Genomic DNA, 134,971 nt, shown 5'->3' with positions numbered 1-134,971 from the left:
CCACCATTAATCAGCCAATTCATGGGGATCACAGAGATAAGCCAACAACATAGCAGTAAGAGTACATGTCCTAATTTTAATCCAAAACCAAGAACATGTAACAAACTCATCCATTGTTTAGTAAACTACTAGCAATCTCAACTCCCAAAGTAAGAGAGAGAAGGATGATTAAATTAATACTATTCAAAATTTGAAGAGAATAAATGCTCAGAAAAGAGGGAAAAAAATAAAATGAAAAATAAAATAAAAATAAAGGGTTGAAGAAGGAAGAAATTTAAGCTAGCCGCCCACTTTTTTTTTCCAGAAATAACTGGTAAAATAGCAGAAAATACAAGAAGATGTTAACTTATTCTTCATCAAATTTAAACCCAAAAGAAAAAATTAAAAATAAGGAATCCTAGAAACATAAGATTCCAAATTTCCTTTACCAAACAGACAGAATTTCAGAAAATAACATGCAACTCAATGCAATAGAATCGAAAATTATCTGAACAATCGAAAATTCTCAATTACTAAAATCGAAATATTATTTCTTAATTTTTGATGATAAGTTTAATCTGAGATCATTAGAATCACTATCAAGTTTTTCGTTGTATTCATGAAATTCAAAAATTTTCAATAATTGATGAAACCTTAAGAATTGATGCAATTCGAAATTTTCAGAGCAGTAAAATCGAAATTGAAAAGTTGAACAAACCTTGATAATTATCGAGCCTTCAAATTCTTTAATCGAAGTTATTCGTACTTGTGAAGAAGAAGATGAAATCAAAATTGTCAAGCCTTCAAATTGATTAATCAATCGCCATTGATAATTATGGAGCTTCGTTGTGCAGAGAGAATAAATGAGAAAGTTGAAGCAGTTAAGCGTGCAGTGGTTTTGTTAGGCAGATTTGTATTTTAATCTCAGAAGTTCATATAATCTAATGGCTGGTATTGGTTCTCACATAGAAGAAGGTTCTCACATAAAGGGTGGTTCTCACCGGATCCCGACCTATATATATATAACCACAAAAACGATAGCAATCACAAGTAATTTGTTGGAAATTTTGTATTTTTAGGCTTAATTGTCGCCTGAGATTAATATTTTTTTTTACCAAATTGTCGTTTGAGGTTAGGTTTTTTACCAATTTGTCGCTGGAGCAATTTTTCTTATTCCGTACCAACTTGTCACTAAGTGCTTGTTTAGTTCACTTTATTTTTGCTTATCTGAACTTATCTGATCTGGTTTGGTCTGATCTGATCTGATCTGATTGTCAGATTTGACCAAACTTTGACCTTAAGTGTACGATAATCTATAAGGAAAAAATATATCAAGTGGGGTCTTGTTAGATTCGTAATAACGTGTATTTGATTAATATGTAATTTTCATAATTTTTTTCATTATTAAATTAAAGATATTTAGCGATAAAAAACTGCACATAAAACGATTATCTGATCTGAACTTATTATTTCTGATCTGATATGATTTGAACTTATTTTTTCTAATCTCAACTTATTTTTCTGAAATAAGTAAATCCTTTAGTTGTTTTTTTTTTTGAAGAATAGTTGTTCCTTTAGTTGATGCAATTTTAGTTGTATAATTTTGTCCAAACTATATCATTTCGCATCGTTATGACAAAAGTTTTTTCTTTTCTTTTTTTTTTTTTTTTTTTTTTTTTTTTTTGTGTCACAATTCATTAATACGTAGTACAGAGTACTTTGTAATTTTGTATTACATTCATAGTTTACAATTAAAATAGCAGAATTATTTTAAACATATAACGCAAAAAGATTTCATGCAATGCTAAAAACCAACAAACTTTTTAAAACCTAGATTCACGTTGAAATTTTTTATTTAGCATTCTAAATAATTTTGTCCACTAATGACAATCCTTAAATGTAGCGGAAGCACAAACTAAAAACAACTAGGATTAATCTCCCCCCATCCAATTCTCTATCATTCAATTCATTGGCTTCTCCCTAACTTTGTTCTCCTCAGTTTCACCAAAATCAAAATTTCTCCAACAAAAATTAATACTATTAACATGGAGATAATTTAACTTACATAATTATTCTCTATTATCCAATAGTTTAATTTATTTATTTCATGTTATTACACACTCTCTAGCAACAACAACATAAAACAAGGGGGTGTAGCAAGATGATGCCGTCTTCTGACCCTTCGAAGAAGGCTATCCGAAGCCAAGGGAGCTCGGGGAGTGGCGGGTCCCAGAACACGAGGACCTCCTCCGGTGGCAATGGTCAGGCAGTTAAGTTTGCGAGGAGAACATCAAGTGGAAAGTATGTGACCCTTTCAAGGGAGGATCTTGACATGTCAGGGGAATTTTCAGGGGACTACATGAATTATACCGTGCATATTCCTCCTACACCCGATAATCAACCCATGGATAGCTCATCCGTGGCAGCTAAGGCCGAGGAACAATACGTGTCTAATTCCTTGTTTACGGGTGGCTTCAATAGTGTCACAAGGGCTCATCTTATGGATAAGGTGACTGATTCTGATTCATGTCCTCCTGATCATGTGGCTCGTGGAAAGGCAGGTTATTGTCAAATGCCCGTGTGTGATGGTGCGGGCATGAAAGATGATCGTGGAAATCGAGTCTACCCTTGTGAATGCAGGTATTCATCCCCTCATGCAGAGGACATCTAATGTATTCTACTATCTTCGTTTCATATTATTTGTAAGATACAAAGTACCAAAATATTCAAAAGTTGCTAATAATATGAAACGTGCTATTCTTACATTTATTTTACCAAAAAAAAAAAGGCTTGGAATGTATTGTTATTGGTTTGGAATGTTTATTTGGACCGTGTCATATTTCCATTTTCTAAATTATTTTTACATGTAGATTTACAATATGCAATGATTGCTTCATCGATGCTCAAAAAGGAAGTGGAGTATGTCCAGGATGCAAGGAACCCTATAGACTAGAAGACTACGATGATGAACACCCGGATTTCTCTGGTGGAGCCCTCCCATTGCCAGCTCCAAACAAGGGGAATGAAGACCGACGCATGATGAGCAGGAAGAAAGGTGGTGATTTCGACCATAACAAGTGGTTGTTCAATGAGACACAGGGGACTTATGGACATGGGACAGCTTATTGGCCACCCGAGGATGCTTATGATGGCGACGGTGATGGAATGAGTGGTGTGCTTGAAGCTGCTGATAAGCCTTTTAAGCCTCTTAGTAGGATTATTCCTATTCCTAGTGGCATCATTAGCCCTTACAGGTTACTTCTTTATTATAACAATCGTGACAATTTTCTTTGATTATTACGTAGTATTTACTAGTTGCAACTTTACAATAGCAATAATTTATCGGCATGAAACTAAACACCACATCATCCATGTCAACTTGCTTATCGTTAGAAGTAATAACAATTCAGAAAAGAAAATTGGCTCAAACATTTTTCGTAGTACCACATTATGTCCCTAGTTTCATTTGGTAACAAGTTTATCTATTAATTTGGTTGATAATCCACTTGAATTTTGTAAAACCATTTAATGTAGTCTTTAATCCATCTTTTTATTTTACTTTCGCAGGTTATTAATTGTGATACGTTTGGTCTTTTTAGGCCTATTCTTAGCATGGCGTGTAAAAAATCCAAATGAGGAAGCAGTATGGCTTTGGCTAATGTCCGTTATTTGTGAAATATGGTTTGCCTTTTCTTGGCTTCTTGACATTATTCCTAAAATATGTCCTATAAACCGGTCCACGGACCTCCACGCCCTAAGGGAAAAATTCGAGTTACCTTCCCCATCGAACCCAACCGGGCGGTCTGACTTACCTGGTGTTGATCTTTTTGTCTCAACCGCAGACCCTGAAAAAGAACCGCCCCTTGTGACGGCTAACACCATCCTTTCGATCTTATCGGTTGATTATCCAGTCGAGAAGGTGGCATGTTACGTGTCTGATGATGGTGGCGCGCTCCTAACGTTTGAAGCAATGGCTGAGGCAGCTAGCTTTGCTGAGTTGTGGGTGCCATTTTGTAGAAAACATGACATTGAGCCTAGGAATCCGGAGACTTATTTTAGTTTGAAGGGTGACCCTACTAAAAATAAGCTACAACCTGATTTTGTTAAAGATAGGAGGAAGATTAAGAGGGAATATGACGAGTTTAAGGTTCGAATTAATGGGTTGCCTGACTCTATTAGGAGGCGGTCTGATGCTTTTAATGCTAGGGAGGAAATGAAGATGATGAAACAAATGAGGGATAGTGGTGGAGATCGGTCCGAACCAATTCGAGCCCAAAAGGCTACTTGGATGGCTGATGGAACTCATTGGCCTGGTACTTGGGTTGTCCCTGCTGGTGAACATGCTAAAGGTGACCATGCAGGAATCCTTCAGGTATGCCTTTTAACTTTAATTTGAAGAAGACCCGTCATTATGATAAACCAAAAATCGTTTATCTAGTGGTATTTCTGTAAATAAATCAACAAAAAAATCTCAGTTAGCATGACATTTTAAAAAATAAATCAATATTTGTGAGGCTACATTTAACAAAAAGTTGTTATTTTATTTATGAAAATGCCATTTAGGAAATTATAAAAGTTAGCAAGGTTACATAACATTAAGATAACACAAACGAAATGCACGCAGGTAATGTTGAAGCCACCACCACCAGACCCGATATTGGGAACACCAGATGACAAACTTCTAGACTTTTCTGAAACTGACATACGCCTCCCTATGTTCGTGTACGTGTCACGTGAAAAGAGGCCAGGGTATGATCACAACAAGAAGGCTGGAGCTATGAACGCGTTGGTGCGGTCATCTGCCATCCTCTCTAATGGCCCATTTATCCTTAACCTTGATTGTGATCACTACATTTACAACTGTAAGGCCATTCGTGAAGGTATGTGCTTCATGCTTGATCGAGGGGGTGAAGACATTTGTTACATACAGTTTCCTCAGAGGTTTGAAGGCATTGATCCTTCTGATCGATATGCTAATCGAAACAACGTGTTTTTCGATGGGAACATGCGTGCTCTAGACGGTCTTCAGGTTTAGATGCTTGTATTTCTAATTAAGTACTTCATACCTTTTTAACATAGTAATTGCTTTGCAAGTCTAGTCCAATTTTTTCCCCTGAACTTAGCATGTTTCAGGAAATGATGCTTCAAATTTAACCTTTAATTGTGTTTCTTGATGCAGGGTCCAGTTTATGTGGGCACTGGTACTATGTTCAGGCGATTCGCGTTGTATGGTTTTGACCCACCAAATCCAGACCGGATAGCAAACAGCAACAAAGATTCGGAGACCCAAGCACTAACTTCTTCGGAGCTAGACCCGGAATTGGACGTGAATTTGCTGCCTAAGAGGTTTGGAAACTCAACAATGCTATCAGAATCGATACCCATTGCGGAGTATCAAGGGCGTCCCTTAGCTGATCATCCTGCAGTTAAGTATGGAAGGCCTCCGGGTGCTCTTAGAGTACCTCGCGAGCCCCTTGATTCTAGCATTGTTGCTGAAGCTGTATCTGTTATCTCTTGCTGGTAAGGCCGTCTTACATTAATTTATATACTCCAATACCTGAAGTTACATCCAAAAAAAGTCAAAACTGGTATAAAAACAAAGTCATTATTTTCTTTTGTAAAAATATGCACACACAGGTATGAAGACAAAACAGAATGGGGAGGCAGAGTAGGATGGATTTACGGCTCAGTAACAGAAGACGTGGTAACCGGCTATCGGATGCACAACCGTGGGTGGCGCTCAGTCTACTGCATTACAAAACGAGACTCCTTCCGAGGGTCTGCTCCAATTAATCTGACAGATCGGCTACACCAGGTGCTGCGGTGGGCTACAGGGTCAGTAGAAATCTTTTTCTCAAGAAACAACGCCTTCTTAGGAACTCGCCGCCTAAAGCTGCTACAGAGGTTGGCCTACATTAATGTTGGGATATACCCTTTCACCTCTCTTTTCCTCATTATGTACTGCTTCCTCCCGGCGCTGTCACTTTTCTCCGGGCAGTTCATCGTGCAGACGCTTAGCATTACATTCTTGATATACTTGCTGATCATGACGCTGTGTTTGATATTTTTGGCCATTTTGGAGGTGAAATGGTCAGGGATCGAGTTAGAGGAGTGGTGGAGAAATGAACAATTTTGGCTCATTTCCGGGACTAGTTCTCATCTTGCTGCTGTTATTCAAGGCCTTCTCAAAGTTATTGCAGGTACAAATTTCATATCAATCAATAAATGTCCTGCTCATAATTCATTGTTTATTAGTCTTCGCATTTCATTTTAATTATACCAATGTCTCTTCGTTGTTGAATGTGGGACAACTCATATGTGCTAATGATGTCATGTAGGTATCGAGATCTCATTCACATTGACCTCAAAGTCAGCATCAGAAGATGAAGACGACGTGTTTGCAGAGCTTTACCTAGTGAAATGGAGTTCATTGATGCTCCCACCCATAGTAATAGCTATGGTAAACATAATAGCAGTATGCTATGCATTTGCTAGGACCATATACAGCTCAGTCCCATCATGGAGTAAGTTCTTGGGCGGCGCGTTCTTTAGTTTCTGGGTGTTGGCTCATCTGTACCCTTTTGCCAAAGGTTTGATGGGAAGAAGAAGGAAAACACCTACAATTGTGTTTGTTTGGTCAGGACTAATTGCCATCACAATCTCTTTACTTTATATTGCTATAAATCCACCCTCAGTTTCTTCTCAGGGTTCAGGTGGTACAGGCTTCACATTCCCTTGATACATAAATTTACATGGGATTTATTTTTCATTCACATAATTTGTGATTTTTTGATGAATTAGATGTAACATAGAACAATAGATTTAGGTGTTTTTTTATTTTTTTATTTTTTCTGTTTGGTGTACAAACTTAAAAGCTGTTGTAACAACCCTGTTAGATGATTGATGAGTTGCTACTCTATTATTGGTTTTATGTTTTCACCAAAGTTCCATTGAAATGGTTAACTCTGAGTTTGGTTAATAATTTTGGTCGTAGTAATAATGAGCAATGAAATTGCCCTTGTATAGTCGTTATATTTTTTTTTTTTTTTTATATAGAAAGAATGTAGCGTACACAATCATGTAAACACATTCTTCTGTGCTCATTTGGGGTTTCTCCTATCCTCCCATTTTTGTAAGCAAATATGGGACGAAAATAAAATTTTTATCATATAAGTGTACAACCGGTTATACAATACAAATTGCTCTTGTTGAGCACCAGAGAGGCAGAGATATTAGGTGCATGAAGTACACTTTCCCTTGTTGAGTGAGTGAGTGAGTGACAGTTTGGTACTTAGACATTTACACACAATAAGAACTAGGGGTGGGCAAAAAATCCGATCAGAAAAATTTGATATTCGATCTGGTTTTTTCAATTTTGGATATTTCGAAACGGATATCTGAAAATTTTCCCTCGGATTCGGATCACGAATCTAGAAAAATATTTATTGAAATATTTTGAGAGATCTAGTATAATGCTTATTTTTCTTTTTAAAGGGAACTATAGTATAGAACTAGGCTTTTTATTTATTTATTTATTTATTTTTATTTTTATTTTTTTTAAGGAAAAGTATAGAACTAGTATAACAAACAATAGTAGTGACATTCACAGATTCTTATATGTGGCTATGTGGCCAGCCATAATAATGGGGGGTTACTTTGTTAGTGTTATACAGGTTAACCGATCAATGTTTAGGGGTTACTTTGTTAGTGTTACAGGGATTACCTCCTTAATGTTATAGGAATTACTCGATCAGTGTTACAGGGGTTACTCGGTCAGTGTTACAGGGATTACTTTGTTCTTTTACAAGCGGTTATACGATGTGGTCAACCGCACACAAGACGCGCTGACTTACATTATTTAATTTATTTTTTTTGGGTGATGAGGAATTTGAATTGTTCATAATGCCGACCTTAATTAAATCATCATTAAGTTAATTAGTACCATAATTGTGCTAATCTGTCATAATCCCATATGTGATGCCGCTAATAAAGATTTCAAATCTTTGAATTAATGAAGTGATCATATTATATATGTGCAAAACTTAACTTGTTCTTATCTTTCTGCGTTTCAATATTCATATTTTTGTACAGGGGGCGTCACTCGAGGATTAGACTTAGCATCTAAGGGAGAAAGTCAAATGTTGAATCAATAATTATACTAAGCTTGAATTGAAATAATTTGAGATTAAATTTAAACTAGTTCTACTTAATAAACTAATCAAGAATTTGCGTGACTGGTTAGCAGGTCCTCCCCTATAAATACGGGCACCTAGAGCCCATACGATACACACCTCAAAGCTATACACTACTACCTCAAAATACAATTCAAGTTAAAAAAAAAAAAAGATTTGTGTAAGTACAATGGCTTCTCGTCGTAGCTCACTCAACTTCTTGGTTTTATGCCTCGTGTTTTTTCTCATTGCCAATATGGGTAAGTTCATCATTCGTTCAAAGACCTATATTTGTCTGTATTGTACTCCATTCGTTTCAGATTGAATAACTGACATTGAACCTTTTTTCACTATTCATATATTCATTTTGACTATAGTTTTTTTATTATCATAGTAACAACATATTTCATCATAAAATACAGCATTGTTAGATAGGTATTGATTTTTTTTTTTTTTTTGAGAAAAGATAGGTATTGATATAAAGTTTCATAATATTAATATTTACTTATGTAAAAATAAAGTCAAATTAATGCATCGGCATGTGGATAAAGTTTAACAGTTATTTGAGATATACGGAGTAATAAGTTCAGAAACATGAAAAAAGCTTGCAAAATTTGACCTTGATAAGTCAAAAGTTGCTTTTATATTAAACAGATCAAGAGAAAGTTATACATACTCTATATATATATATATAACACACACGTATAACACACACGTACACGTACATTTGTACACAATGAACCTATACCCGGTCTTATGAGTTTTGAGGTTGATGAGACCTCCACCGTGTTCTGATCCCTAGTTCGTTCAAGTAGGCTTACATGTACGTACTAAACATCATCTTGGCCACCAAGTATGTAGGAGCTAGTCATATATTATATGCATGTGTAATAGCAGAGGTAAAACTGGTGTCGTTTGATGTAATGCAGAAGTGGAAGTGGAAGGCGTCAAGTACTGCAAGGAGTACAGCGAAAACTGGAGTGGATGGTGTGGGAGCAAATCAAAGTGCGATAAAACTTGCAAAAATAAGGAAAACGCACACAGTGGAGCTTGCCACTGGGACTTTTGGGGGAAGGCTTGCTTTTGCTACTTTAAGTGCGGCTGACCATATTTCATGCATATTTTATTATTCCATCTCTATCGAATATTAAGGTTCAGGTTGTTATGTCATTATGTGTGCGCGTGTATGAACAATAAATAAGGATGTAATCATCTTCTCGTTACATTTGTTATGTCATTATGTTCCGTCGATCTATCTCAATTTCCATGTTGGTGGTTGATTATCATTTAATATTGCTGGTTTATGATCAGCTAATTAAGCTGCATTCATAATAGGTCGTGTGAAAGTACTTTCTGTAATATTGTACGGACTATGGAATATTATATATGTTCTTGATTAATTACCCTGGCCTTTGAGTACGTCCTTTCAATAATATTATGGAGTACTTGTTAAGATGTTACCCATAGCTCAAGTAGAAGTCTTCAATCTGGAATTTATGAGGTATAAGTAACTGTCAATTTATGACCCGACACAATTTTTTGACTCGAAAACCAATTCAACCCGTAAATTTGTGGGTCAAACCCAACCTGCCGACCCCCTTTTTTTTTTTTTTTTTAATTTGAAAATGAAAACCTAATTCTTTGATGAAGTTTGATCAATTTTCCACGTCTAACGACATTCATTTCTCTCTCGCATCAATCTATCTCATATAACAATTACTCAGATCCACACCAACCATCGCTCGACCCACACCAATTGCATCCGCATAACCCACATCACCGTCATGCCACCGACTATAAAGCCACCACTAACTGCTATTAGATGGTTTTTAGTTTGAAATTTGTATAACCAACGTCTTTTACACTATTTTATTTTATACAGTAAGTATATGTTAAATTGTATTGCATTAATAAACTTTACATAATACTTCGTATATATTATAGAAATAGTAACTGAAGATAATACAATGTTATAGTTTTTTAATAAAATATATAATGCTCTAATTTAGATAAGGGAGATAATAGTCAGCTCTATGAGAATATTATTTATATAATAAAACTAAATATATACTACCTCCGCTTTTTCAGTTGACACGTTTTAACTTTATCATCACTCATTCTCTTATGACCGTGTTTTGCGTTATACCAGATGAAAAATATAGTCATATGGAATCTTGTTACATTCGTCATGATATATATTTTCAAAATATCAACTTTTCATAATTTTTGTTTATCGGTAATTAAAAATATTAATGGTTGAAGTTGTGCATTGGCAAACATGTCTAAATAAACGTGTCAACTAAAAGAAAACGAGGGAACTATATAACATTATCATGTCAAATATATTATTTGAAGAGATAATTAAACGATATCAAAAATTATGTCAACTGTCAAGAGATATACGCAGTATATTATACGGAGTACTCCACATACATTATATAATAATGTTGGCTTCTTCATTTAATTTTGTAATTTTTAAAAGTCTTATTTTTAATTTTATTATCATTTTTTATTAGTCAGGAATTGATGTGATTTGGTAATGATTTAAATTATGTAATAGACATGTAATGCCTAAACATAATATAAATAAATTGAAAAATAAATAACAAAGAAAGCAAGAAAAATCAGATATTTCTAAAAATTAGCCAAAAATAATTTAAATACAAAAATTGTTCTTCACCCGTTGGGTTGACTTAAACCCGAAAATTTGGGTTAAGGTTGAACATTTGTTGACCTGTGACCCGACCAGAAATGACCTGTGACTTGACCCGAGCGACCCAATTGACAGGTTTTGTATAAGGTATTGTTTATGATTTTCGTCTTAATTCTCACGTCAGGTAAAGATATCGCTTAAGAGACCTGAGCTTTCAAGTTATTCTTGCAAGGACTAATCATCGTAGTTGATTTAGCGTCACGACAGACTTCAGTGACAAACCTCTAAAATGGATAGTAAACCCCTATCCTAGCACATTGACAACAGCATTAGTATACAAAATACTACTCTATCTTGGACTAGGAGGGCTTGGGAATTGATCATCACCCACAATATGAATATTAGAATTCAGAAAATCAAACCTTACAAATTAAGCAAGGGATGATTGAAAATTTTCTTACAAAAACAAGCCATACTCATATCAATGTTATCAGAGGGGGTGGTGGCACATATACAGTTGTCTAGCATGGAGGTCTCATTGCTTAGAGGATTCTCCTGAGGTCGATCAAGTATCCCAGTCCAACTTCGGCTGTGGTGCAGTGTGCCCTGCCTTATATTCATCACCATTTGCAGCAGAGCTTAATATGAAGAGTACTATTTCAATTCATTCCTCTTTCATATAAAAAATATACTTCGTATTAGATGTACAGCATATTCTACAACCTTTGTGCTTGGTCATGGGATTAAAAAAAAAAGTACCCCCCAGTTCCCACAAAGATAAAGGGTTTAAACATCTACCGGATTATGTATAAGAAGTTCTAGGAATCAGATTTCAATTACAAAGGAGCGACTGGCTACTGTACAATGACCATTTCGTTGCTGAAATATCACAGCAAACAATCATAGTTGATAAAATCAATATGAAGGTTACAATCTGTGCAGGCAGGGCATCTACAAAATTGTAGCAAAAGAATCTTCACTAATTATCAACAATTACCATTACGTATTCTTCTTTTAGACTTCCACTCAGAAATTGCATACGAAAGAGTGTGGTTTGGAATGAGGTTTTTGTTTGACAGTGGAAAATCTGTTGTTGGAGAAGTGTCATTGTCTTTAAGCCACATCTCTATTGCTCTGCGGTCATATGTGTATCCATCGGAGGCTACACACGGGTCATCCATGATATTCTGTTACCAGAAAAGGTCAAACAACTTAATGCCAAAGTTCTGGAACCTTAGTTCTAACTTCTAAAAGAAGCATTGGATTTCATCAACAATGATGCATAGCTTATAGCAAAGCAGTGAAACTCTTGTTTTTACAAATGCAAATTTGCCAAAACAGAATCAGCATACTAAATTTCTGAGACTCACTTAGGTTATAAGAAAGGAAGGAAGATCAAGAGGGGCATACCTTAAGTATAGGACAGATAAAATGGCTTGGTGGTGCAACTAGGATCTTAGCAACCAAATTGCGGGCCTTTTCTGCAATATCTTTCATTCTTTCAAGTGTAGGAAGAATATTTTTCAAATCTGGTCTATCTTTACGCCTCAGCTCAGCACATTGAATTCCTAGTAGAGCCATTTCAGCTGTCTCTCTCAGGGGCCATCTTCCAGCGTTTTTATCCAATATTTGCATTAAACGGCCTCCTTTTATGGCATCCTCAACCACATGGGTTATGCCAACAGCAGGTTTTGCTGTCAAAAGCTGCAGAATGACCATTCCCAAAGCATAAACATCTGCTTTCATAGAGATAAGTCCTGTCCTTTGATACTCAGGATCTATGTAACAAAGTGTACCTACAGGGCTTGTATCCTTATACAAGGTCAACGTAGAAAGGGAGGATGGATCCACATTAAGCATTGTACAGAGACCAGCATCACCAATCTTGCTTACCAAATTCTGATCGAGCAAGATGTTAGCTGGTTTTAGGTCACGGTGAATGATTGCTTTTGGCTTGTTGTTGTGAAGAAATGCAAGGGCAGTTGCGACCTCCCATGCTATTCTAAACCTCTCATACCATGGTATGGGAGGAGTGTCATTTTTTCGCAACAACCGATCTTCCAAACTTCCATTTTCCATGTATTCATATACTAGGCAACCCTGTTCTGGACATGCCCCAAGCAGCAGCAGCAGATGAGGATGACGGATTCTACTCAAGATCTCCAACTAAAATCGAAGAAATTTAAGTCAAAAACCAATTGAAGTATTTATGTTCCTTACTGAGAAGAGTAAAGAGGGAAATAAGGGTACCTCCTGGTGAAATTGCTTGCTGTCGGCGCCCTCCTTAGAGTGGAGTACTTTTATGGCCACTGTTGAGTAATGCAACTTGCATTTATACACAGATCCATATGACCCCTCTCCAATTTTAAGTTTTTCATCGAATGAGTTGGTAGCAGATACTATCTCTTCCCATGAGAATTTCTGGTAATGGTACACAGGGTCTCCAAGCACATTTTTAAGCTTTTCTCTTTCCTTGACATCCTGAGCAGCCTTATGCTCTGCTTCTCTCCTCTGCATAACCTCTCTATGAGCACGTTCCCTAGCATAATCAGCTTCCCTTTTTGCAGCTTCAAATTTTTCCTTTTCTACTTTTGCCAACTCTTTGGCTTTCTCCTCCTTTTCATTTATCTCCTTGAGCTTCATTGCTTCCTCTTTCCGTAGCTTGCTTAGATCACCTAGCTGGTAATAGATAGAACATCAGTAAATATATGTATTTTTTCAAAAGCTCATATTTGACAAGTATGGTACCAGAATTGCTAAAAAAAATGCTCAGAGTCTCAAAATCTCACCCTCCGTGTAGCATCTATTGCTTCAGTTTGAGCTATAGAATACATTCCTCGTATGTGACGCAATTCAATTTTCATCTTCTCAAGCTCTAAATTGACATTCCCCTATAAAGATGCAAAATAAATTACAGTTGCAGGACAAACAAGAACAGATATCCAATAAAATCTAGAAAAGAGTTTAATTCCCCCTACCCTCCTAGTACATGAGGTATTCATAATAATATGAAAGGCTGACCTGCGTTACAGATGAAGCTGGTAGGGATCTTGAGGCAGATGCTTGAACATAGCAAGAACTAGATATCCTGGTGGAAGCTTGTTCTGTGATCCAGGACTCACTATCAGCTTCAACAGTTTTGAAAGTAGATCTTTGACTTGTAAGTGTTCCAACACATGCAATCGAAGCATCATCTACATTCCTTGTATTAGCAGATTGAAAACTGGCAAGTTCTGCTGAAGATGTCCCTGAATTATTATATCCATTTTTCACACAGGAAAGAGAATCAGGGTGCTTGAGCGACCCAATAGGAGAGGAAGAAGGAGACTCTGAATAGGTCGATCCAGGGTCTGTTAGAATCGTTTATATAGGGATTAGGGAGTTATTTTAACCAAATAAGAGTAATACAAATGTAAATGTAATGTTTGTCTCAAAATTAAGCAACCTACTATAAGAAATCCTTAGAGATTCAACCCTTCCCAAATTAGAAAAGAGCTAGATCATTGCTTCTACTTTTTATTATTTTATTTATTTATTTTTTTTATTATTATTATTTTTTTTTTTATATAGTAAAGATCCTTTCCATCATTAAATTTGAGTTACAAGAAAAATCAGTGCTTGTTTAATTATCACTTAATCAAAAGTAACAAATTCGAGAAAAGGAAGGGGCTGGTTTGTGCGCAGTACATAGTAACAAAATCCAACAATTTTGGCTCTACTAAGGGAAGGGTCTACTTCAGATACCTCACAATTCTGATTAAAATTAACATCCATAGATTAAGATGGCATGCATTTCCTGCACCTAGAAAATAGAGAGGGAGGTTATTTTAAGTAAATTACCAAATGTGCTGTTTGTGTATCTTGATGAACTGTTGGTAGAATTAGTTGCAGTGCTTTCATGTTCTACAATGTTCCCATTCGTTTCCGTATTTGATGGACGCAGAGCCTCTAGTTTTCCTTTTGAAACAACATAGACTGTGCAGAATTTTGGAGCACAATCTGACACCACAGATGACAGTAATTGTCCTTTGACTCTCCTGCATATTATGAGAGGAAAGTTGATTGGTTCTATTTTATGTTCGAGAGTAACAATTGGTATGTCATCAAACAGAAGCACAGAAATAAATACAGCATTTTAACCAGAATTTACAGCAATGACAGGCCATACCTTGCAAACAAGCCATTAGAAGATGCCCCTATGACAAGTTCCTTGATTCCATGTCGAGTAATCTCCGTTGCTATTCCAATTGCAACATCTTCTGATTCAATCAAGACAAGTTCAGCTTGAACCTATATAAAGCAAGGGGAAAATTAGACATATGTTCATCTATCTTATAACTTCAGGATGAAATTCCATTGAAATTTTGTGCAAACCTTTTTAGAATTGAGCAACCTTTGGAAAGGCAGAATCATCTCCGTTCTTTGCCACTCTATTTCCTTTTTGTAAGCGACTGCTACATCATCTCGCACTTGTGGAAGAGGGATCAAATTCCCCACTAGTAGCAATTAACCAGTCAAGAAAAAGTCTATATGAGATCATCAACGTAAAAATGCATACATCTTTCATTTAATTTCGGCCAAATTTCTATCTCAATAACTAATTTCCAAAATGAAAGGAATATGATGTTCAACTTACTTGGTGTAGGTACACCAGTTATCTTAGGGAATACATGGAACAACTTGAATGCAACATTTCCTTCAGGAATAAATTTCTCCATTGCCCATCGTACTATATATTTGCTTTTAGCACCCCCATTCAAGGCTATCGCAATCACACGTGAACAAGACGATCCTTTTCCTTTATCCATATTTTCGTGCTCTATTTGAGCCTAATTTACCAAACAAAAACCCTGCAAGCAACCAAAAGATTTCAGTTGAATCCATACACCTAGAGTATTTGGGTTCACACTATATTCAAATACTGCATAAATATTACATAACATGGTAACTTTTAGCTTGATAGCTCAAATTGTAACATTTTCTCACACAGGCAATTCAACAAACATGTAATGTGCAAACTATATAGCGCGAAATCAAAGCTAACAAAAGCATGAAATGCGCCCAAAATCCAACCATGAATCAATCAATGGTCATTATAAATACAAGATTACTGATAACCAAATTACATTGACGATTTAGGAAACAGTGGAATCACCAAAAACCCTGTAAAATTCAGCTTTTAAATGCACAACATATAAATTCACTCAAAATTTGGTAAAATGCAAATGGGTATTATAAAATCAACAAAATTAAACAAAACCCATGATTAATACAACAAACCCAGATATCAAATTCCAACTTAAAACCCAGAAATTGAAGAAATTAAGAAAAATTTACAAACCTGACTATGATCAAAATTGGAGAAAAAGCCTCTCTCAACAATCAAAATTAAAAATAAAAAGTATAAGAAGATTGAAAAATAATTATATGATCAGACATTAGCAATATAAAAATAAAATAAAACTCTCACTCTCCTCTGTTTTGAGAAATGAGAGAATTCTTCAAAAAATCCCCCCAAAAAACGAAGATTCTGAAATGCTGAAGAATAAAACTATTAAGTAAGGAAGAATAATGATGACATAAATGACGTAATTGAGGAAAAAATCTAAGCACGTCGTTCATAAAAATGCCATGAATTTTTAAGCATTAATTTAATGGTTGAATGCTAATGTAAACAGGGGACAGTTGACTGTTTCATTTTTAAAGATATTATATTAGTTTTTGGCGGGAATATTTAACGGATAACGACTAGTCTAACGGAATTTTAATTTAGTGACTAACTGCCTAGTTTCCATGCCACAACTAGTTATAAACTAGATTTTATTTTTATTTATTACTTTGAAATGGATAAAGATTAATGGTATTAAAATGGTAACCTATATTCTATACTACTCCCTAGTCCCTATGTCCCTTATTGTTTGCACCATTTGACCCAAAAAACTCTCATTAAAAGTAGGTATATGATGCAAACAAAAAGGGAATGAGGGAGTATATACTAAATTAAAGTAATCACCAGAGTTATCCCTAATGTACACGTGTTGCATACACAACAAAAAATTTTCCGCCAAAAACTTTTTTATTTTTTTTTCTTAAAAAATAATATGATAAAAAAAGTTAATGAATAAAAATATCTAACTAGAGAGTTTTAAGGGTAGAGTGGTAGACATTCAATAAATTCAAATTTCGAAAAAAAAAATGTTATATAAATCATTTATTTAAACTAACTTCGTTTAATTGACATCTATTATTTACAAAGTCTTACTATTATTATGAATTCGTGCATTGCACGGGGCAAAAACTACTCCCTCTGTCCATATTTTTTTTTGCCCCATTTGATTTTTCATGGTCTCCAAGACGCGTTTTATAACGTATATAACTCCACTTTTATACGCGTAAAAATTATAAAAACTTAATATTAATAAAATATACAATGAGACAAATCCAACAAGACCCCTCTTGACTATATTATCTCTTATGGATTAATGGATTTTTATGGTCAAAGTTTTTAAAGTTTAACCTAATTATTTGCAATGAGGCAAAAAAATAATAGAAACAGAGGGAGTAGTAAATTAAAAGTCTAAGGACTTCTATAACATCACTATGCCTAAGCTTGTCGGAAGAGTTGCCTTACTATATAGATATCAATTCTAATTTATTTTTAGGGTTACAATTTAGTAGCTAGTCATCATTCTTAGATTATTAATTGACTTTTAAAATTGCACAATACATATCTTTTCAAAAAAAAAAAAAAAAATAAATAAATAAATAAATTGTACAATACATAGGTTCTTTATGTTTCATTTTTAGGATTAGTAAAGCAATAAAGAGTATGAAACAAGTGCAATACTAATAACGTTTAATCGATTATACATAATGGACACTGGGACATGCTTGGGCCACATATATACATGGAAAATCACAATCCATATACTGGGCGGTTAATACTTTATAAGGTCTGTTTTGCTATTAATAGCTTGGAATTATTCCTTGAGAAATCAAAGATATACTCGTGTATATATATTGATTTTTTTGATCACTTGATGCTACTTAAATATGAATTATATAGTATGTATGTAGCTATGAGCCTATGAATGAAATAAAAGCTAAATTAGATTCTTTGATTGTGATTAGTGTTACTGATTAGCAGATCAGATCACCTTAACGATGAGCAGTTTAGCACATTCGGTTTGCTTCACGCCATCATCTTTTTGTATAATACTATAATAACATTCGAGAGAGAGAGAGACTAGTGGATTAAATTGATTACATATATAAATAATTAATGTATGACCCTTGTGTTTAAAAATAAAAATGGTATGTTGCAACAATAATTTTTTATTTTTATAGGTTTGGGAACAATGTAAACTAGCTCTTACATGATATGATGTGGTCCTCAAATACTTTGACTGGTAATTAGCCTTCTAATAATTGTCTTTGCAAACTAGGTTACGTACGTGTTCAGATTTTGATTAAGCAAACACCATATGGATAGATATATCATATCGCAAAATATTATACTACTTAATAATATGATAAATTTGATCATGAAGTAGTTACATGATTTACATTCTCTATATTGAAATTTACTCCCTCCGTCCCAAAGAATTGTCAAGTATGAGTATTTATAATGTAATCCGTATGAGGGACAATTTTGACTCAAAATGAAATCAAATTCAGAACCATGCAGGCTAATTATACCGTTATTCATAACTTAACGCTACGTATATTATATGAGAAGTATGACCATTTCATTATTATTACAGAGTATTTTTACTCCAGAGGTCATCTGATCTGACTTTTCTTTTCCCTATTTTCCTCCATATTTTCAGCTATAATTTTATGACATTTCTTAGTTGAACTGTCAAAGATACCTCGTTACAGTTTAAAGGTTAGCACTCTTATATTACAGCATTATAACGAAAAACAAATTGGCACGTTCGTTTTTTGTTACATATTTATAGTCTTATAGTTTCGGATAATTTTAAAGCGGTTATTTGAAAAATGACTATCTTATATTACAACATTATAACGAAAAACAAATTGGCACGTTCGTTTTTTGTTACATACTTATAGTCTTATAGTTTCGGATAATTTTAAAGCGGTTATTTGAAAAATGACCATCATATTATTTTATTGATATACAATATGATCGGTTCATTTTTTCACGTTATAAAATGGCCACAATTAGTCTTACAATATCTACAATGTAAATATAAATTTTGAAAATTTTAATCCAACATAAATAAATATTTTTAAGAAACGATAAAATAAGAATAAAAATTATATAAGTGAAACTAAAAATTTGATAAATTCAAAAAATGTTGATAATACTATTTAATACCATTAATAAAGTTATATAATTAATTACTTAAAAAAACTTATCAATTATGAACTATATAATCATTAAAACATTATGATAGTCATATTTCATATGACTACTGTAAAATTTTCAGTATAGTAGTTTCACTAAAAAAAATGCCTAGATGTATAAAATCTTAGTGTTCAGTATTTTTTCACCCTACTTTGTTGTTAACAATTCCCTGGTAATTGACCTAAAATGCATATGAATATAATTAATTAGATAGATTTAATTTAATTAAAAGCATTGTACTCCATTTCGCAAATGCGAAGTATAATTCTTTGCTCATTACTTCGTTTGGCATCGTTGTGGTTTTCTGTTTTTTGGTTTTTTGTTTTTTAAAATTATATGATATATATCATATAATGAATTAAAAATTAGTCAAACTTATTAAAATAATGATAATTTTGAAAACTGACAACAGAAAAGTGAAAACACTTTATTTTGTTTCCCATTTTTGGTTTTTTGTTTTTTAAAAAAAAAAAAAAAAAAAAAAAAAAAAAACAAAAAAAAAAAGAAAACTGAAAACCAAAAGTGAAAAACGATGCCAAACAAGTCCTTAGTTGGCGGTTTAAGGTTATACATGCACAAATCATTAGAATTTGTTAGCTATTGTGTATTGGTTCTAAAAATGACCAGTGCGTGGTATAAATAACCGTTGTTGATATTAACAAAAACACATATGAAATGGATTTAAAAAAAAAAAAAAAAAATAGGAAGTAGTCAAATAATATAAAATTGAGAAAATTAATTGGTATCCTTTTGAAACTACAAACACTGAAAGTGACATTAGAAAAAACTACTTATATAACTACAAAGTTTATGTCAAATATGGATGAGTAGCATTTTCTCAAACTTAATTAGAATATGATTAATCAAAGACAACGATTTGTTTGACAAAATGACTATCATTAGTGCTAGCACGTTTAGTGACAACATAAGCTAAAGTATATATTAGCATAGAAAGTACGTTTAGTCACAATTTATGCCAACATGCAACCCAAATTAAATGTCATCAAAAAATAGTGGAATATGCTAATTTATCCTGTCTACTTCAGTTTTCTTTTTCTTTTTATATTTAGTTTGAAAGTTCTCTACTTGGAGCTTAATTAATATATATTCATGATTAAGAAATGTTTATTCAATAATTAAGCACCATTCAGCTGATAGATGCTTACAATATGAAAAGAAAAGTACAAGTTACAAACTCAATACTTTACTATTATGCTACTTGTAGAATCATCTGAGATTGTAGTAAGCTATAGTAATATACTGGTATAAAATTATCTAAGTGTGTTTAAGGGCACGGACAAATAATCGCCTACTAATTAAGTTACGTCATGTAAATTTAAACATTTAATACATTCATAATCATGTTTGTTTGTGATTAATAACCTTTGTGATACAAAGTATTGCTTGTATATTGCTAGATGCACAACTATAATATCTTCGTAACGTAGTATGAAGTATATATTTATTTTTTCTTAATTGTGATGGTCAAAGTTTAACACTGTGTCGAAAAACAAAAATACATGTCATAAGTTCAACAGAGAGAGTATGACTGTATGAGTTACAATAACAGACAATAAGACAATTGACATTAAATTTTATTAACTTAAGAGCTTATTGATGAGCATCCTGAAGCACTGTGCCCAATCAGAAACTTGGAATTACAGATTTATCTCAAAGTGAAAAATGAGATTTATTTTCAGGCAAAATTTCAGCACAAATTGGTACCTGTGCATCTTTTATCAACTAAAGTGTTTTAATTTCGGTATATACCAGAATTATGGTTACAATTTTACAGTGTAGAGTATTCAGTTACACTTCAGGGCCATTCGCAAATAAGCTGATAAGACCGCGGAAAACCTGAGCTGACAATTTATGAGCTCGTAGGATCTCGCCATCCAAATTCCAAACACCCTCTTTGCCATAAGATGTAAAAGCAAATGCAGGGGTCTGCAAGTAGTAAAAAAAATCCAAAAACAACTGATAAGGAAGACTTCCATTTGAGAATAAGAAGAAATCGGAAATTATGAAAGATTAAGAGCACAATACCTTGTAATGTTCTACAAACTTGAAATCAAGGGGAGATCCACCCTTTTTAGCTAGATGGGTTAGGTGCCTGCAAAGATCGAGCAACAACATCAAGACATAATTTTAATCATGTGGTAACTTTTCAATACTCAGTAGTCAACTTTGAACTTTCAATTCGGAAATTGCAGAAACATCATTCCCCCCAAGTGAGGCGATTAGTCAAGGAACAATCTCTGAGGCAGAGATTACAAAGAACCAGTTAAAATTTGCGTTTAAAACACCTAATAAGGGCATAAGCCTAATAGTTTACACAGTTAAACTACATAGTTCACATGCTCCCTCCTACCTAGAAGCACAATTATTACAATTTATGACCTCGTAGGATCTCGCCATCCAAATTGCAGCTCACGGAAAACAACTAAAACAAGTGTCTAGTAGTTGCTTAAGGGTGTTCAATAAAACTTAAGCTCTTAGGGATGCATCTGTGAATTTTAGGGGTGATTTTCTGCCTATGATACTGATACTACAATTTATACAGATTACATCAACACACATTAAAAGCTGATGGCCTGCTCAGATATATTTCTAGGATCTAATCACCTTAAGAACTCAGAATGATTAGACCCTTGTGCACTAAATGGTCATTGTTATATTACAAAACAAAATTTCAGTACCGGTGAGGGCTTGACCTAGTGGCCAAGATTGAGGGCTTGTGTACGAGGTCACGGGTTCAAATGCCTCCACCTCATTTGTAATTTTTATTGCCCATGTGGCTCATTTGGACGAAAAAAATAAAATAAAAAAAAATAACAAAAACAAAATTTCATGCCAGAAAAGAGACCCAAACTTACCACAGATATAGTGCATGCGAGCAATTTTTCACTAAGATGAGATGCAGGAGACCATCTGCAAGGTGCGCATCAGCCACTAAACCATCTGGAGCTCTTTCATTTCGACAAGACATGACAGCAGCGCCCACACTAAGGAAATTTCCTCTAGTTTTCAACCATTTTGATTTCATCATGCCCGTGTATGGTGTGTTGCAGACTTTGCAATTAGTTCTGCAAATTATTCGCTCACATTTTCTCTTAAGGCCCTGGCTTGACTCCACGCCCCCAATCAAATCATCATCTTTGGAATCTGGATCGGTATTCTTAGACTTGACATCCAAGTATGATAATTCAACCTCATATGAACTAAACAATAATCAATAAATCAACGAGAATGCAGGATAGTGTGAAAAGCTATATCAAGCTTGCAGTGGCATTGAACCCAGACTTTGTTTTGATCCTTACAAATCATGTTTTGTATACTTGTTTTTGTGGTTAAATCCAAGATATCATACTATATGACCACATTCATTAGAAAAGGCAGCAAGCCAAAATGCTCACAAGTTGTTCTAGCTCAGCTCTGTCAAAAGCTTGACTTGGCAATTATTTAAACTTGTATTCTAACTTCTATATTAAATGAGCCAAGCACAAACAAGTTGTTAAAATTAAAAGCTCATAGGCCTATTCAACTATACTTTGCCATTTCTTTTCCATTAAAAAATTATGAGTTACTCTATGGGGTGGCTAATTCATTTGACATATAAGAGGATAAAAAAAATTTACAAAAAAAAAAAATTAAAGAAAATAAAAAAACAAACAATAGAAATAAATTATTTCGTGGCACGGGAGGATCATCCTATGGATATTTTCCATATTGATTTTTCACAAATATTAAGGAGTCTAATTAATGAGTTAAAACTAACCAATAAAATCATAGTATAGTGAAAATAAATAGTTGATTGGGTAGATTTGCACATATTGACCAAATAAACAAACTAAAATAGACAGGTTGACAATATATTTGCAGCGCCAAAAATATTTAGGAGTACATTAAGATATACCAAAATATAGGGAAGAGACAACTACAACAAAAATATGATTATGCCAATGCTTCTAACACACAAGAGATGAAGAGAATTAAATTGAAATAAAACGAGTGAAGATTTATTGAAAATAAGGGAATTTTTGAAATCTAAAATAAAATGCTGAGGCAGGCTCACTACTTGGCTTTTATTGAGCTTGAAATTGGGACCACAGAATCAAGCCTGCTCATATATGATTTTTGTTTGGCTTGGCTCCGCTAATAGGAAGCCCTAATTTTCATACTCGTTGAGGCTAAACCAGTGTTTTAGACCACATTATATAAGTTACAATCAGTCCGCTGGGGGCATGCATGCTATACTGAAACAACTAAGATAGCTACCTGTGTCTGAGAAAAACTTTTGTCCCTGCAAAGTCATAACGTTTTGGACCCATCCAGCGATATTTCTCACTCTCTGTAATGACATCTCCATAGAATCCATAACTGCAAGACTTTTAGCGTTATGTCATTAAAAAATACTTTAATTGCATAAAAAAAATGTCAAATAGCATAAAGAAGAAATACCAAGAAGCTTCTCTTTTTTTTACAACATTTTTCTAGCTAATATTAGTTCAACAACAAGGATGAAGAATTGAAGTATACAATATACTTCACTCTCACAAAAGCATAAAAGAAAAAAAGGCCAAGGCTATGAGGTCAAGGCGCATCACAATGCACATCCACAGGTGATAACAAATGCTTTCGCAATAGACAACCGAAAATGATAATAATAGTAATAGATGACACAAGTTACGAAATGTGAAAAGTCTACATCAATGCAGGGTGGTTCAGTTATTCGGTATGAATTTTATTCTTTTAGTATAAATTCAGAACAGTCTCTTAGCTTAACAAGGTCTAACTAACCCTGTAATGGTTGTTTTGAAGCAACTTATTAAGCAGTATAATTTACAATAAATTAAGGAGTATGAAAAATGGCAAGAAATGTGTTTTCAGTGAGGTTCCAAAATCCTATGTTACTCGGACTCTTCATTTTACCTCAAGTACCCGTGTCGGACCCTCGACACTTGGACATGGGTATGACACTTGGAAACTTCATTTTAGTTAAAAATAATAGAAATTTTTCACAAAATAGCCGAGTCGGACACTTGGACACGTACCTGTGTCGGACATGAGTACCCGAGTCCGAGTAACATAGCCTAAATCCTTCAGTCACTTGTTCTTTAAACGTAAATGATTCAACAGATTTGGATTAGGTGCCATAATCTGGACGATAGGTTAAAAATAAGGTGATTGGACAGAACTACCTATTACTTCCCATGAAATTCCTAAAGTCTCCTTGATTGGCAACAGGTCAGCAGTCTCCCAAGTGTTTTCTCATCTGAACTCTCATAATTTACCATGAGTGACAACGACTTGGCAAGGTTCCCATGCACAACATACAAAGCATCAAAATTCGCATGATAGCCGGTTTTATATAAATAAACAAGATCTAGCTCCTTAGATCTTGAATCAGAGTAAGCCAAGAAGGTGCTCAAGGCTGGTCTGCATGCCGATCAGAGAAAAAATCTTCACAGGAGCAACATATGAGCAAACAAACAGCTGGAAAACTTTCTCTTTAGAACTAATACAGTTACATGCATGTGAAGCACTAATAATGCAGAGAAAATTGGTACAGTATAAGATTATAAGAAAGCACGTCTTAGACGGATGGAGAGTGTAAGATTGTACAAGAATGCAAAACTAAATTTTTCAGTCCTTCCAGACACAGTAAAGTGCCATCAACATATAAAGAAGATCTGAACGATATATACAGGTGAAGCCTCTACCTAGCCCTTCTGATTCTTCCACAATCCAATAAAACAAGAACAAATGCATACTACCTTGGACACAACATGCTGCAAATCTTATATAAAGGCCAGGAAAATAATCAGGGACTTCAAGAAATCTGAAAGCGTATCAGCAATTGTAAATTACCCGACAAAAGAGGCTGTGTAATGTACAGAGGGTTCAATGTCTGAGTTCATAGTTGTTTTCCACTTAACAACTTGAGCTATATCAAGACCAATTCTTTTCCCAAGGACAATGTGTAAAGCTGATGTTATGGGATCTCTCACTCCTGTTGTACTGCATACAAGAGTGAAGCACAAAGTTCCAATCATATCATAACTCTTAAGGAAAGAAGTGGACATAAATTCAGATATAAATGAACAATTAGAAGCTTGCAAAGGGCACCAAGTTACACATTATCCAAAAAAAATAGTAAGGGGAATATGTGAAGTTAGTATCAGTATCCATGGAGCATACATAAAGTTGTACACGTTTTCAAAACTCAGATAAATCAAGCACAACAAAAGATACGCAGAAATGACAGAATGGATAAGGCGATCTACAAAGCCTGTGATTTAAAGAGGACCAACAGTATGGACTGGCACCATCATGCATTCATGCGCCATAGACTGATAATTAATCAACTTACTGAGAGCAGAAATCAACATTTAGAGATCATATTGACTTGGCTTGGATGAAAATTGTGTTCAGAGCAAATCAAAGGAGATTAAGATAGAAAGGTACGCTTAAAAAGTTAAACTACACTGTCATAACCTTAACCACCACGGTCAAAATCAGAGAAAAGGTAAAGGAATAACAGGCTTGTTGGGTTACTCCCCTGGAAGCGGTCCGAGGTGTTCCCTACTACAAAGAATGACATCCCCCCCCCACCCACCCACCCACCCCCTTTCAATAAGGAGAAAGAAAGTGAAGGGGAAAAAAGATAGGAAAAAGGCAAAGAAAATAAACTAAGAGATTATTTTCTACAAAAAAAGAAAAATATTATGATAAGTAACAATTCCCCTAAGATTACCAAATCACAATAGCATCAGTCGAGCCTGCTGGAATGAGTCCAAATCTGAATCGTTCATGAGGAAAAGAAAATTCAACATCTTCATCAGCTGAAATGACAAGCAAGAAAGTAGTCAAAGAATTGACCTACATAAAGTTCTATAAAGAGCTAAAGCCCTAGAGCACATAACAGACTTAAGGTGAGGCACTAAAAGTAAACATGAAGTTAGCCTGGTGTAAACCAACCTGTGCTGCATACACCATCTTCAATTCCTGCAATTTTTAGACACATCCATTCACAAAGAAGCACCTAAAATAAGTTGAACAAAGCCGAAATTGGGATACATCATTACAATGATATGACTATTTATGGTACATACTGGAACTTGGAAATTGAGATTCATAATGTCTTGAAGTTGGAAGCAGAGGGGACTGGTCTTCATTGGGGTTAAAAGTACCTGCATTGATTTCACTTGGATAAGGGACTGAGGCACTTGATTCTTCCCCTGGAGAAGCCATAAAATCTGGAGGAACGGGGGGATATTTGGTCTTGAACCTGGAACTGAGAAGCCCATTTAGGATTTCATTGAATAAGCCATCACCACCCTGCAACCAATAAAAACAGAATTATATAGTCAATTGAGGATAAAGATAGGATTGCCCCATGAGCACACAAATCAATGGTACATGCATTGAAACCGCATCAACCAAAATAAACTGAAGTTAATACTAAATAATAACGAGAGAATGTTGCATCATAGATAAGAAAATTAATGTTTGGCAATTGGCATCATAACCCAACAGGGGGAAAAAAAAAGACAAAGAAAGTCCTCACAGATATGACATATGAGAAATTTGAAACTTAGCAATTAAAAAAGCCCTAAGGTAACAGTTTGGTTCCATTCAAATATTCAAGGGTGCCTGGAGATTAGTTAACAAGACTTAAAAGAACGAATCACAAACTTACAACAGCCACAATACCATCAAATGAAATCAGTTCACGGTTTGTCATAGACGACACTAGATCGAAAGCATGTCCTGCCCTCTCTGTAACTGTAACCTAACAAATGGTAGACAAAAGAAGATATTAGCGGCAGACCAAATACTTAAGCTAAAAAAAGACTCAAATGAAGGCGTGCTGTTGTTCAACATCATCAAGATTCATGATACATCATTGTTCCTAATATGAGCATTCATCATAGAGCAAGCCTGCAAGTAGCTAAGACACCTCTGACAGATTAAATTTCTAAATAATAAGTGTCAAGAATGTCAACCAACTAAATTGATGATTGTAATCAGAATTTTATAAGGGGTACTGGAGTATGCATGAAAGCCATCTTCCATGAGAAAGACTGGGATCAATATACCTCACTGTCTATGTGACCAGACACAACACTTCACACCAAATTTGTTGCATCCAGTTTACCGAACAATAATACTAAACAAATTCAGCCACCTAGTTCTATCCTCCATTTCACCTCAAAAGGCATAAAAGAGCGCTTGAGGTAGAGACTAGCATAATACAACATATCCACAGAGAAGAAAGTGACAGAGGAAAGACAAGGTTCAGTTGGGAGGGAGAGAAAAGAGGAAGGGATTGGGAAGAAGAGCCAACATGAAAATGTGAATTAAAAAAAAAAAAAAAAAAAAAAAAAAGAATTTAGAATGTGTATAAAATGGCAAAGATGGTCATAGTGTCTTACATATGTTATATTGTTATAATGTTAAGATACAAAAAAAAGAGTGTCTTCATACATCAATATGGATAACACAATAACAATTATCTCAGAAGTTCCAATAGAATATATAGGTCAGTGACAGTAACTAAACAAATAGATCAAAAGACAAACCTGAGTTCTCACTTTAGCACGAGAAAATATTGGAGCCACAACTCCCCAAACATTTTGACTGTTCCCCTTGCCACTTTTAGGATTGACAAAGACCTGGGACATTAAAGAAGCATAATAAGTTTGCAGCTTTTTGTAGATGAGCTTCAGGAGAAAAAGATTTGAAGAAAACCATACCAACAGGCTCTTTGGTCTTCCAATTTGCTTTGCAAGATACGACTTTATTTTGTTCACTATCAATTTACATACAAGCTGATCGCTGTGACCAAAAGTGTACTCTGCCAAGTGCCAGAGAGATGCCTTGGCCTTTGATCTCTGCATAGCATGTACCACAAAAAGGTACATCTGCAATATAACATATAGACTGTAAACGAACTATCACGTTCAAAAAATAAAAACCTACAGTTGAAAGACAAGGACCTAACCTCTGAATCCTGATGCATAAAGCAGCATCTAGTTGATTGACAAATTGATCCCCAATCAGCCGACTCGGCAGCATATACATCAGAAAACTTTATTTCTGCAGCACTTTCAATGTGATATTTACGGCCAATACATGATGACTTATCCTGTGAAACAGTCCATCATCAACTTCCAAACATGAGTACACAATTACATTGAAATATAAACACAGACAGAAGTGCATCAAAAGATAATGGCAAATCCAAGTCATGTATCTGCTCAATTGCTAATCTCAACAGAATAATAGACTGCTACCCCAATGGAAAAACTATAGCCACCACTCAGAATAGCTGTAAACTTGGAATAAACAATAAAATAACCAAGTCAAGATCACAGCACTAGTTGGATTTAAAGAATCCATGGCATACATAGCCTTAAGGTATCATGAAGGAACCCTTTGGAAAGAATTAATTCACGTGGGATATACACTAAAACAATCATAACGCCAAAACTTTTCCCCACTAAAAAAGTAGGGGGGGGGGAGACAGCTTTTTACTGTACAAATGAGCTTTCACAAAGATGGCGGTAAAGCAAGAATCCCACAGAATCCAGTTCTAAATTCAAAATAGAAACTATTAAGTCAACAAATATCTTGAGTGAAATAGATAACTAGATCAATGTGTACATTGAACATGAACCACCACATATTTTTTTATTTTTTTTTTATAAGTAGCAGACAGACTGCCATGATAACTTTACAACCTTTCTAACATCGTAGAGGCAGAGGTAAAAATGCATACAATTGACCACTCCATTGTCCATATCCTGCTATATTAAGGAGTTTCATCTGAGGTATCATGGTAATGATATGTTATGGCATTAGACAAAACCATGGAGATTTCCAACATAGTGAGACTTTAGCTTTACCCCAAGTAATACATGTATTTTGGGAAGGGGAGGGGCAATTTGGACCCTTTTTTTTCTTTGCAAGGCACTGGAGTGAGATGTAAGGTATAACAAACCTTTGTCCTCAAATTAGATTAGTGAGGCGCGCATGTTTACTGTTGAATGGGCTATCGTTTTAAAATAGGTGCCTACTGAGCCAAAGAGCATAAACCTAGAATTGGTTGTTCTCAATCCTTATTTTGTTCAACCCTCACTCTAACCGCAAATTACTCATTGCACCATGTTCAAAACAAGATAGAAGCCTAAGGCAATGGCAAACAATAAGCTGGGAAATTCTAAATTTCTATTAACTCCTGTATTGTATACATCTTTGTAAATTGGAAAGTGCTCATTCTCCAATCTTCATAACTCTAACAGCCCATAATTTGTAATTACACAGGCTCAAGTAAAACTAAATTGGCAATAAAATTTGAAATTTTAAAGACACCCATAAAATCATAGAGTAAAAAATGAAGAACAATGAAACCTATATGATCATATCAACAATACCCATTATTCCAAAATTCTTAATGTCCATAATATTGACAAGAAGACAAATATTTTGCACCCAATTAATGGTTTTTTTTTTTTTTTTTTTTTGATAGAGAGAAAGGGGCTTACATCAATCTGAGAATCTGCAGGTTTCCAAGATAATCCAGTTGAATTAAGAGAGAAATTGACTTCGCCAACACGATCCAGGAATACTCTGGAGCTTAATTCGGATAATTCGCCATTAAAATGGTCATTCAAGGTCGAATTCTCTGCAATTAAAGTATTTTCATCCTCCATGATTTTGTAGGATAATTCCTCCTTCAGAAAATCATAGAAAAAGATTTTAATTTGAAGAAAATTTAGAAAAAAATCATGTAATTTAGCGTTTATGACCCCAGAGTCAAATGTTCATCGTTAAGAAATAAAAATTGATTGACATTTCTTGATGCGAAATGAGTAAATGACTATTCTTTATTTCTCTTTCCCATTTTTGGTAAATAAAGGCAGCTAAAGAAAGCAAATTGTTCTATTCAAAAAAAAAAAAAAAGCAAATTGTTTTACTAGTAAATTGGATTTTAAAAAATAAAAAAAACAATTGTATTCCTTCCATCTCATAATATAGTTTTTGTTTTCCGGAGATAGTTGTTTTTGTTTCTATTTTTGGATACTATGTAAAAACTATTATACCCTCACTTTTTTAACTTTATTCATTGTACATCCTAAATTACTCTTGAATTTTGCACATGTCATGTTCTTTTTTCCACTTTCTCTCTCTAACTTTTGTCCATAATTGTACTTTTTACTTTTATTAATGTACTTCATCTACTTTCTCTTCCTATTTCTTAAATACCTTAAAAAAAACACAAATAGGAACTATATTATGGGACGGAGGGAGTGTTTGGCAAGACAATTTAATTTTACTTCATAGTAGTATACAAATTGTATCGTTAAATATATAGATGGTCTTAAACAAATTAAACTAAATGAAACCAGTGCGATGCACAATTTATTTGTATTTTTTAAAACAAATATTTTTTGTATTTATGTAATAAAATTTGTTATTTTATTCGTTATACGAATAAAATTTTAAGATAACATTTTTACTTGAATGTATACGATCAAATAATTTGTTTTGATAATGTAGGATATTTAGATATACGATATCATATGGAGTGACCTTGTGTAGTTTTGTTTGTAAATAGATATCTATGTTATTATTGCCTTGAAATTATTTTTATTGAACTTAAAGTAATTTACCAAACTAAAATTATTTTTGATTAAAACTTATTTTACTGATTATTTAATATTTTTTTAAATAAATTAAAAAACAATGCAATTTGTATGTGGCTAACCACACCATCTAGCTGGACAAAGTAACCCCTATAAAACCGATCGACTAACCCCTGTAATACTAACTGAGTAACCTCTAACACTGACTAAGTAACCCCTATCTATAACACTGATTGAGTAACCACTATAACAATGAGTGAGTAACCACTATAACACTGACGAAGTAACTATGATCTTGTAGTAGTTGGTGACACGGTTTAACTAATTGTGTATAAAAGTTTGTGATTAAATATATTATAAATGGATCTTATTTTAAAGAACTTTTTAAAATGAATTTGATGATGGAAATAGAATTGAGTTATAACATATTTATTAAAAGTTATGATTAATTTTGTATATATAAAATATTAGAATTTTATTGATAATAAAACTCTATACAACAATTTTATCCTTAAAAATCTATATAAAAATTGCTTACTTAGCATCATATGTGTCACAATAATCCTGTTTAATTTTCTCCTACGTGGCTCGACACTTAACGAAAAACTGGAATGTCAAGTGTCGCTGCCTCGTGGCCTGACTATGAGACCGACTTTATTTATTAGTGATATGATATAATATGATATTAGATTTGACAAAAATTTTAGAGATTAAGAGATCACGTAGGCGACAAATAGGTATTAGTGCGACACATTTGATGCTAAGTAAGCTAATTTTGGATATATTTTTTATTATAAAAATGTTGAATGAAGTTTTATTATCGATATACTTCTAATATTTCATATATACAAAATTAATCCTAACTTTTAATAAAAATCCTATAATTCGGTTCTATTTCCATCATAAAATTCGTTTTAAAAGTTCTTTTAAACAAGATCCATTTATAATATATTTAATTTATTTTAAAAAATAATAGAGAATTAGTAAAAATAAGTCTTAATCAGTAAAAATAATTTAAGTTTTTATCAACAATCCAGGGCATCGATATTTCCATTTATAAGATCCATTTATAATACATTTAATTTATTTAAAAAATAATAGAAAATCAATAAAAATAAGTTTTAATCCGTAAAAATAATTTAAGTTTGGTAAAAATATTTTAAGTTCTGTAAAAATAATCTAAGTTCAATAAAAATAAAAATAAAAAAATAAAAAATCAAGTCAATAATAACATAGATATCTATTTACAAACAAAATTACAAAAGGTACATTATTTTATAAATAAGCGATATGATATCGCATGTCTAAATATTCTGCATTATCAAAAGGGATTATACGATCGTATTTAACATTCAAGCCAAAAAGTTTATCTTAAAATTTTATCAACAATTCGGGCATCACCCGGACACAAAACTAGTATATATATAAAGTGGAGTTTTTTCCCGAGTATTTAGAGAGCCACATAGGATAAAAATTTCTTAACGCGTCATGTAAGATTATAAATTTTAGTCATAGCCAATTGCATGAGAGATTTGTGATTTCTTTTAGAATTATATAATTTAAATGCCACATAAGCAAAATTGGCGAATGAGATTTTAAAGTTTAATTTAATTAAATGTAAAATATTATCTTTTGAGATTATGAATTTTATCAAAATATATGACGAATGAGATGAAATTCATAATTTATTTTAAAATAAAAATATTAAATGATATAATACGTGCAACGAATAAAATAACAAATTTTATCACATATATACAAAAAATATACTACCTCTTTTTAGTTGACACCGTTTGACTTTTACACTATTCACACATTACACTTTGACTCGCTTTTGTGATTTATAGATACGATAAAATATAATCATGTGGGATCTTGTTTGAATCATCTTGATATATATTTTATTAATATCCACTTTTTATAATTTTACAATGTTGATAATTATATATATTAAGCATTAAAAACATGTGTTGGCAAACGTGATGATAAAAAGGTGTCAACTAAAAAAAACGGAGAAAGTATGTTTTAAAAAATACAAACAAACTGTGCATCGCACGGGCTTCATCTAGTATTATATTAAACAGCTGTTAGAGATTAAGAGATCACAAGAAAAAAATAAAAAAAAAGACATATTAAAAACGTAGTATAATAAATTATTAAAGATTAAGCTAGGTATCACAACAAATAAACAAAATGATAATATATATAAAATAAAAAATTTAAAAAAATCGTAAATCGTAGGGAGTTTTTATTTTTGAACAAAAGAACAAGCATGGAATTTTTTATTTTTGAACAACAGAAACGAGCTTTAATCAATCAAGATTCGCCAAAACTTGAAAGCTTTGGGGGAAAGAGTTAGTACAAATACGAGCCGAGTTAATATTGATTTCCAATCTTACAACTAAGTGGACAACCGTATTACCGGATCTTTTAACGTGAAAACATTTGAAGCTATAAAGAGAATTACAAATTCTGAAAAAATATCCTCAAAGAATAAGAAGATAGGAGCAGCTCCTTCCTGTTGCTAGTTATTTGATCACACGCACCACATTGATGGCATCAGCACCAAGTCCCTATACCCCAAGTTTCCTGCCACCACCAGTGACCAGCCCTTAGAGAGCAGCAGCAGCTTCAGCCATTGCGGGCTCCCAGCAGCAGCTCAGACGCTTCTTAGCAGTGCCTAGTAAAGCCCCATTCCCACCTTTGATCACGGCCCCTAGAGTCACCCCGCATCTCCAAAGGCAGCGACAAGATGGAATTATAGGTATTGATGTTTGTAAAGGTATGCTTATAAGTTTAACAACTTGTTCATGATACTCTGTGATTGGACTATCCCCAAAGGGCGCGAGAAGTGTAATGTGTTGATATGACCGAGTATTTTAGTAACAGCTTCTTTAAGCTCTTCTCTTGAATAATCCCCTCTATCAAAGCAAGACATGATAAGATCATCTTCATGTGCTTCGTTGCTAAAATCATCACCGTCATCATCACCTTCAATGCCTCCTTTGTCATAGTAGTAAAACCAAAGCCATGCATCTTTTATGGTGACACCACTAGACTTCAACTCCAACTCATTATACAAATAACAAAACTTGCATCGATATAATTTATCTTTATCTTCATCTTCATCTTTATCGACTTTATAAAGTTAGCCTCCCATTACTATTCGTGTCGTCGTCTTTGCTCACAATTGTTGTCAACCTAGGGTGCTGATAAAATGCCTTTCCGCTAGGATTGATTTTCATGGATGGAAAATGTGTTAGAACCGTATTAGCATGGAGCTCCAAGTGCCTCCATGTCACGTACCCTCTTCGAGTAGCCTCTCTATGCGTGAATGGCCATACAACCGTATCACTTAGATTATTATTATTATTATTATTATTAACAACAATCGTAGCATCAACAGAAATAAAATAATAACTTCTAATATGCGAGGTAACTTTGATTTGAGAATCCCACCTAAACCATGAATCAGCTAAGGGTACGGGTTGAGGCGGGATTTGAACCAACACAGACTCAAGAAGCGAAAACCTTGTAAAAAAATCACATGATTTCTTTTGACTCACCGACAATATACAACGATCAACTTGATGCTGGATTAATCCTGGAGGGAACGGAAACGTGACGATAGAGAATCATGACGCCCATGACGGCGAAACTTTGGTAGTTGATTAACGACCTTGGCATGGTAAAGTAGATGACCCTCATACTTGTAACAATATCATACATTTCCCGAGAGACAATCGAGCAGCGACAAGGCTTACAATGTCATCGACTTTGCTTAAGATTAATTCTATCAACTCCCGAGGAATACTATTCAAACTAATTCTTGGCTTATTAAGGCCAACCTGCAGTTCATCATCATCCTCTTCTCGATTCAATGATAATAATGGCTTCTTATTATAATTAAACCAACATCGTTTTACTTCCATGAACGCTGCTATTGCTACCGCACTCATACATACTGTCCTAATGATAATCATACTTCCCATCAATTATTTAATTTGAACAATTTCTGAATTCTGATATTTTATTTAGCATTATATATAAATATATATATACTCGTACAGCATTACAGTAAGATACCAATATATCATACGAGTATATTTGGAAGATAATATAGTAGTTTACTTAAGGTAGTAGTTTACAAGTTACAAGGATAGTTTCCTACTATTAATTTGTTTATTTATTTATTATAAGAGGATAGTTTCCTACTAAATTTTATCTTATCTAACCTCTAATTTTTATCCTTTCTCACTTTTAAAAAAAACAATCTTTTCTCACTTTTTTTTTTACAGGTAAGATACACGGGGAGCCCCCTCCTATCACAGGAAAGGGGGTGAGGTTCAAACCCCCGTCACACGGGAGGGAGATGGAGGTTAGTCCCTCCACCTCCTAGATCCTTGTCTTTTCTCACTTACTCTGTACTATGTACCTCCATTTTTTGTGTACTTATTTTTTTTCAAGGGAAATCTAGGAATTTAAGTTTGAGTAAATATATGGAGTAGTAAGTACATACATAATAGTTCAGTCTGAACGGAAACAACAGGTGTAATGCTCAATAAGCATTTGAGCCTTTTGTCAAACATTGGCAGTTGCAATTTGAGGCACGATTGTGTACACCTCCACGTCGTCCATGCTTGAAAGTCTAACCGAGTACTGAAATGTCCATCCATGGCAAGCACCTGCATGTACGCCATTCTTGCTCACTGCAAAGACAGCTCCAACAAATTTGGGAAACTTTCTAGCAATTCTTGATATAGCGTCCTCAGCAGCTAACTTAGGTTCCATTCCTTGTCTCATACTCTCAATAACTTGGTAGCTGTTCATCAAACAAAGATAAATTCGTATCTCTATTATTCAAAAACTTCATACTCTTTTGTTCAGAGATAATAGTGATCACACATTTTTCCTAGCAACTTAATAATTACGCAAGTATATGTGATCTTATATTAAAGCTGAGAGTGTTAAAATACATATGAGTCATAATATAATGCAGATCCTAAGCAACAAGTTCTGTAAACTAACCATGGAAGGAAGCGCATCATAATGTCGCCATCTCCTGTTGCACCACAAGCACCAACTTCATCATCAGCATATGCTGAAGACCCAGGAATAGGACCGTCACCAACCCTAGTTGCAATGGCATAATCTAGTCAGCATACTATGACACACGCGAATACTAAAGGAGCCCAGAAACTATATAGAAATATAGGCACATATGATAGCACTACATATACGTTGGAGCATGAGGTACAATAGATGTTACAAACTTTATTCGGATCATTAAGAAGACTAAGTTGTTTCAGGGAAAAAAATGTTACAGAAGGTAAGCTTCCTGCTATACACCCCTCTCCCAAAGTTTCAATCCTCTTTCAACCACAATTGGTCACTGAAAACAATTGAAACATAAGGCTCCAACAATTAGCTCTTACATTCACACAATTTCAAGAATACATAAGCAAGAATCATTCCTTTTATATATGCAGAAATTTGAAATTAAGAATCATTCTAATTCACACCTATCTCATCTATATAAATTTTTTAGCAGTAAAAAATATAACAAAATGAAATAAAACACTATGGTAGTGAGCGTAATCCAAATTACCTGCCAGGGACTTTAAAAGTTGCTCCATTCGTAGATGTACCAACAGCAACATGTCCCATCTATGGAAATTATAGATGATAAGTTAGTTTTATCACAGAATTTATCAATTACGATTCAAAATAGACTAAACTGACTACAGGAATTAAGGTAGGTTAGCCATGAAGAGCATACCTTATCGATAACAGCCATTGAAATAGTGTCATGGTTGTGGATGTTAATAAGCGTAATATCTCTAGTTGAAGGTTCTACCAGATTTGCAGCAGGACATGACAACTCTCCAAAACCAACCTTTTTGGTCGGATGGTAAGGACCACAACTGTTTGAAGGGAAAACGTTCTTTCGGAAATTCGGCTGACAGTCATTCTCTTTCCATTTAGTCCACTTGTGCAATGAATCCTCAGAGCTGAGGTTCATAGGTCCCAGAAGACCCATTGAAATGGCAAATAGTGATGCTTGCTCTCCAACTAACAAAGTATGCTCGGTATATTGCATCACTAATCTTGCAGCTCTAATACCATCTTTCACATATCTCATGGCAGCAACAGCACCAATCTCCATAGTTGCCTATGCAATGCTTTAGAAAACAAATAAAAATTGAGCTAATGTCTACAACATGCATACATGTAAAAAGGGAGCAAGAAACAGTTCCGCTACCCCATTCATTATCAAAGCATCCAAAGTTGTTTCTCCATTCTCATCTGGACTACCACCAGGTCCAACTGTGCAAACATAAAGACACATTTCAACATTCTATCACATCTCAAGATTCTCAACCATATGATTCAACTTTATATTCCACATCTACACATGTAGAATCTAAATTCTAAAAGCCAAAAACTATAATTTAGTCAGCAAGTTTTCAATATTACTGAGACCTGCTAGTGACAGCTACAGTTACAACTTTCAAGTACTAGCAACTAATATACTATGAAGTCACCACACGATCCACAAAAGGCAGAACGATTCAAATGTTACTGATACTACCCCCCATCAAAGTACAGCAGTAGAAAGGGAAAGTGAGTGCACAAACTTTCAAATGACTAAAATTAATGTTGGCCACAGAGGACTCACACATGAGTAAAAGTAAACCAACAAAAGACAGTTCAAGAGAGGGTACCTTATGGCCATAATCCTTGATTTCAAACTATTAATACTAACATCATCATTATTATCATGATGATTTACTGGTAATAGCATAACTATAAACTATCGATATTTCCATTCTTAATGAGCTACCTTTTGGAATATGATCTTTATTTTTCATATTCCCTATCAAAGTATTCTCCAACGAATCTTTCAAAAACACTCTCTGTAATATTTTTGTTAGAAGTAAGGCTAAATACATTTATACATGTCAGCATGTCATCCCCTTCACCCCTCCAAACCTTGTCATAATTCAGACGATTGCATTTTTTTTTTTGTTTTTGTTTTCGTTGCACTAATCATAAGCTCTCTAAATATAACATCAGAGCAACCACACAACTGAAATATTAAGGAAAAAAAATACTGCTCTTGATAGCACAAGTTCACTCTTCGAATGCGGGATAACATATAGTGGAAGCTCATAAAAAGCTATGCATCAAGAGTCATACACTTCCAAACCACCCGGTAAGCTAAACTAACACGATGTACAAAACACCAAATCATAAGCCATAATCTTCTAAATCTAAACATTGATCACTAAACACATTTCAAGCTCACCCTCCAGCAAAAATTCAGTTCAAAAACATACTATAATATAAAAACTACAAAGTACAATAAAAAACATCATATTACTAATTTTACTCAGGTGCCCAATTTGAACTTTGCAACAATTTATGAGCTAATTATACATGAATAAATTACAAAAATCACACAATTTCCTCAAAAATATGATACTCAAAGTTATAAATGAAGATAACTTATGAAGATTATACCTGAACCATCACATCTGAGTTCTTCACAAGCAGAACAACCTTCAACAACAGCATCAACGGCTGAGAAACCTCCATCAACAGCTCTCCAAGCAGCCCTAACAGCATCCACAAACGGCCAAGTGCTTACCACAATTGGGTATTTCCCATTATTCTCAACTTCATTTGCGATAACCTAATAAACATACATACAACCCAACAATCATTATCAATGACTTAATGTTTAAAATTGACAAAAACCCAGAAATTAAAGATAAACAAAAATTGAACTTTGGAAAGGATGGAGTACTACTGTAACGAGCAGTGTAGTAATAAGGAGGGACTTAAACCCAGCAATCGCCATTCAGATTCTTTCTGGGACGACAGCCAAAACTGGGAAATTGATTTATCAGAGTTATCAAAAGTGGGTTATCGGGTGGGTTGGATTGACCCAATACACAAAATGATAATCAATTTTAATTAATACAAGTATTGGATGATGGGTATTCAAAGCATCCGATCAGAATGATTTCTGATATCATATATCCGAAATTTTCGGATCGGTTTGGATAGTAGTTTTTGATATCCAAGTATTCGGATATTAGTTTGGAAATTCGATCCGTGAACCGGCCTATTTTCCACTGCCTCTCCTAAAATTCTGCAAGGAGAAATAGAGCAGGTAATAAAATACAGAGGGAGTTTTTAGGATTAAAAAACTAAAACTAAGCCAAACACCGTGTTTTTGGGCAGGTAGAGCATCTTTGACACACTTTTAAAACCCCTACTAATGTATTGTTGAGATGTACTCTATATCAAAGTAAGGGTATAGTGGTATACACTATACAGATAACCCTAATTAAAATATTGAGTTAAAATGTTAAAAAGTATACAGAGCACACTTAAAACCATTCGAACACGATCACTATTATAATTCTTAACTTGTGTAGATGTAGTGATATAAAAAAAAATACCACCATTGGTTACACTAGTTAATTGAAATATTTATTCATTGGCTAATTGTCATTATGTTTTCAGAGAGTAAGAGAGTATTGTTTTTGATTTAAAACTGAAAATACAAGCTGATACCAAATTCCCAATGTTACAATTGACAAACCAATCTGTGCAAGTGTTGCCCATAAAAAATGGTTAAGAAGAATGAACAAGGGGGCATGGAAAGGGAAAGACACACAAAACAACAGAGATGAATTACCACACACAAATACTAAATATGTACAATTAACCAATCTACAACTCGATCCCCCTTGATACCCCCTCAATGAATCAAGAGAGAGACGCCCTTTATACAAAGCTGTGAGCAGAAACACAACTTCATCAACATCATCTCCAGACTGTCTCATTGGCATCAGTGAAAATTGAGTTGTGATGCTCTATGAGGCACCGAATGACCTCAACTGCAGCAAAGTCAATGGGTAAGCCATCATCCAACGGAATGGGGGATGAAGCATCTTCTTCATCTTCGCTCTCCTCTGAAGCCAGAAATATAAGACAAGCAATTCATCAGGACAATTATACTTTGCTAGAACTACATATCAAACTAATGGTTTGCATTGTTATATGAGCTATCTTTTCAAAGTCCATATTTAATACCAATTCAAAAATAAAGAATAAGAACCATAAAAACAAACAGACCCATAAAAACAAACAGAACCATAAACTCAGCTTTAATAAACATCATATCTACAGGACTACAAGTAGGCTAAAAAGCCGTATTAATTAAATATTGTGTCTAGAAAATACTTTGATCAGTTATCGCTATTCAGACTTTCAAAAACCAAAATTCTTATTTCACTGTCAAGTGGACTAGGACCTAGGCAATGATCTTTGGAGTTCAGGGCAGAGTATAAATTACAGCTTTACAGGACCACCTAGAATATTTGTTATCATCTGTGTATATCAATTCTATTTGACTACATACTCCATCCAAGCCTTCAGTATGCTTGCTTCATAAAGTTTATTAGTTAAGTCACCTAACCTCATCCATGTTACCTATCCATTACACCTCAAACCAAAATGAGATCACAACTAAAGACCATGTTAGATCAGCAAAAAGTGCATACCATTACTCAACACCTCACAAAACATTACTACTCTTCACAATGATTGCAGACTTTCTTGTTATGACACACATAGACTATAAAACAGAGAAGAGGAAAATAAATGACACAAGGTCTATGAAGTTAAACCAAATTAGTGTTGTCCAATTCAGTTCTTGTTGCCCTTAGATACAGCAGATAGTGGGGTGACAGCAGAGGTTTGAACAAAAAATGTACTGGTATTTTGCATCTCATGTGTTGCACTGCTTTCACACATCTAGGTTTACTTAATATGACAGTTTAATCAACATACAGGAGCTGAGGAGCTCACTTTAACCCTCAACATAATGTTGAAATGCCAATCTAACAGCTTACATCTCTACACAAAATCTATCACAATATTTGATATACCAAAAATCAATTGGTATCATCCTGTAGATAGGAGTTGCTGAAGTTCATTACATAAAACAATGAATTATAACATAAGAAATAATGTCACTCTTAAACAAACAACTTTAGAGATACTTGTAACCATAAATAGACAATTCTTGCACCATAAGTGACAAAGTAAAAGCATCGATATGATGTTCACAACAGAGATACTCAATTACTCACCAAGCATGTCCCATGAGCCGTAAGTAGGGGGCCCAGTGGGCAAATCGCTTTTCTTTCTGGTGAGAGCTTTAGTCTCATGATGCCAGAACTGCCTATAGGATTCTGGCCTCCTTTCCTTCTGCCAGATGATAAGAGGTGCCATTTCCTCAGAAAGACTTTGAGCATCCATCTGCAGAGATCCAAAAGACAATAGTTTATCAAGGCAAACAGAAAATAGAAATACTACATTCAAAGTGAGATTCTGTTCAGTAAAATGACTCAGCAGTTAGTGTTCATTATCTAATACATGAGGAAAGTCGTCATATGGAAAACTAAGACCAATATTTGGCAAAACAAGATCTTTGAGATATGAGGATAAACTGGGACAACAGAGATACTCATTCAATCTGGAAAGCACAACTTCAAAGAATGGGAATTTATGAAAAATAATAGCCAGAGTAAAACGTGAGATACTGGGAACACAAATCTAATTAAATATTGAATGTTGAATTCAAGGATAAGGATAACAGGTAAACATGAAATTTGTTTAAAAGTGAATATATAATAATGAATCAACAGAAGCCAAATATCAGCCAAGCTCAGGAAGAAATATTTAAAGTGGAAAGCGGTTATGTGGTTCATGCCTTGTTGAGAACCGACTTCTGGCTAACGCGGAGCAAGAGTGCAGTAACAAACTCCAGAGTCATGTAATTTACAGTAGGAAGCTTCTTTAACACACTCCTAATAACATTGATACTTGAACGAGCACTTCTGATCTCATCATAGAGCTCAAAAGTAGTTACTGGCTCAGGAAGACTTGCAAGGTAACATTTAATTAAGAACGCAATGTCAAGTGGATTTGTGCCATCTGGTGGCAATGCATTGGGCTCTGAAATTGAAATGTCAACATGTGAACCATCATGAAGCCAGAAAATATTTTGGCCAAAGTAAGCAGAAATATGTTGAACCTTGGTTGTATAATGAAACAAGTTGCTGAATTGCCTTCTTGTCTCCCTCCAATTTAAACAAGTAAGGTGAACTAAGCCCTGCAGGAGGAGTGGAAGAAAATAAAATAAAAAACCTCTCTTTTGATCCTGCGGATACAAAACAAATATGACCAAAGTACAAAATAAAATAGCTCAAGTGGCTATAATGACCTGATGCTATGAGATAATCTGCACATCTGACCAAAATCTGGGGAATAGGCCTACTGGGTTGCTGTTGTTGCTGCTGCTGCTGCTGCTGCACTGTAATTTCTAGTGCAATTCCAAATACTGGAGACATAATATATTAATAATTTATACTCATACTAGATAGTAAAAAATGCTAAAAATTACACCAGGTTTTGTATGACTTTATTTATCAAAAATCAAATAATAGGTTTCCACAACTTTGGGAAGACTCAGAATAGGATATGTAGGATATAAAGGAAAAAAAATATACAATCATTTTTTTTAAGATTTATGAAAATAATAAAAAAAAAAAAATATATATATACATATCCCTTCCATTAACTACCTTTCTCATCAAAGTTCCTATCTCTCTCCTCCAGAAACTGCAATAGTCTTACTTATAAGTCCTAAGAGTGAACTAAGGTCATTCTCCGAACTCCACCCAAAAATCAAAGTGGAAAGTCAGAGAGACGATATTATCTTTAAAAGAGTTAAGCTCATTTAAATTGAACCAAAATACAGTGCAACATTTGTAATTTCCAACTAAACTGTAATCTTCCACTTCCCTAAATTGTGAGTTTGTGACTTCAACAAGTTAAAAAGTGGGGGCCCAAAGCCTCAAAGAAGCTTCCCACTCTGATTCCCTATACTATGTTTGAGTGTTAACACAACATCCCCAATAAACCTAATCTATGAAGTTATTATGCAGGGCAGATCTAAATACTTAATTAATCAGTATCACATACAAATTAGTCAGCATAGTATTAAATTAAGACGACAGACCAGAATTAAAAGCTTTACCATACTTCAGTCTTACATTGAAGTTCTTAATTTCCAAAAAACAAATAAAAACAAAAACAAAAACCAAAAAAAAAAAAACACTAATCTCAAGGAAAAGCAAAAAATAATGAGAAATTTATCAGGCAGCACATACAGATTATTGTAAAAAAAAAAAAAAAAAAAAAACCACTAAAAGTAATGAAGATAAATGCATACCATCACTACTTGCAACACCCTGCAAGAAAACAGAGAAACAATTGAAGGTAAGATTCTAAAAGCCTTACCTAAAAACCCAATCCTGAATTAAAAAACAACTAGAGAATTAAACCTTTTGCCATCTTTCAATATCTGATATAAAGGATTTACTTCTTTGAGCAGTTTTCTTTGCCACCTGCAGAATTGCCATGAAATGACATCAATAAAAAGACAAGTACATTTTGATACCTCAAAACACCAAAGACATATCCTAAAACTAAATTAAAAGATTTGCAGCAACAGATAAACCTGGTTCGCATAGTATAAGCTAAAATAGGCTTCATGTGTCCAAGATTGGTCTATAGAAACTAAATGAATATTAACATTCTGTAAGCTCCAACTTGTAAATATATGACGGCCTAAGCTTCAATTTATCGCATAATAGAGTGCAATACTACAAGATAAGTTCACCACCTTAGCACAAGCAGATACCACCTAGAGACTAAAAAAATCTGAGCACAAAGTATGCATAAATTGCTAGAACTAACAGGAAATCACAGAAAGGCATAAGAAAGTGATACACATCATGATACCTCCTCAACTTTTGTTTTTCCTATAGTCACTTTGTCTTTGGTCTCAGAGATTCCTTTCCTTAAGAAAAAGCTTGTTGAAGCAGCAGCTGAAAGAAACCGCTCCTGCACAGCTTGCTTAGTAGATGGTTGCTGGAACAGTGACCATTTACTCTTAACCACAGAACCAACTCGTTCAGCTGCATCAACCACGTTCTCTTTTGCATCCTTAGCTAAAGATCCAGCCTGATTTCCAGCTTCCTTTAGTTTAACCCCTAAATTGCAAAATCGATCATTATTACTCCAATCTAACAATTAGTCCCATTACAATTACCACACTTAGAATCTAATAACTTAAAGGAACAGAATCTACCTGAGGCAGAAAAAAACCCACTAGCCTTGTCTTGCCACTGAGGAGATATCATAGAAGGCATTGAGTTTCAACCCAAAAGTCACACGTACACCTACCCACGCGTGTTATTAGCTGTACCTGTCATAAACACACCCAAAATATCAACATATGTTGACTGCATCCTAAACCAACACTTTGTTCAGTACCTCCTCCAATCCCAAACAAAATGTACTCCTAAACGATAGCTCATCAATTATCTCTTACAAACCCAAACAAGCTGTCTAAGAAATAAAGAACAAGTTTCCTATAAGTCACAAACAGTTGCAATAATGTGTAAAATACTATAATTCTTCATTAGCCATATGCCCTTATCTTTTTTCCACTAGGCCAATTAATTCTATTCCTACTTGTTCAACCACAAGCAAAGATTAACTGTTACAAATCGCTTCGGTACTGGAAACTTCAACATGATCAATTTGGGTCCAATTCTTGTTCAACCACCTATCGGCCCTAATTCAAAAATTCAATTCTTTTCGACACCAGCCGATCACAGAAACCTATTTTCAGCATCTCCACAATCCACACTACTGTTGATTAACTAAAACTAAAAAGATTAAAAGCAATTAGTGAAATTTATAACAGTAGATCAAACACAACAATTTTGAACTTTGGTGATGTATCATAAATGATTCCAATAACATCTAAAAATAGAATTTTATCAACTAATACAGGATACAAACTTCTACCCATTTCATAACATCATCTAACCTAGAACATGTAATTCAACAGGAACAAAAAATGCAAAAAAAAAAAAAAAAGAGCTTGAATAGCAAAAAAAACAATTTTTATTTTCTGTAAATTCTTTCTTTACAAATGGTTCTTGCTAAAATCTTCAACAATCATGGAAATCGAGGAAAAAATATAAATGAATTATCGATTAATCAGGTAAAAGAAATTCAGAAAAAACAAAAAATAATAATAAAAATAAATACCAGCAGCTAGAATGGAATAATCCAGTAAATCGCCACCAAGTAGGGTTGATTTGGTGGAGGGGAAATAGGTGATTAGTGGAAACTTTGATTTTCGAATTTTGAATTCGGACTTTTATTTTGATTTTTTTTAAAAAAGCAATTATTTTCATGAATTTTAGTATTCAAAGAAATTGAACAACTGGAAGAGTAAGCGCAGTAAGACATTAAACGACGACGTTTGCTAGATATGATGGCTTGGATTTGCGCTGGAATCCTGGAATAGTCTAAGAGTAGGGCTTTAACATTTTTATCCTTTTACAGTTTTACCTTTTACGTCTATTATGTACATCCGTTGGTTACAAATTACAATAGTTGAAGAAGGTTAAGAGCTTACAAGTTCGGAAAATTAGCTTGAAATTAGAAGTGTCAAAATTTGACCTAATCGACCTAATTTAAAATCAATTCAAAAATTATTCAGTTCAAATTTCTATTTGCATGGTCATAATGATTTAGCATGACTCAAGTTTGAAATGAGACCCGATCCAATCCGACCTCACTAAACCCGACTCGAACATCCGAATTGACACCTCTAATTAGAATGGTATTTAAAAGATAAAAACATATTTGGCTAACAACATTTGTTAAATAGAAGTTTGGTATTTTTGACTGCTTGTTTATTATGATTATACAGCTCAAGTGATTAAATGAATGCATAAGATCTATCATCATAAATAAAAAAATTCCATATAATAATCAATGTTTGCCAAAATGATAAATCGTACTCCATATAATATTACGTGTTTTGTACATGTTAAGAAATTTTTTAACCAACAATTTTACCCCAAAACCAATGATCCTTTCAAATACGATCCATCTTCTCAAGAGGAATACCCCTTGGTTTGTGGCAAAAACAAGTTTACAAGTATACAAACCCAGTCATAAGTTCATAACCAAAACCCACCCACCAAAGAAGAAGAACATCCAAGCTTCAAAACAACAAAGCATAGCTAAAAATGTTTGAGCTATGATAAAAGTGAAGATAAAACTAACCGCTACTGTAATAATTTGTGCTGCAGATCTTATTTCAAGCTGAAAGATTTTGCTAGAGACTAACCATCCTAATGGCTCCCAAGACCACCTGAAACCCGTTACATAAATGCATATGAGCAATAACACCAAATAAGCATTCTCTTTGCTAAACCCACCATGATCTCCTAACAACTCTCTCAAGCTAAACTTATTTTAAAAAGCTTATTTGGTGGAAGTTGATCATTATCGTAAAAAAGCTTATTACGGAGTAGCTTTCCACCAAACACCGTAAATTAGCTTATACTTGTATGACCTGTTCTGTTCAGTAAAATTTCAGTGTAGTTTAGTTCGGCTCCAATCAGTTCAGTTCCTAATTTCCTTCTCTCATAAACAATTCATTTCAACTCTATTCAATTCAATTCAGTTCAGCTCCAATCAGTTCAGTTTCGTTCAATTGTTTTCAGTAAATCGGAACAGGCCCGTAGTAATGTAATAACTAGTGTATAACCCGGGCGTTGCCTTAGGTTGCTAGTCTTTTTATTGTGCAACTGTTAATTAAAAGATATTTAACACTTTATATGTGTTTTCAATACTTTTGTAGTACTAAATTAAATTGTGTGCAAGTTATACCATAAGTGATAAGTATTTTAGATGGTTAAACAATGACTAATCTTCTGAGAGGTTGAGTGGTCGAAGCTCTTCATTGCAATGAGGGGAAATTCTGCCCAAAAAAAAAAAAATACTCCGTGTAAAAAATAATACAGAGTATTGGAAAAATAAGCTAATTTTGTTTCTTTACCAAACAGTTAAACACCTCTTTATTATTTTGCCCACATTTATAAAGATTTTTTCCTTCCTAGAATTCACCGGATTTTAAAATGCCCATCCACAATCGTACACTAGTAGCGAAATTTCACAAATTTGACTTATATACTTTGCTAAACAATCGGAAACTCGTTAGTTTTGCAAGGATCTAGAACTCAATTTCCAGCTACTTTCGCATTCATAGGTATTTTCTCCCTTAAATTTTGAAGTTCTTTTTATATATATATATTCTAGCTGATTTCACATTCATATGTAGTTTCCCACTTAAATTTTGAATTTCTTTTTTTTTATTTTTATAAATTGTCTTAGTTACTCATATATTGCATTCTTAATTTTTGCTACTCAAGGTTGCATTGCAACAAGGTGCCATTTGAGGGATTAGAGGAGCTTGCTGACTTGGAGTATGCAGACCTTCAAAATGTTCACTAGTTTCACTATTGGCTAACATTGCTTGCTTATTGTTTTTCATGTTAATTGTAAAATTACATCTTTTTAGACCTTCAATAAGTTATCTGTGGTATATATATTCTTAGGATTCTTCAAACACATGCCAAAAAAAAAAAAAAAAAAAAAAAAAAAAACAAAGATAGTTATTGAGTAGTTTGATTATGTAATTCAATTTAATGCATAATATCTATCATCAGATCTCACAAATTCCATATAATATACGGTCTTTACCAAAATGACAAATCGTACAAGTACTATTTGTAACCATTGTCTTCTATCTAGTTTGTTTTTGTATTTTGTAAGTAAATTTAACCAACAAATTTTCCCCAAAACCAATGATCCCTCCAAATATGATTCATCTTCTCAAGAGGAATACCCTTGGTTTCTGGCAAAAACAAGTATACAAACCCAGTCATAACCAAAACCCACCCACCAAAAAAGAAGAAAATCCCAGCTTTAAAACAACAAAGCATAGCTAAAAATGTTTGAGCTATGATAAAAGTGAAGATAAAACTAATTGCTACTGTAATACTTTGTCCTGCAGATCTTATTTCAAGCTGGAAGATTTCGCTAGGGACTAACCATCCTAATGGCCCCCAAGACCACCCGAAACCAGCTACATAAATGCATATGAGTACCAACACCAAATAAGCGTATTCTTTGCTAATCCCACCATGATCTCCTAGGTGTGTTGCCATAATAGTTCCTATAGCAATCTGGCAGATGAACATCTGAACTCCTCCGAAGATGAACAAAGCTCGTCTTCCAAATCTATCAACGATTAGCATTGATATGAAAGTTGAGGCTGTTCCTACAGCCCCTGTCATGACTGCAGAGAGGAGTGATGCACTTTCTCCTAGACCTAAAGTACGAAATAGTAAGGGAGCATAAAACGCGATAACATTGATTCCTGTCACCTGTTGAAAAAATGGTATAGCTATTGACATTATGAGTTGTGGCCTGTATTTGCGTTGCAGGATTTGGCTGAATGAACTGCCATGCTTTTTTTCAGAAATTGTGCTACTCGCGTGTATCAGATCATCGAGTTCTGCCTCAACATCAGTTGTACCTCGTACACTTTGCAATGTGAGCTTTGCTTTATGCAGAAGAACATTTTCATTAGGATCAGTAGAAGCCTCAGAATTTTTGCTTCTTTGGATCAAACTGTTGGGTGTTTCAGGCAGAAGAAGTGCCCCAACAGTTAAGATTATAGCAGGAGCCACAGCCGTGGCTAGGGAGACTCGCCATCCCCACCCGCCTTTGATTTTCTCGGTACCAACGTTGATCAAGTTTGCTGTCAAACCCCCAATGCCAACACTAAGTTGGAAGCCATTGTTAAATGCTCCTCTGTACTTTGGGGGTGCCATTTCTGACAGATATAATGGAGCAGACTGTACAAAAAAGTATAAATGTTATAAAATAAATTCATATCTTTAAGAAACAAAATTCAGTCAATAATCATACATACTTGGTTGGCGAAACCAACTCCAACACCAAGCAATAGGCGGCCGAGTATAAGCATGTATATATTGATAGCAGCACCACCAACAGCAGAGCCAGCAAGAAATGCTAAACCCCCTATTAGAATGGATGGCTTGCGGCCGTATACTTTGGTGATGGTTGAAGCAAAGAAGGATGCAACAAAGCCAGCAACATAAAGAGATGATGTGAATGAAGTCAACAATTCACTGTTGAATTTGCAATAGTTGCTAATTTTGGTGTCTTCCTTCATATGTTCATACACACTTGGGAAGAATTTTTTTAGAAATGGCTCCATTGATGTTACTCCACCTTCAAATTCGATACACATTATATAGCTCATTAATTTTCTAAGTAATAACATAAAGCCAAGACCTTATTATATATGCTTGAAAAATTGAGATGAAAATTGACAAGTATGTAACATGGAAATCAAAAGTTGCAAAAAGTTGTAAAAAAGAAAAACCTGAAATTCCAATGTCATAACCAAAAAGTACTCCTCCCATAGCAGCCATCATGCAAGATATTATAACAAACCATGTCACCTTGCCATTATAATTATCACCTCCGGCGGGACTTATAACTGCTACACCACCTGCCATCACTTGTATGAACAAGGCCAAGGCCGAGGGCGAGGATGATTGAATCAAGGTCGAAGATGATCAGTAGATAGTGTTCATGTTGTAGTAGGTTGTTTCACTTGTTTGTGAGGTTACGTTATTACATTGTGCTTGCCGCAGACTTCCTTGACTAGTACTCTAGTAGCATTGCTACTTTGCTAGTATGCTATCAATATCATTGTCATAGTCTTAAACATCATTCAAGTATATATTTTATGGTCATATCATGAATTTGAGAAGATTCAAAGAAGTTTAAGCATCTCATATTTTGCTGTCAAGATTATGAAGCTAATGTTGACCATTGACTTGAAGTGCTATAGATTATGTATTTATGTGTCTATATTTCAATACCTGATGTAGATATATGTCTAACTTATTATTAGTTACTCCGTAGTTAGTATAGCAAGTGTTTAAGTTAAATAAATGTAATTCTTTACTTAATTTTTTGTCATGTAACGAGATTGTGTTCATGATTTCTAAAATTTATAATCTAACTTAATAACTTGACTCAATTGTAGGTGTCACATGCAACATATTGTCACAAACTATGCCACATTGCCATTATATATAATTGTTACTCTTCCAGCCGTCACTTATTCACTTATATGAAATAGGCCGGATACGAGGAAAACCGGTGACTTATATAAGGCCGAAGATGATCGATATATATCTCAATTGTTTATGTAAAAGGTTTAGGGGAATTAAAAATTAAGTGATGCTCAAATAGTAGGTTGTTTGTAAGGTTATACTTAATACCCAAGTTTCAAACTGACTCAAATGAGCAATTTAATATCATAACTCATAAGTACATACACAAAAATTGTCATACAAAGCCTGATAATTTAATTCAATGTACACTACTAGCCTACTAGGACATATGAAGATAAATTTCCAAGTTAAAAAAGACTTGCAATAAAGTCTGTAAATCTCATACTCCGCATTACCTACCCGTTAAACCAGTCAGTCTAAATGCTTTTCATCAAAACAGAGCAAGTAAAATGAGAATTGGGTAGATAAACTAAACTATACTATCAAGTATCAACCAAAAAAATATTAATTATAAAAAGAAAATACTGAAACAAGTAGACTTAAGTTAGAAATAAAAAAGACTCAATGAAGTCAAGATAACTAAACAAGTGTATGGTCCATTAAGAACCCAAAACATATGATTAACAAGAAAATACAAGTTAACCAAATAAATGGGGTGTTTAAGGCTAGGATTAGTACCAAATTATCATCATAATCCATCATTATCGAATTCTAGATCATCCTTAATCTTACACAAGTATAAAACTGGGTTTCTACCATGTTCTTCATTTCCCTCAAATAAAAACTTATTCCGATCAATTACCATTATAAATCCAATCAAATTGAACAAAGTTAGAGCTTGTTCAAATTCAACCGAAAAAACAATGGTGAAAGCAATTAGGGTTCATGAATTTGGCGGTCCAGAGGTTCATTTTCTATTCTCTTAATAATTTATATGTGCACTCTACCTGTTTGATATTATGCCCAAATGAGCTAATTATCAATTATTGATGGTTCAAACTTAAGCTTATATTCTGATGAAATTCTGAAAGTTTGCATTTTGATGACAAACTATTGATCTTTCTTTTTGTGCTATGCAAATGCACTCTACCTGTTTGTTAATTTGCCCCAACTCCCAAGTAAGCATTTTTTGTTTTTGGTTGAAATTCGAAAATTTACAATTTGTGATGTAAATATAATTCCCTTTTCTTTCTCTCCCTTAAATTTTATGCATATGCACCTGTGTTCTTAAGATTATGAACTTTATTTGTGAATATATTTCACATGACTTATTTATAATGCATCTACTCTTCAATTGAGAGAGTTTCCAATACTTCTCCAATTCTTCATGTGGAGGCAGTGATTGATCCCTGAAATTTCGTCACCTTTGCAGATGATCATGCTCTTATATACAGTTGGTGATTTTACTTGTGTAATTTTCTTGTTGAATATGACAGGGAGATTGTGAATCTTAGTTTTAATTTTTCTTGTATGCTAATTAAGAAGCTGAAAATGTTAGATTCATTTTTTTTTTTTTTTTTTTTTTTCCGATTTATATGTATGTATATTTGATGCTGAATTTATTGGCTGAACTTGACTTGATGACGCTATGTTTGTAGGTATTGAAGTGGGAGGATGTAGAAGTAGGAGAACCAAAGGAGGGTGAAATCCGCGTGAAAAATAAAGCAATTGGGCTTAATTTTATTGATATTTACTTCCGCAAGGGAGTTTATAAGAGTCCAACAATGCCCTATACTCCAGGTTTGCCTATTACTTTTGATCGTCTGTGCAATTTGTCTGACCCCCTCTTCTGGTTTTTACCGGTTCTGGACTCTTGGGAAGGACTGTCCATTTGAACCACCCCATCAATGGTGTAGATATATTGCTTGATCTTATTGTTGCTTATTTAGTTATGATAACAAATTCATTCCAGTAAAGTGATGTATGCCTTGAGATTAAAGGAAGCAGCTTCTCTGCAATTCTTTCAAGATACCAACTGATATGCATGCAAACCTCAAAATTTCAATGGTGTGAGTGTTTTTTTTTTTTTTATTCTTTATGGAATGTTTTGTCTGTTCATTTGAATGTTCCAATGAGAATTATGGTGAAAAAGAGTCCTTTAGGTATCATATCTTGCTTAGTTATGAGTCTTATGACTCAACAGGAACACTAATTTAGTCTCCAAAGGCTCCAATATGCTTTATACTGGGCTGTGCAGAGCCCCATGGTCTCCATTCTGCAATTTGAATATTCTTTTGGTCCATAATGCTATCCACTAACCTGTTATATTTACATTTTTTTTTTTGTTGGGGGGGAGGCATTTGTCTTGGTTAAAAAATGTTATTTGACTTAATCTTATCATCTATTGTGTGTTGATGGGCATGTGAATATGTAAGCATATCAGTAGTTAGGGCAGTTACGTGGAGTTCTCAAATGTTTATGTTGCTTAGGTATGACATTTGTCCGAAGTATGTTTTCATGACTGCATTTCTTGCGACTGAATTACCTCTCCGTTAAGCCGTTTTTCTGTTTTCTTTCTGTTTGGGGGATTACTAGGAATGGAAGCAGTTGGAGAGGTGGTAGCTGTAGGTCCTGGATTAACTGGCAGAAAGGTGGGTGATCTTGTTGCTTATGCTGGTAGTCCAATGGGTTCATATGCTGAGGAGCAGATCCTTCCTGCTGACAGAGCTGTCCCTGTTCCGCCTTCTGTTGATCCTATCACTGCAGCATCTATCATGCTCAAGGGATTGACAGCTCAATATTTAGTCCGTAGCAGCTTCAAGGTACACACTCTATGTGATTATTGACTATAGGCCTGTTAAATCGTAAATTTACCATCTCTGAATGAAATTCTGACTAGGACTTGGTTCTCATACTCTTCCCTTATTTATGGTGTGTATTTGTAAATGAAGTTCTGCTCGCCCATGATAATGACCTAGTTTTATACGTCTAAGCATGCTATTCAACATTTATTCTGATGACAGTTATTAGCACACCACTCATGTCAGTTATCATTGGCAAAAGCAATGCTCTGAATTCTCTTTTTACTTGTTTATACAAAGTAAGTCATAAGTAGCTTGCATATGAGAACATTTACCTCATGAATCACTCATGAAGTCTACCTCTAGTTCTCTACTGTAGAGAACATGTGTAGCAAGTATCATCTTAATGTATTTCTATTATAGGCACAAACAGTATCACAAGTATATTTTTAAGAAGAGATTTTTCTTGATTTTTGCATTATTCAGATCCAAATTTAAGAATGATCAGAGGAAATGGTTGTTATATGCTATAATATTGTCTATTCTTCCAACTTATGAAATCATAGGTTGAAGCTGGGCATACTGTTCTTGTACATGCGGCTGCGGGAGGGGTAGGATCTCTGTTATGCCAATGGGCAAATGCCCTTGGTGCTACCGTCATTGGCACTGTCTCAACAGAAGAGAAAGCCGCTCAAGCTAGAGAAGATGGTTGTCACCATGTGATAATCTACAAGGAAGAAGATTTTGTGTCTTGTGTTAAAGATATAACAGCTGGCCAAGGGGTAGAAGTTGTCTATGATTCTGTTGGAAAAGACACTTTTCAGGTAATGTCCACCATTGTGAGAAATTTGGCACCCATACTGAATTTATGAGGTCTTCACGATTTACCTTAAGAGAAGGAACTTCAAATTAATTTTTTAGGTTTTACTCCCACCCCCCTCTTCCCTCCAGAAAAAAAAGGTGTTATCGTCGCCATGTTTCTCACTACATTCAACAAAAATGAACTCTTATCCACCATAAATCAAACCAGGGTTGGGCTTTTCTACCTGGACGGCTGGACCCTGCAGCTTCGTAGACTTGTGTATTTTTGAATTTAATCTGTTTATTCCAAGCTTTCTGAATTCTCAAACAAAGGAACCTACTTATGAGCTTATTTGCATGTTGGGGTTGTTTAGAATATATGAAGTAATTAGCTTATATTCCCTTGTGATTTTGTTGGTGCTTTCCAGACCTACCTATATACTGTAGTTCCATTAAGATGCTTTTTCTGCTTAATCTAAATAATATATTTAAAAATAAATAAATAAATAAAATAAAAACATCCATATGCTGAACCATGTATACTGAAATTGTTTTGTTTTCAGGGATCACTGGAATGCTTGAAACTCCGAGGATACATGGTACTGTTTGGTCAGTCTTCAGGTTCACCAGATCCTGTTCCATTGTCAGCGATTGCAGCAAAATCCCTCTTCTTAACAAGACCCACCCTTATGCATTACACCATAACTCGGGATGAGCTTCTAGAAGCTGCTGGAGAGTTATTTGCAAATGTTGCTTCAGGTGTTTTACGGGTTCGTGTTAATCATAAGTTTCTACTGTCACAAGCAGCTGAGGCTCAAACAGCACTTGAGAACCGACAAACAACTGGATCAGTTGTGTTGATACCAGATGCTTCACTATGAGGTCTTACCATTAAAAACCTATGTTTGTCGCTTATGTATTGTGTTCAAGGTAGTTTTAGGGTGAGTAACGGGTTCTGTGTAATTACACAAGGATCTTTTGTCTATGTTACTACTAGAATGAGGTTTCATCATATTTCATGTTATGTAAGCGAGCAAACATTAATTTTTCCTGTGACGTCTAAACCTTCACTTGCCAATAATAAATAAATGTTTGTTTGGTATCATTGGCATCTTTTTGGGTTTTGGTTTTTCATTTGAAAAAAAGAAACTGAAAATTGAAAACAAAAACAATAACAGGCCCTTACATTTTAACAGATCTTGAATAAGAAAAGAAACTATTACTATAATCCTATCTGACCAATCTACTTTTCAATATAAGGTTTATCATCCTTTAGTTGCTTCCGTTATATAGGTTTTTACTTAGGATGTACTGTAGTACAAATTCTTTATGGCCAGAAACTTGTAGCTTAACCAGAATGTAAATTGAATTGACAGCTGCTATGGGCATTGCTGACTTGCTGTAGACAGCCTGAGTTTACAACTTCATTTAGCAAAAAAAATGTGCACAAGAATAACTCATAGAATGGGGCAATCAGCAAATTTACAACAAGACTCATGTATAGTAAAAGTCCAGCAACATCTTCTAGAACGTACAAATTATAAGACTTCAAGTAGCCTTTCTTTAACAAGAACAACTAACTCAACTAAGTTCATGCAGTTCTGGCATGTCATCAGCACACATGAATTTGAATTCTTGTAACTACCACTCTTCTTAGTTTCAGAACACCAATTGTTTCAGCCTGCAAACAGGTACTGAAAGACCAAGACCAATTATCTTTCATCCATCACTGCTCATTGCCTGCCAATTGCCACCATAACAAACTAAGCTATACTTAAACTTCAATTTACCAATTGGAACCACCATCTGAATCACGAGATTGGTAGAAATCGTTTGGCTTTACGATGTTGACATCTTCAAATTCATTATCATCTAGACACAAAAAGAAAAAAGCATGCAAAGCATTAGATACGAGCCAACCTATAACCGATAGAATACATCTTACAATGAGGGTTTACACTTTACACCCTTTCTGTTCATTCTTGCTTTGCTTCACACCTTTTTGTTGTTGTATTAGTTGAGGGGGGGGGGAGTTTACCTTAAGGAACAATTTAAACACCCTTTTCTTTTATTAGAACTACTGTTGGAGATAAAGCACAATGTAAAACAGACGAATAAAGGGTAATAGATTACTTTCAAATGGAATATTGGGTTCCCTTTTCCCTTCCTAGAGTTATAATTAACTGTCAATGGGGATAATAAAACAGTTACTCCGCTGCTACCAAACACTAGCATTGCCTCCATGGCTCCAACCATCCAACACCCCTTACGTTAGCCCTTATTGATTATTATTACCCTTTTTTTCATTCTTTTTGGTTTTAAGCATGGTCTCATTAAATAGTGAAGATAATTGTTCCAGCTGCTGCTTACATTTTAATGCCTTTATTCAGACCCTGTTTTTTATTCGAGCCTCGTATACTGTGCTTGAACTTTTAAGGACTTATGGCCAAACTATTTACATATCCAAACTGCATGCGTGGAATGTCGATAAGAATTCCTTCTCCCTAATCACACCCTTCAATCTATAAATTGACCTTTAACATCATATCAAGGTGATCCAACTGACGTAAACCTCCTAGATGTTCCTCAGTGGGCTATAAGCCTATAACAAAGGTGAATATAATGGGGGAAAGAGTGATGCATCGATGATTTCTAAAGAGCCAATTCACTAGTTTAGAGGATAGACTAGTTAGACACATGGTTTCATTACAAATTCCCAAACCCCACCAATAAACTTCTTGGCTAGCACCTATGTTTCTACCCCTTATTGTGCTGCCAATACCTATCACTATAATACACTACATTAACTTTAGTCACCTGACTCCCTAAAACTCTTTGGTCACTTTGCATGAATATACATCAATTTCATAAAAACAAGTCAAGTCCAAGATAGGATTATTTTCAGACACAAAAAGAAAATACACACATTGAAGATCACAATGAAAAAAGAACAAAAACAAAGAGCCCAGACAAGAATAAGAAGAGCACCTTTTCTCAAGGTTAATGCCACCACAGCATCATTTTCCACCTACAAAGAAGAGAAATTCATTCAAATTTCAAGAGACAAAAAGCTTATTCAAAACCTCAAAACTAACAAGAGTATATTGACAACAAAACCAGTTTCCAAGTTCACGAGTTGATCATATTCACGGATTCACCTACCTTTTGATCTGCTAAAGTCTTTGAATCCTCAAGCACTTTCCCCGATTCTACAAGAATCAACCGCTGGTTATCAACAGGCTGTTCAATAAGCCCATGAATTTTCTGCTTTATCTCCAGGAGTTTTTCAGTAGGATCACACTGAATGAAGTAGGTTGTCTTACTACGCTTAACTCGAATGTACATGGCCTAAATACAAATCAATTCAGCTTCAATCACTCAACTAACTCATGTAAAACTATTTACAAATCGAAACTTCATCAATCATTCGACATCAAGACGCTTTTATTTCCGCAACACCACAATTAACAAACAAAGATTCTCATAAAGGTAACTCAATTAGACAGATATATTCCAATCCAACACCAAAACAATGAAAAGTTTCAGTGTTTTGTATTAATTTTAACCCTAATTTAATAAAACTTCAATCAATCGAGCTCCAAAGGCAATTTCAATCATAAATCACACAGAATTCGCATTATCATGATCTACCACAATTCCAAGCACCTCAATTACAATCATCAAAATCAAATAACCTAAAAAAACCAAAATTCAGCCTCTCAACTACTCCTATAAATCAACTCTTATCTAAAGTGAATAAATCATGTATCTTTGCATGAAATCATCCAAATTGACGAGATAATAAATAAGAAAAAAAAAACAAACAAACAAACAAACAAATTTGAAATTATATATAAGAAAGATTAGATAAAAATTGCTTACCATATTGTACGGAGAGACGAGGTGTGAAAAGATATGTATATAGTGAAATTTTACGAAATATCTAGTTGAATCTTTTCCATATAAAAGAGTAATAAACAATCTTAATGATTTGTTAGATAAGTATAATGCTAAAATTTTACAAAAATTATTGGGTGGACCTGGTCCACAATAAATTTATTGTGGACCTTATGGTCTCACGTCCAAATGTTAGAACCAAATAGCTCATGCGAGTTTACCCAATTCAATTCTAACAAAACCCACCCGTTTTCCTTTATTTAAAAAAAAAAAAACCCTAACTATACTCTCTCTTCTTTCCCAGCCCAGCCCACTAACTTCTTTTCCCAACTTCATCTTCGACGCCATTAACAAGTTTCTTCAGAGCTCAAATTTTTTTCTCTCTCTTTCTAATCAATTCTAGGGTTTATGATTCCTCCATAATCAATCAATTTCTGCAAAATTCATGGAAAATTCTTCTATACAATCAATTGAAATTGATCTAAATCGAAATATACGGGACACTATAGAAAACTTCGACAATAATGTCATCAATTTCAATCTAAACAATGAAGCTCAAATTGAAAGCAACTACGAAGGTAAGAATTATAAAAATTACCGATCATTGATAGCTTGCTATTTAGTGTGATTTTAGGGTGGTTTAACGGCTTGATATTGTTTAATTTCAATGTCTTTGTCCACTAATTACTCTATTTTCATGCATTTTTTGTGTCACACGCTTCACGGGGTTATTGTTGTTTTTGGTGCACCTTCAGGCACAACGACGACACTTTGAGGCATTTCGACGTTTGGCAATAAAGTTGGAAGCAAGAAGAGGAAGAGATGAAGCTTATCACCAAGTTGAAAGAAGAACGAGGAAAGAAGCAAGGAAGAGTGCCTTGTGTTTCGGGGTTTTTGGAGTCCCTCGGGAGAGTTACAATTCCTTAGTATGCGCAGCCGACGCTTGTACCTGCAAAACAACGAAGACTCCGATTGGTAGGAGCTCCGCCTCCGACGATCAAGTTAGTATACGTCCGGAGTAGTAAATTGTACGGAAATGGTAAATACTTCTCTCTGATTCAGAGAGAATTCTGCAATGAATATTGCTCGGTTTGTGTGTATTGTATTTATGGGTGAATTTATGAATGCCCAATAAATGAGGTTTGGTCCACTATTTATAGTGGGGAGAACCTGTCCCTCATCTAGGGTTCCATGGACACGTGTCACTAGGGGATTGGAGCCTTGTAGGCCTCTGAGAGGCTGACACGTGTCAAAGGGCCATTGGGCCACGCGTTTAGGGTAGTTTTTTACCCTAAACACCTTGGAGTGAAGAAAAGAGCATTTGGAAGAACTTTGGAATGATTTTTGCACAAGGATCAACTTCAATTGACCATAACTTTTCTTATGCTCAATATTTTAAAGTGATTTAAAATGGAGGTTAAAGTTCATCTCAAGATCTTTCCGACGAATGGTCACATGCCTTATTCTGACAAGTAACAAAGAAGTTATGGTCTTCTGAAATGAAGCTGCATCTATCAGGAAAATCTGCACGTCCGTGCGTATTGTGCACGACCGTGCTAAATGTTGCACGTCCGTGCAAGACTGCACGATCGTGCCAACTTTGGCACGTCCGTGCAGACCTGTATCCGAGTCTTTTTCTTGTTTTCTCCGTCCTTTCTATTTGGGGTTGTATAAATACCCCTTGGCTTCATTTGTAAAAGGGAGATATTCCATTCTTAATTTGCAGTGGTTTAGGGTTTTAGAGAGAGAAACTCTCAAATTTTAAAGAGATAAAGTGAGAAACACAATGGTTTTCATGGATTTTGGATAATCAAAGGAGGAATTTGATGATTTGAAGATCTCCATTTTATATTAATGAGCATTCTTACTCTCTTTTCTCTTTATGCTTTCTTTAATTGCTTTGTTAATCATGTTTGAGTAGATTTCCTTCTACTTGGTGTTGAGTGAAGCTTTGTAATGGTTAATTGAGTTATTTGAGATAAAATTGATGATGATTGTGTGATTAAATTGATTGAATTGATGATGGCATGTTGTTTGTTTTAGATTGGATTGATCTCCCATGATAGCAAACTTAATTGCATGTTGGTTCTAGTTTGACAAGGGATTGTGAATTAGAATTGATATATTTGATTGCAATTTGGGTCAATTTCTTTCATGCACCTAGTCATAGTGGGATCTAGGCTAGGAATTTGAGATTGCTCTTGAGTGTAATTAATTCCCATTTTAATTCTTTCTTTGCATGATTGATTATCAAATGGATTCTCATTAGCTTATTAATTGTTCAAAGTGGATCTTTGCCCCTAGTAGACTCTATTATACCTTCTTTTTTATATGTGTTTTAATGTAGTTGTAGTGTCCTATATCCATAAACCGACTGCAGTGTAGCTTAAGCATTAGATCGAGAATAATCTAGCATTACCGTTCCTTGTGGTTCGACTTCGAACTTACCACTAGACTTGTTTAGGGGTTAGTTTAGAATTTATAAATTTATTTGATCGCTAGGAGGTTAGTTAACGACCTAATTTCCCCGCGTTCAATCATCTATTTGACTTTGATCAAACTGCGCAAATTTATTGATCATTGTTTGATTTGTCAAATATAGAAAGCTTGTATCATCATCCCATTCAATTCTAACTTGAACAAGAAGATGAAGTTGTTGAAGATGTAGAACAAACTATTATTGAAGCTGAGGATGAGAATGAAATTCATGAGAAAAATCAACCTCTAATGCAAGCTCAAGGTATTATACGATATATATATGCAATTGATTTTAGAATTTGGTAATGTGAATTAAGAGATTATGCAATTGCAATTGTTTGTTTGGAAAATTAAATTAGGGATTTAGGTATTAATTTGTATTATTATAACTAGTTGTGCGTAATTTAAAATAGGTTTACAATAGTTATAGACATGCAAAGCCACTTTTAAGTAACATAGTTGCCTTTAGGGTCCGTTTAGTAGGGTGTAAAACATTTTCAATGTAAAATGGTTTTCCATGAAAATCATTTTACAATGGAAAACTCATTTTTAAAAAAGTTTTCCGTTGTTTGGTTGAATGGAAAATGATTTTCCATTTTAAGCATTTTCCATTGTTTGGTTGAACTGAAAATTCAATTGTGAGGGAAAATGTTTTCCCTCCACTTGTGATGGAAAATGTTTTCCTTCTAAATTAGGGGGAAAATGTTTTCAATAGGGTGAAAAATCATTTTCCACCCCAAGTTTTACATTTTAATGTTTTGCACCAAACCAAACAATGTAAAATGGGAAAACACTTTTCAGTGAAAATGTTTTACACCCTACCAAACGGAGCCTATAGTGATAGTATAGTGATCTATTTTTTAAAATAAATACATGGTACTTACATGATGGTTGTTAGTGTTTTTCTAATATGTCTGCTGTACTTTAGACTTTAGAGTGCAGTTGCCATATCTCCAAATTGACCTATATAAATGATAATTATGGATGGTGCAAATAAATAACAAGTGCAAGTAATAATGACAAGATTAGTGGTTGGTTAGTAGGAGAAGCTCAAGCAACACTTGCGGAAATACATGAATTGTATTGTCAACATGGTGCTGTTGTTGGTTTTAGTGTTAGAAAAGCAATACAGACAAGCAAAACCAGAACTAAAGATATCATCACCAAAAAGTTCTTTGTATGCTCTGCAGCTGTACTAAGAAATTCTGGTAAAAAGAAGGAAAAAATTCCGGAAGAAATCTTGACAGAGGAAAGTTCTTCGGTTAAAAAAAAACAAGGCAAAGTAGGAGAGTTCCAATAACAAGGACGAACTGTAATGCTTTGATAATAGCCAAATTGAACAAGGAGGGCCAATTTGAGATAGTTCAACATGTGTTGGTGCACAATCATCCACTCACTAGACCACAATGGAACCATTTCCACCGTTCAGAGCGTGCAATGGCTGAAATTTAAGGGCAAGCGATTGAGGCCATGCAAGAATCTGGACTAAGACCTATGGAATCCCTTAATTACATGTCAAATGAAGCTAGAGGAGAAGATGCTTTGGTCATACAGTGAAAGACCACATCATGAATTATTGTTATAATCTGAAAATAAAGGCCATTGAAGGAGGAGATTCTCAAGTAGTTTGTGACAAATTACAGGAAGCTTATTCTGAAGACCCTAACTTCTTTTTCATAGTAAGGTTGGACACAGATGGAAGGGTTTGTAACTTGTTTTGGAGGGATTCTATGATGCTTGAAGAATACAAAATATATGGGGATGTGACTGTATTTGACACCACATATATGACGAATCGTTACAACCTCATTTGCGCACCCTTTGTAGGAATAAACAACCATTGGAAGAACACTATGTTTGCTTGTTCTTTTATTTATGATGAGACCATAGAGTCATTTGTGTGGCTATTTGAGACCTTCAAAAAGGCAATGGTTGATAAATGTCTTGTCTCACTGTTTACAGACCAAGATGCAGCCATGGCAGCAGCAATACCCAACGTAATTTCTAATTTTGAAGGAACTTTTTGAATACTACTACATCTAAATATGTTTGTACTGAAATTATACTTAGTTACCTCTATTTTAAATGTAGTAACCATTTGTGAAACTATAGTAACTGTATAAAAATGTACAGGTATTTCCAAACACTAGACATAGACTATGTCTATGGCATTTGATTCAAAATGCTGTAACAAGAATTGGAGTTTTGAAGAGTGATGACACATTCAAAGCTGCTTTCACGAAATTCTTGAGGGGTTGTATTAACGAATCTTAGTTTGAAGTATGTTGGGATTCGATGACGACAAAGTACAAGCTGAAAAACGACAGTTGGTTCGCAAAGTTGAAGAAGTGAAGATGCAGGAAAACAGGGGAAGTGCGTTCGCTCAACCTTTAGTGCGATCGCACTCCTTGAAGCAGCAGATATAAAGGAAGCAATGTCGAGACATAAGTGCGATCGCACTCCCTTGAGGTGTGATTGCACTCTCGAAAATGCGATCGCTCATACCATCGAGTGCGATCGCACTAACCCTTTCCAACAACCTTCCAGCTGGCTAAGAGTGCGATCGCACTTGACCTGTTTTAGCCGACTTTTTGATTCAATTAAGGGCACATATGTAATTTATTCCTAAAACTATAAATACTCTCCTTAGGAGAGAGAAAAGAGAATCTTCCTGTTTTGGGGTTTTCTGTGTCCCTCGGGAGAGTTACAATTCCAAGACTGGATTCCGAGCACCTGTACCTGCAAAATAACGGAGACTCCGGTTGGGTGGAGTTCCGCCTCCGACGATCAATTTAGAACATGTTCGGATGATGTAAAAAGTGCGGAAAGTTAGTATCTTCTCAGATTCCGAGATCAGGAGTATTCTCTCAGTGGAGAATTAAATATCTGCAATTAAGGATTGCTCTATTTTTTGTGAATATTTCTGAATGTCCCCTTTGGTGGGAATATCTCCCTATTTATAGGGTCTTGGAATTAGTGTCACTATCCTAGGTTACGGAAACCTAGGATTGATGGGTTGTCTCAGGAATTGGCCTTGAAGGCCGTCATTTTCCCTTGCTGACTTCAGGTGCCACGTGTCAACTGGTGAGTGGTCTTTATTGGGCCTATCCTAACACGTGTCCCATTCTTATTGGGCCACGTGGCATGGGTATTTTTACCCAAATCACTTCCCACTTTTTAGTTTTTGATCTTATTTTTCATCTTTTAAGAGAGAGAAACTCTAGGATTTTAGAGAGAGAAACTTCATTTTCCTTGTAATTTCTTCAATTTCTTTGCAATTTAAGTAAGTTTTCTTCAATTCTTGCAATTCAATTCATGCTTTATTGCTTTTTTTAGTGTAATTCTTGCAATTTCTACTTTTGATTTCATGTTTTTAATAGTTTTATGCTTGATTTTCATGCTTAGTTGATGATCTTGCAATTTCATGCTAATATTTGAATTCCTCATTGAATTTCCTTCAAGTTCATATAATTTTGTGTGATTTCATTAATACCTCAATTTTGCCTTGATTTCTAGTTGAATCATGATTTCTTTGATTTTTCTTGCTTTAATTATGATTTCTAGCTGAATTTCAATAATGTGTGAGTAGTTGCCCTATCTAGGGCTGAGTACACCTCTAGCAAGCCTAATCATGGACTGGTTGTGATATTAGTTAGGGTTTTGGTGTGATACTTGGTTCTTAGTTGATGGAGACTAGGCTTGATCACCCTAGGGTTCACCGACTCAAGACGGAGCGAAGTTAGGCAAAAGAGCGAAAGCGTGAGCCTAACGAAGCTTTGCTTGGTGAGGATAGATAAGCCACGACTAGGAAAGGCAAGAGAGCGAAAGTGTGAGCTAGACCTAGTTGTAAGGACTTTGAATAGAGCGAAAGTTTATGAGAGTGTATTAACAAAGCCAAGACCTAGGAAAAACCTTTGCCTTAGCTAACCCTTCACACCTTTGCCCTCCCGTGGCCAAATTCAGCCTCTAAATATGGTTTTCGGGCAATTTTTTATTTTTAACGAAGGTTTAATGTTTAAAATAAATTTTCAGATTATTAAAGTTTTAATCTTGGGTTTAAATTGTATTGATTTCATGTGTTTCAAGTCTCTAATTTCATTAAACAAAGGTTGTGGTTGTTTTATGATTATAAAGTTTGGAACTTTAAAGTTTAATTGCAAGAATAAATTTTCAGATTTTTGGTTATTGTTTTTAGAGTCTTTAATTACATTGAATTGAGGAATTTTTGGGTTTAAAGTCTACTAACTTTCTATATAATGTATGTAGTGATAAAGATTTCTATAATTTCAAGATTTCATGAGTAAAATAAATTTTCAGATTTTTATAAAGCTCTAAACTAGCTGTAATTTCATGAATAAGTATGTATTTTAAGGTTTTTATGTAGGAAACTTAAAGAACTATATATAAGCTTTTAATTCTAGTAAAAGAAAGGTTTGAAAGTGTTGTTTAATTGAATTTTGAAGGTTTTAAAAAGTTAGTAAAAAAATTGGTGTAAATTTAATTGCTTGGGTATTGATTGGACTATTGTTGTTTGGTTTAGGAGAGGACTTTGTAGAAGGTGATTTCTAGTTCCTAAAGTGGCCAATCAACTCGTTTACTCAAGGTACGTACAAGGTTACAAAAACCTTGACTTTAGAAGCATGTTTAAGGACTTGGAAAAATTTAGAATCATGTTAGGGAAACTTGTAGACTGGTTGAAATTGTTTAGTAGTGAGTCTGATTGATTATTAATGTGATGATTGGTTGATTCATGTATGAGAATGCGTATTGATTTTTCTTGTAAGTGTTATTTATGCAATAACTTGCAAGATGAGCTAAGAGGCTAAGGTACATAATTATGTGGAATGAATTATCTCTATTACTCGTTCATGTTTATGAATTGGAATGGGTAAAGGGAGAATTAAAGTCTTAAATTATAAGACGAGGTTAATGATTTGAGGTGTCTTATGCACCTAAGGTGTTTATACACCGAGGTAGTTAAGGGATTTAATAATAAATATTGTTTCACTAATAAATCAAGAATTGAATTGGAAATTTGAATTGCTTGAATGATAAATGTTTGATTGGTTGAATTATTTTGCATTAGAGTCATCACCAAGTTTAAATTGCTAAATCACGTAAAGTGCAAGAAGGATGAGCAATAAAACTCTGGATTTGTGCACATCTAGAGTAATGACAAACAGGGGTTGGGGTATACAGGGTATTAGTCGTGCACTTTTCTAGAGGCCGTCTGATCTACGAGTCTCTTGTTTTCAAATACTTTTTAAAACTATAAAGAGTTAGATGAGATCTCATACTAGCTATGGCCACAGAGTCGCGCCCATGTGCCATTGGATGTTTATCGATGTTTCCGAAAGGAGGCATGGGGTTTTTCTTTTATTGATGTTCCGAAATGGAGCATGGGGAGACAACCTTGTCTATTGCTTAATCCAATCAATGAATAAAATGAAATGAATTATTGTTAGTAATTAGTGAAGTCTTAGTAATGTTAATAGTTAGAAATGTGTTAGAGTCAATAATTAAATTGTGTGTGCTGATTGATTTTTAGTAACATGCTAAGGACTCTTTGATATATTTCGTAGCTTGTATGTACTCAGAGTTGCTGATTGCGTGCTTTTGTGTGTCTTTTTTTTTATCATGGCCTTCGCCCTTCAATGACCCAGTAATGATCCAATTTTTACACATGTAATATTGGGGAGCAGATTAATCACAAGTTTTTACATAATCAGAACTTGCATCAAGGTGGTGGGATTTTGAGTGGAGTGTTGGATATTTCCACTGTATATTTCATTTCATAAGTTTGGATTTAATTAAACTCTGGTTTGATTTATTTACTACTTTTATTGGGTTTTGAATAAGGGCCTTAATGGTTCCAACTTGTAAGACTAAATTTGGTTTTGATTTTTGGTTTTGAAACTTATTGAAAACTGAGTTAGTTTTTCCGCTATTAAATTTTGAACTAGCCTTAACGTTTGAACACGTGGCGGTAGAACGTCAGTAGCGCCTTAGTTCATTGTTGTCTCTTTGCTTGTTAATCGATTTTGTGTAGTCATTAGTCATCAAACCACACTTCTTTTTCACTCACTTAGAACTTGACTCACTAGGTACAAATCGGCAAATAACCATTTCTGTTGGGACCGAACCCGTGCTTGCCACTAAACTAAGTTTGGTGCATGTGTGTGGTTTGTTTATAAATATTAATTTTGTGCATGTTCTCCTAGACCTTCAACGACCTAGTTGAGCATGGACCATGTCTGTGTTGGTATGCAGGAAAACTTCGGAATGTTTGTCATCATCAAAAAGGGGGAATTTTTTGATGTGTGTATGTGTTTTGATTGATGACAAACAGTAGCGGGAACAGCTGGTAGAACAGCTGAAAGAACAATTCTATATCTCTTTGATTAGAAACTATTATATTTGGAAACTGCTTGTACTAATCTTTGTGGATGCAGGATGTATTGAGATTCAGTAGTTTTCCAAGTTTTAGTGTGATCATGATATGCTCCAATTGTTTTGAAGTTCGTGGATGATCAAGGATTGAAGATTACTTAGAGTTTAGGATTAATTTAGTCTTTACTATGTTATCGCTCTTTGTAATGTTGTTAAGTATATTGTGGTAGAATCAACGTATGAAAAATACCTATGATTCTAACACTATAAGGGAACAGTTGCTAAAACAGCTCCTAGAACAGTTCCTTTATTTGCACAAGCTGTTTTGAGTAAGTTTTTGTTAAAATCCTAATTTTCAAAAACTTAAACTTATTTTCAAATTTGAATTTCAAAACAAAGCAGCTTGATTGTGATAATATTTAGAAGATTATATTGAAGGATAAAAAGAGCAAGGATCGTGCATATCTTTGATTTTATTTTGAAGAAAATAAAATCAAGGAATATCTTTCCATTATGGAAAGGTGTGAGTATTCACTATAATCTTTATGATTGTATGAATATTCACATGAACGAATATCTTTGATCTCTTTATCCTTCTCACTATATAATCAGACATCTATTATCACAATATGGATTTCTCTTGAACGGAAAAAATTAGTATACACATTTTGAGAGAAAACTTTTCATACTATCCTCGAAGAGCTTAGCAACACATTTGTTCTAGAATATTTATTTCATTTTAGCTTTTTGAGAGCAATTCTATGAGACAAAACACATTGTGTATTGAGATCATTACCAGAGGGGTGAGTAATCAAAGGGAGCATTTGAGAGTTCATTTGCAAGTGCTTGAGAGTTCAAGTGCGCAGGGGGGAAACACTTGGGTTGAGTGTTGAGTGGACTGTTTGGGTTGAACAGTCGAGTGAGGTTATTTTATCTTTTCTGAGTTGATTAATAAAATAACTAGGGTAGGAGGACATAGGCCATAGTTGGCTGAACCTCGTTAAATCTTGGTGTTTTTATTTATTGCTTTAATATATTTCCGCTGCTAAAACAGTTTAATTGTTTGCATGTCTAAAACAGCAATAATTTTCAAAATGACCAAGTACTCAATTCACCCCCCCTCCCCTCTTGAGTACTTCTAGATCCTACAAATAGGTCTAGTCTTGAAAAGCATGCTCAAGTGACTCATCAAACCATTCTAAAACCATTTCCATCAAAACTCGAGGCCTTAGACGAATTTTCAATCTTCAAATACGCTTTGGACATTTCTCGGGAATTTTCTATAAAAAATTTTTTTACACTTTTTCAACCCTCAAGGGCATTTTCATAATTTTCCTAGGCATGCCATAACTTTTTCTAAGCTTAAAATTATTTTCCAAAATTTTCTATTATTTTTCCATATTTTTCTATGGTTTTCCATGATTTTTCCACTACCTAAGTGGTCACAATAATTTAGTCCTTTTTGTGTATTAATTAAACTAACCTAGTAATCGAGCTAAAGGACTTAAAACTGATATATTCGTGTATTCAATAAATATCATGATGGAATTGCAATGAGACCGAGTAGAGATCGCTACAGGCAAGCGGACTGGGTTAATGACTTGGACTGTAACCTATCCTCGAATCCATGCTCTGGTTACTGACCTGACTATGGAGTCAATTCTATTGACGCAACATTTTAGGTGTCAGCGAACACCATAAAGGCGCGGTGGCGACTTCTCTTCTCGACAACGCTTCCCCAATGCACTAACGTGCGGTTATAAAGGACTCAGACACCTTGCGACGTGGGCCCCGCCAAAATGGACGCCTATAGGGGTCCTGTCCCCGGGCTTCAAGATTTGTCCTCATCTTCGCCCTCCACTTCATCCTTGCCCTCACTACCTTCAGTGATTTCGAGAGGCCGCTGGCAGTTGGTTGCCACCACTCCAAGTTCTCTCCTCTTTCGGCCTTGGCCCGTACATACCCTTTGGCCCAACTGAACCTCTTCAGGTACCAGTCCCAATCACGAGGATTCTCTAAAGCTCCCTCCTCATAAATGATGCTCCCTTTCTGGCTGGTTATCTAGAAGGCTAGCTTGTGGGCGGCATGCAGCAACGCTACCTCTTTGTTATGGGCAGTGGTAAGGCTAGTTTGGGCCGAAGTAAGAGAGGTGACCTGCCTTTGGAGGCCATCGACTTGAGACCGAAGCGCCGCAACCTCTTTGGAGTGTGCTTCGGCAACCCGTTGAACCGAAGTCCTAGCCTCAGACAGCTTGTTGGTGAGCTCCGTGGCTGTCCTCTTTCAAATTCCAAAGAACTCAAAGACATTAACCATAGAATCAAGGATGATTAAGATAAATTAGATGATTAACGATGTTGGTTAAGATGGTTAATGGAAGAACAACTTACAGGCAACTGTAGACTTGAAGAGTTAGCAACAACCCCTCCAACTCCGAAGTCCAGAATTTGTATTCGTCTACTTTTTTTTTGTCCCTATTCACCTTTTTATTATTTTTTTATTTATTTTATTTTATTTTTATTTAAATTTTGAGTTAGGTCTCCAGGTTGTCACGACTCAAATCCCCACACTTTTAGAGGCGCCAATGTTAGGGGTGAAACTAATGCGGTTTAAAACCGAATCAAACCACAAACCAAATCGAATAAGAAATGTGGTGCAATTTATTTTTTCTTATATGGTTCGGTGCGGTTTGAGGAATCTCAAAATCGAATCAATATGGTTTGGTTTCAGTTTTAATATTTGAAAAACCAAAAATCGAAATCCAAACCGAATTATGGGCCATATCCAAATTATAGTCTAGCCCAATACTAAATTATTTCTTCCCTACATATATAAAGCCAAAAATAATAAAACTTTTGTTTCTTTATGTCATAGAATATCAACCAATGTGGGCAATGTTAGAGTGAATGACCAATTATATGGAGCAAAAAGAAAGAGGATGAAAATTTTCGGTGTGGGATTTTCTTTTGAAAAACCGAATTTAAAACGGTGTGGTTTGTTTCGATTTCAATAATAATATGGTGCAGTATGGTTTGAAAAATACCAAAACCAAATTATTGTGGTTTGGTTTCGGTTTGAGCTATAAACCACACCGCAAACCAAACTTTCACCCCTAATCAATGTGACCTATGGGCATTAGGCAACAATCGGAGCCATGGGACATGGGTGCCAATAACAACTTCCCTCTATACCGCTTTATTTAGCACAGGGTAATATTGTGAATATCACATCGAAAATAACACAATAATGACTTATTTGAAGGCCCAAATGGAGTCCAAATAGGCCTAACCTTGGAGGTCCGCCATTTTTGGGTTCAATGAATATCATGGCAAAATCAGTTTTTCAATGTGGGGCCAAAAACGTCCAGATTAGATAAAGAGGTTTGATAAATATCCGGAAACTTCTATAATTCTTTAGGGCAATCTTGTACATATTCTAAGAGCTATAATTACTTAGAGTTTTTTTAAAATCTTGTAAATAAGAAGGATGTACTTATAATGGTGTAGAAGTCTCTAGAACTTGTGTATGTAGAACCCTCAATTTAAGAATTTAAGAACAATCTAGACAAAAAGTCTATAGGTTGTAAGGAAGATTATAAATAGGGACTTTCTCCTCATTTTTGTATCATACACACAATTGTAAACTCTCTCAAGTATTAATACAAAAAATTCTTTAAGAAACCTCTCTCTTAAATATTTTTCTACTTAATAGGTTGGGGAACCTTAACTAGAGTTAGTAGTGATTCTAGTATACCGTGTGCAAAAGGCTAAAGGAAATAGTCAGCACATGACAGGGTGCACAAATAGAACAATTGGACTTTTAATTTTGGGTCGAATGTTGGTGACATTTACGGCTAGCCTTCTTAGTCATTTCCACGTAGGCTAAGTTGAACAATCTATTTTTTACAACACAATAATGATACTCCAAGATTTTAATTGCTTATATAATAGACAATGAAGCTTGATGTTGACACTAAGACACCAAAATTTAGGCAAAACCCTAATTCTTGAACAAGTTTGCAATGTGTAAATAAACAAAATCACAAAAAAAATTCATAATAAGGTAAGAATATTACTCGCAAGAATTGAGTATACCACCAAAATCAATGTGCGACCTCTAGCAAATGGACAAGTATATCAAAGTTTTTGTACTACCTTTGTTAATTATTATGTATAACTTTGAAGTTTTTACCATATACGTGGTATAGATACTAGATCCACAAGTTACCATAAGCATTATTAGGGCAAAAGGAATGAATAATTGATGCAAAAATCATATGATTTACAATATATCTAAAAGGTTTCATGATGAATATTCGAAAAACCGAGATTAATAGACATTGTTACCAAAAAAAGTTTTTTCAACGTAATAAAAAGTCAAAAACTAAATATGAAGAATATGCATATTAATTAATGTCGACGAATGGTGATTGATCAAGCCCTATGTCCACGTGCATCTACCACTATCAACAAGACTACAACAGTGAACAAGATGTCGAATTGAACTTCACTGTGAAAGTATAGGAGTTTATATGATTATAAATTTAGAAATTTACCGTCTTTTGTAATCTTTTATTACCATACGTTTCAAAATGTTATTTGTGCTCAAATTTCACTTCTTTAAATTAGTTAACCTTTCTTCTATTACTTGCTTATGTTCGGTATAAAAATATGGTTATTAGTTATTACATAATTATTCAAAATATTATGTTTTATAATATGTTACAATAAAATAAAAGGTTTTCAACATATACCCTTGAGTTATCACTCAATTCACCATATACCCATTTAAAATTTCAAATTCACTATATAAGTTTTACGAAAATTATATGCCACCAAATGCCATAACTAATGTCATTAACTCCGTTATTCATTAAGATTAATTATGCATATGACAGCATCTGATTGGTTCATATTTAAGTTTTTTTAAAAAAACCTTATGTAAAGTTATTTAATTAAATAAAAAATTAGTAAAAATAAACCCACCAGGCCACCACCATCCGGCAGCCTAACCACGGAGGGGTCTGGGCGTCGATGGGGGGCTGGTTGGGCGGCTTGGCCTAAGGGGTGGTGGTTTTTTTTAATTTTTTTTTTTTATAATTAATTAATTAAATTTTTTTAAAATGAATTTATCAAAGACAACGTGGCACAATAAATCTTAGTAAGGCCATTTGGTAATGTTTTTGTGAAATTTATGAATGGAAGAAGAATTTGAAAATTTTGATGAATTATATTGGTAAATTAAGTGATAACTTAGGAGTATTTCAGAAAAACCGTAAAATAAATGGTTTATTTAACTATTTTTAACCCTACTACGTGTAGAAATATATATTTATTTTCATTCATCATTTCAACATAAGTTTGTAAATTGATTCAGTGGTAAACCACACTTTCAATTTTGCGAAGGTCGCAGGTTCGATTCTCATCCCTAACTTTTTTTTTTTTTTTTTTCTGGAACCCTAATTTCCTTTCTTCCGATCAATTCTCACCGGAATATTTCCAGTTTTCCGATCAATTCACGCCAGAAATTCCTATGTCTGTTCTTCCCTAAAATCTTACATTTTCCGAATTTCACAGATTTCCGTAATTTCTCCGTTTAATTGTCAATGGATTCAAATAAACCTTCTTCTTCCCCTCGAAAGGTTAGTATTTAAGCATTTTTCTGGTTTTCAATTTCAATTTTCATTCTTTTTTTCTTTGTTTTTTTGATTAAATTCCAGTTTTATCTTTGATGTTTACAGCACAGATTCGCTCCAAAAGCTCCATCGCAACGAAGGACTAGAAAATCTACTACTACTAAGTAAAAGAAATTTCAACCTAAATTATATTTCATTTTCTTGTTTAATTTTATATAAAAATTACTTAAAATGTTTGATGGAATAATTTGCAGAGAAATTTCTGATGGAAATGATGATACGGAAGCGAAGTTATTGCTTCAGCGTTTTGATGAACGAGTAAGTGATCAAGATTACTTGTTTAATTACTGTATTAGCGAGTAATACGGTGTAATAATGTTAATGTTATGTTTACAGTCTTTAGCTCAGTTCGTATTTATTTCAGAATGCATAACAAAATCATGTGTGATTGTGTCAATTTATGAGATTTATATATTCACTTTTGATTCCTTCCTAGTTTTATTTTAAACAGCATTTAGGTTTGTGATGACTTATTAAGAAAGCTAATGCGATCGGTAATAGGTTGATATGAAAATGTTGATTTTTGGAGATCCCCCCCTTTTTTTTTTTGGCCCTAATAGAGGGGTGTAAATTACAACTTCCCCCTTTTGTGTATTTCAGGGCAAGTCTCGACAACGATCTAAAGCCGAGAACAAAGGTGAGTTTCTTTATCATATGAGCAATTGAACAAATACTTTGTGTGGACTGGGGTGCAAATGTGCGATGAAGTATACTAATAATGTTTTCCCCGAACTCTCTTTAGTGGAAGAAACTCTATAAACAACATGTTTTGCTATACATAGATAAACTAAATACGGACATTCATTATATACTTAAAGAGTTTAAGCCACTGCCTCAACCAGGCTCCGTAGAGTGGCACCTTTCACCTTGGCAAGTTACTATCACATAACCATAATCCGAGGGGTTTTGAATTTATGAACCTATGGTAAAACCTAAAAGCTACTCCACATTTTAAATTGAAATATGAAGTATATTGTTTGCCATGGAGTTGAGGTGCTAAGAATTTCCAATGCTGAAGCATGAGGAAAAGTTACGCGCATCACACATTCACTAAAATAGGCACATATTTTGTGCAAATAGAGTTACATCAGTATGTGTGTGTGTGTGTTTTGGCTTATCATAGGATATACAAGAGACCTATGATTGTGAAGTTCCTAGATACACCTATGATATAATAGATCAAAACCTTCTCTTGACTACCATGCGTTCTAATTTTCATTGTAGTCCTTATCTCCTTTCCATGATCTCTTCTTTGTCGGACTTGCCACTAATGGTTGCTACTCGTATGACATTTCTGTCTAGATAAAGTTTGCTATGACATCTATTTGGCTGAAATTTAAGATTATTTTCTATTAGTTTGTTGTAATGGTGCTTGGGCTTCTTCCATAACGAAAACTAGCAAACGGGCTTGTACCTGGCTGCCAATGCCACATCAGCTTTCTTGTCTAGCTACTGCTTCTGATATTGGGTCAAGATCAGTGACTTACGTTGGGTTTTATACTTGTAGCTCAAATGCAACCCACCTTTATTCATGGAGGAGCAAAGAGATCTATCATCACAAGGGGATCTGATGTTCTTCAAGATGAAGGTCTCAAACACAGCCAAAAATCGGATCTTATGGACTTGGATGACAGCACCAAGCACCCTGTTTCGTCTCTACCTGCAGTTGGACCAAGTGTGACAAAAAAGAGTTCAGGAGATGATCAAGTTCTTAAAACCAAAGAGTACGAAGAGCCTTGGGTATGAATTATGAAAGCTTTAATTTGTCATTTTCTCTCTTATCCTTGACTTATTACACTTAAGCTGACAATATGTGTTTTGTCATCAACTGCAGAACTACACTACTACTTGCTATCCTACCACACTTCCATGGAGGAGGCCATACTCTGGTGATCCAGGTTTGCTTTGGCCTTTGAAAGCTATGAATCAAATGTTGTTTTAGTCTTCACACTGAAGCAAGTCATATGCTAACAAGATAAGACTCTAAGAGCAAATTATATATTTGAAAGTCCATGGATTATCAAATAGCAGATCCACTTAGTAAAGAAATCGAAGACATAGAAATCAAGTACAAACCATCCTGTGAGAATTTTGAACCTGTGAACACAAAGACTTTAACAATGCAACTAAAAAGTCCCTAGTAGCATACATTTATATCGCTTATTTTCCTTGGAGTTGAAACTTTTTATTGCTCTGAGGTTGACATCTTTTGGCTATTCCTAGTCATTCTTGATGAAGCCGAGTTTGGGGAAGCTGCAATGAAGTCAAATTATGATGAGGATTCAATAAGTTCTGCCTCAGAACTTGGATTTCTGGTGAGTATTCTTAAATGGAAATAATAGCAAATATTCTGATGCTTGTGTGTTTAATATGTGCTTATGAATTGTGATACTTCACAGAACCCAGAAGAGACAGGTCAAGAACGGTTGCTGTTTTTCCAACTTCCTCCATCTCTTCCTGTAGTTAAACGATCTGCTACTGCTAAGGGGAAAGAAATTGAAGACAGTTTGGGAGGAGGTCAAAAAGGTCCAATGACAACGAACATGGGGGCAAAGGGATCTAGTACAGCAGGTATTTCACAGCAAAGCTGCAGTTTGGAAGAATTGCCTGCAGGACTGATGGGGAAGTTGCTTGTTTACAAGAGTGGAGCTGTCAAACTTAAACTTGGAGAAACCCTGTATGATGTAAGTTTTTTGAGCTATCATTGCCACTATAAACAGAGTTATAATTTTTTCATTGCAGTATCTCCTCTCGTTAACTTGTCTCAGAATGATATCGATATGATTTCTTCTTCCTTTACTGCTAAAGTCAATTTTAAGATGGGACTAATGTGTAATTTGTACGCGTCCTGCAATTTGTGTAGGTGTCACCTGGATCAGATTGTTCTTTTGCTCAAGATGTAGTGGCATTCAATCCCAAAGAGAAGGAATGTTGTTCAATTGGCAACCTTGACAAGCGAGCCATTGTTTCCCTTGATGCAGAGTACCTCTTGAATAGCGTTATTGACCTCAGCTAGACTGGAAAGTATCTGATGTTTACAAACACCACCATTACATGTATCTAGTACCCCTTGTAAAGTTGTAAGTATGAGACCTTAAAGATCAACTGTATGTACGAGTTCAAATTCTTGATTAACACTTGTATGAAACTTTTAATGCTAATATGCTACAAAAGCTTCTGATTGCTCAGCAAACATATACCAGTATGTTAATTTTCTAACTTTATTGATCCCGCAAATGCATAACATCTATAGCCCTATAGGCCTATAATTGCATTTTGGTCTTGGAAGTAATATCTACACCTTTGAATAGAGTTTTCAATTCCCCTAGCGAGAAAATTCCCTTGTTACTAGAGGAACTAATATTACTATTAGATTAGTTCATTAACTGCCGGTTTTACATGTCTACCATAAACCGACTTAAAATCACTAAACAAGTGGTAAGAAAACATAAGGATCAATACAATTACCCGCACTTGCAATCACAATTGAATTATTCAAGTGATAGTGTGGTAAATTAATTCATTAACTACCGGTTTAACATGTCTACCAGAAACCGAATTAAAATCACTAAACAAGTGGTAAGAAACATAAGGATCAATAAAACTACATGTACTTACAATCGCAATTAAAGTATTCAAGTGATAGTGTATTAGTGTGATATACAATTGAATTAAGATAAGCTGACGACTATACCAGATCATGTTCACCCCTATGCTATTGGTGTTGCCATGTTAGTGCTTCATTATTAGAATAACAATTTACCATTAACATTATCAATGTACATCAACATATATGTGGTACCAATATTAGAATAAAAATTTACCATTAACATTATCAACTTAAATTGTGCAAAAGGGATAAATAGTTGACGCAAGAGTCATCAAAACTACCACATTCTGAAAGTCAAGACAAATAAACAATGTTGCCATAAGAGGTTTTTTCGCCATAAAAAGTTGAACACTAAATATGAAGAAAAAACATGTTAATTAATGTCGACGAATATTGATTGATCAAGCCATGTGTCCGCGTGCAACCACCACTATCAACAAGACTACAATCGTGATCAAGAATGTTGACTTGAGCTTCTCTGTGAAAGCATAAGACTCTCCTTCTATTTCACAATCAAGAGGTTTAAATAATTCGCCCAAAAACTGTGAAATATCCTCTAGGACTTCCAGCAATTTCATCTTCACATTTTCAAACATCCACTTGAATATTTTAAAATTTTCCCTAGAAAAGTCAGATTTTTCCACAGAGCTGGGGGGAATCGATTCAGAAGCTGCTCATATAACATAAAAAACTTGAATGAATTTTTGAAACAGCAGAAAACTTCACAAAGCACATAAAAATGTTTTGAATATGTTGAAAAATACTCATATGATGCAAATACAATTACATTAATCAGTAATATGTTTAGAGAAGCACACTAACCATCACGATAAGAATCCCTTATCTCTCGCACAGCTTCATTGTTCAGAACAGCATCCCAAACAGCTTTATCAGATGACAATGATACCACCATTCTCTGTGATGTAACAAACTCTTTCACATTAACAATATAAAAATCATGTAACCTAAGGCAGAACTTATATTTTTTAAGAGTGTCTTTGAAAACATACTTTTAAGAGTTTGGTTGGTTAATATCTGAGAAAGATTTCTCATATAGTTCCTCTATTTCACAATGATTGTCGTGTATCCTAATGAGGTCGGTTACAAATTGAATGTCATAAAATTCATTACTCCTTATTAGCCAAATAACACTCTTATATCTTTTATCACTCCTCCAAGTGAGCATCACTTTTCACTAACACACAAATGTCAAACAGTAGTAAAGAGCTGGAAATGACCTGAATTTTTTTACTAAACTGCTTGTTTCATTAACCATAAACAAGACTACAAAGTAAACCTTCAGATAATCGGTAGAATCGGTTGGTTTAATCTAATGCAATATCACAAGGGCTTAAACCAAATATGTTCCACAAAAACTATACTCGAAATTACCTGAACACTAGGCTCAGATTGCAAGAGATGAAAAGCATCATGCACCCTCCCCCATCCAGGAGATTGTATCAATTTCCTATCATATGGAAGCATTGACGGCTCAATCCAATCTGTCTCTGAACCCTTTGAGGATGTTCTTTTCAGTGTATCGGAGGAACTCTTCGTTTGGTCATCCATGTCTATGTCTACATCATGAGACCTCTCTTCCGTGGCAGATTGCGAGCGTGAGAGTGGATGAAAGACTCTACAGCAGAGCAGTCATAGGTAAAGAACTCTGGAAACTAATTATAGGCACTAAAAAAAAGCTGAAAACTAAGCAAGGCTAAGGGAGCAAAAAGATGAAAAAACTTGAAACATTAAGAAAAATTAGAGCCGACAAAAAGTTAAAAACTGACACAACATCCAGGATTATCTAATACGTTTAATTAAACAAGTCAACACGACACGACACATTTGATTATATAGGTTGGGTTAGTGTTGAGATTCTCAACACGAAATTAACATGACCCAACCCAATAATTTATGGAATTATTGATAAATATATTGAACAAGACCAATATTTTACAATTCAACACGACAACACGTCACAAACTAAACACGAAAAAAAGCGGGTTAGTGTTAAGGGTTTTAGACACGATTAATTAATTGGGTCAACACGACATACACGTCACGACACTTTTATTAAATGGGTCGGGTTAGTGTTGACCTTCCGACACGAAAACGAACACGATTGCCATGTCTAAGAAAAATAATGCAAATGAAAACACAATACTAGCACCTTAATCCTCATTATCTAGGATGTTAGGTAGCTCAAAACAAGCACAAAACAAAGCTGAAGACTTAAACTTTCCTTATTTAAGCCATTTACTACCTGACGGCATGAAATTTATAATCATTAAATTTTCATTTTGGATACAAAATTATGATTTAGGTGGACTTAAATTAGTTAGTTTATAGTAACTAGATTCCAAAAATCATGGCAATTATTATGGGCAATTGCAATTCAACTTCATCAATTAAACAACAGAACATAATTAGTTAGAATCTAATATAGCTTTAGAATTTGAAATTCTATCTCATGCTAACACACTAGTATTAACTTAACACAAACAAATAAAATCAAATCAAATTAAAATATAAGTATAAGAAACCATCTTCCATGTACTCCGAGTATACATTATACACCTGAGTGTACCTACGTTACAACATCGCAACAAACATAATACGGAATAACAAACAAACATAATACGGAAAAACAAGTGAACTTACTGTTGAAGAGAGTATAGGGCATGTTGAACTTCATGAGAAGAAGGAACAACACCAAAAATAGGATCATAATAATTCTCCAAACATTCCCATTCACTATCAACCTCACTAACCCCATTATTATCATCATCATCTTCATTAACACCAAAACCATTATTAATCAGAGGCCAAGGTGAAGGGAGAGAAAGTGGATGTCCATTAATACTATTTGGGGTTGTGGAGGAGATAGAAAGGGCATGTTTGGGTGATGAATTTTTATATTTTGTTGAAGAAGATGAAGAATTTTTGGTGGTGGAAGAATTTGGTGAAGGTACAGATTCTTGGAAATTCTTAAGCTTGGTTCTCACGACTCTTCTTAACATATCTCCGCCGTTGCCACCGCCGGCGCCGCCGTATCCTCCGCCGAAGGATTTCCTCATTAGTTTTCTCAGTTTTTGTGCCTTGTTTAGGAAGTAGAAAAAAGTGGGATATGGATGAATTTATATTTTGGATTTTATCCTCTGTCGCTATCTTTACTTTTTTATTATTATTATTATTATTATATTTGCCAAATATTGTACACGTGTAACTTTCAGCAACGCTATTTCATCAGTTGATTACTTGATATTAGTGGGTGTAAGAGCACTCCCAGCAGTGAGTGAAAAAACCCTCACGAGAGAAACTTGAGGTGTTAAAAAAAAAAACCGTACTCTACAACAATGAGGATAATTCCTCTCATCCTTGAGGAGAATGAAAAACGCTCATAACTTGAGGGGATTTAAGAATGAATAGTGATTGTGTGGGGCCCACGAGCTGCTGACGCCACTTGCTTCAATTTGCTGAGAAAAGAACCAAAACGACGTGTTTTGGTGCTGCATGCATCAAAAACGACGCCGTTTGGTTTCGTTGCCAGCAAAAAAAATTTAAAATGCATGGGTACTGGCGCGCGTCAGAGCAACGAATGAGGAGGCGACACGCGTCAGTCCCATGTAATTGAGCCAATCAGATTTTTTCTCTTTTTCCCAACGGTTATATTAAAAAAACGGTAATATTGTCGTTAAAAATATAAAAAAAAAAAAAAAAAATTCACCAACGGCCATAAAATTTTTTTCTCTATAAATAGACATGCATTTTGATATATTTTGATATACTTTCAAAAACACCAAAAATCTCCTATATTCACTAATTTCCTAATCCTCACTTCTTATTATTATAATTATTATTTACGTTTTTCTGAAAAAAAAAAATATTATTATTAGTGTTATTATTATTATTATTATTATTATTGTTATTATCATTATTATTATTATAATTATCATTAATATTATTGTTGTTGTAGCTGTTTTTATTTTTTGAAAATATAATTTAGTTTTTGTTCTTTTAGTAATTGTTGATTTTTTTACTAATTATTGTTTAAAGCTTTATTTATTTTTTCCAAAAATAAAAAGCTTTATTACTTTTCTACTCTATTAACTTATGGATCCTAATAACCCTAATTTTTCTAATCATTTCTCTGATTTGGGTGATGATTTTGTCACTAATCCTCGATTTCAGCTTTTCCTACAAAGGCTTGGAAACAATTCTTTGCAAAATTCAACACAACAAACACCTCATCAAACTCCTTTCCAAAACACTACCTATGAACCACATTCACCTCTTGTTTATCAAGGCACCGATTCTCAATTAGATGATGAAATGGAAGAAAATGTTCCAGACACTCCTCAATACTCTCCACCTCCTTCAAGAGTGTCTGTGAATCAAAACCAACCACTAACAAAAGGAAGTCGAATGTGGTCTGTTGCGGAGGATGAAGCTCTAATTGGTTTGTATCTTCAATTCAGTGAGGATGCAATTGTTGGTACAAGCCAAAAAGCAGCTGCGCTATGGCGAAAAATATCTGCAGCATATGATCAAGCACAGGCTGAGAGACCCCACATCCTGCCGCCAAGACCTTTGAGGAGTTTGGAAAGCCGTTGGAGAAGGATGGCAACTGATTTAATACAATGGAGTAGTTGCTATGACGAAGCTGGTAGGGCAAATGGAAGTGGTTACAACGAAGCAGACCGAATTAATAATGCAAGTAAGTTATTCTATATTTCCTCCAAGCCTACTCCACATAATTTTAATTGTCACCATGGTTGGGAAATGGTTAAAAATGACCCGAAGTGGAGGACAAAACTGAGATGGGCGTTGTCAAGAGAGGAAAGATTAGCTTGCGGTGATGCTGTCGAGGATGACAGTAGTGGAAGTGAAAAGCGGTGTAGAACTGATGATGAAGATGTTGTTCACGTTACCGGTTTCACTTCTGGGGGTCTTGCTCGACCTGATGGCGTTAAAAAGGCAAAGTCCAGGCGTAATAAGGGAAAAGGAGTGGTTGTTGACGTCTCAAACATTACCGAGCAATTAAAGCAGAATAATGCTACGAGGGAAATCGAGGCACAAATGCGGTTGAAGAAGATGGATTTCGACATGGAAAGGGAAAGAAGGAAGCAAAAACAAGTAGAGCTTCACCAAAAACAAGTCGAAATTCAAGAGAGAAGGCTTAACTACGAAATGCTGCAAGATCTAATGGCAAAGGGACCGGACCTAACTCCTGATGAAGAGGCTTACAAGGAAGAATTACGTGCACTACTCTATGGTAGAAGGAACATGTAATTTAGATCAGCTTAATGTGTTTGCTACTGTTTTTATTTAATTAATGTTTAATGTAGTCCTTTTTATTTTAATTAATGTTAAGATGTACTCCTTTTTATTTACATTAATGTGAAATGAATTATGTTTTTATAACATTAATTATGCAGTAAATTATTTACTTTATGAAATTTGTTTTTAATAAAAATCACATGTAATGGTTAATGACAAATAAACATCTCCCAATAAAATCTCCACAGCTTTATGTTGATTAGTCAAATCAACTGTTCAAGTGTCATACATCACATGCATCTATAATTCAATTGCAATTTAGAGTGCAACGACACATCAATTTCATTGCAGAGATTGCATTGAAGTGTCATATGGACTATATATACATGCATGACACATCAATTTCATTGCAGAGATTGCAATGATACATGAATTTCAATTCAGAGTTACTCACATGCAAAATCAGAGCAACTCACATGCATTGATAGTCACTTGGACTATATATACATGCAAGTGTTATTCAAAACGGAAAGAATCCCAAACAAACCAACTATCAAACCATAACCAAAACATGTCTTTCATTTCCTCCACCTCAAGCTCTAGTTCTTCTGACGTCTCAAATAACGTTGAATTTGATCGGTTAGTTGATGATTATGCTGCTAACCACCTACCTCATATTTTAATTCCCCAACACTCATCACAAGAATCCCAGCTTAATAATGATATAGCAAATGTCCCGGAGCCTAAAAGGGATAGGGAAAGAGAAAAAGGGCATGTACAACTATATAACGATTATTTTGCGAGTAATGCAGTGTATAACGACAACCAATTCCGCCGTAGATTTCGTATGCGAAGATCTTTGTTCTGTCGCATTATGAATAAGGTGGTTGAAGGGGATCAATTCTTCCAACAACGTCCGAATGCAGCTGGAAAGCTTGGTTTATCACCGTTGCAGAAATGCACCGCTGCAATAAGAATGTTAGCGTATGGCGTAGCCCCCGATGTCGTGGATGAATATCTACGTATCGGCCAAACAACCTCAAGGAATGCATTGCAACATTTTTGTCAGGGGGTTATTTCACAATTTGAAAGTGAATATCTACGTAAACCTACAGATGAAGATTTAAGGAGAATCCTTCATCAAAATGAATTGCGTGGGTTTCCAGGCATGATTGGTAGTATAGACTGCATGCATTGGGAGTGGAAGAATTGTCCTACGGCTTGGAAAGCACAATATGCTGGTCGTAGCAAGACTGCAACCCTCATTCTTGAAGCCGTTGCTGATCAGGATTTATGGATTTGGCATGCATTCTTTGGAATGCCTGGCTCATGTAATGATCTTAATGTCCTTTACCGTTCACCGGTGTTTGATGATGTTTTACAAGGTCGTGCACCACCAATAAATTTTTGGGTAAACGGACATCAATATGAGTTGGCCTACTACTTGGCAGATGGGATTTATCCGAAATGGCCAACTTTTATACAAGGTATTACACATCCTCAAGTTCAAAAAGATAAGTTGTTTGCTGATCAACAAGCAGCAGTTCGGAAAGACGTTGAACGGGCTTTCGGAGTTTTACAAGCTAGGTTTGCTATACTACGACAACCTGCACTGGCCTTCGACGAAGATATTCTTTGTGACATTATGAAAGCCTGTATAATAATGCACAACATGATCGTCGAGGATGAACGACACAACTACACACGGGCAGATGTTTTGAGACGATACTACGAAGAAGATCGACCACAACGTCCAGCAGCGCGGGCGGGACCGAGCACAAGTGCCACGGTGAATAACAACGAGCCATTTGAATTCAACGTCGGGCGGCCGCCCAACATAGATTTCAACGCGTATTTTCAGAGGAGGATTGCCCTTCGTGATAGAGAAATTCATTCGTCTCTCAAACAAGATTTAGTAGAACACATATGGCAGAACTTTCGTCATAATACGACCGAATAAGCAAAGTTGTAGAATGTAATCGTATCGTGTTTAAGTTTTAATACTCGTCCTCGTGTATTATTTTAGCTCAAACCGCTTTTATTAAGTTCGTAAACGTACTGTTATTTAATATCCGATGTATTTGTATTGCCGTTTATGTGTTCATTTCAAAAATGTGCTTCTTATTATGTAATCGTTTAAGTTTAAGAAAACATCTTTCGTACAATCTATAATTGCTGTAATTTTTATTAATTATTATATTCTAATAAGAGCGTAAAATTCAAAATTATATTGAAAATGTTTTTTTTATTAATTTTACCCGTCATTAAATAAATACAAATATAAAACAAAAAAATTAAAAATTTACCAAAATAATTAAAAAATTATTAAAAAATATTACATTACAATTAAAATGTAATGAAAAAAAAAATTACATATTTTTAATTGTATTGGAAAGTTAAATATGTAGTATAAACATTATTAAAAAAAAAAGGATAAAAAAAAGGTGATGTGTATTTATGGTGGGGTATAGTAAATAGTGGAGGATAAAGTGATGAGGAGTTTTTTTTTAGAGCATTGGTGTAGAAAAAAAAACCTCTCATGAGAGGAATTGGATGGGAAGAGAGAGAAAGTGGGTAGAGAGAGATTGAGGGGTTTGTTTTCTCCTCATTGCTGATAATGGTCTAAGTGTGAGATTTTAGCGATGCCCCACTAAGAGGCTGTTTAGTTCACCTGATTTTAGTTGATCTGATCTGATCTGAACTTATTTTTTCTGATCTGATTTGATCTGAACTTATTTTTTCTGATCTGATCTGATCTGAACTTATTTTTTCTGATTTGACCTTATTTTAATTATTTCAATATCCTACTTTTAATGTTAATTAATATTAATGTTTAATTATTATTATTGTTATTATTATTATTATATTATTATTATATGATATTATATTATTATTATATGATATTATATTATTATTATTATTATTATTATTATATTATATTGTATTATATTATTATTATATTATATTATATTATTATTACTATTATATTATTATTACTATTATATTATATTATATTATTATTATTATTATTAAATAATAATAATATCATTATTGTTAATTGAATTGTTTCTAAAATTTCAAAAGGTGAGATTGTTACTGGAAGATAGGAGCAAAGGTGGGATTATTATATTTCATTTTCCTTTTTTTATTTAAGCTTTTATATTTAACTTGTTTAGGGTGTTTAAGTGTTTTTTATTCATTTGTTCCTCTATTGAATCTTTTTTTTTATATACAGAAAAAGACTCTACCGAGTTGGAACCTCTCATAGGTTCTTCCGACCCATGTTAGCGCTAGGCTCCTCTATTGAAACTTGGAAGACATGATTTGGTCACGCATTACACTCCGTAAGTAAATTAAAAGTGACAAAAAAAAAATTAAAATGATACTCGTACAAAATAGATTGGTACTACATTTTTTAATGTTGTTTCATGCATGAGTTGTTTGCACTATATTGGTGTTACACGGTTACACACACTATTGCCCGAAATTGTTGACTTTTTACAAATTACAATGAGTTGATCAAATAATAGACTAACTCACTCTTAGTTGTTTCAAATCAAGTTAGTTTTTAACATCACTTGTTTAAAACATATAATCATATTATATAATTAACCATTAACTAGATTATGGTGTGAATGATACTCCAAAAGTATCACAATAAGCTATAGAACATCTATTTTTATAAAATATAAAATAATTTATTTGTAAAATTCCAAAAGTAGAAAATGTGTCCGATTGAAAATTAAAATGCCCAAATAACCAAAACAACTTTGTCGTTAGTCTATGGCATTTAGGGCTGGCTTTCTGTAGAGAAAGAAATACTAATGTTATAAAAGAAATAAGTACTCATAAGGTCAGAACCCATAAAAATGTGGACTGTTTGGTTGAGTTTAGAAAAGGCGTGGAATCACTGGAATTGAGTGATAAAGGTTTGGAATAGTGTGAAAATTAAAATTGGTAAAATTGTACGTAGTATAAGAGTTGAAGTGTTGAACTATAGAGTAGAGAATTGTAAGACCAAATTGCAAAACTAAAACTAAGAACACGTACTCTACAAATCAAACAACTCCATAAACTTGAAATTATCATTACCACCCTAATGAAGAAAGATTATAGAAAAAATACAGCAGATGTAGCTACGGAATTCGTGTCGCTAGGGTTCATATAAACAAGTTAAAAAAGAAATATTTACATTTTTTCATTCATTAAGATCAAACGCGAGATTTCTACTCGTAAAATTTGTACATATCAATTTCACTAGTATAGATGGTTTAGTCACTGAGGAATCAATTCTGAACATGTATGTATGTTCAAAGAATCAAAGATGATAGCATTATTCAATGATCACAACATAATAAATGTGGTCAATTTTAGGGCAGAAAACACACAAGTACCCATAAATGTAACTGTACGTACTGTTAATTTTTTTGGTCAACCTGGGCTATTGCTTGCAGACCAAGGTTAAGGCTAAAAATGCGTAAATTATAAGCAACAGTCATGAAATTTACGACTCTTCAGTCTTCACTGTTTAAGCTTATTCAGGCAAAGAGTTATATCACCACTCTGACCACCTTATTTTCTCACGTAGTCAACCCATAGAGAGAGTGATAATGGGTCAATTTTGGTCTCTTTTCCAAAAAATTTAAGATTTTTTGATGCATTAGTAACAAATAAATAAATAGATAAATAAACGATGGGATTGTATGTTATTCGAGTAAATCAAGTCCGAATATGACCACTTACACGCATATATGTTTTTAACTTCAAGTAAGATAAGGAAAATGATTCATAATTAACCTTATTTTCAGCTATATAAGTTTAGCTTTTCAATTCATGTAGCAAATGCAACATATAAATGATTTTTATTTTAATTAACCTTTTGGAATGATTTAATTATTTTTTTACTTTGTTTTCTCTTCTTTAATTTTTCACTTTTCCAGATTTTGACCTTGCTTTTTTTTTCCCATAACAACTGTCTATCTCTTTTTCTGTACTCACACTTTCTCTCTCCTCTCTGTTTTTTGTGCTTACTTTACACTCTTCACCATTGTTGCTACTCTTCACCATTTTTTTTATTTTGAATTAATTTTTCTGTAATCTGAATTGGGTTTCTCGGTACTGTAATTTTACTGTCAGTCAATTCTAGAAATCTGAATTGGGTGACAAAAATATTAATTGGGAGTATTGGTAGTTTGGTACTACAGTTTTTTTTTTTGTGTATATATATATATATTTTCGTATTGCAATATCTCTTACCTACAACACATCAATCTCTCCCAAATTTTGTCCTTCTGTTGGTCATTGTAGTAGCTTGCTCGTATACAATCTCGTCGACAGGTAAATACCTTAACTCTTTGTTATTTTTTTTTTATTATATTTTCATAATTTCATCTACAATCATCACTTCATCTGTTGGGCGTCTATAGTATACAGTTGAATAATTTCAGAATTTATTTTACATACATACGAAGTATACATTTGGGAGCTTATAATTGAACTTATAACTTGATGGAAGTTACGTGTAGTTGATACCATACTTCAATACTTATAATTATAATTGAACTTATAATTTTACATACTACGTAGTTACGGAGTATAATTTCGTCTACAATCATCACTTCATCACACACCCACCACACACACCCACCACACGCACCAACCCTTCCACCAGCCCCCCCATCCCCACCACACGCACCCACTGCACATACCCACCACACGCACCCACCACCCCCGAAAACACCCAAACCACCCAAACCGTTCGAAATTAACCACAAATCCCAGATCCCCACCACCCCCCACCTCGGCATTCCCATCAACTAATTGTAAGCAAGGGAGTGGTAATAAGTATAAAGATGTCTCAGATGCTCTATACAATATTGAGGCTATTGTTCAACAAGGAGAAGGATTTATTTACCAATGTATGAATTTTCTTCATCATGGAGATAATGCAGATTTCTTCTTAGGTCTCCGTACTGATGATCAGAAGATCATGTATTTGAAGACAGCATTTCAAGATCCAACATTGGGTGGTCCTTAATTAGTTTTTTGGGGAGATGAGTATTTGAAGTTAACTTTGGATTATGTTTTCCTATGACTTGTTTTGCACTTTCATATGTTCTTTGTTAGTTATTTGATGTTGTTCTAGTTTTAATTAAGGTTCCACATATGAAGCTACTATTTTTTCTGACCTTTAGGTTTAAGTAGCTTCATATGATGCTATTGCTTTTCAGGTGATCTAATTAAGAAGCTTTAGCCTTTATTTTAAAAGTCATTGTTGATTTTATTTTACAAATTGAATAATGTTGGTATTTTGTTGGTTTATGTTGTAGAATGGATAACACACTTCCAATGTGCTTGACAATTATCGCATTGGAAGAGCTAAAGAGACTTCTTACACCAATTGAGAGATTGCCTCTAAGGTTAGGTGGAGAATCTGGTAGCGAATACATATACAGACTACTACATGCCCATCCTGATTTATGCAAAGAACAATTGAGATTAGATAGAAACATATTTGTGGATCTTGTTACTTGCATGAAAAATAAAAATTTATTATCGGATGGTCGTTACATATCTGTGGCTGAGCAATTAGGAATATTTTTATATATCATGGCTAAAGGCAGTTCTTATCGTGATGCTGCCGGTCGATTTCAGCACTCTATTGCAACAATTGGGTTGTACTTTAAACAAGTACTGGAAGCAATGGTTCATTTGTCTACCGAGATCATAAGACCATACCAAAGTTTGACCGTGGTGCCAAAAAAAATAGGTGACAGCACAAAATATTGGCCATATTTCAAGGTATTAAGAAACATTATTATTATCTTGCATTGTCATTATATTATTTTATGCATATGAAATATATAATCACTTATAAAATGTATCCTAAATGTTAATGAACTATTAGGATTGTGTTGGAGCATTGGTGGGACTCATATAAATGCAGTTGTAAGCGATGATGATGGTGTGGCACACCGAGGGCGTAAAGGAAAAAAAACATGGAATGTTTTGGCTGCTTGTTCCTTTGATAGGCTTTTCACGTTTATCAACGTTGGATTTGAAGGTAGTGCTCATGATATTACTGTATGGAACCATTGCTTAACTGTACCAGAATTTCGATTTCCCCATCCACCTCCAGGTATAATTTAAAATAGTGTATGTTTTTACTCCATACATGACACTATACTAATATGCTGTATAATTTTATTTTGTAACAGGAAAATATTATCTAGTAGATTCTGGATATCCGAATACCGTTGGATATTTGAGTCCAATAAAAGAAAAAGATATTAGAACCCATTTGCCTGAATTTCGAAATGGTCCACCACCACAAGGCATGCTTGAACTTTTTAATTATCTTCACTCTTCACTTCGAACAACGATCGAGAGATGTTTTGGACAATTAAAAGGTCGATGGAAAATATTGACAATGATGCCACAAATGGACACTAAACATCAATTGGCAATTATGGTTGCTACATTCACACTTCACAATTTTATTCGATTACATGAGTTGGATATACCCATTGATAGTGGTATAGAAATCGAACCAAGAGCAGATTATGATTTGTTTAACGAGAATCGTAAAGCTGTAATGAAAGAAGTACAACTTAATATAGCGAAGGAAATTTGGAACGTCTTGAAATGAAAATTATATTTGTAAACGTTTATGATTTGGAGCTTATAATGAAATTTTAATTATTATCGTTTATTGTTTGTGCTATTTAATAACATAGACAATGTTGCTAGTTCAAACAAACGATAAAATCAAATCCGATACATCATAAATCAATAATAATAATAATAATAATAATAATAATAATAATAATAATAATAATAATTTGATCTGAACTTAATTTTTTCTGATCTGAACTTATTTTTTCTGTTCTGATCTGATCTGAACTTATTTTTTCTGATCTGATCTAATCTGAACTTATTTTTCCTAATCTGATCTGATCTGAACTTATTTTTTCTGATCTGATCTGATCTGAACTTATTTTTTCTGTCTGATCTGATCTGAACTTATTTTTTCTGATCTGAACTTATTTTTTCTGAAATAAGTAAAAATAAGGTGAACTAAACAGGGCCTAAGTAGGGGTGAGTATGGGACGGTATTCGTACCGTTAACACTATCGGTTCGGGTATCCGATAATCATTAACACTAATAATTATATTCATTATCCGAACTAATAAGTTCGGGTTTCGGTTCGGCAATCGAGTACCCAATATGATATCCAATAAAAAAAATTTAGACTTTATAATATAGTTATTATGATATCGTTCAACACTAATCAACAATAATACCACATGATCATGACCAAATTACTAATCATTTAAATTATGAAGTGATTACGAAGTAAAATAATAGTTTAGATTTTGGATAAATAGATTTAAGTAGGGAAAAAAAATTGCTTATCGGAACGGATCGGGTAACCGTTAAATTTAAAATGATACCCAATAACTGTACCCGATAACAAATTATCGGATCAGGTACCCCAACGGTTATGGTTATCGAAACGGGTACCCTAATTTTCGATTCGGTTACAGTTTAGATTTTCGGTTTTTCTGATAATATTGCTCAACCCTACCACTAAGTTTGCCATTCTGCAAACAATTCGAGTCGATTTGAGTCGAGATGAGTTTTGTTCAACTAAATTTGAGAAGAAATAATTAAAAAGATTAAATTAAAAAAAAATTCTCTCGCCTCTCCTCTTTTCTTCTCTCTTCCTCTCTTCTAGGGTTTCTCCAAAAACTTGGCCATTTAGGCCGGAAATAGTCTAATTTTTTCGAAAATTAGATTATATCCGATTATTTCCGACTCTTTTCCCTTGATTTTCTTTAGTTTTGCAATTATATTTCAATAAATCTACACGACTAGTGTAGATATTTGTATGTTATGTCTGCCTATGGTGGAGTGCCTTCCTGTGGTGGAGTCGTTAGTTTTGGTTAGTTTAGCTGTTTGTTTATGTTTAGGGTTTGTTTGTGTGTTAGGGTTTATCAAAAAGGTAATCATCTTTTCCCCTATTGTTAGTTCGTTAGTAAAGATTTGTTCGGGATCGCAACGGTTATCAAGTTTTCAAATGCGGTCAAGCGAATCAGATAAAAACTATCCTTACGACTACAACAAATCTTTAGATCGTCTCTCCGAAAATGTTGTATATTCCAGCAATGTGTGCGAGAGATGTACCACAATGCAAGATCTTTTCAACGATCGTAGCTCTGATGAAGGAAACCCTAATTTGATTCAATTTTATGTATTTGTTAATTTAGATTTCATTTGTATATGACAGATGGCTTTTTATTGATAAATTGATTTGTTTCAAAAAAAATTTTGAGAAGAAATATTAGTTTTTGAGCTTGAAAGAGTTTTTAAAAATCTTGTTCGAGCTTGGCTCATTAAGGATTTGACTTGTTCAAGCTTTGTTTAAGATTCAAGAACATGCTTGTTTGTATATCAAGTTTAACCTCGAGCTTGGACGAGCTTAATTATATAAATAAAACCTTATTTATCATTATATTAAAAATGATTTCTTTTATTTTTTAATGCATCTAATTAATTTAGTATGGAAAGTTTCTATTTTTTTCTAAGGAAAAAAGTAATATTAAAGAATTTGTAGTTTTTACAATTATGTATGAGTAAAAAAGATATAAATACTAAATTAGTTTTAATATATCAGAGATTTTTCAACCTTAAGTGAGCTTTGACCGAGTTATAATTAGGGATGTCAGTGGGGCGGGTTAAATAGGAGACCCGCCCCATCCCCGCCCGTCTCACTTCGTACCCGCCCCATCCCCACCCACCCTACTTCGTACCCGCCCCATTCCCACATCCATATATTTTGTAAAACAAAATTATATACTTCTATACTATTTTATAAAAAATATATGTAAAATAAAATAGTAAATATAATATTTGTAATATACTTATACTATAAACAAAAAAATGTGTAATATTAACAATATTTTTTTTTTTTGCAATCTTTATTAATTATGTATTTGGGAGGCGGGGAGATTAGGTGGGTCTTAAGTGGGGGTGGATATTCAAGTGGGGGTTGGGGCTGGGATGGTTTTGGAATTGTATCCGCCGGGGCGGGGATGGGGATGAATTTTAGACCTGTTGCGGGGATGAAGATGGGGATGGGTATGAAAGTTTAGATGGGGATAGGGATGGAAAGGCCAACATCCGCCCCACCCCGCCCCATTGACATCCCTAGTTATAATCGAGTGTGAACAAACTTATACATGAACTTAAGCAAGTTTTTCACGAGCATTATCGGGTCAAACATGATGTTGTCCGAGCTTTGTTCATTTTTTTGATGAGCTTAAGTTTTTTGTTCAATTTTGTTAGTTACTTACTTAACAAACACGTTTTGACCGAAATTATTCGTGAGTAGTTTGTGAATATATTAGCTCATTTATACCCCTATATCCTACCATGTTACTTTAACACTAATAATTGGTCAAATTGGATAAACAGATTTATTAATTTATTTTTATCCTAAAATTACCTTTTTCTTATACCTTGTTTCCTTTTTTTTTTTTTTATTTATTTATTTATAATCGTCCTTTATAAAACTAAATAAATTATAAAAAAAAAAATTCATAAATACATTAGCCAACACCAAGTGACCTACAGTCCAACACTCAATTTAGAATATACAGCAATGTCAAACGGTCAAACCCAAAGCCAACACTCAAAAGCCCACACTAGTACACAACTATTCCACTAGATTGCATAAGAATGGATACTGACACGAATACGGTATATGGGTATGAAACTGACACGTAAAAACGTCTATTTTAAAATAAGGGATACGGGTACAGAATATTAAAATTCATATAATATAAGATATTTTGGATTTTAACACCTGACAAAAACCCGAAAATGAGTTTTAACACCTCCAAAAAAAAGTTTTATTTTAACACCAGACAAATGTTATGAAAATGGTTTTTACCACCACTTAACGGTTTCCGTCCAAAAATTCCGTTAAGTGGGGTCTACAGTGACACGTGTCACCATTTTACTTGTTTTCAAAAAATAATTTTTTTTTTTTTTTTTTTAAAAAGCTCAAACAACCAGAAGGCAGCCACCAACGGTGGCCCTTCTCCCTGGCCAACCCCGAACCACCCTCTCCCAGCCCCTCATCACCGGATTAAACGCCACCGAACCTTTCTTAACACCGGAATTCGACGTACCCTCACTTCCCTTAGCCAAAATTCGAGAACCCCCACCAAAAACCGTGCCCAGAAAACGACGACGAATTTCAGGGGTGGTGGTTTCGCGGCTGAGCAGCCTTCCTTCCCCAAAAAAGCTGGCGAATTTGGCCATTAATGGCTGAAATCGACCGATTTTGGGGCTAAGTGGCCTTAACCGGTCGATTTCGGCCATCAACGCTCAAATATTTGGGCTTGGTGATGGCAGTGATGGCGGTGGTCAGGCTAGGGTGGTTTAGGGCCGCGGGAAAAGGGTGGGGATGGGTTTAGGTCGCCCGGTGAGGGAGGGCGAGGTGGTGCACTAGTCTTTGCGTCGCCGGCTGTGGGTCAAGCTGAAGAAGGTGGCAGTGGTGGGGCGGCGGTGGGGCTAGGGTGGCTGGGTAGTTTTAGTTTTTTTTTTTTTTTTTTTTTTTTTTTTTGTTTTTTTTTTTATTTTTTTTATATTTTGGTCAATAATAAAGCGACACGTGGCTCATGAACCCACTTAACTGATTCCGTTTCACTTAACGAATTCCTAAACGGAATCAGTTAAATGGTGGTAAAAAACCATTTTTATATTTTTTGTCAGGTGTTAAAATAAAAGTTTTTTTTAGGGGTGTTAAAAACCATTTTCGGGTTTTTATCAGCTGTTAAAATCCAAAATATCCTATAATATATTTTAAAAAATAAATTTGACCATATATTTGTCATTCCGTCTTCTCATTAGATCATATTAACAATGAGCTATATATAAAGGCACCTATATTATTTAACAATTACCTTATTCATCTTACTTTACTTAAATTTTCTCATTAAAAAAAAGTTGAACAACTCATATCATAGTAGAATACGATCCGAGACGTATCGTCGTATGTCTCACGAGTGTCGGTGTCTAACACAGTGTCCGACACAAACACGGTAGTTGGATAAAGTGTCCATGTATGATAGTATTCCATTCTATGAACCCAATAGCCGAACAATTAGACCTGACAATCGTGTCGTTTCGTGTTGAAAATTAAATGGGTTGGGAAAGGTCAACACTAACCCGACCCATTTAATAAACGTGTTGTGTCGTATTGACCCAATTAATTAATCGTGTCGAAAACCCTTAACACCAACCCGCTTTTTTCGTATTCGGTTCGTGTCGAGTTGAATTGAAAAATATTGGTCTTATTCAATATATTTATCATTAATTTCATAAATTATTAGGTTCTTTTATATTAGGCGAGTTGGGTCGTGTTAATTTCGTGTTGAGAATCTCAACACTAACTCAACCTGTTTAATTAAACATGTTGTGTCGTGTTGCCTCATTTAATTAAACGTGTTGAAAATCCTTGATACTAACCCGTTTTTTTTCGTGTTCGGTTTGTATCGTGTTGTCGTGTCGTATCAGTTGTTGCCAGCTCTACCTACCATCTCTGTAAAAGCTTCTCGACCCGACCCGACCCAGAAAAAAACGCATTTCTCTTTGATTGTTACTCCAGTAAGCCCTGAGCTTAAAGTCCTTAAACCCTTGTTCAGACTTCACCTTGCGCAACTTCTTTCTCTCCTCCCAAACCAAAAAAATGGGGAAGAACAAAAAATTGAAGGAACGCAAGCAAACTGAGCACTGCCTTGCTACTGTCTTCATCTCCAATTTACCCTTCTCTTTCTCCAATTCTCAGCTTGAAGAATCCTTCAGTGATGTGGGTCCCATTCGCCGCTGTTTCATGGTCACCAAGAAAGGTTTTTTCTAAATCCATTATTGTTAATTTTCTGTAGTATGCTATATTTTTTAAGATTTGTGATTTGGGTTTATCTTAATTATTGTTAATTTTTGGAAATAGAGGGTTAATTTGATTGTATTTATGAAATTTTGTTGGAAATGTAAGTAATTATTCACTTTGGTAATATGGGTGTATTTTACAGGTTCAACTGAACACCGAGGATTTGGTTATGTTCAATTGTAAGTTTAATAATTTGGATTAATTTAATGGGTTTTTTTCAATTTTATTTGATTCTTGTATTGTATTTTTTGTTAAAGGTGAAGAAAGAACCAAAGTTTTAGCATTTTATTCAGCATCAGGACGATATATTGAGTGTAATATGAGCTAATGCATTTGCTGATTTTACTCACTAATGTGGTTATACTTGATCGCAGTGCTACTGCTGAGGATGCGGACCGTTCTGTCGATATGAAAAATGGTTCGTCTCTGGGTGGCCGGAAAATTGTGGTGAAACATGCTTCTCATCGTGCTTCGTTGGAGCAACGTCGACCTAAAACTAACCCAGGTTGGTTGGCTCGATGCCATATTTATTTAGAATAAATGGACATTTATGCATAAGAGGATAAAATTGTGGCTTAATTATGTTAGAATAAGTTCCGACTGTTTATGTAGTTTCTAGTTTGTTTCCCTCTGAGTCATGCTGTATCTTGTTGCTTATGTGCTTGAGCAGCAGCTGAATCGAATGATGCTGTTAAGACAACAGATGAGAAGGATAGTGCTCCATATGATGCTGAAGAGCTTGAAAAGCCTCCAAGTAAACCTGAAATTGGTATGATATCTGGATACGTACATATATAGATTGCGCTTCTTTTTGTTTGCTACAATCCTATTTGTGTAAGATCACCTGTTTGTCACTGTGACATACTTGAACTTGTGATGGCAACAGATGAGAAAGATAAAGTTCCTCATGTTGTCGCAAAGATTGAAAAACCTCCGAGTAAACGTGAAATAGGTAGGGTATTTCATTACATCTATATTGGCAATGCTCCTTTATGCCTTCTTTAATCCGATCCGTGTGAGATCACCTGTTTGTTATTATGACATACTTGAATTTGTAGTGACAACAGACGGGAAAGATAATCCCCCTCATGTTGCTGCAAAGAAGGAAAAGCCTCCAAGTAAATGTGAAACAGGTAGGATATTTTGATGAATGTATTGATAATACTCCTTAATCTCTGCTTCATCCTACTTCGTATTTGAGTAAGTCACTTGTTTGTAATTGTGAAGTACGTGAATTTAATTTATAATGAAAACAGATAAGAAGGATAGTGCTCCTCATGCTGCTGAAAAGCCTGTTAAGCCTCCAAGTAAACCTGATACAGGTAGGATATTCAATTTGCTCCATTATGTTCACTTCAATCCTATTTGTGTAAGATTACCCAGTTGTCAAAGGTGACATACCTGGATTTATTATAGGTAAATCACTTAAGCCACCAAAGAAAGCAAAGGGAGATCCTGCTGGTTCAATTGAAGTTGGTAAATCTTCAGATAAACAAAGGTATTAAATTACAAATTTTTTTTTCTAATTTTGGAAATTTAGCTTTGAGAATTATTCATTATATGCTGATTAAATATTTATTTGAGAATGTAGCAGTTGGACATTTTATACAGCGTTTATGCAAATTGTATACTTTCCATAGGGCTTATGTCCATATCTGATTATATACCGAAGTAATTTTTAACTTGTATTTTACTAATATGAAACTGAAATTATTCATGAAAAAATACTTATTTGAAATGTATGAAGGGTTGCAAGAACTGTCATATTTGGAGGCCTTTTAAATGCTGATATGGCAGAGGAGGTCCTGTGTCGTGCCCGGGAGATTGATGGAGTGTGTTCAGTGACATATCCTCTTCCAAAAGAAGAGCTTCAGCACCATGGTAAATGAAATTTGCATTCTCTCCCCTCCATTTTTGTTTATGGAGCTTAAGCTATCTAGATTGAAAGCCCATGGGCTAGATAAGTTGCAGCAAACATGACTTGCATTGTTTTAGTTGGTCTAAACACATCCAAGATTTTTTTGAAGGGTTAGGATTGGTAGATGATAGATACTGTAGGGCCCACCCCAATTGTTTTTCTTTCTTTTTTTTTTCTTTTTTTTTTTTTTTTTACATTTTAAGTGCTATTAAAGAAAAAGCAGTTTCTGTAGTCTGTATGTTGAATTACTTTTGTGCCTTCAAAATCAGATACTAACAGTGTGGTGTTGTTTTAGGGCTTGCTCAAGAAGGATGCAAGATGGAAGCTGCGGCAGTGCTGTATGCAAGTATAAGATCTGCACGTGCTTCTGTTGCAGCCTTGCACCAAAAAGAAATCAAAGGAGGTTCAGTGTGGGCACGCCAACTTGGTGGAGAGGTAAACCCATATTGCCAGACTTGCTACCCAATTATGAATCAAGCCTTTTTCTGTTATTTCAAATGTGATGCATGGTTTCCCCAATATTCAGTCGCATGTTAAGGTAGAGTGATTAAGTGCTGAAAACCTGTATGTGGCATATGGCTGAATACCTGAAAAGCTGCGAACTGTGAACTTTAAATAGATTTGTGAACTATATAATCTAGATTTTTTTTGGCACGTTAAGTCTTAAGTCCAAACAGTCTTGGAGTCACTGTGTTCTCTTATCTAGTGTAGTTACTTATATTGTATGGAGTAATGCTGTAATGTACTCAGTGATTTGAAAAAATGTGGCTATTGTGATTTCATACATTATCAAGACCAACCAATGACTATCATACAATGATACAATTATATGACAGATGACTGATTATTATATAGAGATATACTATTGCCCACAAAATCTAGGTATATGTAGACAGATTGCAGATTAGGTGACTTGCAGGAGTGGGGGGCCTGGATTAGGAAGGTTTACTTTGCACTGTAAATTTTCCCTGTGTGATTAAACATGATATCATGATGTCTTCACTGTTCTTTTGGGCCCTGTTTTGTGTCATTTAATTTACTTGACTATAACTGAGTAAGCATGATATTCTAACTGTTTTGCATGTCTGATTCAGGGTTCCAAAGCTCAGAAGTGGAAAGTCATAGTCCGTAACCTTCCCTTTAAGGTTAATTCTTTTGTACTGTGGTTTTCTTATTCATCATTATCAGTTTCCAAAATTACGATCATTTATAAATGCATTTTAACCTGTTTATTGCATTGAAGCAGGCAACAGTCAAGGAGATAAATGAACATTTTTCTGCTGCAGGATTTGTTTGGGATGTATTTATTCCTCGGAATCCAGAGACAAGGTATTGCTTTTTTTGTACATCACACTGTATTTCTGGAAATTTTGTATAAATGACTGAATTTCCTTTTCAGGTTGGCCAAGGGGTTTGCATTTGTAAAATTTACTAGCAGGCATGATGCTGAAAATGTATGTTCTTTTGATCTGGCTTCAATTCCTTTAGCTTGGTAATTGTGAGGATCTTTTGTATGAATATATGAATTTTTCTTTACTTTTTTTCCACATAGGCTATCCTGAAGTTCAATGGCAAAAAGTTTAATAATAGAACTATTGCTGTTGACTGGGCTGTACCAAAGAAACTCTATACAACTGGTGTAACTTCTATGGTTGATTCAGATGATGGTAATTTCTCTTCCTCTCTCTATTAAAATGCCTGGGCTTAAAAAGTTTTTAGCCACTTATCTAAGATGTTGCATTATATGGTGAATTTGCTCTTATGTATTACTTTATTTCTTCTTATTTCTATACTCTCTCCTGATTTGGGAGAGAGGCATATAAGAAGCTTGAGTGGTGAGAAAGGTGTCTTTAGTATAAGCTAAATAAGTCATGGTAATATCAGTAGCCTTGGGATATTCTGTTAGCTGCAGACTATTTTTAATTGTTAGTGTGTTGTGTTGTCCTTGCCTATCTTTTTCTCTATTCCCCCTCCCCCCCTTGGGGCTAGGAGGTGGGGACTCAGTGGAGAAGGCAATAGTTCTCCGACAAATGAATACAGTAATGCTGTACTTATCCAGATGACATTATAGAGTAGTTTGGAATCAAAAATTAAGGAACTTAACCTCCTTTCCCTGGCTGCTTATGTGATGGTGGTAATTTAGTCCATTTAAGGCCTATTTGATGAGAGAGGGATGGAGAGCTATAATTTGTATTTCTCAACAAATTTTCTAATAAGAGCTGTTAAATTGGGGTTGGGGGTGGGTAGGGGTGGACCCAAGAGTTTTTTTATGCTCATTTGGTCATTTTTTGCTCAATTGAGTAAAACATACTCTTGTTGACTTGTGGTACAGGTGTACCCAGGTGGTCATGTACACGATACTTATAAATTTCTGTTGAGCTGTTATATAGGATCAAAATTTTATCTTACATGACTTATAACATTTGATAGGAGAATCCGCTGATGAAGATGCTGACAGTGACACTGATTATGCATTGGAGAATGATGATTTGGCTCTTGCAACAAAGGCTGAAGGCTCAGATGGAGCTCACTCTGACTCAGATGAAGAAAAGGAAGCCACAATTACTTTTGAAGAGGAAGCAGAATTAGCACGAAAGGTCCTTCAAAATGTTATTACATCCTCCGTGACGGAATCTTCTTTAAACAATGGTTCGAATGACGGAGTTCCTGCTAAGGCAGTCAACGTGGGCAAGAGTGTTGAACCTGAACACACAATCCAGACTAAGGATGAAAAAGCGAGAGTCAAACCCACTAAATCTAAATCTGTCAATGAGGAAGATGATCTTTCAAGAACAGTTTTCATAAACAATCTTCCTTTTGATCTTGATCCTGAAGAATTAAAACAACGATTCGCAACTTTTGGAAATATCCAATCATTCTTTCCTGTTGTTCATCCCGTTACCAAGTATGGACATATATCTTCTTGCATCTTTTTCTCCCCATGAAGTAATATATATATGATGCATATAATCATTCTTATATGTGCAGGCGACCAAGAGGAACTGGATTCCTTAAATTTAAAACGGTTGATGCAGCTGATGCAGCAGTATCTGTAGCAAGTGCTGCACCTGGTCTGGGAATCTTTCTAAAAGGAAGGCAGTTGAAGGTATTGAAGGCACTGGACAAGAAATCAGCTGATGACAAAGCGTTGGAGGATTCCAAAAAAGAGATTGAAGACCACCGCAACCTTTACCTGGCAAAGGTTTCTGTCTTTCCTTCCATTTCTTCTTGGCTAGTGTTTTTGAAGGCATATTTGAGAGTTCCATCTTTGCTATTTTGTTTTTGGCTAAAAATATTGTACAGATTGTTTAAGCTTATTAAACAGAAGTGTTTTGTGGTTTGTACAGGAGGGTCTGATAGTTGAGGGAACTCCTGCTGCAGAAGGGATTTCAGCGGAAGATTTGGAAAAACGCCAAACGTAAGTCCTTGCAATATTTATGAGTAAGAATCATATAGGTCTAGAAGTTCAATTTATTTTAAATAATGGGATTCACATCCTAGTTACCATTTAGGCAGTTATGATTAATGTGCTATATAGGGCCTCCTGTCCTATTATGTAATGGGATAAGAAAACACAATACCTTGACTACCAGCAAAGAAGTCTTGAGCTTTCAGTCACTGAAGCTACTTTTATATCTGCCTTTTATTGCAACCCTGCAAAATTTTTCTGTAGCATAGTTGACCTATGAATTGACAATATGCTTGGAAGTTCGATTCGATTGCACAAAGGAATTCTTTAAATTTTAACTTTTGCTTGATTATATAGATGGTGATCATTTATTTATAGGATAAACGAGGCAGATATGTTGGCTGCTGTTTTGCCAGCATCTGCTGCATGTCATTATCATCCTTCAATTGTATATTCATGGTGGTTGGATCCTGTGCAGGTTGCATCTGAAAAAAATGACTAAACTTAAATCACCAAATTTCCATGTTTCCAAAACAAGATTAGTAATATACAATTTACCGAAGTCAATGACCCCAAAACAATTGAAAAAACTCTGCATTGACGCTGTGGTTTCAAAAGCTTCAAAGCAAACGCCTGTGATACGGCAGGTTTGTGTGTTTCTCATTGTTATTGGTATATCTTTATTTGTGCTGTTGCTTTAGACTCAAGTTGTTTGCACTCTGAATATGCTGTGCAGATAAAGTTTCTTAGTGATGTTAAGAATGGGAAGGTGAAAAACCATTCTCGTGGAGTTGCTTTTGTGGAGTTTGCAGAGCATCAACATGCTATTGTGACATTAAGAGTGCTTAACAACAATCCTGGTAATTACTTGAGCAGTATATAATTTGTCAGAGATTTTTCTTTTCCTGAGATTGCAGTAGCTATTTCTTTCTTAAGAAGTTGAGGAAATGCCTCATTCACATAATTTGAGTGATGTGGTTTAAGAAACACCTCATTCACATAATTTGAGTGATGTGGTTTAAGAAACACCTCATTCATAATTCGAAGAAATGCCTTAAGAAATGCCTCATTCATAATTTGAATAAATGCCTTAAGAAATGCGTCATTCATATGTGGTATTTTTCATAAACAGAGGTATTTGGCCCTTCGCATCGTCCTATTGTGGAGTTTGCTGTTGATAATGTTCAGACATTACGGAAGAGAGGCTTAAAAATTAATGACCAACTGCAGAAAGCTGGTGATGATCGAAATAATGACACCTTAACTTCATCCACTAAACCAAATAAAGAGAATTCCAGAAAAAGGAAATCACCAGATGATATAAAATTAAAAGATCGGGTTACTGGCAGAAAACACGTGCAAGGAAATAGAGCAGCTGATGAGGCTGCTACTGAAGAGAATCTAAGAAAGAAGCATCAGCCAGTCCGAGCAAGTGGAGATAGAAACAACCACGAAAAGAAGCAAAATCAGAATAATTCATATCAACACATAAATGGAACTGTGGATGCTCTTCAATCAAAACCCTCCATTCAAAATGACAAGCAGTCCAGAAAGAGGAAGGTATTTAATCCTACAGGAGAGGGTCCTGAGGGGAAAATTACGAAGAAGAGAAATAGGAACAATAAAAAAGACCGTTTAGGTCAAGATGGCGTGGATAAGCTGGATGTGCTGATTGAACAATATAGATCCAAGTTTTCACAGAAGAGTTCTGATAAACCAGATGGTGAAAAACAAGGTTCCGGGCAGCAGATTAAAAGATGGTTTCAGACATAGGTCTCGTTTTTTACTACTGCTTCTCTTCCAGAAGTAGCTACGTTTTGAATGTTGTACATCACCAAAATTTTGTACCAAAGATCTTTAGGGAGAAATGATGCGAAACACTAATACAAATTAGAAAGATTTTTGCTATTTCTGCTCTGTAGGCTTTCATCATCTACAGGAAGTTTTGTTACTACTACTATGGTTTTTGGTTACTACTCTGTTGTATACTACCACATTGCTTAAGATATTACTGGTACAATGTGGCTACTAAGGATTGTGTTTAAAAGAGGCCAATGTTGGAACGTATGGGCAGATCAAATTACAGGTCACAATTATTGACAAATCAATTTTACAAGTGTAGCATAAATATATAATAGGATGGCGAAAAAGAACATGCTCATATCTAGTTATTGGTTTGTAATGTTTTTAAAATGGTAAATAGTCTCACCCAAAAAAAAAAAAATGGTAAATAGTGAATCTTAACAATTCAATTAAAAATAGAGAAAGTAAAAAATAGGGTTAAAATGAACAAATGACATGGCCACATGGGGTAGTTTTATAAGGGGCTAGGTTCGTCTATCAATGTAAAAGCGTGGGCATTATTTGGTAATTTGCGGGTGTCGTTCATGATCATTTTCTAATTTTAGAGGGAATATATCATTTATAAGGCAAATTCACAATCATTTTTTTTTCTTTTAAAATTAAAAATAAAATGGGAAGAAAAGTAGATGAAATGACAAATTTACCTCCAATTTACTAGATAAATGACCATAATATCCACATTTACAAACTTTAGTAGCTCAAACTTTTAACAAGACTATTATCTCATTCTTGTTTGAATTTTGAACTTTTTTAATTTAGGAACTACTAACAATCAAATCACATATTTGTCAAATGAGAAACAATAAAACAAGTCACTATCCCACTAAATAAACTTTAAAATTTTATTTGTCCATTCTGTACTATACCTGTGACATGTCCCATATATAAAGCGATACGAGTATATGAGTATAATTTTGGTGGATAATAAGTGAGTATAAATTTCAAAAGTCATACCCGCCACAAGTACTCTATATATATGGTAACTGGTAAGTAAATTTGTATATCATACTTGCCCCATATCCAACCATTCCACCCTCGCTCTCACCTTTTTTAACATTATTTTTTCCGATATTTCTATATCCGTAAATCCCTAAACGAGCCAGTCATGTAGCCCTAATTTAGAATAAAATTCCAAATGGTTTTCGTTCTAGAGTTATGATATTAAACAACTTGTGGACCATTTAGTGTCCATGTCGACAAACGAAAAAATGAGAAAACCTCCCGGGGTTTTTATCTCATCTCCAAACCAACATGCAGACCGTTTTATCCACTCCATTTTTCTCTCTCCTCTGCTCATTTCTTCCTAAACCCTCTTTTGTTTTCCTAATCAAATTCCTAAGTTTTCAATCAATTGGTAAATTCTTCATTTGTCGCCATTTTAGGGTTTTCAATTTTCATGCATTTGCTGAAGAATGTGAGATATTCTTTCTTCTCTCCCCAAATTCTGCTCTTTTTCAGCTTGAATATCTCAAATTGAGTTCAAAAAAGTATTTTAATTGTTGGGGAATCTTTGGCTGACAATGTTGGGATGTGGTTATGAGCTCTTCCGTAGTGTTAACTGACAATTTCATGGTTTTTAACCCTAGTTTATGCAGTTCAATTCACAGGAAAAGTAGCAATTTTTTGCCCAGTTTTAGGGTTAGGGGAGATTTTGGAGGGAGGAATCAGCGGGTTTTAGGGTTAGTGGTTCCGAATGCGAAGAAGAAAAAGGGGCTTAATTCGAGGAAGAAGAGCTGGTGGCAGAGGTTTTTCTTTGAGGAAGATGGGAATTGGCTTGGTTTAAGGGAGGAGGATTTGGAGGAGTTTGAGGAGGAGAGTAAAATTGAAGTTGAGGGTTCTGATAAGGGAGAGAGGGATTCAGAGAAGGAGAAATTCGAGGCGTGGAAGAATCGAGCCGAGGCACTTATTGAGTTGAGAGAGGCTCAAGAGGGAATTAGGAATGAGGAGAATAGGAATTGGGAGGATTGGCTTGTTTTTGATGAGGGAAATGGTGCTGTTAGAAGAGAATGGGATTATCTTGATGATGATGATGTGAATGAATTGAAAGAAGATGATGTTGATGGTGACCCTGATGAGACAATGCCTAAGAGGGGGTTAGTGAAGACTCTTGAGAATTTTGTTCTTGGGAAAGAAGATGATGATTTATTGTATGAAGACCATGTTTTTCAATTCGCTTCGAGGAATTCGGTAGTCTTTCTTTTGTTGCCTGCTTTTGTGTATTTCTGGTTTCTGTTTATTTGTTATACTTGTGTGATTGTGTATGTTGCTAGGATAATCTAACTTCTGCTGTATGAAAGTGTGTAACAGTTGCTAGATAAGTGCATGACTTTTGTCTTATGAACTATGTGTTCCTGTATTGCAGGCTAAATTTTTGGCTGTTTTGATAATTGTACCATGGGCAATGGATTTTCTTGTGCACGACTACGTTCTTATGCCTTTCTTAGACAGGTAAATGTTTGTCTAATATGCTTTTAGCTTGGCCTATTATGATTACACCTCAAATCATTGCTTTTTTGTGTGTTGTTCATCGTTTAAAAAATTCAGCATGGCTGCATTACCTTGTCAAACTTGAAATGGTTAGAGAGTGTGCCTTATTGATGGATGAAGTTGTAAACTTAGGATGTTTTGAGCTATTTGGAGAGAAGTATACTTATTTATGAATATATTATTTGTAGCTCATTAATGTTTCAGGCTAGCATCTGCCTTTCCTTTTTTGGTTTTTCCTCACATATTTGTTGGAATGCCTTAGTTTGAAATAAATTCTCTAATACATACACACTAAACAGTACAACTAGAGGATATGTATTGTCCAATGATAATTTAAAAGCACATTAGTGGTTAAAGCTCCTTAGCTTCAGAGGCAAGAAATACCTCAACTCCATGCTTCAGATTGTCGCTGGACTTTACAGTTACTGCAAATTATCCATAATATCTAATTTAGCCAAAACTGTTGCCACACAAATGCCTTAACCTTCATAGGAACCTTATCCTTGCCTACTTAACTGTGATCACAAGAATATAAGAGGTGCAATTTATAAAAGAATGACTCGTTCTAAATTATTCCTGATCATCATTAATATGGCAATATTCTTTGTTTCGCTATGGTATGTTTTACCATGCACAGATATGTCAAGACCGTACCACTTGCTGCAGAGTTGCTTGATGTGCGTAGATCTCAAAAGCTTGAAATGGTCAAGGAATTAAATTCCGAGAAAGCAAGGCTTCGATTTGAAGTTGAGATTGGTAAAGCACCTCCACTTTCTGAGGAGGAGACATGGTGGGAATTGCGGCATAAAGCGTAAGATCTATTGAATTGCATTTTTTAAAGTCTATTTCAGGGAACTTTTTTGCGTGGCATTTTCTGGCCATAAGTTTGGAATTCAAACATGACCCTCTTAAGTGCTTTTAGTTTCAAGCTTTCCGTGGCCTGAGGCCGCCTGACCAATTTGTAATGTCACTTGCCAGTCTAATCAGGATTAGCCTTATAAGCCTTATAAATACATGTATTCCCTTTACTCACTTGAGAGATATAAAACATTAAAGATAACCTCAAGTGCTGTTCTTTTCAAGATGGAAGAACCTTTTTGCCCCTACTATGAGAGTTCATGGCGTCATGGATGATAACTATAACTTGAAATTTTAGGTTTTATCTGTTACGTTTGCAAAATTGTTACTAGAGTATCCTTGTCATCTGAGTGTAGATTTCACATCGCGCAAAGGACATATAGGACTAAATAAAGAACTTTTTTTTTTTTTTTTTTTTGCTATGGTTGCTCCATATGATTTCATACATTGCTTACAATTCTCTGGTTAGGAAGTTAACCTAGTTTGCTGATATGAGAAAAGGCTCTCTCTATAAGACTGTATTTTCTTGGCTGGACAGCTTAATTGCTTTAATTTAGCAATTGTAATAGCAATCCTTTCTGCTAGCCCTTAAATACACAAAACTGATTTTTATCTTGTGTTAAAATTTGTTCAAATTGGTTATCCTGACAGGCTAGAGTTGCGAGATGAATGGAGGTTGAATAATCGGAATGCGTTTGCCAACATATGGTCCGATATGGTCTTTGGAGTATCGGTGTTTCTCTTGTTATACTTCAACCAGAGCAAAGTAAGATGTCTTTGCTCTTCTTCTACATTTAAATCTGTATATGAATCCAGCTCAGTCAGGATCAGTGAGTGTCTCATACAAAAATACTTGGAAGCCTGACATAAAAATTTGGGAGGTCCTGTGTAGTTGTGCATCACCTTAAAAAGTGCCTGCTCTACTTTATAATCTATTTCTGAGTGATGTTATTATTTTGCAATGACAGTATTTGACTAAAATGTACTTCTGTAAGCGTCGATGAGTACATGATTTGGTATCTGATGAAATCTTGTCCCGAAATCTTTGTTTTTATCTCTTTCCAACCCCATCTTTGGGATTAAAGCTTCAATTGTTGATGAAGAAATCTTTTTGTTTTGCTGGACTGCTACACTTTTTCAAAGAGAGACTCCTCACCTTAGACGATTATCTTGAGTTCAGTTATGAATTGTAGTTATAAGAGGAATACTGATCACTTTGTTCATCTCTACTATTTTCTCTTTGCCCCATCCAACTAGCTTGTTTGCGGAACACTGAAACTTCCTTATAGTGCTCTGATTAGATGTGGCTTAAGATGCATTTAGAGCAAGTTCAATTGAGTATTGGTTCTTTGGCTTCAGACACAAAAGAAAAGTAAATTATTCAGGTATATTTTATAGGAGAAGTTGATTGAAAGTTGAATTCTAGGTAACAGACATCTGTTAATTTGTTGCCGGCATCACTAACAGACAGCCTTGTATTGTGGTGGGAAGGTGGGGAAAGAAGAAGATTTCTTATCAAAATAAAGTGTGGAACTCTGATATCCTTTTCACATGTAAACATTGGGATACAAAAATTTAATTCCTGAAGCTTATCACTTCTATGTTGAATATTGAATATTGCAGGTGGCTTTACTGAAATTCACAGGATACAAAATCATCAACAACATTTCAGACGCTGGAAAAGCATTTCTCATTATTCTAATCACTGATATATTTCTTGGGTAATCTTAATAAGCAGACTCAATTTCTAATAATAAAATGCATGTAATTAAGGAATTCTTGTAAAGATAATTAATAATTAATGTTATCTGCATGCGTTATGCAGGTATCATTCTGAATCTGGTTGGCAAACCGTGTGTGAAGTCTTTGTTGAGCATTATGGACTGGAGGTTGATCAGTCTACAATTACAATATTTATATGCCTGGTACCAGTGATCATGGACGCTTGTGTGAAGCTTTGGGTATGCATACAATTCCTTATCATAGATCACACTGTCGTAATATTTTTTGTAGTAATGCTTTTTGAACAGCTAGAAGAAAAAAAAAAATTCCTTTCTTGTTAGGTTCATGATCCATCAATTTACAGAAAAGTTGTTACTGGTCTTTTAAAGTTCTGACAATTAATTTATATTCATGGCTCAATCACCTGGATGCCTCATTTGCCATGAGAAATCTGAAATTTACCAGGCACTTGGGTCAAACATATCGTCCATATTTCCAGATTAATCCTGAAAACTTTTTGCTTCTAATTTCTTGTCACTGTAATAATGGCATACACCTTTTTTCTTGGTCTTGTGCTTTTGAGTGAATCTAGTCACTGTAAATGGTCATATAATGTGGAGAATTTTTATTTTAACCCAGTATATCAAGGATAGATCCTTGTATTGTTTTTTCTTTAGGGAAAGCTAGTTGCTTATATGACTATTACATTGCCTAGAGGAAGCATGGTGGTTTTTTTTTTTCCTCGTTCCTTAGATGGTGAATCTAATCAGTCAATTGTTAATTTGCAGCTGTTCAAGTTCCTGCCAAGATTATCCCCAAAAGTGTTTAATATCTTCCATGAAATGAAACGTCACTGAAGAGATTTTTCTTCAAAACATACAGAATAATGTGCTATGAGCATTATCCCCTTCATATTCTTTTTCTCTTCTACGGAGGCATTTGCTAGAGGAGATCACATTCCGGAGATGAATTTTGAGTGTTGAGTTATGTATAGTATGATTCTTCAGGTGTTCAAGTCATAAATTTTACTACACTCCATATTGTTGTAAAGTTCACAATTTGCTTTTCATTTTGTCAAGAAAACATCAATCTCAAAATTTTGGAGGAGCACGAGTAATATGTTAATAAATGAAATTAGTCGGGAAATTATTTTGCACTGTTTGGTTCAAAATCTTTTCACCTTGTGCCCCATGCAGATAATCTCAAACCTGCAACCTTTGCATTATTGCTATGGAGTAAATATTTGCACAATGCTCTAACCAACTACGCTTCCTTTGGAGGTTGTAGCTAATATACCATATACTCCTACTATCTACAGCAAGTAGAAACAGAACTAGTATGGCAACTACATAATGTTAACAATACAAAAGGAAATTACCAATGTACCCAATCTAAGACAATACTGTAATTAGAGAGAGAGAGTTAGAAACCCTTTTGAATTTGATTATGCAGTTTTGTAGGTATCAAACCAGAACCAACCAATTTCAATCCATACAGTTATACAATCATCAAGGGTTTTTCTTCCACGTTGCGTTTTAAAATTTACAAAAGCTCTGCCATGCCTCAGGCTAAGGCATTTCCTTCCTATGTGACCATGTACTGTTCTTTCTTTTGTTCTCAATTCAGATCAATATATACATGATGTGAAACAGCCGAAGTGAACTCAGCTGCTTGCAGCCATTGTGCATATGATGACCATGGCACATAGTAAGCCACATTGGCTAAAGAAAACAACTAGTTCAAGCTTGTGGTGAGATGTGAAGATCAATGCATCAGTGGCAGACTGGCAATCCATACACAATCACCTGCTCCTGTTTGTTGAGGCAGGAAGGGGTTGAACAGCAGCCAAAGGGTTCACTTGGTATGAAAATGCCAACTTCCAAAAGTCTACCAAAGTCTGTTTCAGCGATAACACTCTACTAAGAACACCCCTGAGAGTAAAAAGAACATAATTCAGAAACAAAATCACAATAATTGCATTTGCAATTACTGGTTTAATTGGTGTTTTATGGAGTATGAATGTATGATAACTTAATGTCCTGGTGTCAGTAACCAGCTTAATATTCAGACCTCATTCTTTTTTCTTTTTTGAAGGTAACATACCTTGTTGAATTTAACCCCAAAAAAAATAAAAATAAAAATAAAAATGATAAACGCTTCTCATGGGGGCCAGAACAAACAGTATCAGAATAAAGTTCATTTACCTCTTTATGGATTCTCGTTTCTTCTGAATGAAATAGCTAATCACAAAAATCAAACAAGCCAAGAAGATCTTCCTTCTAGATGCAATAACTGAATTGCAAGACCTTTGAGTTATGTTCTGCAATGATATCCAAAAATGATGTTTTGAATCAACACCTCCATTGTGACCTTGGGTGCTCAGGACTGTCATGGTCTTATCTGATTGCTTAACTTCTTTCAACGATAAAGCATGAGATTCAGGCTCCTCAACTGTTGATACCGATACATCACCAAGTGTAGAGCTAGATGATTTGAGATGATACAGAGAGTGGAGTCTCCTCAAGAGATCCTATGAAAGAAAGTGAATTCAGAAAGATGATTTGAGATACAGAGAGTGGAGTCTCCTCAAGAGATCCTATGAAAGAAAGTGAATTCAGAGAGAAGGAAATATTAAGTGTTTAATGGTCAGTGCTTCAGTTTAAGATGTACACAGAACAATGCTATGTTATGAAGGCCTAAAAGATATAATGCAAAAGATATACAAATCACACAGGATAAGAGGCCAAATTGGCTTCTTTTTCAAGTAAAACATGGGGAAAAAACTTTTAAAAAGTACAGGAAGTGATAATTTGTCAAAGGAGACTCCATTAACATATGACCGGCTATAGCTAATTAGCTACCCTTTATAATACTGATGCAACCTATCCCTCATAATTTATTTATTTTTACTTTTTTTATCTGATGGAAATAGTTTGAGAATCTAACATTGGCACCTAATCTTCCTCAAGAAATAAGCTTTTACTAACATTACATTTTTGAGATGATTGTTCAATGAGCCAGATAGCTAATCAATACACAAAATAGTAATAATGTACATACCTGCCGTGCGTTCTCTGGTAGCTGAGCTTTCTCAACCCATGAGATAGCATGGTCGACACCATTTAAAGCTACTCCCAGAAGTGTCAATGCATAAAATTCAACAACTTTGATAAATTGGTCCCCTTCTAAAGTGAAATGCCCAGCAGATACATCCACATCATTTTTCTGCACATTCGGACTAGCAAAAGCATAATACTTCTCATTGTTCAACTGCCACTTTGAAAGAAAATCCTCCAGGAAGTCACGGACTCTAGAGGGATGTCCACCTGAGACCTGCACACATGCACTGGAAAAAAAAAAAAAAACATGAAAGGCAGACATTAGAATCTTGGTTGTTTTCCACTTTGTCTCAATGAAAAACAGTAGCATTGTAATCATGATATTTGCAAACAAATATCTGTACACTAATTATCCAATTGTTATTCTTCTGCCAGCAGGCTTTGGCAGAAAGGTTATATATTCAGCTCGCCATATGTCAAGAACTCTAGCATTAACAGATCAAAATTTTAAGATCCCAAAACCGACGGTAAAAATTACTTTCAGGGATGCAGAGACTGTATCAGTAATTAAATTAAGAGCTGCAAGTTGGTAAGAATCATAATCAAATAACACGAGCTACTCCGAATATCTAGAAGTCAGTGATGGTTATGGACTAGAACTGGGAAAAGATTTTACAAGCAAATAATAGATAACTTTTGAAGAAATCGCATAGGAAACCAGAGGTCAGGTTGTCAGTCTCAACAGCACAAGTCTGAGCTCCCAACTGGCTGTATAAATACAATTACAAGTCTGAGCTCCCAACTGCATGTTCTTTTTTTTTTTGGGGGTGGGGGGAAGGGGGGAGGGTGACTCAATTGAGGTGTTTTCTAAGAAAGTCTTGGAAGAGTTTTCAAAGCCAAGTCTTCTGGCGAGGTTTGCAACCTTCAAGAATAAGTGGATGCATTCTAGAATATGAACAGCAGAGAGAGTCCAATTTTTTAGATATTATAGAACGGGACAATAAGTGTACAGTCTAAGAAGCAAGAACGATGAAGTTTACTTCATTTGTGCCCTTGTGCTCTTTCTCTGCTTCCTTAAATATTGTTTTCTTTATTACACATATTATAATAGTCATTTCATGAGATACACATGAAAGTATGAAGGCATTCCATAAAGATCCTAGAACAGAGCAACAGGAAATTAGTGAATACCCGGTTAGAACAACTTGAAGAGGAATTTCAGTGACTGATCCAAAATAACCCTCAAGTTCCTTTAACAAATCTGATGACCTGCATGAGCAGAACAAGAGTAACATCATATTTTAGCGCAACAAAATACTAACATGAGTATCCTCCATAATTCTCAAGACAATTCAAGCAAAGCCTTATAATGCACATACCTTCCAGTTTCTCTCCAAGACTGGACTAGGACCATTGCAGATGATTCCATCATCTCATGCCATACAACATCCTCCTCCGTGTATATGTGTCTATTATCATGTAAGCGTGTCAAAATTGAAGAGGCTGATGCTGCCGCCTCCTCAAACATTCCACTAACAAGGTAACTGCACAGCAAAACAAATTCACATACTTCATATTTGATTTGGATTCAAACAAACAACAGACCCCATGGAGAAAAGGGCAAAGAGATGAACATCATTCCTACTGCAAACAAAGTGCAAAACCAAGTGAGGCAACTACAACTAAAGCCAATTGTCAAGTTTTAACTAATTTACGCACACAGGAAGATATTACCACTTTAATCACTCATCAACCAATAACAGCCAGTGTGAACAATCTTCTCAGCCCTTTACTTCAGTACTTGAGAGTTACAAAATACGAAACGCGAACTTAAGGAATTGTGCTCAATCAGTATCACTATACACTCAAATTTTCACCCAAAATACCCATTCCAAAGCAAAAATGGGTCTTAACTAACATCTCAATAGCAAAACCGGAAAAAAAAAAAAAAAAAAAAAAAAAAAAAAAAAGGCTCAGAGCAAGAGCATACAAATCAATCAGGAGTATAACAACTTTTAGATGATTTCCAACAGAGAAAGCAGCAATCTTTATTACAATAGCTTGAATTTTGGGCGTTTCGAAATCAATAAAACCCTAACTTGTGCGTCTTAACATGCTATTAAAATAACTTTAATATAGAAAACCTAAAAAAAAGAAGGAAATTAAGTAGAATGAAACACCTTTCAGCAAGATCAATTTGTTGCCAAGTTACGAAATCCAATGGCATTTTCGCGGGTACTACCTCCTCTTCCATCTTACAAACAAGGAATTCAAGAAATTTGGGAAATTTTATAAACCCAGATCAACCTCATCATCTTCTTGTTAATAAGTCAGTTGACATTTTTTTTATTTGGGTGGATTAGACTGTATAAGTCAAACAAAGATATACGAATTACAGAGTACTCCGTAAGTAGGTAGTTTTTTTTTTTTTTTTTTTTTTTCTTTGGGTCAAATTTGAAATAATAAATTATTAATGGTGTTGTATGTGGTGAGGTGTCCCCGACTCGTGGTCTACGCCAAGGAGACCCACTCTCCCCCTATCTCTTCATCATCATTGTTGATACTTTTTCGGGGCTCTTGAAGAAAGTTGTAACTGATAGACATCTTCATGGAGTTCGGGCTAGTAGGAGTGGTCCGACTATCTCTCATTTATTTTTTGCTGATGACAGTCTCCTCTTTGCTAGGGCCAACCGAGTGGAATGCTCAAAGATAGTGAAAATTCACAATGTACGAAGCAACTTTCGGACAGAAAATAAATTATGATAAATCGGAGGTTTCCTTTAGCAAAGGAGTTAGTGAGTCGAAACAATTGGAATTAGTGTGTAATGCCCCCAAATCCGCTCTACGGAAATACCAGTATAATACATATAATTATACCGTAGAGATAGACTTAGGTGTATTACCGTAGCGTGATTACGCAAGGCTACCAAAACTACTAACCAAAACCAATACTTCGCAGCGGAATATCAAACTCTTTCTTTATTAATAATAGCTATAAATGCTTTCAAGAAAAAAATAACTATAAATAGAAACCATTGACATGAGTACTCATAAATAAACAAGTGAATCGCTAAACATCGCCCGCAAATTACCATATAAAGCCCACAAATATGACTTGGTGTGACCATTATGCCCATTTTCTAAAATTGAAAAAATCTCGGTTTAAAAAATGTGGAGCCGTACTGGCTAGCCGGGGGAGACCGGAGGGCAGGCTGGAGATGTGGGGGACGCCGGAGGTACGTCGTCGTCGACGGAAAACGAGGTAAGTCACCGTTAAAATTGACGGTTTACCGTCGGAGTGGCTCCGGCGCCTAGGATGGACGCCCAAACCGTAGCCTGGACGTCCAAGCCAGACGCCAGAACCACCAGAGTGGCGTCCAGCCCAGACGCCCAGACCACCAGACTGGCGTCCTGGCCAGGCGCCACTGTACTGGCTGCGGCGGCCCTGCCAGGCGCCAGTCCAGTGGCTGTGGCAGCCCTGGCAGACGCCACCCTTATATATATATATATTTTTTTTTTCTTTTTTGATTTTGTTTTTGTTTTTTATTTAATTTTTTTTTTTTAAAAAAAAAATCGAAAATGATTTTTTAAAAAAAATCGAAATGGGTTTTTTTTAAATTAATTTTGAAAATTCGAAATAGGTTTTTTTAAAATTAAGTTTGAAAATTCGAAATGGTATATTTTTAAATTTAGTTTGAAAATTCGAATTGGGTTTTTATAAAAATTAAGTTTGATTATACATAATTATGCTTTTTTTTTGTGTTAATTCTGTGTAAATATAGAAATTAAATGTATTATCCGTTAAATGTATTTATTGTAATATATAATTGATGCAGGATTATGGTGGAGACGGAAATGATTACAGTGGGATATTTGGACATGATGGTCCATTCGAAGAAGCTCAACAGGCGATTGATTGGGCAAAACAGGTTGCAATTGCAGCTGGATTTTGCTTGGTAGTAGTAACTCATAAATCTCAACGGGATGGTAGAATGGATCGCATTTTGAGATGTGACCGTTATCGCAAAAGAGAAGAAAGAGATTTTCGTACAGCCACTCGGTTTGATACAAAGCGGAAAGGTTGTGGGTGTGAGTTCAGAGTAAAGGTTCGACGACTACGGAGTCGTGACGGTTGGGAAGTGATTGGTTACTCTAAATGGGGGTATCACAACCATGAGATGATAGTATATGAAGAGGGTCATCGACAGCTGAGCGGCTTAAGTCCTGCTGCGAAACTAGTTGTGAAAGAAATGAGTGATGCTCAAGTCAAGCCTGCTAAAATATTAGCATCTGTGTTAGAGAAATTTTCAGAAGACCATCCAAACCGAAGACACATCTACAACGTCAGACAGCAACTCAGGTTTGAACGGTCAGAGGGAAGGAACCCTATACAGCAGCTGCTACACCAGGCACAATCACGTGGTTACCTGTTCTGGTTTGATTCTGATGAAGATACAACGGAGGTGACTCATCTTTTCCTTGTGCATCCTGATTGTGCTGATATGATCAAGTCTTGGCCATTTGTGATTTTGATCGACTCAACGTACAAGACAAACAAGTACAAGTTCCCACTGGTTGAGATCATGGGGATGACTCCAACGAACTAGAACTTTCTGATTGGTCATGCAATCATCAAGGATGAGACGGCTCCAAGTTATTATTGGGTGTTGGAGAAGCTGAGAAACTACATCGGGCCTAATGTTCATCCAGCAGCCATCGTCAGCGACTGTGAGGGAGGTCTCTTTGCCCCCATAGCAGAGCTGTTTCCAGAATCGAACCACTTATTGTGCACATGGCACATCAACAACTGCGTGAAAGTGAAAGCCTACAACCTTTTCAACAAGAATTTGGAAATGGCAGAGAGATTGGTGATTGGTAAGTGGCGGAAGATCCTACAGGCTACCACAGAGGAAGCGTATGAGCGAGCATTGGCTAACTTCAGGGATTCGTACCAGTGGTGTCCGGCACTGGTGGACTATGTGATGCAGCAATGGGTCCCTCACAGGGAAAAGTTTGTCAAATATTGGATAAACCAGGTACTTCATTTCGGGAACACTACAACATGTAGAGTTGAGAGCGCTCATAGAGCTACCAAGGACTGGATTGATTCATCGACCGCTGCTTTGGATACACTGTTCGATAGACTTAACAAGTCAATTGAAACTCAGAAGAACGACATCAGGAACTCTCTAGAGGACTCCAGACGACGACATGGTACGATGTATAGCCATTTTATATTTAAGATTCTCAATGGTCGTGTGTCGCACTACTGCTTGGGGTTGATTCTCACTGAGCTGAACAGGATGAGGGACTTGGCTGACGAAGTGTATGCTCGGTGTGGGTGTGCTATTTCAGTAACTCATGGATTACCTTGCGCATGCACCATTCACCGCGTTATAACAGAAGAAAGGGCGTCGTTACATGTTGATCAGGTCCATTCATTCTGGAGGACGCTTGTTATTGGTGAGCATGCAGACACTCATACGGCCGACCGTGAACAGGAGGAGTTGGAGCAGTTTCGTTCGATGTACGACCGAGTGTCCTCCAGCCATCCTTCTATTATTCGTGACGCTACTCATGTACTTCATGACATGTTCCACACGTCTACCTTAGATTATGAGGAACCCGAAGGAGTTGACCGTCCTCGAGGTCGACAACGGCGGAACAGGAGTGCGTTTGAGTATATCCGTGGTCTTGGTCGTGCTCGTGCTCGTGGTCGGATATCGTCATCTAGTCGTAGTCAATCTTCATCGTCTGTGAATATGCCCCTGAGAACTGGTACGTTTTGGTTGTTTACATTGCACATAGTTTTAAAGTGTTACTCCTGCCTTCTTAACTGTCTATAATTATATGGTGAATAGGAAGAAACGATGTTGATCAGTTTCCGTACAAGGAAAGGATACCTGCGATCATCATGCCGTACTTGGAAGGGTGGAATGATGTAGTCGGAGATGGTAACTGCGGATTCCGGGTCGTGGCTGATGTTTTTCAAATGGGCGAAGACAACTACGGTTTGGTGCGTCAGTTAATGTACAGCGAAATTGCCTCTAACCGAAATGTTTATCGTCATGTGTACCAGGATGACTTGGATGGCGCTCTGCGGCGTATCCGGTGGGGAGGTGGACCTTGCGGCCAAAATCATTATTTTGACGCGCCCCTAGATCTGTTTGCCGTTGCAAACATTTACAAATGCGCAGTCATGCATTTCGGCCTGGGAGTGCATAGTCAAGCTTATTATCCTTGTACCACGGCTCTCCCTTGGCGGTCGCGTGAGACTGTCACCACACCGGTCAGAGAGCTAGCTATTGCGTTTCTTGGGTCGTCATACAGACATTTCATCCGACTAGACATGTCATCCGATTTTCCAGTGCCACCGATTATACCTCGGTGGTACAACATTCGCACAGCGAGCGTAGAGGGTTGGGATGCGCTATATCATGACTGGATCCACGAATGGAACACCCTAGCTGCATTTTAGTTTTTCATGTTTACATTCTTCCTATGTAATCTTATTTGTACGTTGCTCTTTTAATGAGAACAATAATCTTTTATATTGTATTGCTTACTGCATTCTATATGTTGCATGGGTAAGTTGCGCGGATCCACGAACGGTTATATCAAAATTTAAAAACAGCAATGATAATATGTTTAAGTTGGAAGCTAAAAGAACAATCTAAAATGTTACAAACTTACAACATAATGTCCAATTTAATAAATTAAAACGATAATATTTAAAGTGCTCTATAAATAAAATGACAAAACCATCAGTAATCCCTCCTCGACGACGACTCCCACTGCGCAAGGGTCTGTTCCAGACTATCAACAACAGCTCTCCCTGTTGCACTCATGCTGTCCTTCTCAAGAGAGAGTTTCTGTACGTCCTGCATTATCTTTCCCATCCACTGCAAACAACAAAAAACAAAAGATGAAATACAATAACAACATATAAAACTTAATTAAAAGACAACGATAAATATAATATGAGACATACCGCTTCCATGGCAGTAGGCGGTGGCACATAATCATCATCGCTGTGGTCGAGATATGCGATCAACCTCGGGTGCGAATACCGGTTGAACCATTCCATGTAGTAATGGTCACACATGGGAGGAACCCTAGAGGGCGGCCGCTGCAACTCCGCAGTCCATAAGCGGGCCACCATCGGAAACTGGTCCCACGTCCCGGTCATGATATCCGGCCATTGCACGACGTAGTCCCTCGACGATGCAGGTCGGATCGCCTTCATCGGGCATGCCGGGGGAGGAGGGACAACTTGGACAAATCCAAGCTGACGAAGACAACGCTGGGGCATGTACGCCTCGACGATCTCACGATACTGAATGAGTCCCGTGTACAGGGTCCTGGGTACCCTAACACTAGGGTTCGGGCCGAAAGGCATCCAGTTCACCTGCACATAGTTTTAAAATTTAATAACATGAATATAATATGTGCAAATAATAAAATGTAGAAACAATTTATAAACGTTACCTCTAAGGGGGACAGCCTGTCCAGCAATAACCGTATCGATCGGAGGCGGTCAACGGACTTCTTCTCAGAGCGCGGACTCCACGCACAAGCACGCGACATCCCCTCATCAATAGGAACCGGGTCACGATGTGGTCGCAATGCAGGAAAGTACTCGTATATCCAGGTCTGCAATAGAGTCAGACACCCAGTGATACCTGCCGCGTCAGCCCGACTCGCAAATCCTAGTTGGCGATACAAATACGCCAACGTAGCCGATCCCCAGGAAAACTGGCCTACAATGTCGGGGTCACACGCCTCTACTATGTCGCGTGGCCTGAGCTTGTTTCCGCCGCTCTTATCCGGAAACAAGGTACATCCGAGGAGTAGAAAAACATAAGCACTCAGCTGTGCGTCGTGCGTCCTACGTGCACTGGGGTACAAACACCGCTGCAACACGGATGCGATCTTCACACCCCCGTGTTCCCAAACACCTAGCGCCTCGGTGTACAGTGCAGCCCTGTCCACCGCCAACAACTCCGCCAGCAAATCTGCCTGATCCGCATCAGCCACAGCACAAAGTCGTTTACCCTCAACACGAATCCCCAGAATGGTCTCGACGTCATGTAACATGATCGTCATCTCACCGAACGGAAGGTGGAAAGAGTTTGTATCCGGCTGCCATCGCTCAATGAAAGCCGTGATCAGCGTACTGTCAATCTTATCGTGCATGGTGGCAGGAACATGATTCACCCCAGTGCCCTCCAGTCGCTCGAACATCTCGCTCTCCGCCGGCCAAGCCTCAGCCCATGTACGCAAAAAGCTACAAGTCTTTTCCCGGGTATGACATTTTAACAACCCCGTAACTGAAGGCCTCTCCTGGTCCTCCTAAATACGGGCAGCTATGTGTCCTAGAAAGCTAGGAATCACACTCCCGTCAACAGGCCCACCGGGCACCTCACTCCTAACAACCCAAGAATCATTACCGGCCCTCGACCGTTTCCTGCTTGCCCCAGATACAGTGGACGCAGATGATGTGCCAGATCTACTAACAAACCTACCACCCCTACCCTTACGCACCTCCACCATATGTGTCTCGTACATGTCATCAACCCTCTGACTGAATGGACCGTAATCATCATACGGTCCACTGCCATCGTCCACATCCTCATCCTCATCTGCGCCCTCCTCCTGCTCCTCCTCCTGGTCACCCTCCTCAGCATCATCATCGTCATCGTCATCCTCATCCCGACGGTGGATCCGTTCTCTACGAGCTGAGGCCGAAATACCACGGGATCTGACATGTCTATGCCCCGACCTCTCCACTGAATAGCTTCTACTAAGAAGCTCTACATTCTTCCCCGCACCATGACGACCCAGTGAATTCTACACAAAATTTTAAATTATATAAACATACAAAAATTTATACGAAAAATAGCTACCACTACCCAAATCAAATAAACTAAAAACATACTAACAAATTAACATAATAAAGAAATTAACAAAACACTTAAATAAAAATAATAGAATAAAAAATACACTTAGAAAGGAAATAAAACCAACACAGAAGAATACATATAAACATAAATAATTCATTCCCAATTAAAATAAATTAACTAACCAAAAACAATATCAATAATAAAATTTAAAATAAATTAACTAACCAAAAACAATATCAAAGTCACAAAAAAATATAAAAACAAATTAAAATAGAGAATAAAAATAAAAATGTACAAAAAAAACAAACAAATAATTGTAAACAAAATATAAACATAGAAAAAATACAACAAAATTTATAAAAATAAACAACAAAATATAAAAACAATTCAAAAAGATATTACACAAAAAAAAAAAAAAAAACAAAAACAATATTTTAAAACAAATATATATAAAAAAAAAAAGGGGGGGGGGGGGGCGCCTTGGCTGGACGCCCAGCCAGCGGTGGTGGCGCCAGCTGCAGACGCCGCCACCAGTGGGCTGGCGCCTGGGCTGGACGCCATAGCCACGGCTGGGGCGCCTTGATTAAACGCCACAACCGTGGCTCTGGCGTCCAGCCCAAACGCCAGCCTACTGGTGGCGGCGTCTGCAGCTGGCGCCACCACCGTTGGCTGGGCGTCCAGCCAGGGCGCCCCACCTCCGTCACGGCGGTTTTTCCTTTTTTTTTTTTTTTTTTTTTTTTTTTTTTACAAATTGTACCTTGCCTCCTTGGGACCTCCTTCCCTCCGCCGCCGCCAATTCCTTGCCTTGCCGCCTCGACATTGCCGTTGTTTGAAATTTTTTTTTTTTTAGAGAGGTTGAAAGAAGATGAGCGATGAGAGTGTGAGTGATGAGAGTGTGAGTGTTTTTTTTTTTAAGGTCAAGGGCAATATTGTCAAACCAAGTAAATTTTGTGGGCTTTATGTAGTAATTTGTGGGCGATGTTTAACAAATCCCATAAACAAAGACCAACATTCCTAATCTAGGTGAAGAACATCCCAGGACTCTCATATGCTCAAATATTGACTCCACCTGAAAATAGTCAACATTGTTTACCATTAAGGTAAACAGGGCAAACCAAAACAAATAGGAAATACGGATTAGCAAAATATGCTAAGTACTATAAGTGCAAGATAAGTAAATTCAATTTATTTGCAAACATGCTTTTAAAAACCAATTCCAATGTTAATCCAATAATTCCGCCAAAACTCATAGTTTCAAAACCAATTCTCAAGATTCTCAAAACAATTCCAATAACTCAATAATTCAATAAAACGATTTATAAAACCAATTCCTCTTTTGAAAACCAATTCCTCACCCAAGTGTGCATACACCCCAAGCTAGTCTCCTACTATTTCAAGGCTATTCTTGAGGAAACACTCAGTCATACGAAGTCCAAAATATTATCTACCAAATCCGAATAGTGGGATTACTATCAACATGCTTGTAAAGCTTTAATAATAAAAATTCAAAAATCCTTTCCCAATTTCAAAATTCCAACATAATTCAAAACTCCTTTTATTTGCTTTCAAAATCAAACCCCTTTTTTTTCTTTTCAAAAACTCTTTTAAAACAATCCAACATACTTTTAAAAACCAAACTCCTTTAAACATAATAATTTCAAACCATCAAAACATGATATAAAATCAATCCTCCAATTTATTTATCAAAACCAATTTTATTTTTTATTTTTAAAAAACATGCTTTATTTCATAAATCATAATTCAATTCAATTTAATTCAATCATCATAAAAATCATGTAAAACATGCTTATTCAATCCCATCAATTTTAAAGGTATCTAGCCACCTAAACGTACATTTGATCCTTGCTAGAAACACAAAAAGAAACTTCAAGAACTTTGATTGAATACACCCTACAAATAAATATAACCTTAGTTAATATAAGATTAACAAATAATCACAACAATTAAATTAAAAACCCCCAACTATATGTACATGAACCTTATAATTTATTTTTCATAAACATGAATAAAAAAATCTGATTCATTTAATTAAAACTACCCATAATAATTTTTATAAATCCCCCATAATAAAAATTAACTAATTAAGAGAAGAGAAGAAGAAGTGGTAGAGGTAGAAAACCAAGGAAAAAGAGGAAGAAAGGTGGCGCAAGGGAGCGACAGCTGCGGCTGCCGACGGCTGGTGGCAGCCGAAGGTGGTGGTTGTGGCAGGTGGCAGCCGGAGGTGGTGGTTGTGGTGTTTGGTGGTGGTGATTGGCGCAAGAACAAGAGAGAAAGAGAAGAGAAATTAAGAGAGAAGTAGAGAATTTGGTGTGAGTGTTTAACCATGAATCAATGGGTATTTATAGGCTAACTCATGCATGAATTATGGTAGGAGAATGTAGGAAGAATTACGGTAAAAAGAATCAAGGAATTACTTGGGAAATAGAATTAAAAATTTATGGAAAGTTTTAATATTAAAGTGACTAAGAATAATAAAATTAAGGAAAGTATGTTGTCATGAAAAATAATATGGCAAAAGGAGTTTGCTTGGGGAATAATCAAGGATGAAATAAGGTAGGGAAATAAGATGATCAAATATTTAGAAGGCGAGAAATAAAAATTAAGGAAAATAATATATAGATTTAAAGGAGATAATTAAAAATACAAATTACCAAAATAATTCACCCAAAATCCAACCTTGGTGGCCGAAATTTTTGAGCTTCTATGCTCCAAATTTTCGGACCATATTAGTAGCATTTAGGAAATTATTTTGCTAGATTTAAGGGATTAAAAAAAATTGTGTAAATAATATATTTTGTATAAAATAATTAATTAAGAGAATACCAATTATTCACTAAATAATTTAGCTAAGAAAAATCAGATTTTCCACACTAGGAAAATCCAAAAATCATATATAGCCAATCAATAGGAATTTTCAGACCTCTCAATTAAATAATAAAATATATTTTTTCTTAATTAAAATATCCGAAATATATGTAAATAATTCGATTTTTAAAAATAAAATAAATCCAAAAATAATAATTAGGTTTTAAAATACTTTTGGAGCCAAAATTCAAATATTATTTTGGCTCCCAAATTCAATTACTAAAATGAATTACTAAAATACCCTTTTTAGAAAATAATAATAATAAATTAATTAATTAGAAAATACATTTAAAAAATACGGGGTATTACATAGTCGACCTTTTGAAGATGAAGAAAGTGGACATCCATGAGAAATACCTGGGCATTCCTACGATTGTGGGGAGATCGAAGAAATCAGTTTTTACCACTTTAAAGGACAGTATCTGGAAAAAGTTGCAGGGTTGGAAAGAGAAGTTATTGTCTCGAGCTGGCAAGGAAGTTCTTTTAAAGGCGGTAATCCAGGCTATTCCTACATATCTTATGGGGGTTTACAGGATTCCTATTGGTGTGTCGGATGAGATTAAGTCCATGACAGCTCGCTTTTGGTGGGGTGACTCTAGGAATGGGGGTCGTGTTCATTGGAAAAGCTGGGATTTGTTGTGTGCTCCGAAATGTCTTGGTTGCTTAGGTTTCAAGGACTTGGCAGTTTTCAATACGGCACTCTTGGGAAAGCAGGCATGGAGGCTTTTACATGCTCTTAATTCACTGTTTGCTCGCGTGTTCAAGAGTAAATACAACCCAAATTCAGATTTTCTTGACTCCTATTTAGGCAGAGGCGGTAGCTACTCTTGGAATAGCATATGGGGCTCAAAAAGTTTGCTAAAAGAGGGTTTGATTTGGAGGGTGGGAAACAGGACTCGCATAAGGGTGTGGGATGACCCTTGGGTAGGTGATGACAGGGGACGTTTCCTTGGAATTTTGATCTCTTAGCAGCAACTTTTAATGAACAGGACATGTAGTGTATTTTGTCCATTCCTTTGAGTCTGCAAGACCCTGAGGACTGCACTACATGGGCCTTCTCAAATAATGGGATTTATTCTGTAAAGTCTGCCTATCTTCTAGGCAAATCTTGCAACCTGATGACTTCCATCAAGCTTGGGTCGACCTGTGGAAACTCGAAACTACTCCTAAGGTGCGTCATTTCCTTTGGAGAGTTTGCACAAACTCTCTTCCTACTCGTGCACTTTTGAAATTCAGGCATATAATTGATGATGATGGTTGCCCCTGGTGTTCTGCTGGTGAAACACAACACCATGCGTTATTCTTTTGTGGTGCAATTTCTTTTTTATGGGTGGAGATTGAGTGTGATGATTTAATTGCGAATGCGACCTCCCTAAGCTTCCCTGACTTGTTGGCTTCGTGGGCTAAGGTAGATGCCATCAAGCGCCAAAAATGTGTTGTACTCATAATGCAAATCTGGAATAGACGAAATCTATGGCTCAACTGCTGTTTCTGCTACAAAGCGCAGCCCGAAGACTTGGCATCCCCCTTCAGGCGAGACAATCAAGATAAATTGTGATGCAAGCCTTAGCGTTGAAGGTTGGGTTGGCTTAGGTGCGGTATCCCGAAACTCAAGAGGGGAGGTTATTTTTGCTGGTGTGCGAAGAATACGCGGGTGCTGGCCACCTGATGTGGCTGAAGGTATGACACTTCAGTATGCTGCTCGACTGGGGAAGAGATACGGTTGCAAGACTGTGCTCTTCGAGTCAGATTGCCAAGCCTTGATCACTAAGCTCAGCAATGCTTTTATTTTCTTCACCGACTTCGATAATATTCTTGAAGATGTTCTGTTTCTATGTTCTAGCTTTGATTTTGTAGGTTGGTTACATGTTAAGCGTGAGGGTAATTTTGTTGCCCATCACTTAGCTAAGTTAATCCCGTTTGGTGTAAAGCAAGTATGGAAAAATTATTGTCCGGGTGACATTTCCCCCTATGTACTTATGGACACTTTGTCCTTGAATTAATATAAGCTCTCCACTTTCTTTCAAAAAAAAAAAAAAAAAAACTCAACCTTATTAGTTACTAGCATAGACGGTTTATAAATCAAACTATTAACTCCGTAACAAAAAAAATGATAATTTAATTAGTACTTGTAATAAGTTGTGAAAAAAGATATACTTGTACAAATATTTTTGAAATTAAATAAACAGTAATAACACATTCATAAATATATACACTATTTAAAATATTTATCATATTGGAAATATAATCAATTATTTGGAATCAGTCAATAAAATATATTTTTAAATCAATGTAATTTATATAATATGTTGATTACACATGGAATAATATAGATATAAATAATAATTTATACAATAAAAGATATAGAAAATATCGAGAGTGAGGGATAACTCAAGTGGATAGAACTTCCCTTCCGATTCTAGAAAATCTTGGGATCGATTCTCACCCCGCCCTTGTGCCTCTCTCTCTCTCTCTCTCTCTCTCTCTCTCTCTCTCTCTATATATATATATATATATATATATATATATATATATATATATATATATATATATAAAGAATGATTTAAAATAAGTAAAAAAAAAAAAAAAAAAAAAACAATTTTAGAGGGTAAAAATGACACCAGGACGTGATACGTGTCATTTCTGGTATCTGTTTTAGTATTATGTTACTTATAACTCAAAACTAAAGCCAACGAAACAAGTGTCATTATGACCCTTTTGATCGAAAATTAATCCCAATCCAACCACCATTCGAAAATTACTCTCACTCAAACTACTTAGGTTTATGATTAGCTATCTTTTTTTCAGTGGCATTCAATTTTCTCTATTCATCTATTCAATGGTACTCGTAGTTATTTAATCAACTATATATCTTATATTTGAGGAAGCCCCAAATTAATCACGTTAATAAACAAAATTCGTTTATCAAGTGGCAAAATCATAAATAAAGCAATAAAAATGTCCAATTAGCATGATATTTTCGTAATTACATCAACAATTGTGGGACTACATTTAATTTAATAAAAAATTGTTTTTATTTACATTTTGTCTTTTGATAAACAAAATATGTTTTATTATCAAGGTGATAAACTTGTATTTTCTCCTTATATTAGCGATTTAGAACTGGTATTTAGGGTAAAAATACCCTAAGACACGTGGCCCAATAAAGGCTTGCCACGTGTCAAGATTGCAACGGTCAGCAAAGGCCCAATCCCTTTGCGACACGTGTCATTGTACCCTAATTGAGGTACAACTCTCCCCTACTATAAATAGTAAGGGCATACCTCATTAATGGGGATCGAAATCATTTTTCACAAACCAACAAAACACAAATCCCCTTGCAAACGCTCTCAACTCGAGAAGCATTTATTGTCTTATTTCCCCATTTAGAAAGAGACTAACTTAATCTTCGGAGGTGGAACACCCCAGCCCCAGCCGGAGTATTCTGTTATTTGTGCAGGTACAGGCGAAGGAAGGAGCGTACTAGGAAATTGTAACTCTCCCGTAGGACACATTAAAAACCCCCAAACATCTGGCGCCGTCTGTGGGGAGAGTACTTTCTAGATGACTTCAGAACCGGTACTGCCGGGTAAAAGTAGTCAACCTGCTTGTGAGGCTGAGGTCCACTCGGACCAAGATACAACCGACAATCATGAGATTGAGACTTACACAGCTGCTGATGGTTCTTTCAGAACCAAGCATACTCGTTCCAAAGACAGAAGGGAACGGGCAGAGCAGCAGGCAGACCCAAACCATCCTACCAGGGGACCGCTTGGGTTGACTCCTGCATCAGAGGGAGCCACCCCAGTCTCCAGAGATGAACTCATGAACCTGATGATGAGCTTCAAAGGAGAGATAAAAGGCCTTTTGGATAATACAGCCGGCCCCCGTAAGGGTCAGGCGGAAGAAAAGTGTCTTGGAAAAAAGACGGCCAAAACAGTAAAGGGTAGAGCATCTACCCCGCATCCGAAGTCAAATATGCCGGTTAGGCCCTTTGATTTATCAAAGATACACACTCCCATAGATGGAGTCAGAAAACCCGTCCGGCACATACAACCGGATGGAACCAAGAAAGTCTATTCTGATGCTCGGACGCTCATTCAGGATAAAAAGACTCAGCAGCGCTCCGAGTCGGCGTCAACGTCGACCTTTCGAGACAGCTTCAACGCCACATCAGGGAGGCACTCGAGAACAAACAATGACAGCCGGACGAGCGAGGTTTCCGCTTTATCCGGCCCTCATATGATCCAACCGGCATTACATGGAACACCATACACGCCTTTTGGATCACCCTATGCACAGCCGGGTCTTTTCGGGGGACAGCAGCAGCCGCTTCTCAAGCCTATGGATTGGCAGCTCCGGCTGCTCAACCTTGGGGAACAGCCAACGGCGTTTTCCAGGGAAATCACCGAGATGACCCAGCCGGCTAAGATTAAAAACATGTTGGTAGGTGCCTATGACGGTACCACCAACTCGGAAGATCACCTCATGGCATACACCAACCTGATGTATTTGCAGGGTTTGGATGACGCCTCATGGTGCAGGTGCTTCCCGGAAACGTTGAAAGGGATTGCTCAACGTTGGTTTGGTAACCTCCTAGCCGGATGCATCAATAATTTCAGGACGTTGGCCTACTGGTTTACGTCCAACTTTTCTATGAACATCCCTGCCAAGAAAACAAGCCTTGATCTAGGGGCAATCCAACAGGGAGATAAAGAGGGGCTCCGGTCATATGTCAGGCGGTTTAACCTGATGAGGATCCAAATCCATGGATTGTCTGATGACGTTGCCTACACTGATTTCTTTAAAGGCTTAAAAGACGGATCAACTTTTAAGTTTGACTTGGTTAGGAAGAGGGTCTCTACTCTTCACGAGGCGCTTATGAAGGCGAAGGCTTACATTCAGGCAATGGAATTGTGTGCTGTGAAACTTCCAACGGATTACAAAAGATCCAATAAAAAAGAGAATCGGCCTACCCAGTCGGCCAAAAAGGAAGACAAGAGAAGGGGGGTATGGGCAGCAGACTCATCCGGGCAACCTTCCCAGAAAAGAAAGAGGTCGGATCCGTATGTGCCAAAGTACGAATTCAATAAAGATTGTGCCTCCATTCTCAACGAAGTAAAGGACCGGCTGAATCTTGAAAAACCGGCTCCCATGAAGAGTCCTGTAAGCACCCGGGATAAGAGCAAATATTGCCTTTTTCATGAAGAAATTGGCCATGACACTGAGGGTTGCTTTAGCCTCAGGCGGCTCTTTGACCGGCTGGCTGATGAGGGGGCTCTCAAATCATACCTATCCAAGTCAAAAGGTGCTCCCAAACAAGAAAAAGGACCACCCCCAAAGAAGTCGGCTACTCAATCGGATACGGATGAAGAAACCATCCTGACCATAGCCGGTGGATTTGCGGGAGGCGGGCCTACCATCCGGGGCACGAAGGATAACATTCGGAAACTGGTCAACTCAGTGGATGAGGGCCAGTCGTCTGAATATTCATTTCTGGAAGTTAACATCTCCGAGAAAGATAGAGGAGAGGTCAGGCGGCCTCATGATGACCCCATAGTCATCGAGTGCAAAATCGCCAATCAAAGAGTTGGGCGGATCTTGATTGATACCGGGAGCTCATCTGACCTCATAAGCTACCGGTGCTTGGAAAAACTCAAGTATAAGCCCAGTAGCATGTATCCGGCCTCATACCTTCTTGTAGGTTTTGGAGGAGGAGTAGTACATCCGGTGGGCATGATTGATCTACCCATCCGGTTCGGAGAAAAGGGAAAGGGCCGACACATGGTTGTCAAGTTTCTTGTTGTAGGAGAGCTGACTGCCTATAACTTGATTATTGGCCGCTTAACCCTTAACATCTCAAAGGCTGTCATCATCCCATCTCTAATGTTGATGAAGTTTGAAAGGGATGATGGCACAGTCGGTTCCTTGAATGGGGACCAGAAGATGGCGAGAGAGTGTTACCTCTCGGACATCAAACCAACGCTTGACACAGACGGTCAAGAGAAAGAAATAGTTGAACTTGACGATTGTGATCTAAGTTTACCGGCTACTAAGCCAGCCGGTAAAAAGAGGAATGCGGATCAACTAGTGCCTGTAAAGGAGAAACAATAGCAATCACTGTCCGGGGAGAGGCCAGACGTCCTTCGCCCCCAGCCGGCTGGAGAAATAATTGACATTGTCCTTGAAGACAGCCGGCCAGACAGAACCGTCAAGGTTGGAACGGTTGCTTTTGAAAGCTTGTGACCCGACTTGCTCCTTTTGCTGAAGGAGTTCAAAGATGTGTTTGCCTTTGAAGTAGAAGAGATGTCGGGTGTAAGTCTGGATCTCGATGTTCATAAACTCGCTGTGGATCCTAAGAAGAAGTCGGTCAGGCAAAAGAAGAGGAACCATGGCGAGGAAAGGTCCCAGGCGGCAGCAACCGAGGTCAAGAAACTCTTAGATGCTGGGTTCATCCGGCAATGTTACTACCAGGATTGGGTAGCCAATGTCGTCCTTGTGAAAAAGCCGAATGGAACCTGGCGGATGTGTGTAGATTACACGGACCTGAACAGGGCTTGTCCAAAAGATAGCTACCCGCTTCCAAAGATAGATCATTTGGTAGACTCTACAGCCGGCCATGCCCTGATGAGTTTCATGGATGCCTACTCCGGCTTCCATCAGATACCCTTGTGGAAGAAAGACCAAGAGAAGACGACTTTCGTCACAGATCAAGGGCTATACTGCTACACGGTGATGCCGTTTGGGTTGAAGAATGCGCCTGCCACTTTCCAACGAATGATGAACTCGGTCTTTTATGATCAGATTGGAAGGAATGTGGAGGCGTACATCGATGACATGATAGTCAAGTCAAAGCTACAGGCGGATCATCTAGCCGACCTCCGAGAAACCTTCACCACCCTCAGGCGGCATAAAGTCATGTTAAACCCGAAAAAATGCGTCTTTGGAGTTGAGTATGGGAAGTTTCTCGGATTTTTGATTGATCAGAGAGGCATAGAGGTCAATCCGGATAAAGTGCAGGCGGTGATTGACATGCAGTCGCCTCGTACCGTCAGGGAGGCTCAAAAGCTTACCGGTTGCCTGGCGGCATTGGGGAGATTCCTCAGCCGGTCAGGCGACAAGTGCCTGTATTTCTTTCAAGCAATCAAAAAGAGGTCGAGGTTTGAATGGAGTGAAGAGACTGAGGCGGCATTTCAAAGGTTGAAGCAACACTTGCATTCTTTGCCAAGATTAGTGAGTCCCCTACCCCAGGAGGCTCTCTACATGTACTTGACCGTCTCAGATCATTCTTTGAGTGTCGTTCTCCTTGCTGAGAGAGACGGCAACCAGCTCCCGGTCTACTTTATAAGTCACGTTCACCGGAATGCTGAACTTCGCTATCCCATGATTGAAAAATTCGGTCTGGCATTGTTCAAGGCAGTCAAGCGGTTGAAACCATATTTCCTGGCTCATCCGGTTACCGTTTACATTGACCAGCCGCTCAGAAGGCCTATGACCACTTTAGAGTCATCCGGAAGAATGATTAAATGGGCTGTGGAAATTCAAAGTCTAGAAATCACTTTCGAACCCAGGCAGGCAGTGAAGGGTCAGGCGTTTGCCGACTTCATTGTTGAAATGACAAGGCCGATACAGCCGGATAAAACTAATCAAGTTTGGAAAGTTTATGTAGACGGGAGCTCTACGTTGAATGGTTGTGGGCCAGGCGTAATTTGTCATTCCCCAGAGGGGGACAAATACGAATATGCTCTATGATTCAAATTTCAAGCTTCGAATAATGAAGCTGAATACGAGGCCCTGCTAGCCGGTATCCGCATGTGTAAGGCAGCCGGGGCAAGGAAAGTTGACGCCTGTTCTGATTTTCAACTCATTGTTAGCCAGTACCACGGTGACTATGAGGCCACCCATCCGGTGATGGTTAAGTATCTTCAGGCGGTAAAAGAGGAGGCTGGGGCATTTGATGAATTCAATCTAAGTCAAGTACCCAGGTCCGAGAATAATCAGGCGGATGCATTATCAAAACTCGCATCATCCGCCACATGTGATACGCCTAGGTCAGTCATGGAAAAGAAAAGCTTTGAACAAGACCTCATCGGAGTTCTAGATCGAAGCTCCACTTGGATGGACCCCATCCGGGATTATCTGGTAGACGGCACCCTACCGGGTGTCTCTTCAGAGGCGGCTGCTCTTAAAAGACGAGCATTAAGCTTCGTAATGCACAAAGGTGAACTCTTCCGGAAGGGTTACCTGTAGCCTCTATTCAAATGTGTTACCCCAGAAAGGGGAAAGGAAATACTGGAAGATCTGCATGCCGGCTTCTGTGGATCACACATTGGCGGGAAGACACTTGCCAAGAGAGCCAGGCGGCAAGGATACTTTTGGCCCACCCTCGAGGCAGATGTATTAGATCTGGTAAAAAGATGTGACAAGTGCCAGAAATTTGGCCGGCTGATCAGACAGCAGACAACTGATTTAACAGCTATTCACAGCCCAATTCCCTTTGCCAAATGGGGCATGGATATTTTGGGGCCATACACTCCTGCCCCAGGCGGCAAAAGATACATTTTGGTGGCTGTTGATTACTTCACCAAGTGGGTTGAGGCCGAGGCGGTAAAGGGCATCAAAACTAAGGATGTCATCTCCTTCATTTGGAGAAATGTCATCACCCGGTTCGGTGTACCAATGTCAATGGTCTTTGACAATGGCCCCCAGTTCGAAACGCCTGTCCTAAAGACTTGGCTGCAAGATCAAGGGATTTTCCATTACTTTGCATTCGTGGGCCGTCCCCAAGTAAACGGTCAAGTTGAAGCTTTTAACAAGCTCATCTCAGGCGGCATAAAGAAAAAGATTGAAAAGGCAGGCGGTCTTTGGGCAGAGGAGTTGACTCACGTTCTTTGGTCTATCAGAACTACTGAGAAGGGGTCAACCGGTGAAACTCCATTTCTTATGGCATATGACACAGAGGCGGTGCTTCCTATTGAATTATATGAGCCAACACTTCGAATCATGTTATATGATGAAGAGGCAAATTGGGAAGCCATGCGCCTGGCTCTGGATACTCTTCCTGAAAGAAGGGGAAATGCCACCTTGCGTCATGAAATCTACCGTCTGCGAATGATGAGGGCCTATAACAAAAGGGTGCATAAACGTCCCCTAAAAGTTGGAGATTATGTTTTACGAAAGCTTGAAGCAACCGGTAGGGCAAACGAACAAGGGAAACTGACCCCAAATTGGGAAGGACCCTACCGGATTTTTGAAGAAGTTAGAAACGGCACATACCGCCTGGAAACCCCAGACGGAATGCGGCTGCCTCGTACCTGGAATGTAGATAACTTGAAAAAGTACTACTTCTAAGGATTTTGCAATTTTTTGTAAATCGTATTGAAATGTGAAAGCATATAATTTCCATTCATACAATTGTATTTGCACCTGTCTAGTGCAAGATCAAAGACGGAAGAACACTTGTCAAAAACCACTGCTCCAAAAAGAGTAGTCATCCGGCGACACCCATCCGGGTGATATCGTTGAAGAGAACAGCTCCCTTCCGGGTGGTACATTGTTCTAGCGATCCAATAACTCAAACGACATTTTCTTAAAAGAAACTTGCAGCCGTTAGAAATGATCCTTCGCATCTAGGATTCACCCGGCAAGGACCCAAACGTGGTCCATCCGGCAAAATGAAATTCCTAGTGGGCTACTACAACCGGGTATTATCTAAAAAAACCCCCAAACGGTTTTACAACCCATCCGATATTTTATTGTACCAGCCGGGGCAAGAGTAGATCAACCATTGATCACCCATCCGGCTGCCAATGAAACGGCTGCCTGTTTACCGTTGGAGTAAACAGTTAGCCATTTCAGGGGCATATCATGGTATCGTTATTTCATCCGGCGTATATAGAACGGTTGATCATGTTAACCGGATGAGTAGTAAACAATGTAAAAACTTGTAAAAATGCATAAATAAAAAATCAAATGCAAATAGTAGAATAGCAAAACCGACTGCGTCGGTTAGTAGATTAAAAATTTACTAAATAAAAATGTTAACCGGACCCCCGTCAGGGAGAGAAACATACAAAGATACACGGCTCGCAGGCCGGTAAAAGAAGTGGTAATAAAAAGGAGAAAAATTCATTGTTGTTCCTACTACTGCTGTTGCTCTGGCTGCTGCTCCGGCTGTTGCTCCTGCACCTGCTCCTGAGCCGGCGTTTGAACCAGAGCTATCCAAGATACTGTCACCCGGGGTGCTAGGTGTACTCGGAGAATTTTGCAAAACTTCCTCATTAGGACCCACCTCAGCCGGTTCCTCGGCTTGTTCTTGATTTATAGGTTCAGCCGGATCAGCGACTGCATCATCGGACTGGTAGTCAAGGTCGATTGCCGTCACTCTGATCCGAGCCATTTTGTCCTGCACATGAACAGAGACGGTCGGATTCGATGTAGGTGAAGGTTGTTCCAAGCACCCCCAGACGGCAATCCCAGTCCTAGACTCAGCCGTTCCTGGTGACCGGCTGACCACAGTCGTAGGCTGTGCCGTGTGTGCATTGGTGGAGTCCATATCCTAATACTATGCAACCGGAAATAAAAGAAAGTGACAAGTATAGGATGCAGGCGGTACCTTTGATGTGAGAGTTGAGTGTTGGCTTGAAGTCACCTCAGACGGGGAACTCCGCGAAAATGTTTAAAGCTGAAAAAAGACAAAGTAAATACTTAGCCGGTTATTCATTAACTCGCCCAAAAACCCCCCAGACGGTGTTTAATGAGGTGGGCCAGAAGTACCCTAGACGGCATAAAACCGGATAGGGGTTCTCTACAAACATTTGTAATGACTGGCTAGAATATTGTAAAGCTCTCTATGATACCCCAGACGGTATTAAGCGAGCTGGGTCAGAAGTACCCCAGACGGTTAAAAACCGGATGGGGGGATATGATTTGCACTATAGTAAAAAGCTTAGATTATTTGTACAGTTCACCGAATAATACCCTAGACGGTATTCAGTGAGCTAGGTTAGAAGTACCCCCAAACGGTATAACACCGGATGGGGGGGGGGGTTGTGATAGGAATTGGCATAGTAAAAAGAATAGGGGCTCACTCCATGATACCCCAGACGGCATCAGGAAGGTTGGGTCAAAGATACCCCATCCGGTAAAGATGCCGGATGTAGGTGCTGCATCAGCATCTAGGGTCAACAAATACCTCAAACGGTAAAATACCGGATGGGGATATAGAAGGATCTGTTTCAACAAGGCATGTTCAAACAATACCCAGACGGTGAGTCACCGGATGGGGTTGCATTGAACGCATCTTCAAAATTGAAAAGGTCTCGAAAAGGCAAGGATGGTGACCCAGCCGGCCTTGAAACCGGTTAAGGTTTTTTGAAATCGTCACTTGCCAGGGCAAATACCCAGACGGTGAGTCACCGGATGGGGGTGAATTGAACGTATCTTGATAAAAATCCTAAAAAGAGGCAAGGATGACCCATTCGGCTTCAAATTAAAGCCGGTTGGGGTTTTTAAAATCATTTCTTGATAAAAACTCAGAAGAACCCTAGACGGTGTTAAAGGATAAGTCTATTGGAGGAAGGTTCAAAGACCCCCCAGACGGTGTTAAACCGGATGGGGGTGTTTAGAATGCATAATGCTTAAAAGTTGAAGACCCCTCAGACGGGGCTATGCCGGCTGAGGGAGAAGATTCCACAATGGGATATGGGTTAAAGGCCCCCCAGGCGGCATGCAACCCGGATGGGGTGAAACGTTCAAAATCCTCAAGCGAAAGTAAAAAGAAAAGGGCAGCTGGTACCTTAGAGATTGAAGAAAGAGTACCCAACCGGTCGCCGGATGTGCTCGATTTGAAAATGCCGGATGCAAGAAAACTTAAGAAATAATGCAGCCGGTATCAGAGCTCTCTCAGAAATTTTTTGAAAAATATGCAAAGTGTGGAGGAGAGAGAGGGTGTCTCGTATTTATAGAAGGAGCAGAAGGCGAAACGATGCCTTCTGCCGTAAAAACTTGAAATTTGAAAAAAGGAGGGAAGAAGACGAACCGTCTCCTCCCATGCGTCTGACACTTGTCACAGGTGACACGTGGACATTCCACGTCACACCTGTGAGGGGCAGATGTTTAGGGTAAAAATACCCTAAGACACGTGGCCCAATAAAGGCTTGCCACGTGTTAAGATTGCAACGGTCAGCAAAGGCCCAATCCCTTTGCAACACGTGTCATTGTACCCTAATTGAGGTACAGCTCTCCCCTACTATAAATAGTAAGGGCATACCTCATTAATAGGGATCGAAATCATTTTTCACAAACCAACAAAACACAAATCCCCTTGCAAACGCTCTCAACTCGAGAAGCATTTATTGTCTTATTTCCCCATTTAGAAAGAGACTAACTTAATCTTCGGAGGCGGAACACCCCAGCCCCAGCCGGAGTATTCTGTTATTTGTGCAGGTATAGGAGAAGGAAGGAGCATACTAGGAAATTGTAACTCTCCCGTAGGACACATAAAAAACCCCCAAACACAAGGGTTCCTATATTATTAACATTCTACTTTTTCTTTGCAAATTAAATTTTTTCTAGTAAATTATTGTTGGATTAACATTATAATTCGTTGTATATCAAAAGGATAATATACAAGTTCATCAATTTGATTGACTAAGAGATTAAAATCGACATTGTCATAAATTATTGTGGTATTATTGTAAATTCGATAGGCTGAGTTGGAAAAATTGGCCACGTATGCAGAAAAGTAATGGTGTCGTTACTGCAATCTATTTCTTCCATCCTCCATCGTAGCTTCTCGCTTTTTTGTTTTCTAGATTATTGAAAATTAAGCTTAATGGCAGCTTCAATGGAAGACATGATTGTCTTTACCTTTTTAACATTTACCATGCCCTAAATTTCACCTATTTTTCATAAGGTTTTCATTTAATATGGCGACGAAGCCACTGAAAATGATGGTGTTGTTAATGGAAGGCGGAGACGAGGAAGATGGTGTCGGTGGAAGGTTGACACGATGAAGATGGTGGAAATGGTGGTGTCGGTGGGAGTTGGGTGGAGATCGGGGAAGGAAGAAGAAGGAAGGAGAAAATTTCAATGGTGTCGGTGGAGTAACACCACAATGCCCATTAACTTCACTTCGATTTGACCCACTCTCAGCTAGTGAGTAGGATTACTCATGAACTAGTATCCGATTATTGTTCTTTAATATTACAAGTTTACAACAATGCCATAAAATTGACAGTTTTTGTCAATTTAAAAAGATTAACCAGTAGGGGTGAAAGTTCGGTTTGCAGTTTGGATTTCACACCAAACCGAATTAATTCGATTTTGGATTTTTGAAACCGAATCCAAACCAAATTTGGATACAGTCCAATCCAATCCAAACCATTTCAATTCGGTTTTGGAAATTAAATCCAAACCGAACCGAATTTTTTGTTAGCTTTGTCGTTTTGGGGAAAGTGAAGCAAAATTAAGAGCAATTACGAAATTAGAAAGAAAATGAACTGGAATTTGGGGAAAATGAATCCCTTATAATTTTAATTGAAATTCAAGCAAATCCAAAATATAACAATTCACGTAGATCACATTAACCTTATCAACGCATATTTAAGCAAAATTGAATTTGGCTAGTCGTTTCCCTTTTGAAATTTCTTAAATCATTTCCATAAATCTTTCATTAACAAGAGTCTAAGCTAACACTATCGTTCCAATTCTTCAAATTTTAAATGAAAAAAAAAATTGAAGTCTTCTTTCAAGAGAAATTGAATAAGAAAGGGAGTAGAGGAGCGATAGATCGTCGGAGATTGAGAGTGATAAACAAGGTGGAGCAGTGGAGCCGGTGGTCGGTGATTGAGAAAGTGGCTGAAAAAAGTGGGAAACGGTTGGGATTAGATCTAGGGTAGTTGCTGCAATGAGTGGCTGAGAGTGAAAGAACATGGAAGAGAAAATGAAATAGGGTTTTTGTCTAGAGGTTTATATATGAAGGGGAAAATGGGCTGGAGAATTAGGATTTTTAATATTTCGTTTTCAAATTTCGGTTTTCGGTTTTTTGAAGCTTA

General features: G+C 36.0%; 17 protein-coding genes and 1 long non-coding RNA gene across 29 annotated transcripts in view; 9 read left to right on the top strand and 9 right to left on the bottom strand.

Annotated features, from left to right (window-relative positions):
- Positions 1–1,097, bottom strand: part of LOC110718172 (histidine kinase 3-like) — a 2,605-nt gene extending 1,508 nt beyond the window's left edge. The window contains exons 1-2 of one of the 3 annotated variants that reach the window (XM_021896980.1): positions 698–1,090; positions 1–70 (exon numbers count right to left, since the gene is read on the bottom strand). The exon at positions 1–70 is cut by the window's left edge and continues 391 nt beyond it. In XM_021896980.1, coding sequence (XP_021752672.1) covers positions 1–23 — 23 coding nt within the window. In that variant the 5' untranslated portion in view covers positions 24–70; positions 698–1,090. The other 2 variants (XR_002510845.1, XM_021896979.1) reach the window with 2 other exon arrangements.
- Positions 1,098–2,140: 1,043 nt separating this feature from the next.
- LOC110717994 (cellulose synthase-like protein D4) lies at positions 2,141–8,324 on the top strand. Of its 2 annotated transcripts, none has more exons than XM_021896795.1 (7): positions 2,141–2,619; positions 2,850–3,233; positions 3,547–4,351; positions 4,604–5,008; positions 5,159–5,499; positions 5,617–6,179; positions 6,318–8,324. In XM_021896795.1, the coding sequence occupies exons 1-7, from the start codon at positions 2,141–2,143 to the stop codon at positions 6,716–6,718; spliced, it is 3,378 nt and encodes a 1,125-aa protein (XP_021752487.1). In that variant the 3' UTR covers positions 6,719–8,324. The 2 variants fall into 2 exon arrangements, with proteins under 2 accessions (XP_021752487.1, XP_021752488.1); XM_021896796.1 differs by having other exon boundaries at positions 2,375–2,588; positions 3,164–3,233.
- Positions 8,325–11,162: 2,838 nt separating this feature from the next.
- On the bottom strand, positions 11,163–16,308 carry LOC110718162 (U-box domain-containing protein 35-like). Its single transcript, XM_021896964.1, has 9 exons — positions 15,440–16,308; positions 15,178–15,299; positions 14,972–15,093; positions 14,644–14,840; positions 13,825–14,153; positions 13,593–13,694; positions 13,054–13,482; positions 12,214–12,969; positions 11,163–11,990 (listed from the first exon to the last, which is right to left on the bottom strand). Exons 1-9 carry the CDS (start codon positions 15,609–15,611, stop codon positions 11,790–11,792), a joined length of 2,430 nt encoding a protein of 809 aa, XP_021752656.1. The 5' UTR covers positions 15,612–16,308; the 3' UTR covers positions 11,163–11,789.
- Positions 16,309–20,669: 4,361 nt separating this feature from the next.
- LOC110717570 (ceramide kinase-like) lies at positions 20,670–30,308 on the bottom strand. Of its 5 annotated transcripts, none has more exons than XM_021896302.1 (13): positions 29,725–30,308; positions 28,182–28,325; positions 27,934–28,101; positions 27,772–27,852; positions 26,877–26,969; positions 26,290–26,515; positions 26,156–26,182; positions 25,932–26,019; positions 25,046–25,195; positions 23,453–23,554; positions 22,051–22,395; positions 21,221–21,287; positions 20,670–21,121 (listed from the first exon to the last, which is right to left on the bottom strand). In XM_021896302.1, the coding sequence occupies exons 1-13, from the start codon at positions 29,890–29,892 to the stop codon at positions 20,984–20,986; spliced, it is 1,797 nt and encodes a 598-aa protein (XP_021751994.1). In that variant the 5' UTR covers positions 29,893–30,308; the 3' UTR covers positions 20,670–20,983. The 5 variants fall into 5 exon arrangements, with proteins under 5 accessions (XP_021751994.1, XP_021751993.1, XP_021751996.1 ...); XM_021896301.1 differs by having other exon boundaries at positions 20,671–21,121; positions 27,760–27,852; positions 29,725–30,307; XM_021896304.1 differs by having other exon boundaries at positions 20,671–21,121; positions 26,368–26,515; positions 27,760–27,852; positions 29,725–30,307.
- A 4,992-nt stretch (positions 30,309–35,300) lies between these two features.
- LOC110718262 (probable isoaspartyl peptidase/L-asparaginase 3) lies at positions 35,301–38,801 on the bottom strand. 3 transcript variants are annotated; one of them, XM_021897097.1, is made up of 7 exons: positions 38,636–38,801; positions 38,350–38,521; positions 37,088–37,152; positions 36,605–36,997; positions 36,434–36,492; positions 35,854–35,958; positions 35,301–35,647 (listed from the first exon to the last, which is right to left on the bottom strand). In XM_021897097.1, exons 1-7 carry the CDS (start codon positions 38,687–38,689, stop codon positions 35,407–35,409), a joined length of 1,089 nt encoding a protein of 362 aa, XP_021752789.1. In that variant the 5' UTR covers positions 38,690–38,801; the 3' UTR covers positions 35,301–35,406. The 3 variants fall into 3 exon arrangements, with proteins under 3 accessions (XP_021752789.1, XP_021752790.1, XP_021752791.1); XM_021897098.1 differs by having other exon boundaries at positions 38,639–38,797; XM_021897099.1 differs by lacking the exon at positions 38,636–38,801 and having other exon boundaries at positions 36,605–37,007.
- Positions 38,802–39,305: 504 nt separating this feature from the next.
- Positions 39,306–45,231, bottom strand: LOC110718261 (uncharacterized Rho GTPase-activating protein At5g61530-like). The gene is made up of 10 exons (XM_021897096.1): positions 45,034–45,231; positions 44,063–44,179; positions 43,714–43,964; positions 43,254–43,316; positions 43,142–43,160; positions 42,131–42,247; positions 41,942–42,019; positions 41,618–41,862; positions 40,995–41,163; positions 39,306–39,812 (listed from the first exon to the last, which is right to left on the bottom strand). The coding sequence occupies exons 2-10, from the start codon at positions 44,121–44,123 to the stop codon at positions 39,664–39,666; spliced, it is 1,152 nt and encodes a 383-aa protein (XP_021752788.1). The 5' UTR covers positions 44,124–44,179; positions 45,034–45,231; the 3' UTR covers positions 39,306–39,663.
- A 2,270-nt stretch (positions 45,232–47,501) lies between these two features.
- LOC110717864 (hexose carrier protein HEX6-like) lies at positions 47,502–49,556 on the bottom strand. The gene is made up of 3 exons (XM_021896647.1): positions 49,259–49,556; positions 48,782–49,104; positions 47,502–48,704 (listed from the first exon to the last, which is right to left on the bottom strand). The coding sequence occupies exons 1-3, from the start codon at positions 49,392–49,394 to the stop codon at positions 47,622–47,624; spliced, it is 1,542 nt and encodes a 513-aa protein (XP_021752339.1). The 5' UTR covers positions 49,395–49,556; the 3' UTR covers positions 47,502–47,621.
- Positions 49,557–50,555: 999 nt separating this feature from the next.
- Positions 50,556–54,605, top strand: LOC110717707 (quinone oxidoreductase-like). Its single transcript, XM_021896474.1, has 5 exons — positions 50,556–50,866; positions 51,560–51,701; positions 52,497–52,723; positions 53,269–53,526; positions 54,067–54,605. The coding sequence occupies exons 1-5, from the start codon at positions 50,612–50,614 to the stop codon at positions 54,382–54,384; spliced, it is 1,200 nt and encodes a 399-aa protein (XP_021752166.1). The 5' UTR covers positions 50,556–50,611; the 3' UTR covers positions 54,385–54,605.
- A 294-nt stretch (positions 54,606–54,899) lies between these two features.
- Positions 54,900–57,501, bottom strand: LOC110717777 (polyubiquitin 9-like). The gene is made up of 4 exons (XM_021896544.1): positions 57,386–57,501; positions 56,666–56,851; positions 56,492–56,531; positions 54,900–55,375 (listed from the first exon to the last, which is right to left on the bottom strand). The coding sequence occupies exons 1-4, from the start codon at positions 57,386–57,388 to the stop codon at positions 55,290–55,292; spliced, it is 315 nt and encodes a 104-aa protein (XP_021752236.1). The 5' UTR covers positions 57,389–57,501; the 3' UTR covers positions 54,900–55,289.
- A 14,148-nt stretch (positions 57,502–71,649) lies between these two features.
- Positions 71,650–75,170, top strand: LOC110717950. 2 transcript variants are annotated; one of them, XM_021896750.1, is made up of 10 exons: positions 71,650–71,677; positions 71,842–71,906; positions 72,006–72,064; positions 72,155–72,218; positions 72,561–72,597; positions 73,468–73,700; positions 73,795–73,858; positions 74,184–74,275; positions 74,360–74,644; positions 74,824–75,170. In XM_021896750.1, exons 2-10 carry the CDS (start codon positions 71,871–71,873, stop codon positions 74,974–74,976), a joined length of 1,023 nt encoding a protein of 340 aa, XP_021752442.1. In that variant the 5' UTR covers positions 71,650–71,677; positions 71,842–71,870; the 3' UTR covers positions 74,977–75,170. The 2 variants fall into 2 exon arrangements, with proteins under 2 accessions (XP_021752442.1, XP_021752441.1); XM_021896749.1 differs by lacking the exon at positions 71,650–71,677 and having other exon boundaries at positions 71,687–71,906.
- Positions 75,171–75,768: 598 nt separating this feature from the next.
- On the bottom strand, positions 75,769–78,701 carry LOC110717948. The gene is made up of 4 exons (XM_021896747.1): positions 78,232–78,701; positions 76,963–77,206; positions 76,393–76,486; positions 75,769–76,240 (listed from the first exon to the last, which is right to left on the bottom strand). Exons 1-4 carry the CDS (start codon positions 78,645–78,647, stop codon positions 75,972–75,974), a joined length of 1,023 nt encoding a protein of 340 aa, XP_021752439.1. The 5' UTR covers positions 78,648–78,701; the 3' UTR covers positions 75,769–75,971.
- Positions 78,702–79,683: 982 nt separating this feature from the next.
- Positions 79,684–80,862, top strand: LOC110717609 (glutathione S-transferase T3-like). The gene has a single exon (XM_021896356.1). It carries the CDS (start codon positions 79,684–79,686, stop codon positions 80,860–80,862), a length of 1,179 nt encoding a protein of 392 aa, XP_021752048.1.
- A 559-nt stretch (positions 80,863–81,421) lies between these two features.
- On the top strand, positions 81,422–82,810 carry LOC110717607 (putative nuclease HARBI1). Its single transcript, XM_021896352.1, has one exon. It carries the CDS (start codon positions 81,422–81,424, stop codon positions 82,808–82,810), a length of 1,389 nt encoding a protein of 462 aa, XP_021752044.1.
- A 4,971-nt stretch (positions 82,811–87,781) lies between these two features.
- LOC110718143 lies at positions 87,782–88,124 on the top strand. The gene is made up of 2 exons (XR_002510840.1): positions 87,782–87,988; positions 88,068–88,124. It is a non-coding gene; the product is annotated as an uncharacterized LOC110718143 (long non-coding RNA).
- A 5,416-nt stretch (positions 88,125–93,540) lies between these two features.
- On the top strand, positions 93,541–101,093 carry LOC110717402 (RNA-binding protein 28-like). 2 transcript variants are annotated; one of them, XM_021896086.1, is made up of 20 exons: positions 93,541–93,768; positions 93,952–93,988; positions 94,184–94,314; positions 94,480–94,578; positions 94,696–94,761; positions 94,877–94,942; positions 95,066–95,131; positions 95,226–95,307; positions 95,557–95,690; positions 96,023–96,162; positions 96,822–96,872; positions 96,974–97,056; positions 97,127–97,181; positions 97,280–97,394; positions 98,158–98,632; positions 98,716–98,929; positions 99,075–99,145; positions 99,615–99,783; positions 99,873–99,996; positions 100,269–101,093. In XM_021896086.1, exons 1-20 carry the CDS (start codon positions 93,609–93,611, stop codon positions 100,907–100,909), a joined length of 2,979 nt encoding a protein of 992 aa, XP_021751778.1. In that variant the 5' UTR covers positions 93,541–93,608; the 3' UTR covers positions 100,910–101,093. The 2 variants fall into 2 exon arrangements, with proteins under 2 accessions (XP_021751778.1, XP_021751777.1); XM_021896085.1 differs by having other exon boundaries at positions 93,542–93,768; positions 94,868–94,942.
- Positions 101,094–102,185: 1,092 nt separating this feature from the next.
- On the top strand, positions 102,186–107,223 carry LOC110718196 (chloroplast envelope membrane protein-like). Its single transcript, XM_021897004.1, has 7 exons — positions 102,186–103,186; positions 103,362–103,447; positions 104,124–104,297; positions 104,996–105,110; positions 105,968–106,065; positions 106,170–106,305; positions 106,855–107,223. The coding sequence occupies exons 1-7, from the start codon at positions 102,536–102,538 to the stop codon at positions 106,921–106,923; spliced, it is 1,329 nt and encodes a 442-aa protein (XP_021752696.1). The 5' UTR covers positions 102,186–102,535; the 3' UTR covers positions 106,924–107,223.
- Positions 107,224–107,474: 251 nt separating this feature from the next.
- On the bottom strand, positions 107,475–111,602 carry LOC110718197 (protein APEM9-like). Its single transcript, XM_021897005.1, has 6 exons — positions 111,306–111,602; positions 110,505–110,669; positions 110,317–110,394; positions 109,127–109,412; positions 108,271–108,596; positions 107,475–107,997 (listed from the first exon to the last, which is right to left on the bottom strand). Exons 1-6 carry the CDS (start codon positions 111,377–111,379, stop codon positions 107,868–107,870), a joined length of 1,059 nt encoding a protein of 352 aa, XP_021752697.1. The 5' UTR covers positions 111,380–111,602; the 3' UTR covers positions 107,475–107,867.
- Positions 111,603–121,241: 9,639 nt separating this feature from the next.
- LOC110717604 (uncharacterized mitochondrial protein AtMg00310-like) lies at positions 121,242–121,883 on the top strand. Its single transcript, XM_021896348.1, has one exon. The coding sequence runs from the start codon at positions 121,242–121,244 to the stop codon at positions 121,881–121,883; it is 642 nt and encodes a 213-aa protein (XP_021752040.1).
- The last annotated feature ends 13,088 nt before the right edge of the window (positions 121,884–134,971 follow it).

The sequence above is a fragment of the Chenopodium quinoa genome, unplaced genomic scaffold (assembly GCF_001683475.1).
Source record: "Chenopodium quinoa cultivar QQ74 unplaced genomic scaffold, ASM168347v1, whole genome shotgun sequence".
NCBI lineage: Eukaryota > Viridiplantae > Streptophyta > Magnoliopsida > Caryophyllales > Amaranthaceae > Chenopodium > Chenopodium quinoa.
Note: the sequence above shows the minus strand (reverse complement) of the source record. Positions and strands in the feature narration are given on the sequence as shown.

Excerpts from the sequence above, each read along its gene's own strand:
- LOC110718197 (XM_021897005.1), bottom strand. The coding sequence starts at position 111,379 with ATGGAAGAGGAGGTAGTACCCGCGAAAATGCCATTGGATTTCGTAACT. Across the intron at positions 110,670-111,305 it reads CAAATTGATCTTGCTGAAAG|TTACCTTGTTAGTGGAATGT; the intron begins GTGTTTCATTCT and ends TTTGCTGTGCAG. Across the intron at positions 108,597-109,126 it reads TACCAGAGAACGCACGGCAG|GATCTCTTGAGGAGACTCCA; the intron begins GTATGTACATTA and ends TTTCTTTCATAG.
- LOC110717609 (XM_021896356.1), top strand. The coding sequence starts at position 79,684 with ATGGATCCTAATAACCCTAATTTTTCTAATCATTTCTCTGATTTGGGT.
- LOC110717777 (XM_021896544.1), bottom strand. Across the intron at positions 56,532-56,665 it reads AGACTTTAGCAGATCAAAAG|GTGGAAAATGATGCTGTGGT; the intron begins GTAGGTGAATCC and ends TCTTCTTTGTAG. Across the intron at positions 55,376-56,491 it reads GGCATTAACCTTGAGAAAAG|ATGATAATGAATTTGAAGAT; the intron begins GTGCTCTTCTTA and ends TTTTGTGTCTAG.
- LOC110717864 (XM_021896647.1), bottom strand. The coding sequence starts at position 49,394 with ATGGCAGGTGGTGTAGCAGTTATAAGTCCCGCCGGAGGTGATAATTAT. Across the intron at positions 49,105-49,258 it reads TTATGACATTGGAATTTCAG|GTGGAGTAACATCAATGGAG; the intron begins GTTTTTCTTTTT and ends TCGAATTTGAAG. Across the intron at positions 48,705-48,781 it reads GAGTTGGTTTCGCCAACCAA|TCTGCTCCATTATATCTGTC; the intron begins GTATGTATGATT and ends TTTTTTGTACAG.
- LOC110718261 (XM_021897096.1), bottom strand. The coding sequence starts at position 44,123 with ATGCCTTCTATGATATCTCCTCAGTGGCAAGACAAGGCTAGTGGGTTT. Across the intron at positions 42,020-42,130 it reads AGATTATCTCATAGCATCAG|GGCTTAGTTCACCTTACTTG; the intron begins GTCATTATAGCC and ends CTCCTCCTGCAG. Across the intron at positions 39,813-40,994 it reads CGGCTCATGGGACATGCTTG|AGGAGAGCGAAGATGAAGAA; the intron begins GTGAGTAATTGA and ends TTCTGGCTTCAG.
- LOC110718262 (XM_021897097.1), bottom strand. The coding sequence starts at position 38,689 with ATGGCGATTGCTGGGTTTAAGTCCCTCCTTATTACTACACTGCTCGTT. Across the intron at positions 36,998-37,087 it reads ATGCTTTGATAATGAATGGG|GCAACTATGGAGATTGGTGC; the intron begins GTAGCGGAACTG and ends AGCATTGCATAG. Across the intron at positions 35,648-35,853 it reads ATGATGCGCTTCCTTCCATG|CTACCAAGTTATTGAGAGTA; the intron begins GTTAGTTTACAG and ends TTTGATGAACAG.
- LOC110718162 (XM_021896964.1), bottom strand. The coding sequence starts at position 15,611 with ATGGATAAAGGAAAAGGATCGTCTTGTTCACGTGTGATTGCGATAGCC. Across the intron at positions 14,841-14,971 it reads TCTAATGGCTTGTTTGCAAG|GAGAGTCAAAGGACAATTAC; the intron begins GTATGGCCTGTC and ends CATAATATGCAG. Across the intron at positions 13,483-13,592 it reads CAATAGATGCTACACGGAGG|CTAGGTGATCTAAGCAAGCT; the intron begins GTGAGATTTTGA and ends ATCTATTACCAG.
- LOC110718196 (XM_021897004.1), top strand. The coding sequence starts at position 102,536 with ATGAGCTCTTCCGTAGTGTTAACTGACAATTTCATGGTTTTTAACCCT. Across the intron at positions 103,187-103,361 it reads AATTCGCTTCGAGGAATTCG|GCTAAATTTTTGGCTGTTTT; the intron begins GTAGTCTTTCTT and ends CCTGTATTGCAG. Across the intron at positions 103,448-104,123 it reads CTTATGCCTTTCTTAGACAG|ATATGTCAAGACCGTACCAC; the intron begins GTAAATGTTTGT and ends TACCATGCACAG.
- LOC110717607 (XM_021896352.1), top strand. The coding sequence starts at position 81,422 with ATGTCTTTCATTTCCTCCACCTCAAGCTCTAGTTCTTCTGACGTCTCA.
- LOC110717570 (XM_021896301.1), bottom strand. The coding sequence starts at position 29,892 with ATGGAGGATGAAAATACTTTAATTGCAGAGAATTCGACCTTGAATGAC. Across the intron at positions 26,020-26,155 it reads AGATGGTGTATGCAGCACAG|CTGATGAAGATGTTGAATTT; the intron begins GTTGGTTTACAC and ends TTGTCATTTCAG. Across the intron at positions 22,396-23,452 it reads AAAGTTTTTCTCAGACACAG|TTCATATGAGGTTGAATTAT; the intron begins GTAGCTATCTTA and ends ATTATTGTTTAG.
- LOC110717707 (XM_021896474.1), top strand. The coding sequence starts at position 50,612 with ATGGGGTGTTTAAGGCTAGGATTAGTACCAAATTATCATCATAATCCA. Across the intron at positions 50,867-51,559 it reads ATGAATTTGGCGGTCCAGAG|GTATTGAAGTGGGAGGATGT; the intron begins GTTCATTTTCTA and ends CTATGTTTGTAG. Across the intron at positions 53,527-54,066 it reads TTGGAAAAGACACTTTTCAG|GGATCACTGGAATGCTTGAA; the intron begins GTAATGTCCACC and ends TTTTGTTTTCAG.
- LOC110717402 (XM_021896085.1), top strand. The coding sequence starts at position 93,609 with ATGGGGAAGAACAAAAAATTGAAGGAACGCAAGCAAACTGAGCACTGC. Across the intron at positions 95,308-95,556 it reads AAATCTTCAGATAAACAAAG|GGTTGCAAGAACTGTCATAT; the intron begins GTATTAAATTAC and ends AAATGTATGAAG. Across the intron at positions 97,182-97,279 it reads GCAGGCATGATGCTGAAAAT|GCTATCCTGAAGTTCAATGG; the intron begins GTATGTTCTTTT and ends TTTTCCACATAG.
- LOC110717994 (XM_021896795.1), top strand. The coding sequence starts at position 2,141 with ATGATGCCGTCTTCTGACCCTTCGAAGAAGGCTATCCGAAGCCAAGGG. Across the intron at positions 3,234-3,546 it reads GGCATCATTAGCCCTTACAG|GTTATTAATTGTGATACGTT; the intron begins GTTACTTCTTTA and ends TTACTTTCGCAG. Across the intron at positions 5,009-5,158 it reads GTGCTCTAGACGGTCTTCAG|GGTCCAGTTTATGTGGGCAC; the intron begins GTTTAGATGCTT and ends TTCTTGATGCAG.
- LOC110717948 (XM_021896747.1), bottom strand. The coding sequence starts at position 78,647 with ATGAGGAAATCCTTCGGCGGAGGATACGGCGGCGCCGGCGGTGGCAAC. Across the intron at positions 76,487-76,962 it reads AATCTGAGCCTAGTGTTCAG|AGAATGGTGGTATCATTGTC; the intron begins GTAATTTCGAGT and ends GTTACATCACAG. Across the intron at positions 76,241-76,392 it reads AAGGGATTCTTATCGTGATG|CTTCTGAATCGATTCCCCCC; the intron begins GTTAGTGTGCTT and ends TTATATGAGCAG.
- LOC110717604 (XM_021896348.1), top strand. The coding sequence starts at position 121,242 with ATGAAGAAAGTGGACATCCATGAGAAATACCTGGGCATTCCTACGATT.
- LOC110717950 (XM_021896750.1), top strand. The coding sequence starts at position 71,871 with ATGGATTCAAATAAACCTTCTTCTTCCCCTCGAAAG. Across the intron at positions 72,598-73,467 it reads ATCTAAAGCCGAGAACAAAG|CTCAAATGCAACCCACCTTT; the intron begins GTGAGTTTCTTT and ends TTATACTTGTAG. Across the intron at positions 74,276-74,359 it reads CCTCAGAACTTGGATTTCTG|AACCCAGAAGAGACAGGTCA; the intron begins GTGAGTATTCTT and ends GATACTTCACAG.